General features: G+C 31.5%; 5 protein-coding genes across 13 annotated transcripts in view; 2 read left to right on the forward strand and 3 right to left on the reverse strand.

Moving 5' to 3' along the window:
- Window positions 1-7,038: 7,038 nt before the first annotated feature.
- LOC115880264 (calpain-D-like) lies at window positions 7,039-73,502 on the reverse strand. 7 transcript variants are annotated; one of them, XM_030897445.1, is made up of 16 exons: window positions 73,210-73,502; window positions 72,536-73,143; window positions 62,124-62,370; window positions 61,889-62,066; window positions 57,777-57,983; window positions 48,314-48,402; window positions 46,864-47,232; window positions 33,044-33,239; window positions 31,721-31,920; window positions 31,468-31,670; window positions 28,284-28,483; window positions 28,048-28,223; window positions 27,709-27,989; window positions 25,498-25,727; window positions 25,142-25,442; window positions 7,039-7,615 (listed from the first exon to the last, which is right to left on the reverse strand). In XM_030897445.1, exons 2-16 carry the CDS (start codon window positions 72,947-72,949, stop codon window positions 7,442-7,444), a joined length of 3,465 nt encoding a protein of 1,154 aa, XP_030753305.1. In that variant the 5' UTR covers window positions 72,950-73,143; window positions 73,210-73,502; the 3' UTR covers window positions 7,039-7,441. The 7 variants fall into 7 exon arrangements, with proteins under 7 accessions (XP_030753305.1, XP_030753307.1, XP_030753304.1 ...); XM_030897447.1 differs by having other exon boundaries at window positions 33,044-33,236; window positions 72,536-73,146; XM_030897444.1 differs by having other exon boundaries at window positions 72,536-73,146.
- Window positions 73,503-75,567: 2,065 nt separating this feature from the next.
- Window positions 75,568-88,347, forward strand: LOC115880202 (MOB kinase activator-like 2). 2 transcript variants are annotated; one of them, XM_030897340.1, is made up of 8 exons: window positions 75,568-75,607; window positions 75,851-75,937; window positions 76,020-76,183; window positions 76,233-76,329; window positions 76,381-76,505; window positions 76,560-76,774; window positions 77,863-77,965; window positions 85,574-88,347. In XM_030897340.1, the coding sequence occupies exons 2-8, from the start codon at window positions 75,933-75,935 to the stop codon at window positions 85,591-85,593; spliced, it is 729 nt and encodes a 242-aa protein (XP_030753200.1). In that variant the 5' UTR covers window positions 75,568-75,607; window positions 75,851-75,932; the 3' UTR covers window positions 85,594-88,347. The 2 variants fall into 2 exon arrangements, with proteins under 2 accessions (XP_030753200.1, XP_030753199.1); XM_030897339.1 differs by lacking the exon at window positions 75,568-75,607 and having other exon boundaries at window positions 75,614-75,937.
- A 6,787-nt stretch (window positions 88,348-95,134) lies between these two features.
- On the reverse strand, window positions 95,135-96,529 carry LOC115880188. Its single transcript, XM_030897325.1, has one exon. It carries the CDS (start codon window positions 96,527-96,529, stop codon window positions 95,135-95,137), a length of 1,395 nt encoding a protein of 464 aa, XP_030753185.1.
- A 3,694-nt stretch (window positions 96,530-100,223) lies between these two features.
- Window positions 100,224-112,548, reverse strand: LOC115880236 (single-stranded DNA-binding protein, mitochondrial). Its single transcript, XM_030897400.1, has 3 exons — window positions 112,346-112,548; window positions 108,462-108,567; window positions 100,224-100,608 (listed from the first exon to the last, which is right to left on the reverse strand). Exons 1-3 carry the CDS (start codon window positions 112,358-112,360, stop codon window positions 100,289-100,291), a joined length of 441 nt encoding a protein of 146 aa, XP_030753260.1. The 5' UTR covers window positions 112,361-112,548; the 3' UTR covers window positions 100,224-100,288.
- A 766-nt stretch (window positions 112,549-113,314) lies between these two features.
- The window catches only part of LOC115880205 (centrosomal protein of 97 kDa-like), a 34,800-nt gene continuing 3,935 nt past the window's right edge, over window positions 113,315-144,179 (forward strand). Inside the window, exons 1-13 of one of the 2 annotated variants that reach the window (XM_030897343.1) lie at window positions 113,315-113,541; window positions 113,602-113,753; window positions 113,814-113,972; window positions 114,024-114,125; window positions 120,226-120,422; window positions 122,292-122,375; window positions 122,430-122,629; window positions 122,683-122,925; window positions 122,980-123,268; window positions 123,321-123,437; window positions 124,905-125,280; window positions 128,026-128,163; window positions 136,576-136,770. In XM_030897343.1, coding sequence (XP_030753203.1) covers window positions 113,538-113,541; window positions 113,602-113,753; window positions 113,814-113,972; window positions 114,024-114,125; window positions 120,226-120,422; window positions 122,292-122,375; window positions 122,430-122,629; window positions 122,683-122,925; window positions 122,980-123,268; window positions 123,321-123,437; window positions 124,905-125,280; window positions 128,026-128,163; window positions 136,576-136,770 — 2,256 coding nt within the window. In that variant the 5' untranslated portion in view covers window positions 113,315-113,537. The remainder of the gene's footprint in view (window positions 113,542-113,601; window positions 113,754-113,813; window positions 113,973-114,023; window positions 114,126-120,225; window positions 120,423-122,291; window positions 122,376-122,429; window positions 122,630-122,682; window positions 122,926-122,979; window positions 123,269-123,320; window positions 123,438-124,904; window positions 125,281-128,025; window positions 128,164-136,575; window positions 136,771-144,179) is intronic. The other variant, XM_030897344.1, reaches the window with a different exon arrangement.

Raw genomic sequence — 144,179 nt, forward strand, 5'->3', positions numbered from 1 at the left:
TCCGTCATGCGTCGTGTCTTGTTGTTTTTAACCAGTTTTATTGGTTTATTTAAAAAATGACAGATCGTATTTCAATTTTATTGGTTTGACGGAACGATGAACGACAAACGGACGCCGATGCGTATGAACTCGCCTTTAGATTTTTGTCATTTTTGACGCTTGTCAAAGTCTTGCCAAATTATTGGTTATAATTTTGTGTCAACTTTTGTTAAATACCCTGCATTTTGAAAGATGATGCATTTTGATTCGTATTATTACGTGTGTTTTGTGTCTTTTGAAGTCAAGTGGAGGAAAAATCGAGTGAAAATTAACTGTAGGCCCAGAGCACAGTTTATGGTTAATACACGCTGCCCAGGCAGAAAGTCTTATACACCAATGAAGTTGCCATCGATAAAGTTTGTATACCATTTCGTCGTAGATAAGTGCATTTCGTATATAAGGATCAAACTAAACACATACTAAAAACTGGAGTAGCTGTAAAATATCGACATCACACGATAGGTAAATAATGGATTTTAGTACTGGTGCAGAAAAATAATGTCAAAAGGTACTGGTTTAAAAAAATTAAGATTAAAGGTAATTAATCCACCTTTAAGGTATAAAATTTGGTAGGTGTTATTATTAATAAAATAGTTGTTGTATTTACCTATGTTGTTTTATTTATACCTGTGGAATATTACAAATTTGTATTTGTACATAAGTTATATTGATAAATATAATCATAAATGCGGGTAGTTTCATAAAGCTTGAAAGTAAATAATAGTTATTTTTTATATTTTTTTGGTATGTAGTGCCTTGTTCTTGTTTGTTTTGTATTAACACATACCGTTTTTATTAAATAAAATAACTCGATTACATTTTTTCAGTTTTATACAATTTTGAAGTAATCACTTGTCATCTTGTCAATCAAATTTTAAATATTTCCTGCTATGCGTTCCAGTTGTACCAACTTATTTCTTTGTAAAATAAAATAAACTACTTTGAAATTAAAATGACAGACACATCTATCACTGTCAAGGATCTTCTCGTTGGACAGACTATATATACTTGGTAAATATGAAAATATTAGTGGCAAACTATCCATGTCAAGTCATAGTTTCTTCACAAAATACTAAAATTTTGTAAACAAATAATATTCTTGAACATTTCCATGTCTGGGCTGGGAAGCATCCACCAGATCTGTTTTTCATGAAGTATTATAAAAACCTCTACTCAGTTCAAGATTTTCACTTCATGAAAACTAAGATCTAGAATATGGATCAGAGCAATAGTAGAAATAAAGCTAATACCGACAAGTTAAATTATACATCCTGCCAAAAACAATGAAGTAAGATATACTCCTATTCGATAATTCGTTAAAGAAGAAAAACTTCTCACTGCTATATACTTGGTAAATATGAAAGTATTAGTGGCAAACTATCCATGTCAAGTCATAGTTTCTTCACAAAATACTAAAATTTTGTAAACAAATAATATTCTTGAACATTTCCATGTCTGGGCTGGGAAGCATCCACCAGATCTGTTATTCATGAAGTATTATAAAAACCTCTACTCAGTTCAAGATTTTCACTTCATGAAAACTAAGATCTAGAATATGGATGAGAGCAATAGTAGATATAAAGCTAATAGCGACAAGTTATATTATACATCCTGCCAAAAACAATGAAGTAAGATATACTCCTATTCGATAATTCGTTAAAGAAGAAAAACTTCTAACTGCTATATACTTGGTAAATATGAAAGTATTAGTGGCAAACTATCCATGTCAAGTCATAGTTTCTTCACAAAATACTAACATTTTGTAAACAAATAATATTCTTGAACATTTCCATGTCTGGGCTGGGAAGCATCCACCAGATCTGTTTTTCATGAAGTATTATAAAAACCTCTACTCAGTTCAAGATTTTCACTTCATGAAAACTAAGATCTAGAATATGGATGAGAGCAATAGTAGAAATAAAGCTAATAGCGACAAGTTATATTATACATCCTGCCAAAAACAATGAAGTAAGATATACTCCTATTCGATAATTCGTTAAAGAAGAAAAACTTCTCCCTGCTATATACTTGGTAAATATGAAAGTATTAGTGGCAAACTATCCATGTCAAGTCATAGTTTCTTCACAAAATACTAAATTTTTGTAAACAAATAATATTCTTGAACATTTCCATGTCTGGGCTGGGAAGCATCCACCAGATCTGTTTTTCATGAAGTATTATAAAAACCTCTACTCAATTCAAGATTTTCACTTCATGAAAACTAAGATCTAGAATATGGATGAGAGCAATAGTAGAATAAAAGCTAATACCGACAAGTTAAATTATACATCCTGCCAAAAACAACGAAGTAAGATATACTCCTATTCGATAATTCGTTAAAGAAGAAAAACTTCTCACTGCTATATACTTGGTAAATATGAAAATATTAGTGGCAAACTATCCATGTCAAGTCATAGTTTCTTCACAAAATACTAAAAGTTTGTAAACAAATAATATTCTTGAACATTTCCATGTCTGGGCTGGGAAGCATCCACCAGATCTGTTTTTCATGAAGTATTATAAAAACATCTACTCAGTTCAAGATTTTCACTTCATGAAAACTAAGATCTAGAATATGGATGAGAGCAATAGTAGAAATAAAGCTAATACCGACAAGTTAAATTATACATCCTGCCAAAAACAATGAAGTAAGATATACTCCTATTCGATAATTCGTTAAAGAAGAAAAACTTCTCACTGCTATATACTTGGTAAATATGAAAATATTAGTGGCAAACTATCCATGTCAAGTCATAGTTTCTTCACAAAATACTAAATTTTTGTAAACAAATAATATTCTTGAACATTTCCATGTCTGGGCTGGGAAGCATCCACCACATCTGTTTTTCATGAAGTATTATAAAAACCTCTACTCAGTTCAAGATTTTCACTTCATGAAAACTAAGATCTAAAATATGGATGAGAGCAATAGTAGAAATAAAGCTAATACCGACAAGTTAAATTATACATCCTGCCAAAAACAACGAAGTAAAATATACTCCTATTCGATAATTCGTTAAAGAAGAAAAACTTCTCACTGCTATATACTTGGTAAATATGAAAATATTAGTGGCAAACTATCCATGTCAAGTCATAGTTTCTTCACAAAATACTAAAAGTTTGTAAACAAATAATATTCTTGAACATTTCCATGTCTGGGCTGGGAAGCATCCACCAGATCTGTTTTTCATGAAGTATTATAAAACATCTACTCAGTTCAAGATTTTCACTTCATGAAAACTAAGATCTAGAATATGGATGAGAGCAATAGTAGAAATAAAGCTAATACCGACAAGTTAAATTATACATCCTGCCAAAAACAATGAAATAAGATATACTCCTATTCGATAATTCGTTAAAGAAGAAAAACTTCTCACTGCTATATACTTGGTAAATATGAAAGTATTAGTGGCAAACTATCCATGTCAAGTCATAGTTTCTTCACAAAATATTAAAATTTTGTAAACAAATAATATTCTTGAACATTTCCATGTCTGGGCTGGGAAGCATCCAGATCTGTTTTTCATGAAGTATTATAAAAACCTCTACTCAGTTCAAGATTTTCACTTCATGAAAACTAAGATCTAGAATATGGATGAGAGCAATAGTAGAAATAAAACTAATACCGACAATTGAAATTATACATCCTGCTAAAAACAATGAAGTAAGATATACTCCTATTCGATAATTCGTTAAAGACGAAAAACTTCTCACTGCTATATACTTGGTAAATATGAAAGTATTAGTGACAAACTGTCCATGTCAAGTCATAGTTTCTTCACAAAATACTAACATTTTGTAAACAAATAATATTCTTGAACATTTCCATGTCTGGGCTGGGAAGCATCCACCAGATCTGTTATTCATGAAGTATTATAAAAACCTCTACTCAGTTCAAGATTTTCACTTCATGAAAACTAAGATCTAGAATATGGATGAGAGCAATAGTAGATATAAAGCTAATAGCGACAAGTTATATTATACATCCTGCCAAAAACAATGAAGTAAGATATACTCCTATTCGATAATTCGTTAAAGAAGAAAAACTTCTAACTGCTATATACTTGGTAAATATGAAAGTATTAGTGGCAAACTATCCATGTCAAGTCATAGTTTCTTCACAAAATACTAACATTTTGTAAACAAATAATATTCTTGAGCATTTCCATGTCTGGGCTGGGAAGCATCCACCAGATCTGTTTTTCATGAAGTATTATAAAAACCTCTACTCAGTTCAAGATTTTCACTTCATGAAAACTAAGATCTAGAATATGGATGAGAGCAATAGTAGAAATAAAACTAATACCGACAATTGAAATTATACATCCTGCTAAAAACAATGAAGTAAGATATACTCCTATTCGATAATTCGTTAAAGACGAAAAACTTCTCACTGCTATATACTTGGTAAATATGAAAGTATTAGTGACAAACTGTCCATGTCAAGTCATAGTTTCTTCACAAAATAATAAAATTTTGTAAACAAATAATATTCTTGAACATTTCCATGTCTGGGCTGGGAAGCATCCACCAGATCTGTTTTTCATGAAGTATTATAAAAACCTCTACTCAGTTCAAGATTTTCACTTCATGAAAACTAAGATCTAGAATATGGATGAGAGCAATAGTAGAAATAAAGCTAATAGCGACAAGTTATATTATACATCCTGCCAAAAACAATGAAGTAAGATATACTCCTATTCGATAATTCGTTAAAGAAGAAAACTTCTAACTGCTATATACTTGGTAAATATGAAAGTATTAGTGGCAAACTATCCATGTCAAGTCATAGTTTCTTCACAAAATACTAACATTTTGTAAACAAATAATATTCTTGAACATTTCCATGTCTGGGCTGGGAAGCATCCACCAGATCTGTTTTTTCATGAAGTATTATAAAACCTCTACTCAGTTCAAGATTTTCACTTCATGAAAACTAAGATCTAGAATATGGATGAGAGCAATAGTAGAAATAAAACTAATACCGACAATTGAAATTATACATCCTGCTAAAAATAATGAAGTAAGATATACTCCTATTCGATAATTCGTTAAAGACGAAAAACTTCTCACTGCTATATACTTGGTAAATATGAAAGTATTAGTGACAAACTGTCCATGTCAAGTCATAGTTTCTTCACAAAATAATAAAATTTTGTAAACAAATAATATTCTTGAACATTTCCATGTCTGGGCTGGGAAGCATCCACCAGATCTGTTTTTCATGAAGTATTATAAAAACCTCTACTCAGTTCAAGATTTTCACTTCATGAAAACTAAGATCTAGAATATGGATGAGAGCAATAGTAGAAATAAAGCTAACAGCGAAAAGTTATATTATACATCCTGCCAAAAACAATGAAGTAAGATATACTCCTATTCGATAATTCGTTAAAGAAGAAAAACTTCTAACTGCTATATACTTGGTAAATATGAAAGTATTAGTGGCAAACTATCCATGTCAAGTCATAGTTTCTTCACAAAATACTAACATTTTGTAAACAAATAATATTCTTGAGCATTTCCATGTCTGGGCTTGGGATTTTTCTACCTAGTATATTGAAATAGCCTTAAAAATAATAATATATAGCCTTCACAAAATACTATTTTTGTAAATAAACAAGATACTGGAACGTCCTCATATGTGAGCTGGAGAGAACCTACCTAATCTGTGATTTATGATATGCTATAAAAAAACCTCTTCTCAGTTTAAGACTTTAATTTCTAAATCGACATTTGGACATGCAACGTCCTTCCGAAAATAATGTAGGACTCATGGGCGTAGGTACGTAGGTATAGCAATAATAATCCCGACCATGTTGTATGGGAGCGAAACCTGAGTGCCGTATCACCGACACATGAACGCATTAATCAAATTGCAACAGAGACACCTTAGACAACTCATAAGAATCAAATGGTTCCATCATGTCTCAAACGTATCCGTCCTTGAAAAAGCCAACTGCTAGAGTATTGGAGTCATGGTTACAAAATCCCCCTTAAGATGGGCTGGTCACGTATGCAGAATGCAAGAAAACCGCATACCAAAATCTCTGCTTTACGGTGAGCTTGTAGACGGTAAGAGGAGGCCGCGCCGGGTGGACAACTCAAAAGGTATAAGGGCATTTTCTACAAAAACTTAGAGAGGATTAACATGCAAAATCAGTGGGAAGAAGCAACTCACAATAGAACTCATTGGAGAAGAATTGTAAACTCAGTTAACAGCGACAACCAAAAAGTAAAGAGGCAACAAAGCAATGAGATTTTTGAATGTCCGGAATGCGGTAGACCGATAACATCACGTATCGGGCTTTTCAGTCACAGAAAAGCTCATGAAAGAAAACGCCTTGCGTGACCATCTTCTGATGCGTGTCAAATACTCGTCAGCGAGTAATGGCAGTATGTATAATACGTAGGTAATAATGTAGGTATGATGGGGCAGGGTGGGGCAGTTGTCCAATACCTCAAGAGAAAAATGTCTATATATTGAGCGAACTACCAAAAAAAACTACCTGCCAAAAGAAATTTTGCAATATTTCTTATACTCCAACTGTGTTTTGAGGTATTCAAATAAAACAATTTTTTGATAAGTGACATAGCCTGTCATTGATCTAAAGGTTAAGGCATGGTTTCATTATAACTTTACATATTTAAAGAAAAACCTAGGGTTAATACTGGAATTAAAACAAACTAATTGATTTATTCAGTTTTATTGCTTATTTTCTTTGTTAACCCATTATACAGACAAAATATGTAAAATTCTAAAAACTCATACTAGTAATTCTATATATGGTTAGTGCTCCACCATCACTAATTTGTCATAAATTTATAATTTTCTACATAGCTTTTAGAAAACGTTAATTACAGAGTTTATTTATTAACGAAAAATTGAAAACTAATAATACTGAGTCACTTTTATCCACAAAATAAGCTAATTCTATGGATCAAATTATTTTACAATTCAGGACGTTGGAAAGTCAGAACAACTAAACATCATTTATTAGAGGACATAAGCAAACACACTGTTTTATTTTAATCACGTGATCATACAAAAAATAGTTAAAATACAAGTGCTTTTCATCTTAATCCTAATACCATAAAAAATAAATAACAAAATTATAAATTATAAACAGACAAGAGCAATAAATTACAAGTGTCGATCGCTAATAACAAATGGGTACCAAACCACACTTCGCTCATATATTATATTCTTTTCCTTAACTATACCACTTACCTATAACTATTTATGATCTTTTACAAAGAGATAAAAAAGAACCGATCGCATAACTTGAGCAAAACAATTGTAAAAGCGGTACAAACCGAGTATTTAACATAATATATTTACAAAAGCATGTTGAAATCGAGAGTGCCTCAAAATTCTTGCGGTATCAAACTAATTTAATCTTTAAAATAATCGAGGTGAATGCAATCCGCTCGTTTGATAATCTAATTCAGGTACGTGGAAAGCTCCAATTGGGCCCCAATCGCACAAAGAATGTGAGTTTGCTAATCGATGTGTCAGTCTATGAGCTATTGAGAATCCTCCACTGCCTTCCAACTGAGTCAAGACGATAATGACCTAATAAGAACAAAATATGATATTTAGTTAAATTATTTTTTTTTCAAACGCCACAAAAGTATTAATTTTTGCGACGTGATTGACAATATAAAAAAGTCATTTTAACGTCTAGGCATAAAAGGAAGCACTAGGGTGAGCCAAAAAAAACTAACCTATGGAATTTATGGGTTAAAATGAACCTAATATTCGAGAAAAAAATATCCCCGGAAGGCAGGATTTTTAGCTCAATTTTAAAAGGTGTCGGTGAACATTCAAAGTTGTCCATTCATTTCAATTTAAATAACTTAAAAAAATCTGTTTCATTAAAATCATTAATCAAAAAAATCATTATCATTAAAAATGCCATAACTTTGAAACGATTTATGATACGAAATTTTACATCGCGTATTCTTGTACAGCATAAAATTCCCTAAAAAATCTGTGAGAATTATTTTTTCAATTCAATAATTCGTATATTTGAACTCTTTGAAAAGTGAAAAAAATCAAAATATGCGGTTTTAGTGTTTATTGATTAAAAATTTTCATATTTAGCAAAAAAACGAAGGAAATTTTATGCTCTACAAGTATACGCGATGTAAATTTTTTTATCGTAAACCGTTTCAAAGTTATGGTACTTTTAATGAAAAAAGATTTTTTTACGTGTTATTTAAATGGAAAACTTTGAATGTTCACCGACATTTTTTAAAATTGAGTTAAAAATCCTGCCTCCCTGGATATTTTTTTCTCTCGATTATTAGGTTCACTTTAACCTATAAATTCCATAGGTTAATTTTTTTGGCTCACCCTAGTAAGCACTTTTACGCATAAGCACAAAAAGTACGAAAATATATTATTAAATTGATATAAAGTGTCAAATTCAACGAGTGTAACCATACTTTCTCGATACATAATTACTTACAAGGTGTTTTAAATATTTTTATATTATTTACAACGTTTGAAATTGTTTAAAAATTATTTGTAACGTTAGAGAAAAATAGCATGTTCTATTCTATTTAATTGTGTTTTTTAGACATTGTGAATGATCGTAAACTAAAAAGTATAAATTGTAATTGAAACCACCAATTTATTCCACTAATTGCGAAATTCTGAATGAAGCTTAAAACGTATTAATTCAAACGTAGAGAAATCATATTATAATAGAGAGATACGGCAAAGTCCAATACTGCCGCAATTCCGCTATTAGCGCTAACGTTATTTTGACATTTGCATTTGTCGAACTTCGAGTTATGGCAACACAAAATAGCGTTGATTGATTCTGACGATTATGCCAACATTTTTAAAAATTTAGCCTTAGCCTAGTTTTCTGATTTTGTCGATCAAAAAAGCATCTATATCAGGAGTTTTAATTAGTATCTACACGAAAGTGTGTCTAAAAAAGAGTACAATTTAACCCAATAAAGAGTTATCCCAATTTTTATAAAAAAAAATACAGTATCTCAACTGATAAAATAACGTTACGAAACTGTCAAATTACCGCACGGCGCCGGCGTCTTCTCCACCTAAATACCGGTATGCGGTAACGTTAATAGCGCACAAACGCTTATTATGACACTTTAACTGTCATAGTTGCCAAAATAACGCCTCCGTTAATACCGCACATCGTTGCCATATTTCTCTAATATCTTGCTGTCACATTTTATTTCAATATTTATATGGATATTTATATTCATTTATACCGTATTATTATACCTTATTAAAGTACTTTTTAATATTAAACTCCATTGAAAAGAATAATCAATCGTAAAAGATAAATTCCATAATAAAGGTATTTAAATTTAGAAAACGCCAACATTTGACATTTCCAGTATTTTACCAAACCATTCCGCATTTAACCGATATTTTTCAGGAACCATTCCTTACTATAGTTTACCGGTCTGGTTCACAACTTAAGAAGAATAAGAAATTAAAAATACTGAGGCACAACAACGAAGTAGTCAAGATTAGCAATATTTAAATTACTATTAAATTATTTCCATGTAAAATACTAAATATTTTGTGTCATTAAAATGTATAAAGGGTGCATGATCACTATTAGATCAATAAAAATATTGCATTTGTAATAAGCACACTAAAGCTTATTAGAATTTAGGTTGCTACGCTTTGTGTTCACAAAAAAAGCCACCATACACCAGATTATCTTTTTGAAAAAAAAAAAAGTAAACGCAATTTTTGAGGCGAAATTTTAGTGTATCGTGGTTGAATTGTATAGCTTCCATCAGTGGCGGCTCGGAGTGGCGGCTTGTAGGGATTAGGTTTAAAATGCACCCGCCTATAAAGAGGAGGAGAGAAAGTTAATCATCTCTAATAATAGATTGAATACAGGGTGTCTAATACAGGTGATGTCACTCTTGCTATAATTCGAAGAATCAATTAGAAAATGCATTTCGCGGGCACTAATCGTAGATACTATAGCAGTAGTAGTGTGGCATATCATTGTACAGGAGATCGAGTTCTTTCAAAAGCTGAAATAAAAAATGCAGGTCCATATTTAAAAAAAAATTGGCCTCTGTATCTCACAAATTATCAGCTAATTTGAAAATCTAAAATACCATCAGATAGCCCTAATAAAGTGGCTATGAGAATGTGCCATTAGTTTTTTGATTTTCAAAAAAGTAATGATAGGAAAAAATAAAATTGATTTTAAAAAAAATCCGTTTTTTTTTTCAAAAAACTCAGCAATCCTTGAAATTTTTAAAACTTTTTTTAAAAAATTTTAATCAAGGAACCTTAGAAAAATAGATTAGATCGTCTAATGTTTTTAGTGTCTTGTAATGGCCGGTTAAAAGATGCCTAAATCGTATTTTTAATCATATCTCAATTTTTTCAAATAGAACGAGGGTGGCTCATTAGCATATTTGGAAAAAGCATTTTTTTACGAATAATTTGATACTACACACTTGGTATTTTGAGTCAAATTGTCGTAATGAACCGCATGTTACAATTTCAAATAAACCATATGCGAAAATGTCAAAAATTTAAATATCATATGTCATTCGATTCAGAGTGTCATTTTCTATCGAATAAAGTAAAAAAATACCGAGGGTGCCATTTAAAAATCAAAAGTTGTAGTCATTTCCGGTGAAACGGGAAGTGACTCGCGAAGAAAATTGAATACGTCAATCAATCCCAATTTATGTCATATACTAACATGCTAAATCTCGTTGTTTTATCTGAAAAAATAAAAAAGTTATAGGGGTGAGCCACTTTTGAGACGCACCCGGTATAACTTTAATATTTAACATTTTTTGTAAACCTCGAAACAAATGAGATAATGGACTTTATCGTTGACTCACCCTGTACAAACATTTGTTATTGGCATATACTTGCCATGTTGTGTGACCGGTTTACTTGTGCAATTATCTGTCACTCGCAGCGCTGCGTGAGCGCCAAGCTTGCATAGATAAATGCAACAAGTTTAGATTGGAAAGCCCGTAAAAATTTTAGGTTGCGAAATTATTTTGGGTCGCGACCGTTATACGCGATCTGGCGCTGCTATAGCGGTCGCTAAGAACAACGGCAAACAAAAACATAAATAATTTTCTCTTGTCAAAGTCAGAATCTTCAAAAATCATAATAATCTTTCAAAATCTAAACCGCTCTCATTAAAGAAATTCCGAAAAGTGTTTATAGCGTCCATTCTCAAAGTAATTATTGCTATCTTGTGAGTTTAATTCAAGTTTTATTTACTCCAACCGGTAATAATTGTGAAAAAGTGGCATTAAAAACTTAAAAAGCTGTGCTGTGAACTGTGAAGTGCAAAAACCATCGTGGATCGTGGCATAACGTCGGTTTCCAATGTTTCATATGTATTTCATATATGCGTCCTTATATAAAATAAAGTTTCTTATATGCAACCCACTGTATTTTATTTATAAAATTAAACGAAAACAATAATAAATTTGAATAAACAATATTTGGCGATATAATTCCGGAAAAAGCCGAACTGCTCCGAAATTTTCAAAAGTTTTGTGTCGCGACCGTTGCAAGAATAGCGCCAAATAGTGTTTACATTGTCCTTATGGGCACTTTCCAATCTAAACTTGTTTCATTTATCTATGCAAGCTTGTTGCAAAAAATGTTGTTTACAAAGATAGTATACTCACAAAGTACGCAAATATTGGCGTACTTGCCAAGTACACGAGTCGTAGGAATCCGCCTTAATATCAGTGAAATCTAATTAAAAGATATATCAAAACAAAAAGTAATTGAAATTTCGAAATTTTCACTAAATTTCAATGGGAAAACTCCCTATTATAACCTTCGTAAAGTGTGTAAAGTGTAAAATACAAGGTTATGCAGTGTTGCCAGACTAACCCTGTTTAAAATCGACGAAAACGTTCGACTATATTATTCTTTCTGGTTTTTACAGTCAAATCACCCAGCCAAATCACTACTGTTTTGAGTCCTTTCACGTCAACTTTATTTCAGAAGAAAATCATATAAAATAATGTTATTGACAACGTCGCAAATTTTATGCGAAGGGCATAGATGACATACCGATGATCGATCAACTGTCAATTGTCAATCAAAAAAGTCATAATGCTAGCTTTGGATGTTGTAAATAAACATTATTGTCTTAATTTTTATGCTTACAAAGAGGATTCATTACATTCTTGTGCTTATATTAATATATTCCACGTCTATATAAGGTAATAAAGTGCTAATATAATATGATGTTTTTACTGTGTAGAAAATTTTTACATTACTGTCGGTCGTTTTTATTACTGTCGGTCGCCTCTGCCTAAATTACTTTTTTGCCGCTTTTTAAAGAAGAAACACATTTATCCAACAACTTTTCCTTAAAAATGTTCAATAATTTAAGAAAATCTTGCAAAAAAATCCAAAAAAGTGTTAAATGCGTAGGGACCTATTGTGCACAAGAGCCTAATGAGAATTTTAAATTACATATTTTATTACAAATAGTCAGAATCTCACAAACTCTATTTATTAGTTTCTTATTAAATACCTGATGTCAGATTCTGCTTTTTGAGAATCTGACAGACATCATTAATTCCAAACATATGTCAATAATTGGCATTTCGGTATCTACGGTAACGTTACTGGAAAATGGCTGCAAACAATACTTTTTCTGCCAAAAATCGGGCTTTGAAATTTATTCGATTGTACAATTTCCTGCTGATTCTGAGCCCAAATAGTAACTCAAAACAAACACTTACATTTTTGGAAACACTTTCACGCCAAACTGAGTTTTAAAATGTGGATTTTAACTTAATTTTTTGTAAAAAAAAACGGGAACAATTTTATGACATGCTTCAACTTAACGTTGACAACCAGAGAGAGAATGAAATAAGAGCGCTTGATGCCCGATAAGCGTCGTATCAAAGGCGTCGTATGACTATTTGTATTATATAGGGTGGTCCCAATTGTTTTCGAAACTTGTGCAGCATATTCTGCAGATAAAAATAAGTAAAAAGTTCGTATAAATATACACTATCAGACAAAAGTAGAGAAACTTTTTAAAACTCGTCGAATTTCAAAAACCTCCAATATTTAAAATAATGTTTGTTTTAACCATATTTCCTTTTAGCAATACCATCATTTTTCGCCACATTCCAAATTTATCTTACCAGGGGTTTATTTATAATATGGACACAAATATTTTTGTAGGGACATAAATAAAGAAATCAAACATAAAAATTGAATTGTTGATATTCTGATTTACATTTTTACTAAACATGCCACACGGAAAATATTTGTCTGAAGATCTTCGCGAAAAAATAATCAACGCACATCGGATCGATTGTTGATGATAATTTGCCTTTAACCTGGATATTTCAGCAAGATAATGATCCAAAGCATAAATCGAAAGTCTTATAAGAATGGTTTTTGTCTGAACAAATTAGGGTTATGGACTTTCCTGCCCAAAGGGGGAATCTGTGGGAGGAACTAGATCGCCGATTTGACAAGAATTATTTTGAAAGAGGCCTGGAATTCCATTGAACCAGATACCATAAGAAAACTATTGGACTCCGTGCCAAAGCAATGTCGTGAAGTTATAGCTAATCACGGTTACTCTACCCATTATTAATTTTATTAGGTTAGTAACAATTAATTTTAAGTTTCTCTATTTTTTTCCCTATAGTTTTTCATTTAACTGAATAAAATCTTAAGTTTTCGTGAGACATGTGATTATTTCATTTAAATAAGAACTATTTAAGTATCTTTAATTTTAACTATGCATAAAATGGCCTCAGTCCTCAGTCCATGCGTTATGATGTTTCCTCAGTCCATGCAATTGATGTCTGGGTGTTTTGTGATTGAGAAATTTGATTTCGATGTCAATATGACTCCTAATAATCAAACACAATATACATCTATACAAAAGTGCTCGGTTTGTCCGTTAGAGGGTATCAAATTTTTAAAAAATAAAGAATTTTGATAAAAAATAGATACATTCAACTTCAATTTTTTCGGTGCTTGTGACATTGTCATTTTTTTTCTGGAAAAAAATAGTTTTCTAGTTAATTGAGTGCTGTTAGGACCGCGGTTTTTTGGGCATTTGTTTCAGCTTTCTTCGGCGACCTAGCTCAAATACTTGCAAAATCTTTAAGAGTGTTTTTGCTGAATTAAGGCTGAAAACTTTAATTATCTTTGCACCTGTACCTTATGCCTTCCTGTGGTAAGTTGAGCATTATTATATTTGTTAGGTTAATTGAATTTTTTGATTTGTTCATATTGTTATAAATTTCAGTGTTATCGCTGTCTTCGATTTGGCCATACAAAGAACAATTATTGTAAAGGGAAGGAAAGGTGTTTTAATTGCGGAGAGGAAGACAATCATTTACAAGATGGGGAATATAAATTTTCTTGCGTTACTCAATGTTTTTATTGTAAGGATAAGCACAAGTCCTCATCATGAAAGTGTCCTGAATATTAAAGAATTAATGGTCCTCGAAAACTTAACTTTTTATGATGCTAATGAGACATGCAAAAAATCTTATATTTCAAATGGAGATTTTTTTTGATCAACAATAATTTTTCAGAATTAATTAAAAAACGTAATGGAGAAGATGTAGTAAAGAAAAATGATAATATTATTAAACCTTCTGAGAGAAGGACCCAGCATTTTCAAAATGGAGTAAAAAGGTCCTTTCAACAGGTTGTATCTGAAAATTCAGCTAAGAAAAGAATAGTATAAAAGGGAGTTGATAAAAAAGCTCGAGATTATTGCCTGTTGTTTTTTAAAATTCAAGACCTCCAAAACAAGATTTTTCAAATTTACCGTCTACCTCTTCTAATATTTCTTCTTTTTCACAAAATTCTAAAACTCATGTAAAAAACACCGCATCGCATATTTTTTGAGGAAAATCATTTCTGATTTTTTTTTCCAAAGCTGACCTGCAAAATATACAAGTTCCAATATTCCGTGGACATAGAACAACTACGTATTTTTTGAATCGAAATACGTTAATTGCACACAATTTATCTCTATACAAAAGTGCTTCGTTTGTCCGTTAGAGAACATCAACAAAAAATAAACCCGAAACTCGAAGGACCATTTTACGAAAAAAAATCGGTCGTTGATGGAGAAACTAAAATTTATGTAGATGTGAGAGTAGTTTTCGTACTTCCGTACTTCGTGGTTCTGTGAAAGTCATAAGTCAAACTTAAAGCACAAAGCAAAACATAGGAACCCCAAATATTATGCAAATCGGAATAAGGATTCTTAAAATATCTAAAAAAAATATTTTTATTTTTAAAGTTTCATGCCCTCTAACGGACAAACGAAGCACTTTTGTATAGAGGTAAATTGTGTCTAATAAACTTATTTTTGTTCCAAAAAATGCGGCAGGTCCATGAAATATTGGGAGACCCTGTATAACAATTACCAAAAAATTCCTTTCATTGTTGGTGTTCTCCAACAATATCATAGTATATGTTTAAATTTAATTTGGTGTTGGGCTAAAAATAAATAGACTATTAATATTTAAATATATAGTAAATACATGGACGTTTATAAACCAATATAGATTATTTGTTTCTTTATTAAAGGTACTTGGAGTATATTGTAAAACAAAAAAATATATATTTTATCTTTTATTCTCTTTTGAAAAATTCGGTGTTTCCGATATGGGTCAGATTGCAAGTTAAATATATTTAAAAGCTTAACATATAAGATAACAATGAATTCATATATTAGGGACTTTGAAACAAGGATGATTGAGGCAGATGTGGTGGATGACATTAATATATGTAAATTTGACATTGAATTATCATCATTTAAACTTTTTCATAATAATATTCGTAGCATAGATCACAATTTTGATGAGCTTCTTGTTCTTTTACGTGGAATAGATTTTGAATTTGATTGTATAGTACTTACTGAAAGTTTTAAAATTTGGAATATTGATTTATATAGGATACCGGGATACAACATTATATATAATGAAGGAAGTCTAAATAAAAATGATGGAGTAGTAGTACTTATAAAATGTTCGTTAAATTATTCCTATAAAATACTAGATATAGGAGATAATAAGGCACTGAAAATTGATATAAATATTAATAACCAAATAATTGAGATAATCGCAATCTACAGACCCCCCTCTACAGATCCATATGACTTCATCACAAACTTAGAAACAGTACTTTCTAGAAATACTGCTAAGGGTCAGCTGAATATTATTGTAGGGGATATGAATATTAATTTACACGCGCGATACATCTGAACGATTTGTTAACGAATATATGAATGTAATGAATGAACATGGATATGTGTCGTATATAAACACAATTACTAGACCAGCATCAGACTCTTGCATAGATCACATATTTATAAAATCTCAAATTCCAAATGTACTGCTTAATTCTATACTTTTTAGAACAGATATTACCGATCACTACATAGTTATATTTTCTACCACATATCAAGACTAAATCGGAAACAAAATGTATAAATGAGTCCTTAAAACACAAACAATACATTAATTACAAAAAATTAAATGATAAATTAGAAAAAGAAACATGGGTCGATATTTACAATGGGAGAGATGCGAATACCGTAGCAGATTTATTTGTTAATAAACTGCAAAAACATATTGATAGTAGTGTTAACATTGTTAAATCAACGCATAAAAATAGAAAAAGAAAGGAATGGATAACAAATGAGATTTTGAATGCAATAAATACAAAACATAATTTGTTTAAACAGACATTAAAAGATCCAAACAATAAAGAGCTTTCTGATAGATATGAAAGATATAGAAATCATCTTAATGACATAATAAAATTGACCAAAAAGGATTTTTATAAAAAAGAAATTGAAAAGCAACAAATGTCGTCAGGTAATATGTGGAAAACAGTTAATAATATTAGAGGTCGGGATAGACAGATATCCCAAATAGCGTCAATCAAGAATGAACAGGGCGTGAGTGTGACGCATGCGTTGGATATCGCAAATACGTTTAATGAGTTCTTTAGAGAAATTGGTTCGAAGTTGGCTTCTAAAATTAATGTTCCAACAGAAAAAATGTATCAGGTTACAAATATTTCACATTCTTTTGTATTATTGGAGACTGATGTAAACGAAGTCGGAAACGAAATATTAAATTTAAAAAAAAACAAATCTCCAGGATTTGACGGTATTCGGGCAAACACACTGCAACAAATAAAAGAATTTATTGTTAAACCTTTAACGTACATTTATAATTTATCTCTAAATAATGGCACTTTCCAGATATATTTAAAATATCTGTTGTTAAACCTGTGTTTAAATCAGAAGAAAAAACAAATATGTCAAATTATAGACCAATTTCGCTATTAAGTAACTTTTCCAAAATTCTTGAGAAACTTATTAAAAAAGAATGTGTTTGTATCTGAAACAATTTAAACTCCTTTCCGAAAATCAATATGGATTCGTGGAGTCCAAATCCGCAAGTGATGCTATTATAAAACTATCAGAATTGGCTTCGGAGGCACTTGATGCATCCGAGGTTTCTTTGTGTGTTTTTATAGATTTAGCAAAAGCGTTCGATACAGTTCACCATGAAATCCTGTTATACACACTTAGTAATATGGGTTTTAGAGGAAGGACCAACGATCTATTTAGAAGCTATCTAAATAACCGACAGCAAAGCGTGTCCATCCAGGGTGTTAAAAGCGAGAAAAGGGTGGTCAACTATGGTGTACCTCAGGGCACTGTACTGGGCCCTGTACTTTTTTGTATATACATTAATGAGTTACTAAACTTGAAACTCGATGCACACATTTTGAGTTATGCTGATGATACAGCAATTTTCTTCAGATCAACGTGTTGGAATCAATTGAAAGCAAAAGTAGAAAAATCAATGGAAATAGTGTGCAATTTCTTTAATAATAATCTTCTTACTGTTAACTTTAAGAAAACTTTCTTCTTACCTTTTGCCTGCTATTCAGATACTCTTCCAAAATTCAATTTAGATATAACTTATAACAATAAGCTAGTGACAATAAGCTCAACAAACAAATTTAAGTATCTTGGAGTCATCTTTGATAACCACATGAAATGGAATTATCATATTCAGTTTGTGACTAAAAAGTTAAGATCACTTATTGTAATATTTAAGTTTTTAAAAAGTGTAATTCCTATAGAATTACTAAGAAATGTGTATTTTGCTTTAGCTCAGAGCCATTTACAATACGGTATTGTGGCCTGGGGCTCAGCAAGCAAAAATCAATTATCAAGTGTAAATATAGTTCAGAAATGGTTGCTGAAAATAATATACGATAAAAACTATAGATATCCCTCTGATGCCTTATACATAGAAGCAGCCATTTTTGACGCTAAACAATTATTTTGGTTTAATACATTATCTATAACATTCAGTAACAGAAGTAAAAATAATCTAATCCCACATTCATACCCACTACGTCGACTCGAATTAACTATTAATGTACCTCGGATGCATAAAACTATCGGACAAAAAAGTCATTTATATGTAGGACCTAAAATTTTTAATGTTTTACCTAAAGAAGTTGTTAATTGTCAAAACATTAATATTTTTAAAAAAAGATTAAAAGAATGGATACTTGGTAAAACAATAACCGAAATGCATACATTTATACTCAGCAAAATGTGAAATATTAAAAACCATTCACAATAAATATAATATTTGAAAAAAAAAAATGTAATCTTATATGCCTTAGAACTTGCAATCTACCCTATGTCAATATCTGACCGCTGTATAATAACTTGTTTTTTAGCGTGCTTAAGTGTTGGACAATGAAATATATTAATTTGATACATTTAGATATAGTTAAGAATTTAGTATAAAATATTGTAGTTATTGTTGTAGAAATAAAACTCCTCAGACAAGGTTCTACCTTAAGAGGATATTATGTTTATTCACTATTTTGTATTCGTAAGTTATGTATAAGTCTTGTATATACTTTGTAATTGGATCAGTTTGAATAAACATTATTTATTATTATTATTATTTATTATCATTCAATTCATCATTAGAATTTCTCATTAATTTATTAAACTCTCATTATTATTAATAAAATTATATCGTAACTGCAGATCATTTAGTGGAACTTATTTAAATTAACACAATTAATTAATTAACCGGGTTATACAAATTTTCAGTCGAAAAATTATATAAATAATAGCTAGTTGAAACAATCTGATTAACTGGGAGTAGCGAGTTTTAGACAAGACAAAATGGTGAGTTACATCATCAGAAAATTTTGATGTATCTTTAAAAGTTGCTTTTTTATATTGACATTTGTGACAAACTTAAAATTCGTTCTTGATTCATTGTGTTAAATCCGTTGCTAAAAGCAATTTGCCTAATAATGTCGAGCTCTTTATTAAATGCATTTTTTGACAGTGGCAAGTCGCATAATCTATAAAAGAAAGAATTGAAAGCTGCGAATCTATGGGAATAGGGGGAGTTAGAATTGTACTGAATTATGTTATCTGTGGAGGAGGGTTTTCTAAAAATTTCAAACTCTATTCCATTATTTTTTCTCAAAAGTAATAAATCCAAAAAAGGTAATTTGCCTTCATTTTCTTTTTCCACCAGTGAAAGAAATTATATTATGTAATGTATTGACATAAGAAAGGAAATCTACCAGCTGCTGTTCTGCACCTGTGAAATGCACCTTATGAAATAACTTAATGTCAATGAGACACATTCTTTTTGAATGCTTACCTGTTGCCTCCCATAGGTCTAGCTTCTTTAATGCTGTTACCTATGAAAATATTTTCGCGCCTTTTAACATTTCGAAAATTAATAAAGTTATAGAATTCGAAACGAATAACGAAAAAACTTTAATTTCTAACTGAAAATAATTTAAAATAACCTCATATGGAGTAAAGCTTGTTATCACTTTTCATTATCTGTTTTTCCAAGCTGTTCATAAAAACCTCACTCAATAACGGGGATAAACCAGAACCCATTGCTAAGCCCGTCTTTTGGCTGAAAAACCGTTATTAAATTTAAAAAAAAAGTTTTGACCCAGAACATTTGAACGGAGTGAAACGAGGTTATCACAAACCAACCTTGAAAGGGAAGTGCGTGTCAGCAAACCTCTAATGAGGTCAATGCACTGTGGGTCGGTTCTATGACAAAAATTAAAAAACGCAAATCTAATATTTTTTTCTATATTTCATTTTATGTTTATTTTGACATTCGAAACTGTCTCACAAACGTTATAGATTACCAAACACGATTATCTAGAATGCTGAGAAAAATAACAAAATAAATTATTTGTTTACTTTAATGCCATAATTGTGTTCCGAATTGATTTGGTGACAAGTACAAACTTGTATTGTGTATTTCTCACAGAATCTTCTTTTAGTGTTAGAGTTTTTAGGTATGGAGACTCGAAAAATACTTAAATTAGCTTCATATTTTTTTATATTTTAATCAGGGTTCGGCTTAATACATGCTCTAAGAACGGTAAAAAAAACAAACTGTTCATTTCTTCGTTTTTTTTTTGAAAAATGAGAAGCTGTAAAGTTTTAAATAGGAAATCCTTCTCAGTCCTTTTCACGAATTACAGGTATACAAAGATTACGGTTTCCACTTTTAATCGTTATTAGAATTATGTCCTACTTTGTCCAACTTTTTGAGAAATTGCAATTTTAAAAACTTCTTGCAAAAGGATGATTTTAAAACAAAGAGTTTTGAAACATGATTTGAGTGGCTTACCAAGCATTTAACTAATTCCGTGGTCTTCCGGCTCCGAAAAATACTTTGTTAATCATTCTGGCAGATACTGTTCATTTGATTTTTTTTTTATTTAGGTTCTCGATTTTATCCAGCGTTTAAGAAACAATTTGTGTGTGAAAAATGGCTTCTTCAGTCAGAGCCAAACAAAAATTCAAAGGTTGTGGAAGGTATCAAGAGGTCAATAAATTATGAATAAAAAGAGAATTTGGATTTTGAAAATTTTAGAGAAACCTACACTTGATAATGTTAATTATTGAATTATTAAATTATAATTAATATATTAATAATCCATATAGTTTTGGTACAGATTCGTTTCGCTTGTTATTAATGTTGTTTATTATAACTAAGTGTATCCGTTTCGTTTTTCTGAGTTAAGTTTATACATTTTTATGTTATAATCATCATAAATAAAAATATTATTTACAGATTCCCATTTTTAGAAAGCATTTTTTATTACTTTAATCATTAGGTACCTAATTACATAAAAAAATACACGCCACTGAATTTAAAATAACGAATCAAAATGTTTTGCCCTTGTAAATACAACTGGCGGATCTTTTCAAAGCTAAATTTGTTCAAATTTTGGATAGAAACTCATATTCACCGATGTGGCGATTTTTGACATAGGTATCTATGGCCGGCAACCACTATGCAATGCATTCATCTGGCGGTATACTAGGGAATACATTTTTAACATCCATTAAAACCAAAATCGCACCGTGTGGAATTTCAATATTTTTTAGATAGTTGGCGAAATGTACAGAATTTTTGGTACTATAAAGTACTATGATCCTGTTACGACTTTGAAAACTTCATTAAGTCAAGATGATATTCTGTAACAAGCAGAATCCACAAAAGAAACCACTGGCCTAATCGGATTTCCCTCCTTATGAATCTTGGGCAAATCATAAAGCATCGGTGTTCCTTGGATTCATAGGATAAAGTTAACCTTTTTTGCTTCTTTTGGATTTATAAACCAGAGGCCCGATTCTGTAAACATATTTCCTGTCTAGTGACTCATCAATCGCATACAAATAGCATAACCTAGACAGGAAATTTCTTGCTACGGAGCTTATCGAATCCCAGTGCAGGTCTCTTTGAGTCTTGAGTTCATTGTGTTAAGATGTTTGTTTCCATACAGGAATTTAAAAAAATATCCGGGAAATTCAACAGTAAAAACAACTTAATTTTGTCGAATATTTTAATCCTTACGATGTCACATAATATTTGATATCAATTAAATTTTTAGTTACGTAATCGAGGGCGCGATTTTTAAATTCATTGTTGCCAACCATAGACATATTCGGCGCCGGGCTGACTAACTGGAATTTAAATTTCGAGCTGGGGATCCAGGTGGGAGCTCTATCGTAAAATATGTCAAGTTGCCGCATTTATTTATGTATTTCCTGACATTGTCATTCGTTTTGACACTTTAGTTTTGTATTACGAGTTTTTGGTTTAAATAAATATTGTTGTGATACTTTAATCTTAAAAATGTTTACTAGCGGACTAGCAGACCTTTCAGTCAAATATTGTTCTTTTTAGAACCTCTTTTAGTGCAAAGTGTACAAGATAGCTTAATAGCCGTAAAAAACTTAAAATTATCTATATTGAGATGAACCGCCTATTTAAAAATAGACATATTTCTTTAAATTCAAAACATTCATTTTTGAGACACTCTGAATACATAAATAAAATTATTGATTTTTTAAAATATTATTCACAAACTAGAGAGAGGGAAATCAGGCGACGCCGACGACCAGAGATGAGAGTTGATAATAGCTTCTAGACTACCATTCGAGACGCATTGATATTATTTTGGTTCTTGAGTTTTGTGACAAAGAATGTTATTAAAGGTAAAGTAAATGTTTTCTCATTATTTAACTAATGTTAATTAAATCATATTATTTTGTTTTCTTGTTGTAATTCTGTTCTAAAGCATTTCTTTATTTATTTGATATGACAAAGCAAATATATAACATGTGTATGCATTTAATGGAATCTATTTATGCTGTAAATAATTTCAGTTTAAAAGTAATCTAAATAAAATCGTTTACTGTTCCTTCGTGTCGATGGTTGTGGTTTGTGAGAATAAAGGTCGATTTATAGATTGAAAACGTTGCGGTTCGACGCCCGACGTTACGGTCGGTAAAAAGTTCATTTATACGCAGGATGTTTTGTTGATTATAAATTTTTCGGTTGTTGTTGCGGTTGACGTTTATGTGGACGTAAAACGGAGTATTTTTAGATTTTCAATTTATCTGATAATTTGTGAGATACAGAGACCAACTTAATTTTTTAAATACGGGCCTGCACTTTTTATATCAGGTTTTGAAAGAACTCTGCTTCCTGAGTACAATGATATCCCACACTTATACTTTTTTTTGGTTTTGGATACCTTAACAAAAACAAAACTATTTAATTATTATTTAAAATAATTTCTCTGTTTTTTTTTTAAATATTTAATCTGATTATATTCATCGCAACAATATTGATCAGCGCTAATTAATATTAAATAAGGAAATCGAGCCAATTGAAAGATTCAAATAAATAATATCCAGGTCAGCAATTTAAAGATATTATTTTTAACTTTTTTTATTGTGAATTTGAAATTATCAGTGTACTATCTAATAATATACATCATATTAATCGTAGTTATTATAAATAAATCAACTTCTAGAAACTAGTTTCTAATGCTCTCTTTTCGAAATGGTTACCACCCTCCCTATTGTAAAAATGTATTATTCGTTCAAGTTTATTTATAGCTGTTTGAACATATATCTTCTTAAAAAATGTCTATATACCTATGTGGCAGATTCATCTTTCCGTTTTTTTCTTTTCGTTTTTTTTATAAAAAAGTTCTTTTTATAAATAACATCAAGTAAAAAAAGTCATTTTAACAGAACGTCAACGGTTTCTTGTAGACGTATCTGTTTTAAAAAAGTAAAGTGTTCTCGAATAGTTGAATTTAAATATTTTAAATAGTTTTTTCTTTATTCTTTGTATTTTTTTGCTTCCGACGACGGAAAGAGATAACTTTCCGAAACGTTAAGCATTTTTTTGCTTTGTTAGGCAAATTTGTATTACCATAAACATAACTTCTGACAAGCAGCGTCCGTTTAGGTTTAACGCAGAAGTGTTTACAAAAAATAATTATTTTATTTTGTAGATTTTCTTGCAGTGCAGTGGCGAAATACCCATACAGGATTTTTTGGAAAGATATCTTATACTATATTTAAAGAAAGATCTTCTTATACTTCCGACTGCATTTTGTACTCTTTATTGTAAATGTTGAAAATGATTGATTTCACTTTTGTCACGTTTATAAATGGCGTCAAGTAATGCCACCCCCCCGCTCTCCGCCCCCCTTGGCGACAGGTCCACGAACCTCGCTGGTCATTATAATACCATTTCCAATCCGGGGAAATGATTTGAATATTATATTATATTTATAATATTTTTAATTTTTTATTGCATTTCATTTCAATGTTTTACCCCATGTCATTGTTAAGTTTGAAGGCTTATCACTATTGTAACGATGAACAGATTTAATATTTAAAAAAACAGAGCCGGATTTGAAATTAATTTAAATCAATTGTGTTTAAATGTCTGAAACAAAAGAAAAGGGTAAAGTGTGGCATATCATTGTATTCAGGAGAACGAGTTCTTTCAAAAACTGAAATAAAAAATGCAGGTCCGTATTTAAAAAAATTAAGTTGGCCTGTGTATCTCACAATTTATTAGCTAATTTGAAAATCTAAAAATACTATCAGATAGTCCTAATAAAGTGGCTATGAGAATGTGAAACATTTCCTTCAAATTTTTCAATTAAATAGAATCTTCCTAAACAGTAGATGTTCTCTATAAAAATATTTTTAGATGATAACCTAAAATGAAAACAAAATGCATACTATTTAATTTATTTTTATTGTATTATTAAATATTACGTCTGCCTATGATGGGGTTTCATCTTAGAAATCGCTAAATACGCTACAGAAAACAAACTGATTTGTTTTCATTTGCGTCTTTTGCGACACACGCCGAACGCTACACGCTTTTGGTCGGGCCACTCCTATACGAGTATAATCTTGTTATTTTGTTTTAGTCGCAAAAGACGCTTCACGCAACAAACGCTTTCTGTGTGGCCGTGGGCTTACACTACTAAAACGCATATTTGACAAATAAAAATGACGTAACGTTGAAAGGTCGCTGAACATTCTTTATACCACCAGGGATGAGAGGAAAGTCAATGATGCGCTACTTTCCCTCCACCCCCTCTCTAACGCATAATTTACCCATTTAACAACCTTTCTAGTTTAATGACACTTGCACTATAAATAGGATTTACCTGTCGAGTCAAAGGCGGTACAGAATCGATAGTTCTTAATGTACCTCTTGTTGATACAACATTATAACTTTCCTGACAGTCACATTTGACATGAATCCATTTATTTTCGTGTCGGTTTTCTACCATGACAACTAGTCCCGCCCATCCTTTTGTAAGATAATACGCAGTCATACCCTCCCTGCCTTCGTGACGCTGGCCCTTAGCTAAAGTCAAAGATATTATTGAGTCAGCTAAAATAAAATTCGGTGGCCTAATATGCTCGGCCAGAAGTCTTTTCGAGCTATGAATCGCTAAAACATATCTGAAAAAGAGTAGTATTAAGAGTTTAATCAATACAAATAACGTGTTTTTCTAACTTTGGATAGGCAACACAATCATCTAACCCGGTATGCCAATGATTAAATGCAAGCGGGACTATAATATATTCTCCAGGCTCCAACATTTTACTACATCCGATAAAACCTCTAACTTGACGCTTACTATGATCTACTAGATTTCCTATTGTACTTCCTTGTCGGGCCTTAAATAAAACCACGCACAAATCTAGCTGTGCTCTTTGGGATTTTTCAGATTTTCGCTGCCCTTTCTATAAAAAATGTACACATTAAATTGTATGCCTAATGCATTATGTCTAATTCCAATTGAATGTTTTTTTTAAAATTTGGATTTGTAAAATTTGGAAAAATACGATAAAATAGATAAAAGCTTGTTGCGAACATTTGTGGGATTAGTCATGAGTTAAGTTAGTGATAATGGTGATGATAGGATTTTGTCTGGGGTAGGCAATGCCTTTTTGCCCTACATTGTTTACAGGAAAATTGTATAAACCGTTTAATGCGGATTAAAATTTTGTATCTTGATACTTTGTCGATTTCGATTTTCTTAATGTGATAAACACCATTTTATTATCACAATCAATAAAATTAAAATAGAAATTAAATCATATTTTTACACTAGAAATCTCGTTTTTTGAAACAGCCTGTATTTCTTCCCGAAATTCCTTAATTTTTTTTATTCAAAAAACGAGATAAATGTATAGCATCATATAAAAAAATAATTATATAATAGAATAATAGGATATGGCAATTGAGACAAAAAGAGAAGAAAAAAAATCCAAACCCACGTGAACAGAGTGTACAGTAATAGAAATTTAATAGTTATAAATTTCAATATTTTTGGTGTTCAATATGATGTGATCATCATATTAGCTTAGCATTATTATACAGGGTGTTTCAAAAAACACATGCCATCTCCCGTGGGGAGATTCCTCACGTAAAAATAAGATTTATTTTTTATATCAACATAGGTCCGATTCTGCTTTATTTCGTAGCTACAGGGTGTTAAAGTCTTAATAATTTTTCGATTTATTATAATTTTCTTCCAAGTATTTTTAGTGATTTGAATTAAATTTTGAGGGTAAAAGTTACTATAAGTGCTACATATTTTAATGCTAAAAAAGTGTTGATAAATCCATCAGGGACGTGCATATGGGTTGTCACTGAAATATTTTTCAGAAAAAAATCATGTGCGCCACTGACTTTTTCCTTTTGATATCAAAATTGCGTAGGCCGTTGAATGCCAATTAAAAGTTATCTTTTGATATTTTGTCGAATTCGGCCTCCTTGATAAGATTAACGCAATTTTATTAATCACAATTAATAAATTATTTATTTTACCTAATTTATTATTAAATATTATTAGTATTAGTTATTATTACTATTAGTCCAACCAACAGCAATTTAAAATAAAAAAATATGGTATTTAAGATGATTATAAAAAAACTAATTTTAAAAAGTTTTAACACCCTGTAATTCTAAAAATATGCATTTCAGTACCCATGTTATAATTTTTTGATGGGGAATCAACGAATACTTATTTAAAACTTTCGCAAGTTAATGATATTAAAAATTCTTAAGTTTGCTATTAGGCTTGGATCAAGGCAAATTAATAAAATTGCGTTTATCTCATCAAGGAGGCCGAAACCGACAAAATATCAAGAGACAACTTTTAATCGGCATTAAACTGCTTACACTATTTCTCTAACAAGAGAAGAAAAAGTCAATTGCGTACATGCTTTTTTAGAAAAATATTCCAGTGATAACCCACATGCACGTCCCTGGTGAAAATGGCGACACTTTTTTAGCCTTGAAATATATATCGCATTTATAGCCACTTTTACCCTCAAAATTTCATTTAAATGGCTAAAAGTACTTGGAAGAAAAGTATAATAAATCGAAAAAATATTAAGACTTTTAACACCCTGTAGCTAGGAAACAAAGCAGAATCGGACCTATGTTGATATGAAAACAAATCTTATTTTTACGTGAGGAATCTCCACACGAAAGATGGCACATGTTTTTTGAAACACCCTGTATATGTACTATGAATATAATCAGATTTCAGCTCTTGGTATGCGACTAAAATCGTTCTTAATAATATTAAATGAGGAATAAGGAATATGCCTGAAATACTGAAGTCGCAGACCAAAGACTGAAATTGACTGCTGAAATCCGAAATTGACGACTGAAATCATCTTTCAATCAAAACAAATTAGTGCAAATCCCAACCTGAAATAATGTAAACTCTACTTCGGTAGGTTCCAGAATAGTAAGTAAGATGGATGATAAATATTGCTGACTGGCTAGTGGTGGTAGGATGCCATTCAACCTAATTTCATTCCATCCATTACGAACTTTACAAATATCTATACAATCAAAGTACTTCAACACATCATTGAATGAAATCCAAAATGTGCCGTCTTGTGGTCCATCTGGTAATAATTCTTCTTTAAGATACCTGCTCCATAGAGAAGAATTATCTGACCAGTCGCCTTTCCATACAAAATGACCTATATTAGTTGTTCGATTAATGTTAAGCTATGTTAAAAATGTAATTAGTTTTGTTACCCCAAGGATTCCTAAGTTTTAATAATCTGTAACCATCTATGTCTCTAACATCAAGCAATGAATAAGCATGTCGAGGCCTAAGTCCCTTTGAATTATATTCATTTTCATCCACTTTCATATTACCTCCGCCACAAGATATTCCCATTAAAAACATTGCTTGCCGGGATGATAACAATCTATTAATATACATTCATTTAAATATTTGGTACAAAATAAAATAAAAAAATTTGTCTTACTGTGCCCATATGAGATCTGTGTCCAACTCTTCTTCATTCGATGGAAATAACGATATTTGCAATGGTATTGATTCACAAGGGGCGCCGGTAAGCGTTGCCAAACCTTCTAGTGATCTACCCGATACTAACGCTTCGTAACATCCATGTATTTTAGCTACAGCTTTTTCGATTAACGGTATCCAAAGTTGTTTTCGTTTTGCCTGAAAATATCACATTTTGATTATATTTACGTAAAATAATCATATAATCTTAGTAACGTCTAAGGGTACGAGGGTCACAAGTACAGATGTGCAAAACTGCGATTCTCCAATCGCAATTTGAACTGTGATTGCGATTACAATTTTAATATTTACTAAGCCAAATTATGCGTTAAAAAGTGCTTTCTCTAAATATGCCCATGAGCCACCCTCGTCCCATTTGAAAAAAATTGAGATATAATAAAATTAAAAATACGATTTGGGCATTTTTTAACTGGCCAGGACAAGATGCAAAACACAATAGACGATCAAATCTATTATTCCAAGGCATCTTGATTAAAATTAGTGTTTTTAACACAGCCATGACATTCTAGATTGAAATTTAATTTTTTTTTAAGCAAAAATATAAAGAAAGAAGAAAGTTGCCATATACAGGGTGGTCCGAATTGTATTCCGGAAACTTCGGCAGCATATTCTGCAGATAAAAATAAGTAAAAAAGTTCATATAAATAAATATATGTCCTGAAATGCTTAGTTTCGGAGATACAGGGTGTACAAGTTTCATTTTTAATTCGATTTTTTCGAGAATATCAAATATCTCGAGAACCATTACTCGTAACGATTTTTATCAAGAAACTTTTTTACGTAAAAAATGTTGTAAATGTCTATTGTTTTACTCACTTATTTTATACAGGAACGGACGAAAAGTTATTACTTTTCAAACCAGTTCAAAATATGTAGGTGGCGCCCTCTATAAGCAGGAGTGAAATTGACATCAAAATCAAATTTCTCATATCAAAAAACTCCCGGACACCAGTTTTCATCCAAATATTGATGGTACTTCAGAAATTATTTGGAAAAAATTGAAATAAAAATGAAACTTCTTCACCCTGTATCTCCGAAACTAGGAATTTTAGAACATACATTTATACGAACTTTTTTACTTATTTTTATCTGCAGAATATGCTGCCGTTTCCGGAATACAGTTCGGAACACCCTGTATAATTCTATTCAGACTGTTATTTTCTATCGAATAAACTAAAAAATACCGAGGGTGTCATTTAAAAATCAAAAGTTCTAGTCATTTCCGGTGAAACAGGAAGTGGCTAAAAACAATTGAATACGTCAATCAATCCTAATTTGAAAGAAGAGAAAAAATGAAAAAGTTATAGAGATGAACCACTCTTGAGGAACACCCGGTATATTATGATCGAGGCATCGATGTGAGAACGAAGCAGAGAGAAAATTCAACAGCAGTTTACTATAAAATGCTTCAATAGACTACAAAATTGCATTCGCAACAATATCGCAATTCGCAACTCCTAAAAATTCAAACTCGCAGATAGAAATCATGGTCCCAGTTTACGAAATCACAATCAACAAAGTCACAAATCGCAGCTATATTAATACTGGTTGCCTAAATTGAAACTCGCAAATAGAAGAAATTGTAATAGCAGTTTGCAGTTTGCGATTTCTAGCTCATTTCTAGTCACAATGGTAACAAAACTACGCATAGGGTAATAAAACTACGGTAATCCACTAACGCACATATATTAATGAGAGATAAAAACCACGGCGTAATCTTTTAAAAGTCCCTTGCGTGTATGAGCGGCTATATCAGCTTGAGAACAGTGCATTTCAAAAATACCCTCAATAATATTGATGTTAAACACTCTATACCTAACATTAACCGTCTTTGAGAAAAAAATATATTTAAAATTTTTGGACAAAAAAAAACTACCTGTCAAAAAAATTTGCATTGCCTAAAAGTCAAATTTAGTGATTACCACAGCCACTGTGACATAAAAAGAAGACAGTGGCTCTCTATTTCAAAAATTAAATTGTTCAAATGTCATAATAATGCGGTAGCTGTCATGGAATTGAGCGATTAATAAAATTATCATAAAATGAAAAGGTTTGTCAATTCGTTACATTTTAAATATATGTACATGTTCCTATATCTAAAATAAATCGTTTTTAAGTTATTTAATATTTAATTTGAAAACGTGTATTTTTTTTATTTTATCTAGCTTCCTTTGACATTAAATTTCAAACGGTCAGACAATTTATTTCCATCTCTCAGAAAACGAATTATTTGAATTTCCTATATTATAAATACTGCCTGCCCCCTTAAGAGTCTAAAAAGTGTATTTATAAAAAAATATATCTCGTATTTTCGCTCTTTAGTGATATCTGATAGTTGATATTAATAATATTCCGTATGATCGAAAAAAAAAAACAGCGCCAAGTTGGCTCGGAAATGATGCGGCTTTTTGAACAAAGCGTCACAATATGAGACGACCAGATCTATTGTTTTACATCACTTGACGTTTAAAGTCATAGGCTACTGGTTGAAATCAAGAAAAATACGCTTTAAAACTAAATCTTAAATAACTTAAAAACGATTTATTTTAGTTATAGGAACACGTATAGTCAAAAAGTAACGAATTTAAAAGCATTTTCACTAGTGAAATAAAAAAGTAGGTTTCCATTTGAAAAATATGATTTATAAAAAATTTTTCATTATTATATGGCATTCGAACAATTTAATTTTTGACATAGATAACCACATGTTTTCTCTTTATGGCACAGTGGCTGTGGTAATCACTAAATTTGGCGTTTAGGTTATACACATATTTTTGACGGTCAGTTTTTTTTGTTCAAAACTTTGAAAAAATGTTTTTCTCAAAAACGGTCAGTGTTAGGTATAGAGTATTTAATATCAAAATTCATAAAATTTTATATAGAATTTAAGTATGTAATAAAAAATGGGGGCACCCCTTTAAAATAAGAAAGTTGCTGTCAACTTCCGATATTTCCGGAAGTGACGCCATATTCAAAATATTTTTAATCGATAGATCTCGTTGTAAAACTATGATGTGCAAGAAATCTCAGAGATAGATGTTGTAGTTCTCTAGAAACTTCTAATGCACGCTCAGCCTGGGACACCCTGTATGTATTTCAGTTTAAATAGACTATGAGCTAACCTGAGAATAAAGTAAATGGCCACGTTTATCGCACGGAAAATAATCATCAACTAATACTGTGATCCAAACTCCATCTTTGCATAACCTAACTTGATACGCTCCTTGGGGACAATGTGTTCGTGTGATAAGAATAGCGCGGAGAAGTTCTTCCCTTTCTGATAAAACAGCTAAGGCACTCAATAACCAACAGTTTCCCAAAACGCCTAAAAAGTATATTTAAAACAAATTACGGTAAAATTCAGTACGTACTTACCTTGAGATATATCTGATGGTTGAGGAGTTCTGAACACAGCCCAAGGCAGTTCAATTTCCTTTTCGTCGACTACAATATCTTTTAGCCGGCGCCATTTTATTGTATATGCATCTTTATTATCATTAACATTATAATACAAACTTGAAGGCATAGGTGGAAAATCATCATCAACATAACTCTGTTTTTTTAATTTACAATATCTACAAAATACGTCAGTGTTGAATATCGTGCCGTTAGAAATGGTGGTGAAGACTGGTTACAGCTATCCTATGTCGTCATACTACACTCGATGCAAAAAAATGCAACGGAGAAATATTTGGTCAAATTTATGTTATATTTTTGTTATTTTTAGCCCTACTTTCATGAAATTTTTAGCAAGCTGTATATAATTATATCAACTTTAATTCGTAAACTCAGTTTTTTATAAACTTTAATATTTGAAATATTATACAGGGTTAATAGAAGGGTTGTTCTTTACCCCAACTTTAAAACACCCTGTGCAATAATTTCGTGTATAAATTTTCCTAAAATATAATTATACGGTCAGAACCATGTCTCCTGAGCATTTTGTTTTTAGATCATGTCAATACATGCTTTGGTTAATTTTTAAGAGCGGAATGAACTTGCTACCAACTATTTGAAATTTTTTCAATTATTATTTCTTTTTGAAATTATTTTTCAATTAAATTAATTATTAATTTTAAAATTTCATTTATGACAAGGCGGCTTAGGTGATTATTATGAACTATATACTACTATGAACTGCCCATCATGTTCGACCTTTAGGAAATGCTTGGCAGGAATGTTAGAGATCACGAAGCAGTACCAGCTTCATTAAATGAACTTCGTCCTTAAAAAAGAATGGGAAAACGTATTGCAATATGATATATGCAGCCTCAATGACAGTATGAACGGACGTATACAGGCAGTTACAGCAGCCAAGGAAGGCAATACAAAGTATTAGGGTATTTTTTACAATTTTTTTCTGTTTGTATACTTGAGTATTACAGATGATTTCTTTAATAATCGTTAGTCCTGTTATCGTATTTAATGTTTATTAAAACCAGGATTGTATCTTTAGCCTTTTTTAAATTTAGTATAGAGTATCCAAAGCGGCGGCGCCGTCGGACCATCGCATCCTATCAATGAATAGCGGATGCATGACTTTAGTGTCAATGTCGATATCATTAACAAACAATCCATTCGATATAATTGATGACGTGCACCGCAAATGTTTTGCGATTACAATAGACGGTAAATCGCAATTTTTCTGGGAACAATATTATTCTAAATAGAAATTACAACATTCAAAACTGAAATTACCTCACTATATAGTTCCAGTGCTTATTACTTAATTCTTCTTGTGTGAGTCGAGGTGGGTCCTCGGGGGGCGTAGAACTGAGATCCATTCGCAATTTCTGACACATATCACAGATAAATTGAGATTTAGCGTTTTCAAATGTGCATATCATGCATGTCCAAACCTTGCATGATTTTGACGTATTTGGAACTGAAGCTACTGACAATAGATACAATAAACATTAAGAATAAATGATATACCGGGTGCGTCTCAAAAGTGGCTCACCCCTAAAACTTTTTTATTTTTTTCAGAAAAAAAACGAGATTTGGCATGTTAGTATATGACATAAATTAGAATTGATTGAGGTACTCAACTGTTTTTGATCAGTTCCTGTTTCACCGGAAATAACTACAACTTTTATTTTTAAATAGCACCCTCGGTATTTTTTTACTTTATTTAATAGAAACTAACACTCTGAATAGAAACACATATCATACTTTTGACATTCTCGCTTTGAAAAAAATTGTATTTTAAATTTCAATCTAGAGTGCCATGGCCGTGTTAAAAACACAAATTTTTAATCAAGGAGCCTTGGAAAAATAGATTTGAACGTCTAATATTTTTAGTATCTTGTCCTGGCCGATTAAAAGACGCTCAAATTGTATTTTTAATCATATGTCAATTTTTTCAAATGGAACGAGGGTGGCTCATTAGCGTATTTGGAAAGGCATTTTTTTATGAATAATTTGGTACCACACACTAGGTATTTCGATTCAAATTGTCGTTATGAACCGCATGTTACAATTTCAAATAAACCATATGCAAAAATGTCAAAAGTTCACATATGATATGTCATTCTATTCAGAGTGTCATTTTCTATCAAATAAAGTAAAAAAATACCGAGGGTGCCATTTAAAAATCAAAAGTTTTAGTTATTTCCGGTGAAAGGGGAGGTGACCGAAAACAAAAAATTGAATACGTCAATCAATCGTAATTTATATCATATACTAACATACATCTCGTTTTTTTATCTGAAAATATAAAAAAAGTTATAGGTGTGAGCCAATTTTTGAGATGCACCCGGTAGAGTACAATTAATGGTTACTGGACTCCATATAATTTTCCTACTACCATATTTCTAATAGTATATGTAATTTGTAATGTCATACACTCTCACATCTTACATTTATCATTAGTTGAAGACTGATGATGAGCTAAGCTATGATGAACATAAAATAGCAACAAAAACGTGAATAATTATAAATTTGGAATATGTATAAAACATATTTATCCAAAAAAAAAACTTAATTATAACATCTTTAATCTTTTTGGTATATATTATACAACAAATTTATATCCTTGCGAATATTGACCAATAATCTTTAAAAATTGATATTCGTTACATGACTACTTTAGACCATCCTGTATAATGGGTATATTTTTAACAATTCCAAATGTATAATAGTTTCATTAAAGCTTCATTCAGAACTTCAAAATTAGTGGAATAAATTAGTGATATCAATTAACGCTAAAATTTGTTCCTCTAATTTCAATGTATGCATTCAGAACGTCAAAATTAGTGGTAATAATGTTAATGTAATGGTAGGTATACATTGGTGCGCTGCGCCGCGAACGCACAGCGCGCGCTCCGAGCGTTGCTTTTATTGTTTTAACGAACATCCTGCGATCCAGAAATCCCGTGAACATTTGTCTAGTCGTTAATCATGCCTCTATCGTCTGAGAGGAACTACGCAATTTTAGTGATGAGTAAATCGGCTCTTTGAACACTCTATTAAGAAACAATATTCAAAGAAAAACACAAAAAAGGGAATTTATTCAAAGGAAACACACAGTCTCAGACAACTGCGCGCGGAATGCGCGCGGTATCTTTACCGGCCGTCCCAACTGAACAACGAACATAGAAAGCAGAGCGTCGAAAAACCGACTGGAGATGGTTCGCGGCCAGCGGTTTGCGTGCGGAGCGCGCGCAACCTGAAAACACGTACCGGTGCACGCGCGCGGCGCGTTCGTGGCCAATATTTACGTACCATAATAATGTTATATAAAAAGAAACTCTCTACGTTCGTCACTAATTATACTTCAAATTTGCGAGTAAAGTCATGTTGGTCTTTGATTATCATCCGTCAAGAGAGAAAATAATATTGTTATTCGGTTATTAAGTATTTATTGGATAATATTACTAGTATGTTAATAAAGAAAAAAATTAAAGGTAAATTACCTAATAATGTTTAACGTGATTAAGTTACCTAACATATATTTCGCTGAGTAAAAATCGGTTTAAAAAACGATTTTTAAGTAACATATACATATCTTGTTTTTCTCAAAATATGTAACATACTTACATACATACAAAGGTTTTCATATTTTTAGTGTTGTGGAGTTCTTTTATGGATAAGTTTTTTCCAGATTTCGGACAGCTTCACATATAACACTTTTATTAGTCAGAATATCTAATTTATCTGCCACTAACTTTATCACACTCCAAAAACAAACTTTCAAAAAGAACACAAATCTAAAATATCGTCGGAAATCCAAATGAACCCCTTATTATCACGGGTAAAACAGTATACAAAAAGCACAAAAAGTGACATTAATTATTTTTTTTAATGTCAAAACATATTTTAATGTTTCCCTGGTTACTGATTCTATGTGTTGCCCCTTCATTATAGCTACCCTATGATAGAAAAAAAAATGGCGTCTAGTTGGCTTGGAAATAACAATCGATGACATATAATTTTACATATAAAATGACAGCGATCTTCATTTCATAGCCATCGCTGACGCCGTTTTTATTCGATCATTCGGTATTTTTCAAAGTAGTATTTTAAAAATTAAATAAAAAGAATTTATCGTTATATGATTTAATGTTTATTATAAATTATATAAAAAGTATATTGAAATAATATGACAAATATTTTCAAAATAATAAATACACGTATCGGTTATATCTTGATTAAAAATTTAAAGGTCTATATTTTTAGTAATTGTTGTCAACGCAGCGAAAGAAGGTCCAAGTTAGCATTCACGTCTAATATCGTTCTGCGCATGCTCAGTAGCGTATTCAGAGAGAAGCTAATACGATACGCTAAACTCATGCGATAGGCTCATACGATAATCTTGTTCTAGAAAGAAATAAGTAGAAAAATGCATGTGAAGTCCCGTAAACAAAGTTGTGTGTAATATACATATATATATATATATATATATATATATATATATATATATATATATATATATATATATATATATATATATATATATATATATATATATATATATATATATATATATATATATATATATATATATATATATGGTATAGCCATAATGTTGCATAGTTCAGTTAGGGCTCCAAAGCGTCGCCACCTGCTACCTGTCACGTGTCATAACAAGATTGACAAGTGACATGACATTAAATTATTTGTATTTGCAATTGTTTACAATTTTGTGTCTATTATAAATTGTGCGCTACAATCTTTGAATAAGAAGACTAAGGAAGGAGCATATCAAAAATCTTAGGTACACCGCGATGGGCCTCAAATATGGCCGACTTAAATTCCGGTTTATCAGTGTCGTTCTAATTTTATTTAAAAAATGTAAAACTATGATGTAGGGTAGACGTGGGGTAGACTCAATAATTTGTTGTTTTATGTTAGGTTGTGAATAAATGTTGGTAGTTATTAAAATTGTTATAAAAATATATAATTCTAATAAAAATAGATAAGTTATAATAAGTATTTATTAACACAAACATCCGATACGCTACTGAAGCAGGTAAGTCAAATTAACGTATCTAAATTCTTTGACATCTAATCTTTGACAAGTAATAAATAAAAGCTAAAATGCAAGAAAAATATATAATTTAGTTAATTTAAGTGAATTTCATAAATGATCGGTTTACTAAACGTATGTATATTATATAGTCACTAGCGAAAAGTTGTTCCATTATTTCACTCAATTTTTGCCGAGATCTACCGCACGCTACACAACCAACTATTTTAGAATCTTTTTCGATAAATCGCGATAGTGTCACTGTTAATTTAAGTTCTGCCACAATTTCCATCTAGATTTGCTACCTTTATACAACTATCAGTAGTATAATAAATAATAAATAACATAAAATAAGCTCCGTAAAGACTGACAAATCCACAAAATTTCAAATCAAATTCAAATGTGTAAAATGAATCGTCAGACAGAACTGTCAAGGATCCCCACCCTAGAGTGCTTTTATGGCGCTTTTTCCGCCCACCATGCATGAATACATGGATAGCATTATGCTCCTTCCTTAGTCTTCTTATTCAAAGGCTACAATCGATCCTCGTTAAACGTGTTGCCTACTTTTGACTATGGAAAAGACTCTTTTATTTTATATTTTTCTATGGGTGCTGAAGATTGAACTTTTTCTTTGTTGATAGTATTACTCAGAGGTATTACTATTGCAATTAAAAACTTGTATTAAAACAGCGGACGTATTACTGACAACTTTATTGTTCCGCCATCTTCTCTCGTCTCTTTTGACAGACAGACTCTTAAGGTCGTCCCACACGTACAATAACTAAAGGCAACTTTACACATAAAAATAGGAAAACAGAAAACAATAAAAACACTGAATGACTATTAAACATGCCCCCGGCCTTGAAAGAGTCAGCTTTCAACCTCAATCGGCAATACACAAAACTTGGCAAAACTCCGTTTCACAGTTCCACTTGATGTCTTGATAGTAGCTATCGAGCGATGCCGTCTGATCCTGGATGAAGTAAGACGATTCTACCGAGTTTCCATTGAAGTGGATGAGAGTGGTCATCTTTGAGAACAATAAGAGATCCAACTTGAAGTGCTGCTTGCTGAGTTTTCCATTTGGTGCGTAACTGAAGCTCGCTAAGAAACTCACGAGTCCAGCGGGACCAAAAGTGTTGTTGGCACTGCTGCATCAGCTGGTATCTTGAAAGGCGTGACGTTGAAATGTCTCTAAGGTCTGGATCGGGAAGTGATGTTGCCTGTTGTCCGATAAGGAAATGAGAAGGGGTTAAAGCGGATAGGTCATTGGGGTCTGAGGACATGGTAGTGATTGGACGAGAGTTTAGGATCGCTTCAACCTCTGCCAATATAGTGCAATACTCTTCAAAAGTAAGTTTTACGCTACCGATTATTCGAGTCAAGTGTCTTTTAGCCGACTTAACACCGGCTTCCCAAATTCCTCCGAAGTGAGGTGAGAATGCGGGTATGAAGTGCCCAATTTACGCCAATATTAGATATACTATCTTGTAAAGAATGTTCTTGCGATTTTAAAAATTGAGATAATTCTCGTAACTCTGAATTGGCTCCTACAAAATTTGTTCCGTGGTCGGAATAAACATTACTTGGCTTACCACGACGTGCTACAAACCTCCGGAAGGCAGCAATGAAGGCATCCTTTGATAAGTCACTCACCAATTCTAAAAGAGTGGCCTTGGTCACAAAGCACACAAATAGCGCAATATACGCTTTAGAAACCTTGGCTCCTCTTCCCTTTTCTGAATTCAAATATACTGGACCTGCGTAGTCTATGCCAGTATTATAAAAGGGTGGAGCAGGAGTAACACGCGCTTTTGGAAGATTACCCATGATTGGAGAAGGTTGCAGTGGTTTGCAGCGGTAGCATTTTATGCAGGAATGAACAGTTTGTTTAGCCAAATTGCGACCAGCCAGTGGCCAATAACGTTGACGAATTGAATAATGCAGTTGTTGTTGTCCAGCATGGAATAACCTTAGATGCTCGTGTCTAAAAAGTAATTTTGTAAGATGATGCTTGAACGAAAGAAGGATTGGATGTTTGACATCAAAACTAAAATTTGATTGACTAAGACGTCCACCAACACGTAAAATACTCTCATCGTCTAGAAAAGGATTTAGAGAAAGTAGCTTAGATTGCCTTGGCAACGCATGACTCCTTTGCAACGTTTGAATTTCTTCGGCAAAATCATCCTTTTGAGAAATCGTAATAAGGTATCTAAGAGTATCAGATAAATCCTTTGCCTTGAAAGGTTTAAATTGCTTGTCAGTGGGATTTCGACAATTGTATATGAATCCAAGACAATAAGCGACCACCCGTTGAAGTTTCATTAAGTTCGAAAATTTATTAATATTAGTCCAATTTGAAGTTTGAAAAGCTGCGAGAATTATTTTTTGTTTCTTAACTTCTGGGAGTTCTCCTTCAAAATTAGCTGCAGAATAGGGCCATTGATCTTTAGGTTGGCTAAGCCATTGTGGGCCATTCCACCACACAGTACAATCCAAAAGAGCCCTAGGCAAAATACCTCGGGAAAGAAAGTCTGCAGGATTGTCGGCGGTTCGAACATGATGCCATTGGTTAGGTTGTGTTAACCTTTGTATTTGAGCGACTCTGTTTTGAACAAAAACTTGCAAAGTACTTGGAGAAGCACGAATCCAGGCAAGAGAGACAGTGGAATCGCACCAAAGAAATATATCATCAAAAGTAAAAGTCATTGAATTTTTCACTCGATCAACTAGCTGAGCTAACAAGAGAGCACAGTTCTAATCTTAGAATTGTTAACGATTTTAGAGGACTAACCCTGCTTTTAGCTGTCAAAAGCTTTACCTGAATCTCTCCGCTGGAAGATATACTACGAATGTATAGACATGCGCCATATGCTTGTAAAGAGGCATCGGCAAACCCGTGTAACTCCAACTTAACGATTGACGTATTTGAAACAAATCTGGGTATTTTTAAAATGTTAAGTACTGGTAGCTCTTGCCGTAATTGCCGCCATTGATTGTCTATAGTAGCTGGAAGAGACTCATCCCAGAGAGACTCATCCCTTATTTAAACTGATAAAATCAGCAATAGTGTACATTAGCTGATCGTCTTCATAAGACCAATACAAACCTAGAATCTTGGTTCGTTGATCTTTGCCAATTTTAAAAATAGTAGAAGGATTTTGAATGTGCTGAAGAATTTTGGTACTATTAGTTGCCAATTTTTGAAGTTGAAAACAGCCTGAAGAAAGTATTTTTGAAATTTCGTCACATATTATTAAAGCCTCACTTTCTGAATTGCAACTTATCAACAAATCATCCATATAGAAACTGGATGCCACGAATTGAGATGATTGTGGGAATATTTTGGAATAATCTATGGCCAATTGCTTTAAACATCTTGTAGCTAACCAAGGAGCCGATGCAGTACCGTAAGTTACTGTTTGTAATTCGAAAGTTTTTAATTCCTCTGAAGAATCGAAACGCCATTGAATATTTTGGAGATGTTTTCGTGATTTATGAATCTCTATCTGCCGATACATTTTAACAATATCCGCACAGATGACAATAGGCCCTTGTCGGAATCTTAATAAAATGGAAAAAAGATTATCCTGAATGGTAGGACCAACTAGCTGCAAACTATTAAAGGAAGTTCCATTATCAGTTTGTACCGAGCCATCGAACACAACCCTAAGCTTAGTAGTTGGGTTATTTTCGTTAACAACCGCATGATGTGGCAGAAAACAAGAATTAGAATGTTCGTCTATTTTAGATATTTCTCGCATATGACCAAGTTGAATATATTCGTTCATAAATGCTGCATATTCTTCCTTTAACTTTGGTTCACGTTTCAACTTCTTTTCCAAAGAATAGAATCTTTTGGTAGCAATTTCACGAGAATCACCTAGAATAATAGGATCGCATTTTAAAGGAATATGAACAATAAATCTACCGTCGTCTTTTCGCTCGGTTGTTTTAGAAAATATGTCCTCGCAAAGCTGTTCATCTGAGGAGAATTTCACACTTGAATCAGGTGGAACAGTTTCCTCGACTCCCCAGAACCTTTTCAATAAAGAATAGATTTCGTCGTTTGAACTTGTACTAAAATTGCACATGGATTGCGCAGCAATAGAATCATTATATAATTTTCCAGAGACTACCCATCCTAGAACAGTTTTTTGTAACGTAGGTAAATTAGGTCCTAAGCGGAACTGACCAATGCATAATAAATTGTAGAACCATTCAGCACCAATTAGAATATCAATCTTTGAAGAAATCGATAAACCAGGATCAGCTAACCTTAAATTGGAAGGAATATTTAAATTTGAAATGTCGAATGACTGGAATGGTAAACCTTTATTAAATGTAGGTAGAAGTAAACATGAAATATCAACTTTGAATGAGTTATGCATGGACACTACAGTAATATTGCATCGCTGTTTTATTTGAAAAGGAGTTTGAACGATACCCCTGAAACAGAAATACTTACTGGAAATGTCTTTAGACCTAATCTCTTACATGTATCTTCTGTAATAAAATTGGATTGGGACCCAGAATCTAATAAAACTCTGCATGTTTGAAAATGTCCCTTTGAATTTTTAATTTGAACTAGTGCTGTAGATAATAGAATATTATCCGAAGCAATGCTTGAAGTTGCAGAAAATGCGTTATTTGATGAAGTTGTTGGACGCTCTGGTCTTGAATTTACTTGAAAGTTGCTATGAAGAATTGTATTATGCTTTTGAGTACATTTTTTGCAGTCCTGCTAGGCAATTGTTGATCGTATGAAAACCGCGTAAACAATTTAAGCATAATTTTCGATTCTTAAGCTGATTAAGACGATCTTGAGTTGAAAGCTTTAAAAAATCATTGCAATTTTGTATATAATGATTTGAACCCTTGCAAAAAATGCATTCAGTTTTGAACTTTGTTGAAATTTGATATGAATGAGATTGTATCCTGACCTCTTTGGTCATTAAAACTGTTTCTAAGAAATCAGCTCTTGAACGTAAAAAATCTTTGAAGGTTTTTAATGTCACCGTATCCGAATTGCCCTGAGTTGTCGCTGCTTTAACTTGCTCCCATGCTCGAAGTGTTTATTTGTCTAACTTATGACTTAATACAAAAACAAGAAGTGTGTCCCAGAACTCTACCGGTTGATTTAAGTTTTTTAATGAGCACAAATGCTTAGAGAGACTATCTAATATTTTTCTTAAGTCACTCGGTGACTCTTTAGATAATGTGGGCATTTCGAATATAGCTTTGACATGATTGTTTACCAGAACGCTATTGTTATTATACCTTTGAAGTAAAGCATTCCACGCTATCTGGTAATTGTCAGCCGAAAATTCTATAGAACGAATAACTTGCATGGCACCGCCTTCCAATGCTGCCCTCAGGTAGTGAAATTTTTGAATGTTTGTTATACTTGAATTTTTATTGATAAGTGAATCGAATGTATCTCGAAATTCTAACCAATTATCGTAACAACCTGTAAATTTCGGTAATTTTATTTCTGATAGTTTTACATTGAAGTCATTTTTATTATTGTTACTTGAACCTACCTTTTTCTCAAAAGTTTCTCTTTCCAACGTTTGTGTATCTAAATCATCTGAACTTATCTCTATCTCTGTTTGAACTATCTCGTATTCTTGTATTAATTTCTCGTATTTTTCTAAACATAACTTTAATTCAGCAATCTTAGACTTTTCACGATCGGTAGGCGAAGTATCTTGAAAGGATTCTTTTAGGGTTTTAAAATATTCTTCAAATAATGTATGTCGTTGTTTGAAAACTCTACGTTTCCCTAAAAGAACGCTTGTCTCCTCGTTTTGCATTTTGATATTAAAACCTATTAATAAGAATTTGGAGCAAACCTATCTTCCCGTTGAAAGAAAAGGATAATAAAGGTAAATAGGAACGGACTCACCGGCAATTTGCGTCGTCATTTTACCAATCCCGGGCGCAATCTCAAAACATATCTTTTTCTGTTTTCTGCTTTCGTCGATGTGTCCTCCCCTTTTTCGATGCAGTTGGACCAGTCCACTCTTCCGCCGCTTTTACTACGCAACTCCCCTATTCTGGATCGTCTTGCGCAAATGGACTCGTCCGGCTTCGACCTTGAACGATAGAAATTGATCGGAAAAGTAAGGATTTTCTTTGAATCTTTGAAATAATTGAAAACTTCACCAGCTATCCGGCTCGAAGGACCAATATGTTGAAGATTGAACTTTTTCTTTGTTGATAGTATTACTCAGAGGTATTACTATTGCAATTAAAAACTTGTATTAAAACAGCGGACGTATTACCATCGCTATCTTCTCTCGTCTCTTTTGACAGACAGACTCTTAAGGTCGTCCCACACGTACAATAACTAAAGGCAAATTTACACATAAAAATAGGAAAACAGAAAACAATAAAAACACTGAATGACTATTAAACAATGGGTATAGCTTTATCCACCAAGTTTATAAGATCTAAAGATACAACTGACCAGGGGGGTGACAGTAAACCGGAAAATTGGAAACAGTTGTGGCGCGGTTCTACCCAGGGGGGTGACAGTAAACCGGAAAATTGGAAACAGTTCTGGCGCGGTCTTACCCAGGCAGAAAGCATGGCCTTCTAGACTGTCCTAGACAAAAATCTGAATATTTCTATATGATTTCTGTCAATTTCAATTACGGAACATTTTTATGCACGTCGGCGTCCTCTTCTTTTGTCTGTGTGTCAGCCATGTGTCAACTCCCGAGGCCTCTGGCAAGGTCGGGCGCCATTTTAATTTTTGCCGTTTTAGATTTGAATGGAAGTTTGTTTATGATATTTCGGCTGAAATTTATAAGTACAAAGATGTTTTTGATATAAAGTTCCTTGTTAACACTTTAATAAAGTATATATGATATTAATTACATGAAGAAAATGATGAAATCGACGTTTCTGCGTGTAGTAGGTATGGGCCATATTTTATGTAAAAATAGGTATAATAAATTAACTGTTTTTATATTTTTTAGCTTTAGATCCAAGGATCTTGGGATATTCTTTACCAAGGATTTTTCCGTATCTCTACTTTAAAGACTGATCGGTGATTTTGAGCAATTGAAAGCAAGTTACACAAGGTAAATTATGATTACTGAACTATTATTAGCCTACAGCCTATATTAATTATCTACAAGATGAACAGAAATGCGTAATTACATATCACATAGGTACCTATTATGTATTTTCATAGCAATAATGTATGTAGATTATTTTTAAAATACAAATGAGGTATTAGATGCATAGGTATCATATTTTTTATTCATTTTATTTTCATTCAAGTCCTGTTTGATTTAATTCATAACAGTCTTATGTACCTATATTTAAGGTTTTTTTACATATTTTTTTTTTGATTCCAGGTTTTGCGTGGGTTCCTGTTGTCTTTTTCCTGCTTCCAGTTAGTTTTACGCCCGTGAAGCTGTGAAAACATTTATTTATCTTCAAGTTTCTGTAAGTCAGTGCATTGTTTCTTTACTAATTCACTTTAACACAGCATCTCTGATGTTATTTAAATATTTTGATATTGATACAGTAGTTTATGGGTTTATAGCTCTTTAATTGTGTTGATTTGCATATTTACATTGTTCTAAATTCCAAATAAATATTTTTGAGTAATTTTGTTGTATTATTTATTACTAGAAAAAGTAAAAAGTATATTAACCCTCATTTAAACCTCCTGAACAGCCCGCCATTAAAAACCGGAAACGGAAATAAATTTCATAAAATTGAAATTGTCATGTCAATGAAGTGTCTATGTCATGTCAAATCATGTCAAATGTCCCAGCCGCCATATCTGAAAATTAGTTACCCAGGCAGCCACGCTGTTTCCATAATTTAACATTGACTTGACACTTCTTCTTGTATTTATTATTTTATGGTTCTACCCAGGCAGAAAGCATGGCCTTCTAGACTGTCCTAGACAAAAAACTGAATATTTCTATATGATTTCTGTCAACTTCTGCTACGGAACATTTTTATGCACGTCGGCGTCCTGTTCTTTTGTCTTTTGTCTGTGTGTCAGCGTCAGCTCCCTGAGGAGCCTCTGGCAAGGTCGGGCGCCATTTTAATTTTGCCGTTTAGATTTGATTGGAAGTTTGTTTCTGATATTTCGGCTGAAATTTATAAGTACAAAGATGTTTTTTGATATAAAGTTCCTTGTTAACACTTTAATAAAGTATATATGATATTAATTACATGAAGAAAATGATGAAATCGACGTTTCTGCGTGTAGTAGGTATGGGCCATATTATATGTAAAAATAGGTAATATATTAACTGTTTTTATATTTTTTTTAGCTTTAAACCCAAGGATCTTGGGATATTCTTTGCCAAGGATTTTTCCGTATCTCTACTTTAAAGACAGATCGGTGATTTTGAGCAATTGAAAGCAAGTTATACAAGGTAAATTATGATTATTGAACTATTATTAGCCTACATTAATTTTCTACAAGATGAACAGAAATGCGTAATTACATATCACATAGGTACCTATTATGTATTTTCATAGCAATAATGCTATAAATCTATGTATGTAGATTATTTTTAAAATACAAATGAGGTATTAGATGTATATGTATCATATTTTTTATTCATTTTATTTTCATTCAAGTCCTGTTTGATTCACAAAAGTTTTATGTACCTATATTTATGTTTTTTACATATTTTTTTTGATTTCAGGTTTTGTGTGGGTTCCGGTTGCCTTTTTCCTGCTTCCAGTTATTAAGTTTTATGCCCGTGAAGCTGTGAAAACATTTATTTATCTTCAAGTTTCTGTAAGTCAATGCACTCTGTTACTTTACTAATTCACTTTAACACAGCATCTCTGATATTATTTAAATATTTGATATTGATACAGTAGTTTATTGGATTATAGCTCTTTAATTGTGTTGATTTGCATATTTACATTGTTCTAAATTCCAAATAAATATTTTTGAGTAATTTTGTTGTATTATTTACTACTAGAAAGAGTAAAAAGTATATTAACCCTCATTTAAACCTCCTGAACAGCCCGCCATTAAAAACCGAAAACGGAAATAAATTTCATAAAATTGAAATTGTCATGTCTATGCCATGTCAAATGTCCCAGCCGCCATATCTGAAAATTAGTTACCCAGGCAGCCACGCTGTTTCCATAATTTAACATTGACTTGACACTTCTTCTTGTATTTATTATTTTATGCAACTGACTACCGTAACCTGTTGCCAGGATAACCTATAAATTTTAATTATATTTTTTTAGACATTGCGAGAGATCTTAAACTTTTATTAAAAACCGGTGAGTTTTTCGGAAAAAACGCTTAAACACGAATATTTTATTTTGTTGTTTTACATATTTTAAGATTTTTTGAAAATTTATACATGGTGTTTCATAAAATATGACCACTGAGTAATAACGATTCTGCTTAAACTGCTTGACGTTTAAAGCTGATTTTTGGCTAACGGATGGACTGTGGGGTGTAGAGGTCCGATAAGGAGGGGTTTCTCGAATCTCAAATATCAAGAGGGTAAAAACGCCCTTCAAATATTACAATATTTGTAATTTAAAAAACGGTTAGTCTTTCGCAAAAACGCTTAGACACGCATAATTTATTTTGTTTTTTTTTACATATTTTGAAATTTTTAAAAAATCATACAGGGTGTTCCAAAAAGTTGGGTAATTGATTAATCACGATTCTGCTAAAACTGCTTGACGTAAAAGCTTATTTTTGGCAAACGGATTTTTCGAAAGTCAAATTCCAACGAGATGAAACTACCCCTCAAATATTACCAAGTTATATAATAATATCGCCATATTGTTTTTCCTCATGCTGACATAAATGTGAGAAAATTTTATCCAGTTTGTATGTTAATGGAAATTCTTGCCTTTCTTTAGTATCACCATTACAAATGATTAATTCGACACGGACGAAATCGCGGGTACACGCTAGTTTAAATATAAAGTATAATTGAGACCACTAATTAATTCCACTAATTTCGAGGTTCTGAATGAGGCTTAATTGTATCAAATTAATTAGTATAAAAAAGAATGCACTTACCTAATTCAATGTCACTACGTAAATTAATCTTATTTTTAACAGCCGGAACAGCCAAACTCTTTTCGGCACTAGATCTACTGTTTTTGTTAGCAAGTCTTAAATTCTTTGGAGATGAACTTTTCGGTGGAACGGGCACGTCCAAAACATTTTTCTCTGTTTTACAAACTTTGCATAAAAGTGACGTCAACGGATTTTTTAGCGTACACTTAGAACATGTCCAAAATTCACCTTTTCTTAATGTCTTGTCTTGATTTATACTTAAGGATTTTAATTTAGAACCACAACACGCCTCGCAAGTTAACGCGCAACCCTGATTTATTAGAGTACACTTTTTACAGGTCCATTTTTGATCATCTGTTGAAGCAATACCTTAAACAAAATTAAATATTATAGGCCATATTTTTACTATAAGAATACAAAATTTACATGAATAAATATTAGTTAGTTTATACATTTTCGATCCATAACATCAACAAGATTATATATTTTCAGAAAGTAGTATAGAGGGTAGTTCGAACTGTATTCCGGAAACTTCGGCTGCATATTCTGAGGGTAAAAATATGTAAAAAAGTTCGAATAAAAGTATGTCTTAAAATGCTTAGTTTCGGAGATACAGGGTATTGAAGTTTCATTTTTATTTCGATTTTTTCCAAATAATTTGTGAAGTAACGTCATTATTTGGATGAAAATTGGTGTCTGGAAGTTTTTTGACATGAGAAATTTGATTTTGATGTCAATATGACTCCTATTTGAAGGGGGCGCCACCTACATGTATTTTAACTAATAACTTTTCGGCCGTACCTGTATAAAACCTACTGAGTGAAAAAATACACATTTCCGTGATTTTCTACGTAAAAAATGTCTCTTGGTAAAAATCGTTGAGCAACCGTTCTCAAGATATTTAGAATGGGAACAGTCAATACATGTCATTATTGACAAAAAATAAACATGTTGAGTAGATAGTTATTTGACTATGATATATTTAGGAACTTTTTATTTTTTTAAATTAATCATATTTTTTTCTTCGAAAAAATGATGATAAAACAGTTTCTGTTTAATCATCCTCCCACTATTTAGTGGTTTTGGCATTTTATTGCAATAAAAATCGCAGTTTTAACAAGATAAAACGCAGATTTAATTTCAAATTCAAAGAAAACTAAGAACAAATCTGAAAATGGCAGACAAACATCAGGATTTACAAAGAAAATTCCCATGGTAACCGACATTTGCCATAACTACCAACAAAAAGTTTTTTGGCCAATTTGTTTACTTAATGCGACTGCCTTTGTCTTTTTTTTTTCACAAAAAATGCGCTCTAAGTTTTACTTATTAGAAATTTAATTTGGGAATTGTTTCGACGTCTCTGATAAAGTGGTGTTCACCCATATTTTATTGACTTCCCTATGTAACATAGTATAATCGCATCAAAAAATCTAGAGATTAATATTACCTGGCAGCATCTGAAAATCATCCTCTAAATCTTGATCAAGTGTTGCAATAGGAACTTGTATAGAATCAGTATCGCCCCATGCAGATGACCTGAAACCAAGAATTTTATTTTTACTTATTTTATTACATTATAATAATTGAGATATTTGGTTGTAAATACTATAGATATGTAATAGTAAAAATAAATGTATTGCTCATGCATCTGTAGATGTTCGTAATGTATGGCAATCGATTTTTTGATTTTAAAGAACATAACATAAATAACATAACGTACGTAAAAATTAAAAACAAATTAAAAATAATCATACAGAAAGTTTGAAGCTTTTTGGTTTTACCTTATTAAGTAATTGTTAATTTTGAAGTTTAACTTGATATAATGTCATTTTAACAGAACGTCGACGGTTTTTGAAGACGTATCTGTTTTACAAAAACTAAAGTTTTCTGGAATCGTTGCATTTAAATATTGTAAATAGTTTTTTTTCTTTATTCTTTGTATTTTTTTGCTTTAGACGACAAAAAAAGATTTTTTTATCCGTTAGGCAAATTTGTTCATTTGTAAGCCACTGCTGACAATTTTATTAGTCTCCGATGGATTAAAGCTTGATTTTCATGCATCCGTTGTCCGACGATACGTTGATACGATATTAATTTCATTGGTTGTATTTAAAGGCTTCGATTGGTTAACCGTTTCTAACCAACCGAAGTCTTTAAATTCAACTAATAAAATTAATATCGTATCATCGTATCGTCGGACAACGGATGCATGAAAATCATGCTTAACGCCCAGCAGTGTTTACAAAAAAAATAACTAATTTATTTTGTAGATTTTCTTGCAGTGACAATTAAAATACCCATATAGAATTTTTTTGGAGAGATGAATCCGCCACATAGATATAGACATTTTTTATGTAACAGTATATTATATATTGAGTGTTGGTAATAAGTATATGCGAAGGAATGGAAAAAGTATAAAAAATGTATCTAAAATTAGTCAAATGTCATAATTTCCTTTCATTTTTAGTAAACCACAGCCGATTTATTAGATAGCCAACCCTAATATTATTAACATAGAACGCTGCAGACCTATGATCGATACCAAATAAATTTTTAGTTACGTCATCGAGGGCGCGGTTATTAAGTTCATTGTTGCCAACCATGGACATATTCGGCACCGGGCTGACAAACTGGAATTTAAATTTCCAGCTGGCGATTCAGGTGGTAGCTCTGCTGTAGAAAATGTCAAGCCGCATTTATTTATTTCCTGACATTTTGATTCGTTTTGACACTTTAGTTTTATATTACGAGTTTTTGGTTTAGGCCAGAGATATGGAAGTGGGAGAATGAGCTTCGACGAGTGCGCATCCAAATTTTTGTCGACGGCAAGATGGCAGACATCTTCCAGGTCTCGCTGTCACTTCCCCTCTTTAATTGACATCTGTTTGTTTTGTTTTTTTTTTCGTTTGTGTGGTTATCTAGTTAAAATTTATTATTACCTCAATTATTCTAAACACTAATTCAAAAAGGCTTGTTGTATATTGTCATAGTCATTCTAAGAAAGCTAATACGCCGGGAAAAATGATTAGTTTTCATGTGTAAGTTTATACAACATAATCGTGTTTACAGATGATCCAAAACTGTTTATTTTTAGTTTTCCTAAAGGCGATTTGTGTAAAAATCGTGATTGTAATTGGGAATGGTCAAAAATAAGTGTATGATGTGGCCATTTAAAGAGGATGTTTTTATTACGTGTGGAGGAAGAAGATACTTGGAATCAATGTTCGTGGTTCTGTAAAACAGTGCACTCTTATAGTGTCCATGAAAGCACAAGTTCAAGTGACCAGAAATATATCAAATAAGATTGGTCCTTACTTGACAAGAAGATTATTTGGAGGAAAAGAAAACATAAGATAGGGTATTTTAATCGAACAGCGAAAATTTAACATTTTTATTGTAAAGTTTGTTGTAGGTAGTTGTAGTTTTGTGCTAAATATTTCTAACATTAGCAGCAGCTGTGTTCAGAGTGTCAAGAGGAGGAGAATTCAGTTAATTAGATTTATGCACAGTTACAGGTATGAAGGCTTTTTCAAACATAGTATCGAGTTCTATAGTCAACATTTTTAGTATTCCTACAACTGTAAAAACAAGGAACATTGGACTGAAAAAATGGCAAGATTTATATAGGAAGAAAGGGTATTATGCCAATAAGAAAATTAAATCTGTAGGCAGAAGTTTCTTATTTAAAAACTGTTATGGGGCATATATTAATTTGTATCTGTACCACAAATCACTGAGAAAAATCATATAATATTCATAATTATTGTTAACGAGATAGTTAAAGAGTGTTAAAAATGAGACTATTAGCACAGAATATCTAGCTACGCAACAGAAAAATACTCGAAATGAAAGAGCTAAAATTGCACAAATAGAATACTAGATGGCGCGACAATATCATAATCAGAATATAATTAGAAATTTTGAACTTTCGGTTTTGGATCGACGGCTCGTCGACGGCCTTGTAGCTCGGCTAAATATGCACAGTTGCCAGATTCAAAAAGACTTGAATTGGCATCCCATTCTTTTTATTGTGTATAATGCAGTATGTGTTTCTTTCTATTCTTCTTTTCTTATCAGATACACTTATATTAATTATTCCTTTGGCTATTAAAATAGTTTTAAGTATATTATTACAAAACATAAACATAAACATTTTTAATATACACTACCTTATAATGTTAACTAAGAAAATACCTTTAATTACCTTTAAAACTAATAATATACAGGGCGATTGATAGTGATATTTATTAATGCTGGAACGTTAGTAATAAAATATAAGTTTAATAATAATGGAAATAATTTATTAAAATGCAGTACAAAAAATGTTGCAAAATTGACTAAAAAATACTATAATAACAAATTTCTTCCGTTTGCCACGTTATTTATATAGACCTAGGTAGATTTTAAAAAGTGACACAGGTATAATTAATAATATATTAGTTCGGCATAAAAGTTGCTGTCACGACATGACCGACATCGAACAATAAATTAAAATTCGTAAAATAAATTAAAATTACTAATTAAACAAATCTTTATAAAGAAACGCAAGTATACCAAATTTGGGCCCAATCGAACTCCAGGAAATGATATCATAATAGTGTACTATATTATGGTACCACTCGATATGCTTTAAGGTACCATAATATTGCAATGTCACCGAAGATCCGTAGTATACCAAATTTAAGAACAATCGAACGCCATGAAATGGTATCGTAATATGGTACTATATTAAGGTACCACTTTATAGGCATCATAGTACCATCATATTACAATGTCACCGAAAATACGTAGTATCCCAAGTTTAAGCCCAATCGAACGCCATGTACGTAATATAGTACTATATTATGGTACCAGTTGATATGCTTCATGGTACCATAATAATGCAATGTCATCAAAAATACGCAAGTATATATCAAATATGAGCTCAATCGAACGCCAGGAAATGGTATTGAAATATGGTACTACATTAAGGTACCACTTTATATGCACCATAGTACCCCCATATTACAATGTAACCAAAGATACGTAGTATACCAAGTTTAAGCCCAATCGAACGCCAGGAAATGGTATCGTAATATGGTACTATATTATAGTACCTCTTATTATGCTCCATGGTACCATAATATTACAATATCACCGAAGATATGTAGTATCCCAAATTTAAGCCCAATCGAACGCCATGTACATAATATGGTACTATATTATGGTACCAGTTGATATGCATCATAGTACCATCATATTACAATGTCACCGAAAATACGTAGTATACCAAGTTTAAGCCCTATTGCCGCCATGTACCTAATATTGCTATGTCATCAATGCATATGGTACTATAGAAGGTACCACTTTATATGCTCCATGGTACCATGATATTACAATGTCACTGAAGATATAGTATACCAAGTTTAAGCCCAATCGAACGCCATGTATCGTAATATGGTACTATATTATGGTATCACTTGATATGCTTCATGGTACCATAATATTGTAAATGTCATGAAAAATAGCATATATCAAATACCGTATGATACCGAAAAAACGGCGTCCAGTTGGCTGGAAAAGGACGATCGATGACATTTCCCATATAAATTTACATATAAAATGACAGCGATATTCATTTCATATAGCCATGGCTAACGCCGTTTTTTCCCGATTATACGATATGAACTTGGTATGAACACAATTGAACGTCAGGAAGTGGTATCATAATAGTAGAACAATACTTATTATATTGTCGCCGAATTACAATGAAAATTCAGGATTCAATTATACAATCAAACGTCAGAAAGTGATTGTAATTTAGCTCATAAGATTTAATTCCAACTAACATGGCAAACTGAAAAAAACAGCTCTGATCTATTTTAATATGTTTAAATGATGTAGCAAATTTGAAGGTAGGCTTTATCAGGAAGTATTACGATATGAATTACACAATGGCAACACTGCACAAAATTCTTTTACATTTTGTTTGTAGAAAACTGTTTTCTTTTAAATTTATTGCCCTCTATTATGTAGTAGCGAAACTACCACATCAAAATATCTGATTTGGAGACAGACTTTTAAAACCTGTCTCCTTTTGCTACCTACAATTTTATACATGTAACGAGGCTTCTGTTGCGTAGCTAGATATTCTGTGCTATTAGTCATGAAGCTTACAATGTTACTTTGTTTCAATATTACACTTTTATTCTTGTAAAATCTATGATGAAGTTCAAAAGCATTTTGCAATGGCCTTAAATTGTGAGCCAGGATTTATAGCAAAGGTATTTGATGCAATGAAACTTAATCGGTACCTTCCAGTATGTATTTTAGTAAGGGGATTGTCAATCCCATGTTTTTAAATAGATAAAATACAGGCCAAAGTTGACAATATTACAGTTGAGAAGAAACTATTTTATCTTAAAAAAAATTTCTTAAAATTCTGAGATCATATAATCTAATTTTCTTAATAATAAATTAGGTATATGTATGTTGTACATACAGAATTTTGTTATGGACAAATAAGGATCGACAAGCTTCTTTTGTGCAAAAAATAAATGATTTTTTCTAGTATTACGACAAACCATAATGTGTTTTACAAACTTACCGGTAACAGTTTTTTTTATAATAAAATATTTAGGAATAATTTGGGTTGTTTATCAATATATTAATGACTTGAATTTTGACAAATTGAATTTGTATCAAAATAATTTTACGAAATATAAAATTGATGTTCTATTACAAGATTGAGTTTTTATTGTCGACAAAAACCAGGATAAATACTAATAATAATACCCTTAATAAAATCAATGATGTTTATGTATTATGAAAATATTTGTTAGAGGACATGTTATGTAACAGTTTTTGAAACACAATTTGAAGGGACGAATAAAAAAAATAAAACAAAAACATATTTTTTCTAGGTTTATATTAAAAATACAAGGTAGGCAATCATCAAAAATAATTATGAACCAAATGTTTTTTATGAATATACAACTTGAACAAAAAGTTGTTTAGAACAATTTTTACCAAATTTGCAAAAATTTTAAATTGAAACACGTAATTCAGTACAAGTAAACATGAAATATTGTAATTATTTAATATCATTTCGAGTGTTTAACGACGAACAGGTCATCTGTCCGTAGCGCCTTTTGTCAGAATATTCGTATATTTAATGTATTTGTATTATATACCAATATTGTACGCAGTTTTGAAACTGATAATTAAATAAATCATATTAAATAGAATTTCACTAAATTTAAATTGCCCCCCGTATGGTTGAAAACAGCAAATTGATATTTGATTACTTATAGATTGCCACCTATATACAAAATGACACGAAGACCTGGAATATGGCGCTCAACTTGATTAGACCTTCTGCGCATGTTGACGCTCATTCTCTATCCCTTCTATTTCTCTGGTTTAGGCTTAAAATTTTTACTAGCAGACCTTGCAGTTGTTCCTAAAATTGTTCTTTTTAGAACCGTAGTGCGACGTGTACAAGATGTCAAAGCAGCTTAACAGCCGTGGCAAAAAATTTATTGCAATCTTATTAGAATATTTCGAACGGGAAAGCGGTAATAATGGCCCTTTATGTCCTGTTAGGGAGATGAGTTTTGTTGATGTAAATAATAACTGTTAATATATTAACTTTGTTAAAAATATTATCATTTAAAGCAAATATGTAGAAGTCGGCATTGTACCGGCCAAGCTTAATCACGTGACTAAAAGTTTATTTGGTATTATCTATACTATACACTTATCACTATATTACTATACACTTATCATATTTTATGTCCATTGATACTTCGTTTATAAAAATTATCGAGACTGGTGCTCTGACGGCCTGCATATGAATAGGAACAGGCGCGGCAGGTAAACCGCGGATACTCAACAACTAGATAGAGAAACTAAAATAATAAGATAACTAACTGGCTAGTGAATAAGCTGTGGTAAAACATTAACAAGAAAAAAATAAAAATTGGGATCATTTTTAAGTCTTGAGAAAAAAAAAACTTGAATAAAATCAATTAAATTAAGTAAAAAAGTGGATATATTATGTAAAGAATGTGTAAATAGGAAAGTAAATAGGGACGAGTGTATGGGTACAAACATAGCGGAGGCAGGTTTTTGCTCACCGGCAACCAGCGCCGTCTCAGGGTACCTATTCTTGACCACTCACATCTTCAAATATCGCTCGCATCCAGGGTTCGGAAAACTACATGTTACTCTTAAAAACTACATTACATGTAGTTAATGTAGTTTATGTAGAGGGTGTAGTTTATGTAGGAATGTGAGCAAATTTTTCTGACATTGTCACGTCACGGTCATAATGAAAATGACGGTCACGTCATTTATTTTTATGACACTCTTATCATTTATTTTTTTGGAGATCTCTTTATTCCATGATTTCTTTAAAAACAAATGGACCTTAGTTACTTAGTTTAGTTACTCAGTGTGATATATAGCTGTGTTTTGTTTCATTGTTATTGAAAATGTTATTATTTTATTTTAAAAGTATATCTAAGCTATGCCTTTAAGCTCATTTAGGTATCAGAATTTATTATTTTTTTGTTTTGTATTTGGCTGTGAACGTAGAACCACTAAGACTGATCTTTGTTTAAGTTTGTTTGCATTTCTTAATATATCTTTATCTTTACTTGCTTAGCAACTTATTTTTTTTACATTTAAGTTAAATGACCGTAAATGACAAAAAAACACATAAATGACAATGTCATGTCACAAAAAATATATGACCGTCATTTTACATCCCTAAGTTTATGTAACCTATGTATGTAACTTTTAAATATCAAAGGTTTGAGGTGAGGTTATAATAAGTTGAAACTTTAGAAAAAAAAAAAAAAAACTTTACATAATGTGTTTAATATTTAAAAACTTTACATAATGTGTTCTAATATTTTGAGTTTTCGTATTTTATAATAATTTTAATATATTGTGTTATCCATTATATTCTGATTTTTATAAATTTATAATTCTTTAATTAAATAGAAGCCTATGCATTACATGTTTTTATCAAAAAGAACATTTTTATTTATAGGATGTTTATTTTATCATAATATCAATACGTAGTTCATTAACGTAGTTAACCAGGTAAATTACCTCTTAATTAACTACATACTTTCGAACCCTGCTCGCATCTCCGAAAAAGCCATATAACAATACACGTGATGCGTATACGCAAAGTTGTGAACGATGTCAAGAATATGTACCCAGATCGGCGCCGACTACCGGTAAGCGGAAAACCTGCTTGCACTGTGTTTCCACACTATTAGATGACTGCTGTGAATGGCAATGTGTGAGCAATATGCTTTTGCAACACCACATACATACTATACGAGTACTTTACCTACGACCACATATAAAAATGAAACCTTGAAAGCTAATGTCAATGTACATACAATGAATTTTTAGAATTTAACTGTTTCTATGATATAAGAGGATTATAGTCGAGGGGTCGTAGTAGTGATAAGCTATTAACTGGACATGTAGATCGTGTATTTTTTTATTTATTTTTGATCGTGTATCTTACATAGTGGTCGTAGGTAAAAGATAAAATATTGATAGCATCTCTAAAGCCGCGAATACACTTGGTGAATGTTACCATTCGCGTTCGCATTTAGAAGGAAATTTTCCTCGGGTGTGGACGTGCATTCGCAGCATATGTAGGATGACCGAAATGGTAATATAAAAGCAAAATAAAACACTACTGGGTTTTAATCATCTGCTCATGATGTTAACATGGTTAGCGAAACGCGCGTCCAGTGTTTATGTTGTTGTTGCAACACCAACCCCCAACTGTAAGAAATGTTGCGGTCTCAGCTCTCGGACTAATATGCCCCGCCCCTATTCGAGAACCAGTGGACTATGCCAGAAAGACAGAGAACGGCGGCTAAGAAAAGGCCGGAATATTAGCAGTAATTTACAGTAAAGTAGTATTAGTAAATAGTAGTAAATAAGTTTGTAAATAGTTCTTTTAAGTGTTTTGTCGTTATTGTTTTGTTACTTAGTGTTAAATAAATGGTATTTAAATAAATTGGACTTTTTATCCACACAGAACCGACGAAGAACATAACAGATAATATAATATTCTGTGTGGAAACGTTACAGTGTGGACGTATTGATAATCATACAGGAAATGGAAAGAATTCGAATGGTGGAAATGTTAGCGAAAAGAAAGAATTCGTTGTCAAAATATGTCACGCCACCCGGTGTGAACGAATAGCAATGGTGCAAATGGCTACAGAGGCGAATAAATGCGAACGAATGGTAAAATTCGCAAGGTATATTTTCAGCTTAATTAGTTATTAAAAAAAATTAACAACTCAAAGTCTTCCAACAATCAAGGAAAGATTTCAATACGCAACGTCCAAAAAATGACAGAAAATATAATTTGCTGTCACTGTCAGCAATTTTCCCGTTGAGCAGACGTAACAAAACTACAGACGTGTAACAAACTACAGACGTAACAGACATTAGAAAAATCCTTGACTTTTTTTCTGTAAAAGTATATTCAAATTCTGAATTGTCAGATCAGTGCAATAAAAAAATACATAAAAAATTCTTCCATAATACTATATAGGTATTTGTAGTTTGTTATCTGATATAATAATATATCATGTTCTAATCCCGAAAACAAATCGTATTTTCAAAATTCATAAAATAATGAGTATACTTTTTTAGTAAAATCAAAATATTTTTAAGTGTCATATATACGGTACATATTCTCTATAAAACGCTAATTAAGAAAAATTAAAAGCAAACCCGCTGAAATCAATCAAAATTAATAAATAGACACAATATACCGCCTAAAACTTAACAGTATAATAGCAGAATACTACCTACTAATATATTTATGCACTTAAAAAATTATTACCCATAGTAAGTTCAAAGACTATTAGAAATGCACTTACAAAATAGCATTAGAAGCTGTTCTGTCTTCTGTAACCGTTATCGTAGAAGGTTGATTTATAGAAGGCGGTGACCGCAAACTATTGCATATATCACATTCGTCTGCATTTATATCGTTATAAGCAAATGAACATTGCCGACAAGTCCACCTTCTTTCATTGCCTGGCCATGATGAAGTGAAGGAATTATTTTTTTGCAATGTGTTCATGCTAAACAACACAACAATACATTACTTATAATATAATTAAAGGAAATTATAATATAGTTATTTAGGTCAATTATTTCATACTGGATTTTCCAAGGATTGCGCACGTAACGACAGTTTAGAGTGGCTAAATCAGAGTGAAAGTGAAAGAGCAGATGATTGCTTTGCATTTTTTAAGATAATTTGTGATTCTAAAATAAAATTCGATATTTTCGCCAATTAGAGAGCCTCGATTAGGGCATACTAGATTTTATGCGCCTACATAGCTTTATGTGACAAGAAACATTTTTTGTAACGCAGCTTCTGAAAAACATTTTGTTACACAAAAAGTATGCCCGGTGGCGTTTTTCGAGAGAAAAAAAAGTGTATTAAATAAGAGACAAAAAATGTATTACATAGTAGAAGGATCATTTTACGAAAAAAAAAAATCGGTCGTCGATGGAGTTGGAGTAAAATATTTTTATTAATATGAATGTAGAAGTAGTAGTTTCAACATTATTCAACTCTATGTATATTATTCGAGATATTATTTAAAAAATCAAAAGACTAATAAAATTGCTTTCCAACGATATATCATGTTCCTATACCTAAACCTTCCGGTTTCTTAAGTAGAGCTATTTAAAAATTAATAATTCTATTATTATAGTTTCATTTGGAGAATTTGGTTATATGATAATTTTGGAAATTTAGCAGGTAAACTCTAATTATTGATACTTAAGTTTGAATATTTGTGATGGTAACGATTTTCTTTAAACGAAATAAAAATTGGGCTTCGATTTTTTAAATAATATACATAGACTTGAATTTAAAATAACAATAATTTGAACGATTTTATAACAAACAGAAATAATTATTTTTTCTGACCTCCCTGTTTGATATCCAATCAGTTGATTTAAATAGATAGAATATGTCGACTATTCTTAACCTATAAAGCAAATTTCAGCTTTCAATATGCCGAATTTATGATTTAACCAATGCTTATCCAAGATCATGTTTTGTCAGATTTACACGTTTTATTTTTATCTCGAAAACGGTTAGATATTGGTATAGGTTAGTATAATAGAAAAATGTTGAGATATGGAAGTAGTTTCAAAAAATATAATAATATACCGGGTATTCCATTTAAAATAACAAAGATGCTACCACTTTTAGTAGAAGCGGGAACACTATAACGTTGAAAATAATTTAGACAGATGGAGCAGGTGCTTTTGTGCAAAAATCCAAATTTTCAAAAAAATCCTATAACCGGTTCTCCATAAACGTCTAGCGTGTCACAGCCGTGCATCACCCTGTATAAGTTCTATCACCTGCCGCTGCCTTTCACACGTATATTTCAATACATCATAATAACACAAATACGTTGCAAGCTGTGTGCAGGGCGAACAGATACGAGTAAGAAAAGTTGCTATAAACCTAGATTCCGTTTTTAAAAAGTAAATCCTTTTTTTTTACTTAAGTTTTTAGCAGATTCTTTTCAACAATAAAAAAATTAAAACTTTTACCTTCAAACTAATCGCTTGAAGCAAAACTATTTATTTCCCTTTTTACGTTTACCTTGACGAAAAACCTCTACTTTTTGAAAACAAAATGTAGAATTTTTATTTACAAATATGGCGGCTAACTGTCCCTATGCAAAAACCTTTCGAATTTCTACTAAACTGCCCGTCAAATTAAATACCACAGCGATTTTTTTTACTCATTTTCAAGGAGTTGTAACATTGAAAAAAAAAATGGACCGAATATTCTGAACTTAACAGCCCATAAGGTTAAAAAAATAATTTTACTTTTTCGCTGGTCGTATTTTTAAGAGATCCTGTATTAAACTGCGTTAGTTAAATCATTTTTTTTAATTTCACATTGTAAAAATAAGGAATATCCTACAATTTTAAAGTTAATTTCAATTTTGTTAGCATCTCTTCAGAAAGGTAGAAAAAATACAAGTTAGAGTAAAAATTGATTATCATTTATTCCAGATGAGTTATCGTAAAAATTCCAAATACGTCCCGAGATATTAGTCTTAGCTATACCCAGAACTCTTATAATTCTAGGTATTTTTTTTGGGCAAAATGGCAGGAACACAAAAATTACATTCCTTTTTTTCACACCCTGTAGGTATATCATAAAAAACTAAATCTCATACAAAATTTAGATAAATCAAATCAATCTACGAAAAACGATCTTTAATATGCTAAAAAAATCAACAAAATCGGTCCATTTTTTTCAAAGTTACAACTCGTTGAAAATGAGTAAAAAAATCGCTGTGGTATTTAATTTGACGGGCAGTTTAGTATACTATTAGTCCACAATAAGATTGTTTAGATTAATTCAGTTATAATTCTTACTCATGTTAATAATGAAAATACAGAGTAACTGTGGTTAGACATTCTTAAACAAAAAAATTTTGTAAACTGCAATAATAATATAGATAAATCTTTCAGAATCTTCAAAGATATGTTTCAAAAACATTTAAAAATCATTACAGTAAAATAAACTATATGAAGAGCCAATGGAAAAAAGATAAAAGTCCACTTTAAATCGAAAATTAAGTAATCAGTGTAAAATACAGCTATATACCATGGTACAAAGAATACAAGGTATGATCGATAGCGGCTCCAATTTCGTTCAGTTCGCGCATACCACCTGTGACGTCATTATGAAAATAATGAATAAATAAAAAATAAAGAAAGTTGACAGGAGATCTGCATTTTTTGGGGTTATGGTTAAGAATTGTTTATTTTTAAGACTTTTTAGTTCATTTAATTTAATAATTACTAAAAGCAGCAGTTCCAAAAATATATTTAAAAATAATAATTACCTATTAACATGGATTTGGTCGATAATAGCCTTAGGTAAGAATACTAAATTTATTTCTATATTCGGTATAAAATTGTTTATTAGGTTTTTAGTTTGCGATGTTTATGGTAAATAATTTTCATGTTCATTGCCTCTGAATTCACATGAGGACAGAGATGAGGTTATCTATGGAAAAGTAACCACAAGAGGAATTATTACATCATTTAAAAAATGCTGGGAAGTTTATTGTTTCCCATCGAAAAGTAGAAAATGCCAATGCAGATGAACGTATTGTAATTGTGATAGAAGTAATTCCAAGGGTGAAGTTTATTATAATTAGTGACCTGTGCTTTTTTTTATATGTAGATGTTTCAGGTTTTGAGAATAAATTGGTTGAACGACACCCAAAATTTAGATGAAGTATTTGCATACCCAGAATATGCCCATCGAGGATTATATTATAGCTCAAATTTCCTTTAATGGTAGACAATTATTCAATGCAAATTAACTTTTTAAGTGACTGAAATATTAAATAGTTTACAATATGGTATATCACTAAAAATATATTACTTTTAGGTACAACATTTCAAAAAGTAGAATATTATTTTATATTAAATGAGGTATTGTACCAACAATCAATTTATATTAATAACGGAGATTAAAAAATAACAGAATAAATAGTTCTTTTTTTATACTACAAAAATAAACTATAGAATACAACAGTATTTAAAAAAATAAATAAAAAGTTATGTCCCGGCCGAGTTTCGAACTCCGGTCTCTCGCTTTCTAACCCGACTCCTTACGCACTGCTCCACAGTAACTTGCTTAGCGATAATTCAATGACGGTATATAAACAAAAAAACAGGTTTATAAAAATATCTTGACGATTTGAACTGGCGCGCGGAGCGTGCTGACCAATAGCGCCTGTTATCACCTGTGACGTAGCGACCAACCTGCGCAATATCATACCTTGTATTCTTTGTACCATGGCTATATACCTATATTATTCTATCATCTCATACAAAGACGCAATAAACAATGTGCATGCATTTCTTTATGTTTACAATATTTCAAACTATTGCAGATGGCATAAAACCAATCATATAATACACTTACATTTTCTCATGTCGATTCATATCAAAATTTCCTGTCCGTCTGTAAGCATTTATAATACTCTGGTTCTCATAAAAATGAGTTTTTTCTTTCTCTGGATCTATCATACCAATATACGTATATAAAGTCCCGTTTATGGTTTCTTCATGTATATCACTTGTACTACGATTTAAATTTTTACCTGTAATAAAAATCAAATTATTTCGTATGCTTAAACGAAATTTTAATACTATGGTACCTCTAGACATACTGAGATCTCTCGTTAATCCACTAAATACATGGGAATGCTGCGACTGTGTTGACTGAATGTCAGTCATGGAATTACTCGACTTTGGAACGTTTAAATGCAAGATATCACTGTTGAGACTCCTTCGGCTTATATTTGGAATGAAATTAGATGAAGATGACAATTCTGAGAAGGACCTACGATATGTAGGTCTCTCGCTTGAGTTACGGAGAGCTTCATTATCTGCCCAGTTATCAACCTAAAAATTTATTGTACAAAAAATCAGTATTACCTCAAAAATTCCTACACAAAATTCTACTTTATATATTAATATACCAATAACTAGTCTATAGGCAGTAAGAGGAACAGAAAACTGGAAGGAATTGGACCATTATATTATCTCGGTTCATATTGTTAAGCAAAATTAAATAAATAATTTTGGTTGTCAACGTCAACATTTTGTTTGTCAAAGCCTGCTTGGTCAGGCGTGTTTTTATTTGAATTCTTATTTATACAGAATATAAAAAAATGAAGGGTCCAGGGGAAAAACTTGATAACCGCCAATTTCTTAATTTTAGGATTTTACAATATTATAGTAGGTCTAAATGATTCCTATAAAATGTATAAACTCTGCTAATGATATATGAGGGGTTCAGAAGTGAACCGAATCAAGTCCTAAAAGGTAATTATGAAGAAAATGGGAGTTAACGTTTTTTTAATGTTACTTAATTAAAATAAAGCAAGTTGGATAAATAGGCTATAGCTGCTTTATGCGATAAATATGTCTTAATTTATTTCTCCGCTGGAAAAAAATTATATTATACAGGGTGATTCAAAAAATATGTGCCATCTCTAGTGGGGAGATTCCTCACGTAAAAATAAGATTTATTTTTCATATCAACATAGGTCCGATTCTGCTTTGTTTCGTAGCTACAGGGTGTTAAAGTCTTAATAATCTCTGGATTTATTATAATTTTCTTTCAAGTACTTTTAGTTATTCGAATGAATTTTTGAGGGTAAAAGTTACTATAAATGCTACATATTTTAATGCTTAAAAAGTGTCGACATATTCACCAGGGACGTGCATATGGGTTATCACTGGAATACTTTCAAAAAAAAACATGTGCGCCACTGACTTCAAAATTGTGTAGACCGTTTAATGCCAATTAAAAGTTATCTCTTGATATTTTGTCGAATTCGGTCTCCTTGATGAGATAAACGCAATTTTATTAATCACAACTATTAATAAAATTCAAATAAAATTAATAAATTATATATTTTAACTAATTTATTATTAAATATTATAACTATTAGTTATTATTACAATTAGTCCAACCTACAGCAATTTCAAATAAAAAAATAATATTATTTAGGATAATTACAAAAAAACTAATTTGATCTTGTAATTCTAAAACTATGCATTTCCATACCTATGTTTACAGGAACTTTTTTTCATATTTTTTGATGCGGAATCAATGAGTACTTATTTAAGACTTTCGTAAGTTAATTATATTAAAATTTTTTAAAGGCTGCTATTAGATTTGAATCAAGGCAAATTAATAAAATTGCGTTTATCTCATCAAAGAAGCCGAAACCGACAAAATATCAAGAAACAACTTTTCGGCATTAAACTGCTTACACTATTTCGCTAACAAAAGAAAAAAAGTCAGCGGCGTACATCCTTTTTTTAGAAAATATTATCCCAGTGATAACCCATATGCACGTCCCTGGTGAATATTTGGACACTTTTTTAGTTTTAAAATATGTCGCATTTATACGAGCATTTATAGTAACTTTTACTCTCAAAATTTCATACGAAACGCTTAAAGTACTTATAATTAATAGATATAATAGTACAAGAGCTAGCAACGTCGGAAAAACAAGTATTTTAAGACGTCTGGCTCTTTGATACATCTTTTACTATGCTCTCTAGAACAGCATGCGGCCCATCTGGCTGCCGGTAAACGTTGCGTTCCCTACTGCGCATTGAAAGAAGATCCTATATTTTTATTAGTCCTTTAAATTCTAGTACTGAATATAAATCGAACATGTCTCCATAGCGCAGTGCGTAGAGTTTCCGAACACGAACCGAAGATTCAGAGTTCATATCCGGGTCAGGTCAAAGACTTTTTTATTTTTATTTTCGTTTATATTATGATAGTAAAGTATTAAATATTTGTTTTTTTTTTAATTTCCAGAATTATTTAATACTTTACTATCAGAATATAAACAAAAATAAAATAAAAAATTCTTTGACCTGACCCGGACTTGAATCTTCGGTTCGTGGTCGGAAACTCTACGCACTGCGCTATGGAGACATGTTCGATTTTTATTCAATACTAGAATTTATAGGACTAAATTAATAAAAAATATAGGATCTTCTTCCGATGCGCAGTAGCAAACGCAACGGGTATCGGCAGCTAGACGGGCCACATGCTGTTCCAGAGAGCATAGTAAAAGATATATCAGAGCCAGACGTCTTAAAATACTTTCTCGAAAACGTTGCTAGCTCTTAGACTATAATAAGAACATTATAATAAACCGAAAAAATATTAAAACTTTAACACCCTGTAGCTATGAAACAAAGCAGAATCGGACCTATGTTGATATGAAAAATAAATCTTATTTTTACGTGAAGAATCTCCCCACGAGAGATGGCACATGTTCTTTGAAACACCCTGTATAAAGGTATAAAAACGATTATCTTAAAATACTAGGAAATTGAACTTGGTCAATTTTAATTCTAACCATTCCATATGCCTATTAAAAATATGGGATACGCGGAAAGAACCTGATAACGAGCCGTCCAGTGCTGTCATGTAAAATTAGTAAAATGGCGCTTATCATATTTTTCCCCATTGCCCTTCAAACAGGGTGTTTCAAAAAGCATGTACTTTCTCTCGTGGGGAGATTCCTCACGTAGAAATAAGATTTATTTTTAATATTAGCATAAGTCCGATTCTGCTTTTCTGTTTAGTAGCTACAGGGGATTAAAGCATTCGTTTTTTTTATCGATTTATTACAATTTACTTGCAAGTGCTTTTAGTGACTCGAATGAAATTTTGAGGGTAAAAGTTACTGTAAGTGCGGCATATTTAAATGCTAAAAAAGTAAAGAGTCTAAATAATTTTTTAATGTCATTTGGCTTAATACAATATGGTTGAAAAAAAAACGGGGTCAGCGCAGGCTATGAAATAAAGATCGCTGTCATTTTATATGTAAAATTATATGGGGAATGTCATCGATTGTCATTTCCAAGTCAACTGGACACAATTTTTTTTCGATCATACGGTACAAATATATAGTTTGCAAAGCATGACATATGAAAATTAAATGTCCTAAATTCAAATGAAATTGTATTACTTATACCTTCTTCCAGCTCCTCGGGCTTTCGTAGATAATGCGATTTTTTATAATTCACTAAGGTCCGACCGAACCTGGATTTTTAGTCTCGGCCGAGACCAAGACAGAGAGAAAAATAAATTCTCGGTCGAGAACGAGACAGAGACATGATGCAATATTTATTCAATAGTTTACTCTATGAAAAAACATCTGATAATAATGTTATAAAAGCGGTATTTTTATGCAGAAACGGTTTTATTGGGATTTAATACCATAAAATTACTAATACTAATAACATTTTTAGGTTATGTTATAAGCTGAAAAAGTAATTTTTTAGCATTGCATGCTTTCAAATTATACAGTGTTTCATTATATTCTTTCTATACCAGGTGCGTCTCACCTATAACTTTTTTATTTTTTCAGATAAAAAAACGAGATTTGGTATATGAAGATAGATTTCAGATAAGAAAACGAGTTAGTATATGACGTAAATTGGGACTGATTGACGTATTCAATTGTTTTTAGTCACTTCCCGTTTCACCGGAAATGACTACAACTTTTGATTTTTAAATGGTACCCTCGGTATTTTTTTACTTTATTTGATAGAAAATGACACTCTGAATAGAATGACATGTCATATGTCAACTTTTGACATTTTTGCTTTAAAAAAATCTTATTTTAAATTTCAATCTAAAGTGCTATGGTTGTGTTAAAAATAAAAAACACTAATTTTTATTCAGAGAGCCTTGGAAAAATAGATTTGATCGTCTAATGTTTTTTGTGTCTTGTCCTGATCGATTGAAATATGCACAAATCGTATTTTTGATCATATCTCATTTTTTTCAAATGAAACGAGGGTGGCTCATTAGCATATTTGGAAAAAGTATTTTTTACGAATAATTTGGTACCACACACTTGGTATTTCGAGTCAAATTATTGTTATGAACCGCATGTTACAATTTCAAATAAACCATATGAGAAAATAATATAATAAAAAAGTTGACATATGATATGCCATTCTATTCAGAGTGCCATTTTCTATCAAATGAAATAAAAAAATACCGAGGGCGCAATTTAAAAATCAAATAAGTTGTAGTCATTTCCGGTGAAACAGAAAGTGACAAAAAACAATAAAATTGAATACGTGAATCAATTCCAATTTATAGCATATACTAACATACTACATTTCGTCTTTTTTATCTGAAAAAATAAAAAAGTTGTAGGGGTGAGCCACTTTTGAGACGCACCCGGTATAGTTGTTTGCTAGAGATGCTTGTTGTTGGTGCAGACTAGAAATGTATAAACTGCTGGTTTCACAACTCTTTATGGAGATGAATAATTATTATTATTATTATTATTACAAAAATCAACAGTAGGCGGGTAAAACCCGATGAGACTATTGAATCAACATAATCACATTTATCTATCCCAGTTGTAAAAATAAATAAATAAATATTGCACTGCGTACATTCAATTAAAAAACAAATCACAAATCAAAATTAACATCACAGTTTACGATCACATGTATTGAATAAAAAGGTTGTTCCAGCTCTTCATTTCCACATCAAGTCTATTCTTAAATGTATTGACACTTGTAGCATTCACTGTATCATACTGGGGCCTGTTCCAACACTACTCTATTTGTAATAAAGTTCCGCCTTAAGAGCTTATTACAGCGTTCTTTATCCAATTTTTTGTTATGTCCCCTAAGGTTGTGCGTTTCACTGATATGGAAGATGTTCATGACGCATCCATAGTAACCACTTGTAATCTTGAATGTCTCGATGACATCGCCACGAATTCTCCGTTCACGAAGAGTTGTTAGACCAAGCCTTTGCAGTCGATCCTCGTATGGCAAATTCCTCATCTCTAAAGGAATCTTAGTGACCCTCCGCTGAACACGCTCAAGCATTTCAATGTCCTTGGCATAATAGGGGTTCCATATATGCATTGTGCATATTCAATCTTTGGTCTAATGTATGACTCTCGGTATGACTTATACAACTTGAGTATCATCTCGCCTGATTTGTTTGCAAATGCTGCTTTTATTAAGTAGATCATTGTATTGGTTTGTTTAACTATGCGATTTATATGGTATTCCCACTTCAGATTTTCCGCAATTTCAATGCCCAGGTCTTTTTGATGTTGCACACTTGAGACTTCTGTCTGCTCCAGAGAGTATCGTTGATGTGGGTTATTAGGGACAATGTGGAGAATGGTGCATTTTGAGTTGTTTAGTGGCATTTTCCAGATATTCGTCCACGATAACTATACGTCTAACAGATATTCGTCCACGATAATTACACACAAAAATTTTACGATATACGAGTAATTCATATACGAGTTAGGCTAAGAACATAGTGGAGCGACCAGGATAGCGGCGAGCAAGCAGCGCGATACAGCGTCGAGCAAGCCTCGAGATGCAGAAACATAGTAGAGCGGCGAGGAATAGCGAGGTACTTGCAAATTTATTATTTTCATTTGCTTATTGATAATTTAAAATGTTAACAGTGGTTAAAATTTTGGGCAGTAGTGACGTAAACATGTGTTTGATTTGAAACCAACAACAACGAAGGTGTACTGTACATTAAATTTTCAAAAACCGGAGAGAGTGTGGCAAGTTTTATAACATTTACGAAATATATGCACTTATTTAAGACACCCTGTATAAATGAATAAAGTGATTTTAGATTAATATATATTTTATTATTTATATTTTTGTTTCAGCAGCCAAAATGCACAGATATAATAAATTACACACGTATTAATTACACGATTTTACCTCGACTAAAACGAACTTAAATGTCTATCAAAACTTACTGTATTACATTCTTCTTCTAACTGTTAACTGTTCACTCATAACTATCAACTATTCAATTGTGTATTACTTTGAAAATCGATTTAAAAATATCTCTACCTAACAATTTAAAGCGAAAACCCAGAATAGACGTACTACAAAGCTAGATAAAACTTTAAATTACTAATATACAAGACTCAAAAATAAACAGAACAATTTAGAGATCAAAAAATAAACCCAACCCAAAATAAACAAAATTTAGATATCTAATAGTCTCGTATAATGACTTTTTGGACAAGATATCAAAAAAAGATTAAGAAACAATGCAGCTGATAAACAAGGGTAATGGTTATGTTTACTTGGACTGTTTGGCGCTGACCATTAAATATTGGTAATACCATAATATACAGGGTGGTCCGAACTGTATTTCAGAAACTTCGGCAGCATATTCTGCAGAAAAAAAATGTAAAAAAGTTCGTATAAATGCATGCCCTAAATTGCTTATACCCCTTTCAGATGAAGCGGACCGTCCGCGTGGATGTTTTTTCAAGATAGCCGTCGACGAACTCATCCGGACAGAGCGAACAGAGCGAATCATCCGGACAGAGCCGTCGACGAACTCATCCGGACGGTTCTTCCACGAAGTCGCGGACGCTCCGCTCCATCTGAAAGTGCTGTTAGTTTCGGAGATACAGGGTGTAGAAATTTCATTTCTATTTCGATTTTTTTCCAAGTAAGTTCTGAAGTAACGTCAATATTTGGATGAAAATTGTTGTATGGCCGTTTTTTGACATGAGAAATTTGATCTAGATGTCAATATGACTACTACTTGTAGAGGGCGCCAGCTACAAATTTTTAACCGGTTTGAAGAGTAATCTCGGATTAGGTAAAAATTAGATTTCGTCAGTACTTGTATAAAACTACTGAGTAAAAATATACATTTACGACGTTTTTTTACGTAAAAAGTAATGGGTCTCGAGAAGAAGAAGAAATTTAGCTTTCAAGCCGCATCAGCATCAAAGGCTATTTAGCGGCGTATGGTTCTCGAGATATTTGGAACCGAAATAATTATCAATACCTGTCGTCATTGACATAACATTGACATACATAAATTAAACATGTTGATTAAATAGTTATTAGACTGAAATCATAAATTTGAAATGTTTTGTGCCAAAAGTTCAACAGAAACTGTTTTATCATCATTTATTTGAAGAAAAATTGATGAATAATTTAAAAAAATAAAAAGTTCCCAAATTTATCATTTTAGTCAAATAACTCTAAATCTACTCAAACTGTTTATTTTTTTGTCAATAATGACATGTATTGACATTTCCATTCTAAATATCTTGAGAACGGTTGCTCTTAGCGATTTTTATCAAGATACATTTTCTACGTAAAAAATAACGGTAATGTATTTTTTTTCGCTCGGTAGTTTTATACAGATACGGACGAAAATTTATTACTCTTCGAAACAGTTAAAACATATGTAGGTGGCTCTCACTACAAATAGGAGTCATGTTATTAATATCAAAATCAAATTTCTCATGTCAAAAACATTCCTAGACACCAATTTTTATCTAAATATTGATGTTACTTCAGAAATTATTTGGAAAAAATCGAAATAAAAATGAAACTTCTACATCCTGTATCTACAAAACTAGGCATTTTAGGACATAAATATGTACATTTACACGAACTTTTTTTGCTTATTTTTACCTGCAGAATATGCTGCCAAAGTTTCCGGAATACAGTTCGGACCACCCTGTATATAGATATTATTTTTTGATTTCGTGTGTTTTTGCGTTCGTATAAATATTATTAAACCTAACTACAAGGCGTATCATAAGAGCAAAATATATGTGGACACAAGATTATTTGGTTTGGTTAGTTTTTTTATTATTTTTATTATTCTAATTACTGTCATACAATATGCAATTCAATAGGAACTCTTCAGTGTACCGAGTGTTTTTTAAAGTGGCCCATCTCTATAACTTTTTATTTTTTCAGAGAAACAAGATTTGGTATATCAGTACATGACATAAATCAGGATTGATTGACGTATTAATTATTTCCGGTCACTTTCTGTTGCACATGTTTTTGTTTAGTCATGTATATTCTTCTGATATTAGCAGAAAATTCTTCAGATACCAGCAGGATAATATTACAAAAAAATATTGATAAGAATGACATTATAGAATGCATATGATGGATAGTTGTAAGGATGTATTTGTGTCAAAGAATATTCTATGATTAAAGCCTGGTTGACATAGACAAACTGTACTTGGACCAAATACACTTGCGCGCGTCTCATTTGACGTCACTTGGATTCATGGGGATGACAGTGAACGGGAAAATTGGAAACAATCTTTGCCAGGCAGAGGGTATGGCCTCCTAGACAAGGATATGTTTGTTTCTGTTAAATTTAGATTTTTTTTGTAACATTTTTATGCACATCTAGCGTCCTTTTCATATGCCTGTGTGTCAGCTCTAGCAAGTTTATGCTTGGATCATATTAACAGATTTTAAATCAAGCTTAAGCCTAGTTGACGCAGTCAAAGTGTGCTTGGATCAAATACATTTGAACGCTGCGCGCGTCTCAATTGGACGCGTGCCGCTTGGATCATATTAACCCATTTTAAATCAGTTGGAAAGTCCAAGCATATTTGATCCAAGTACACTTTTTTACACTTTGTACAAATTTATTTTAAGAATTCAAAGGGGATCATAATTAAGACCCAAAATTATATAACAACTTAAAATCAGAAAAATGTAATTATATACCGGGTGCGTCTCAAAAGTGGCTCACCCCTCTAAATTTTTTATTTTTTTCGTTAAAAAAAACGAGATTTGTATGTTAGTATATGACATAAATTAGGATTGATTGACGTATTCAATTGTTTTCCGTCACTCACCACTTTCACCGGAAATGGCTACAACTTTTGATTCCTAAAAGGCACCCCCGGTATTTTTTTACTTTATTCGATAGAAAATGTCACTCTGAATAGAGTGACATATCATATGTCAACTTTTGACATTTTCGCATAAAGTTTATTTGAAATTTTAACTTGCGATTTGTAACGAAAATTTGACTTGAAATACCAAGTGTGTAGTATCAACTTATTCGTAAAAAAATACTTTTTCCAAATATTCTAATGAGCCACCCTCGTTACATTTGAAAAAATTGAGATACGATTAAAAATACGATTTGAGCATTTTCTAACTGGCCAGGACAAGACACTAAAAACATTAAACAATCAAATCTATTTTTTCAAGGCTCCTTGATGTAGAATTTTTAGTGTTTTTAACATACACATGGCACTCTAGATTGAATTTTAAAAAAACAATTTTTTATTAAGCAGAATGTCAAAAGTTGACATATGATATGTTATTCTACATACGATATGTTATTCTATTTAGAATGTCATTTTATTTCGAATAAAGTAAAAAAATACCGAGTGTGCCATTTAAAAATCAAAAGTTGTAGTCATTTCCGGTGATACAGGAAGTGACCAAAAACAATTGAATACACCAATCAATCCTAATTTATGTCATATACATACCAAATCTCGTTTTTTTATCTGAAAAAATAAAAAAGTTATAGGGGTGAGCCACTTTTGAAACGCACCCGGTATAACTACATATGATCAACAAAATGTAAAATTTAATGCTGCAAAAAATGTAAAATTCTTTTCCCTTAGCAATTAGAAGCTTGCCAAGAAACAAACTGAATAGAATCTGTTTTAAGGGGGTATTTAGTGAATATAAATACCTAATTCAAGGTGATCTCACATTGAAGTGGATTTTAATTTGAATATTACAAAAAAATGTTTGTATTTTGTATATTTCTATTAAGCTGGGCTCAAACAACTTGTGTACTTGGCAAACATTTTTTATTGGCATACACTTGACATGTTGTGTGAGTGGTTTACTTGTGCAATAATTATTTTTCTCGTCGCGCCAAGCTTGCCTTTGTTGTTTACAAAGATGGTATATTTGCCAAGGACACAAATATTGGTGTACTTCAGTACTTGCCAAGTACACAAGTTGTTTGAGGCCGGCTTTAGATAGAGCTAGATCTAGGATATATATTATTAATTGTTTCTATTAATTTCTAGCATATTATATTTTTTTGATCTTAAGAGGTTCCACATTCATATGAACATTATTATTAGTTTAATATTGGAACGAATAAACTATCAACCCACTATTATCTACCGATCTACAACAATTATGTATAAACATTTAAATAAAACTACTAAAACACTCAGATGCAAATTACACTTACCTTAATAACAACATTCGAACTAATATTGTAGTTAAAATCAGGATTATAAGGGGATTCACAAGCTTCACATATTAATGTATTTTCATTATTCAACAAGGTACATCGTTTGCACGTCCAGGTATTTAGAGCAGTGTCATGTTTCTTTTCGGATTGACCATAATCTTTGGAAATTGACTCTTCATTTATACCACTTGCGGTGGTTCGAATATTATTACTTAACTGCATATCTTCCATTGTTTTATCACAGTAATTTTTCTGAGCTACTGAGCAATTCACACTTTTAATATTAGTGAGTGATAATAAATTAGATTTATTATCTTGACAAGTACACCATTCGTAGTTTAAGATGCCATACTTTTTTATATCAAAATATCCAAGTAAACAAGTCTTGCAAAAACTTTCGCTAATGTTCATTATACACCTTTTGCCATTACAGAAAACGCATACATATAGTTCTAATAAGAAATACAGATCTTCAAATTTTGTTAAGATATAATAAAAAGTCAGAATTAAAGCTGTTCTCGTAAAATTAAGTAGGTATATTATATCTGGAAATTAATTGATAGTTAGAACGCTATCTCCTTGTTCTTAAAATTCGTCTTATATTGCTGCTGAAAGATATAAACTGAATAAATTCTTCAAATAAATGGCAGTAATATCATTAGTATTCTTACCTATGAAAATATGTTATACAATTTTGTTTCACTGTAGGGCGATTGATATATTTAGTTTTTTCAGCACAACAGAGTATAACAAGTCTTTGTTCAAGGAAACTGTCTTCCCTTATACACTTCCAAAGCATTTAATGTCTTTCGATTTTATTATTTAAATTCCATAAACTACTAAGCAATTGCGCTAACGGTGCAAACGCACCAATAATATTATAAACATGTCTATCTACAACAGCAGAAACAACAATTTTCAACGAGAAACCCTCTTTACTCTTTGTGAGATTCCTGTCTCCTGTCAAAATATTGTCAATACCACAATCAGCAATCAGCTGACAGACATCAACATTTCCCAAACATAGTAGAGATGGGCATTTCTCATTTACGCTTGTATAACCCAATTTTCCTTTTATTACATCTCGGTGTAAAATACACGTAAAACATATTGAAATATTTTACAGTTGTACAGACATGGTTACCTCTCCCAGGAAGAAATTTAGGTAATGGTGTGGATCCGGTGGCTGACCTTGAAACGAGTTTTTGCTGCATATAGTCACAGACACTACGCATGCGCACATCTTCGATGTTGCCAGATTGCAAGTTATTTTGGAATTATTTTCAGTAGAAAACAAATATGTGCTTTTCAGTGTTTTTTTGTCAATATATACCGTATAATCGAAAAAACGGCGTCCAGTTGGCTGGGAAATGACGATTGAGGACATTTCCCATATAAAATGACAGAGATCTTCATTTCATAGTCATCGCTGACGATATTTTTTTTCAATCATAGTACGCGGTATATTATTTATATTATTATTTTAATATTTCGCACAACACGTGAACGCTTATTATGTATTTTCATAGTAAATAAAATTAAATAGAAATAAAACTCTAGATTCGTATAATTAATCTAATTGCTCTAGATAATTGTGCTACGTTTAAAAAGGGCTTTATTAAAAATTCGGGAAATTAAAAGGATGTGTCCAAGTTTTTCTTTTTTTTTTTATTTTTAAATGCTGTAGCTCCATGTCATGTTCATAATAGTTTTTTAACATTCTATCAAAACTACGGAGGCCTTAAAAGGCCTTTTAGCCTCCGTAATTAAAATTATACAATCAGCTTCAGCAACATTAACGGTTATCTTGTTTAATTCTCTGCTTATACATATATTGCATTAATTTTTCTGCAACCTTAAGATTTCTCTATTCTTACACCTAATTTACGTGATTTTCTTAGCATATATGATTTATAAACCATATTTTTCCTAATGGAAGGATGGAATAGGATATGCAAAATTCAGATATTTTTACCTTTATTTTCCAGACAAAGCATAATATAGTATTAAGATTAAGACATAACAAATATTATAAAGAAAGATCTTAATATAAATTACAAACTAACTAGGTCTTAGTTTGGTCTTGTATAAAAGCAGGTATATAAAACTAATAAGATCAAAACTCAACCTTCACCATATTGTCAAGATTTGGCATTATAGGAAACAAGAAATTACAGTAAATTAAGAAAAGAATATCAAAGTACACGATATTAAATACTGTAATGTATTCTACGACACAAACCATCTCCCTTCTAAAGAGAAAAAGATAAAACATAAAGCTTATTTTAGTCTTATCACCACACTCTTCGATAAAATATATGTCTAAAATTGCTATTAATCCACTAACTTCATATTTTTAAAAAATTATGATACAAACATTATAATCAATGTAATATAATATATTAGTAATAATTAATATATATTATATTAGTAACATATAGGTAAAATGTTACCTCTCATCGAGAGGTAATCTCCCATTGACGTATATTGTTCTATAAGACTAGTCATGGTAGTACTTCAATACATCAATACATATAATTAAAACTATTGTTGCCTGTAAATAACTAGAAATTAAATAACTTGAAAGAAATAAAATAATTCTAATAAGTTTAAAACCATTAAGAAAAAATCCGTGAATGATAATTTTTAATTCTAATGTAAATATATAAATAAATGTTATTATTATTACAATTTTATATATTCAATTTTATATGTCATTCCTTATTTTTGGATATCAAGATAAATCTGAAATTATAAAATTAATTATAGAATTTGTATTATTATTTAACACTCAAAAAAAAATTTCAACTGCAAATAATTCGAAAATAAACTGCAATTTGGCAACATCGACGATGTGCGCTTGCGTAGTATCGATGATCAAATGCAGCAAATATGGGCTTCAAGGTCAGCCACCGGATCCACACCTTTACCTAATTTTTAGTCACTCTGAGTCTAAAGTCACCAAAAAAAGAAAAGAGAAGGATAATCGGGTTCTTTCACTTTTCACTCAACTGATTTGTCATTCGTTCTTTATATTTTATATTTGAATTGTCATCTCATGATTCTATGGTAAGAGTCAATTTCCATATAAAATACTGCAAAATATACGGAAAATAGTTTTTCTTATTCAATTTATCAAAATAGTAATATGTAGATTTCAATTATAGTGAAGCTTACAAAAAATATATACTTATACATAATATATTTATATTAACAATGACATCAGTGCTAGAGTGATTATTGCAAAGTTTTGTTTATCATATCAGCTGAGTTTTTAAATATCTATTATTCATTAACACAGCTATATTTTAGAGACTGTTTTAATAAAGTTCTAATAAATATATCCAAACTGGATCGACTACCAGATTATCTCCGCGATACCGTGGACTGGTTTATGGGGTAAGCAAAAGATAATGCAAACTATATCTTAGAAATTAGTAAGTTTAATTATGAAAATACTACGTTAATTTTTAATTTCTAGCAAGGCTAGGCGTAAGGAAAAAGAGGGTACAGAATCTTCATCAGGTGATTCAAAATTATACCTAGAAGCAACTGTTTTGGAAAGAAAGTTGCCCGAAATGGACATGAGGATTTTTGTTGATTTGCCAGCTGGTTTAGATTATAATGAATGGCTTGCATCACATTGTATGTATTATTTTATTAAAATATTCCAATATTTATAGCATTTTTTTAGCTATGGCCTTGTTTGACCATGTAAACTTAGTTTACGGAACAGTTAGTGAATTTTGTACAACAGCTACTTGTCCGGATATGACTGGTCCTGGTCAAAGGTATTTGCTTTAAAAACAACTTTACTTTAGAATAAAATAATTATTTTTTAGAACATATTTGTGGTTTGATGAAAAAGGAAAGAAAACAAAAGTTGCTGCTCCTCAGTATATAGATTATGTAATGACATTTATTCAAAAAACTGTTAGTGATGAAAACATATTTCCAACAAAATATGGTAAAAGTAATATTCCCAGTTAAATGCATATTAAAAATATTTTATGGTTTTTAGCAAATGAGTTTCCCTCATCATTTGAATCCATAGTTAGAAAAATTGTACGACTATTATTTCATGTAGTAGCACATTTGTATGCTGCACATTTTAAAGAGGTTGTGATGTTGGGTTTACATGCCCATTTGAACTTAACATTTGCCCATTTGACTGCTCTTTACCATAGATTTTCACTTATAGATCCTAAAGAAACTGAGATTTTAAAAGATTTGGAGGTATGTATCTACATTAGAATTGATTGAAATTAGACTCTGTTAGTATGTGCCAATTATTAAAATTAAAAAAAAAATAATTTTTATATCTACAGATATGTTTTGAAAAATTGTGCACTTAAATTAATAGAATCAATCAAATTTTTTGGCATCTAATATCACAAAATCTGCTGCAGCCCGTATATACAGTGGTGGCCAAAATTATAGCAACTTTTAAAATTCGAATATAAAATTGTCTACAAAGTAATAGCAATTTTCCTATTTACCTAAATAAAAAGTCTAGATGTCTATTTTAAGGACATTAAAAGTTGATTAATCTATTAAAAAAATGTATAATAAAATAATATGTATATTCTTGTGGACAAAATTATAGCAACTTTTACAAATTAATTTGAAAATATTTTCAAATAAATAGAAAACATGAGAATAATTAATATTTCGTATAATATCCTTTCTGTCTGATGACCTCTTCACAGTAGTAAATAAACTCTTCACACCTTCTGGGCATAGATTGCAGCAAATTGGTTATATAATGTTCATCTATTGCTTTCCAGGCATTCTGTAGTGTACAACTTGTCCAGCAAAAAATTTAAAATGTATTTCCATTTGACGATAGTGTGATGATAAAAAATTGTATACATAGTGAACAAATATTTAAGTGAAATACAATAATAATAAATTATAAACTACTCGCCAATTTTAAGTTTTCAATAAAATTTTCAAGAATATTAAAAGTTGGTATAATTTTGGCCACTACTATAGGAGTTACATGCCCTTTCTTTACTCATTGGTTGATACAGTATCCATTTGATAAGGGAGACTGATATAACTATCCGAGATGTTGTAATTGTGTAAATCAGAAAAAAAAACAATGGAAGTTTGGCATTGGCATAGCAAAACAATTTTTTTTTGAAGTTTTTACAAATGAAACATTGCAATCTACTTATGATCCACTCTTTGTATATGCTTGGAAGTTTTCATATCTATTTCCAAAAAAAAATATTTTTTTTATTCATAACAAATTTCTTTAGTAACAAGGAGTTTTGTTTTCGTTAATATCTTTATTATTAATATAAAATTCATTTTTATAGATTGCACTCCGATTAACAGAAAATAGTACAGAAGTAGTAAATAATAATGAACAAAATGAAGTGAAAGATGAAAGTTCAAAATCTCAACCAACTGAAGAATCAAGTAAGTTACTAGGGGATAAAGTGCTAATACCTATTTTGAGAACATTATCACAAATTAAGTTGTTATCCGCATATTTTAGTTACTATTTAAATCTTGTATTGGAACATATTTTGCCAAGATGATTATCTTACTATATTAGATTTTACGTTATGTTAAAACAACTTGTCAGAATATTTGAAAACTGATAATAATGAACCAAAAAAAAAGCTTTTAAAAAAGAAATATACAGGGTGGCGCACCTCATTCGCTTCGGTTGATTATACGAAAACGGAAAGATGTAGAAACAACATATTTTATGGGTATATGTGGGGAGACAATGTGCACAATTTAAAATTATTTTGAAATATACAGGGTGTTTCAGAACTAAGATCCATACCAAAGTTATATTTTTTCTTATGGAACACCCGGTATTTTATTTCATTTTTGGATTTTTGGGCCCAAAAAAAGGCATTTATTATAAGAGTTAAATTTGTTTAAAATCTTTAGTTTTTGAGATATTTAAATTTGTATGCTACAGTAGAATAGACTATTAACACCCTGTACATAACTTTTCAGAATTAATTCTTATGCTGAGTTTAAAGATAGAGAAATAAACTTTACTGAAAAATGGTATTTGTTCCTTAAATTTATACAGGGCTATCAATAGTTGCTGATCTATTTTAAAGATATATTTTATATAAAAACTTCGTTATTTCAAATGCAGCATCCTGTACTTTTTTAAATAAATCGAAGCAGATTCAAATGCTCTTTCAAACTATATTAGGGTTTCCTATACCTGTCTAGCTCAGATTTTGAATAAAAAGCGATTTTTAAATAAAATTGTATTCAAGATGGCTGGTGCCGCCATGGCAATTTTCTAGTGACAGTAACTATTTTCAAAGTCGACATTAGTTTATGGACATTATTATCTATAATTTATAACAGTTTACTTAAATTTACCTACAATAGTTTAATAAGTCAATAGTTTAATATTTTATGAAGAAAAATAAAACAGTATCTGCTGGCGGAACGAATAGATATATTACTAGTGATATTATTTTGTGAGGAAAATTGCTTCTGGCCCTCAAGGGCTTATGCTCAAAGATATCCAAATAGAAATCTTCCTGATAAGCGTTTCTCTGAAAAACTTCTTGTCCTATTTCACAGAGCTGGTAGTGTGGTTTATAAAAAACCTATTAGGCGGAATCCTGTCGTTGGAAGTGAATAAAATGAATTTGCCGTAATTGGCTATTTTATAGAAAATCCATAAATCTACAAGTCATCGTAAAATAATTCAAGGAACTACTTCTTCGTTTTTCTTGATAGAATAATATACACATATTTAATAAATATTATTTATTAAACTATTGTAGGTAAATTAAATAAAAGTAAACTGGTATAAATTTAAATAAGTCCCTAAAGTAATTTCGATTTTGAAAATAGTTACTAACTGTCACTAGAAACTTGCAATGACAACACTAGCCATCTTGATTACAATTTTATTGAAAAATCGCTTTTTATTCAAAATCTGAGCCAGATAGGTATAGGAAACCCTAATATAGTTTGAAGGAGCATTTAAATCTGCTTCGACTTATTTAAAAAATACATAGTGTTGCATTGAAATAACGAAGTTTTTATGTAAAATAAATATTTAAAATAGACCAGCAATTTTTGATACCCCTCTGTATACATTTAAGGAAGGAATAACATTTTTCTGTAAAATTTATTTCTCTACCTTTAAACTCAGCACAAGAACTAATTCTGAAAAGTAATGTACAGGGTGTTAATAATCTATTCTATTGTAGCATGCAAATTTAAATATCTCAAAAACCAAAGATTTTAAACATATTTAACCCTTATAATAAATACCTTTTTTTGGGCCCAAGAATCCAAAAATGAAATAAAATACCAGGTGTTCCATAAGAAAAAATATAACTTTGGTATATCTTAATTCTGAAACACCCTATACATTTCAAAATAATTTTAAATTGTGCACATTACCTACCCACATATACCCATAAAATATTTTGTTTCTACATCTTTCCTTTTTCATATAATCCGCCCAGGCGAATGAGGTGCGCCATTACTTCTAAATAATTCCATAATTCCAGGCTTTTTCTAAAAATAACTTTTTCTGTTGAAGAATATTATTTATATTTATCTGAACGGATAAAAAGGCGTATTTTCATTCGTCCGATATCTGATGATCATTTCCATAATGGTTTCCGTGATTTTTACTTAGCGGTAATATTTTACAACATAAAATTTTACATAAAAGCGATACCAATTAAACTTTTAGTTACGTAATCGGGGGCCCGATTTTTAAATTCATTGTTGCCAACCATAAACATATTCGGCGCCGGTCTGACTAACTGGAATTTAAATTTCCCGCTGGGTATTGAATTGGTAGCTCTGCTGTAAAAAATGTCAAGTTGCTACATTTATTTATTTGTTTCCTGACATTGTCATTCGTTTTGACACTCTAGTTTTGTATTACGAGTTTTTGGTTTAAATAAATTGTGTTGTGATACTTTAAGCTTAAAAAATTTTACTAGCAGACCTTGTAGTCGAACATTGTTCTTTTTAGAACCTCTTTTAGTGTGAAGTTTACAAGATAGCTTAATAGCCGTTGTAAAAAACTCATCGCAACCTTATTAGAATATTTTGAACGAGAAAGCGGTAGTAATCGCCCTTTATCTCCCTTAAATGCTGTTAAGGAGTTGAGTTTTGTTGATGTAAATAATAACTGTTTATATATTTATAATTTATTTATTTTTGTTTGTGAAATATTTTGATTAAAAGAAAATATGTAAAACGCTGTGCCGGTCAAGCTTAATCACACGACTAAAATTTATTTGGTATGATCTATACCGGGTCCCAAGTAGCACACTTATTTTATAATTTTTAACTTTCGGTACTTTTCTGTTTTATAATTACTTTATTACTTCTCTTCAAAAACCATTTTGTTGTATTAAAATTGCAAGTGAAATATTTTAGTTTTTAAAATGATTTTGCTTTATAAGTTAGTCGGAAGAACGTTCTTAAAGCAAAAATACGGAACAGTCTTACGACAAATTTTAATTCTGTTTTATAAACGTTTATACAATGTATTTTATACGACATTTTACCTTACCGAACAAATTTGTTTTACAATAAATTTGTACCGCTGTTACTCGACACTAGGTCATTCGTTTGCGAACATATATAAAATTGTTTTATTAAAGTCATGCGAAATATTTATAAAATTATTTTATAAAAGTTTTCTTTCTGATATTATTGCCGAAAACAGCATATTTTACTCAGACAATACCTTTAAAAAATGGTTATATAATTAATACAAACACTGTCATAATAAAAACCTAATGGAATAATTATAAAACAAAAAAATAATTCTGACAAAAGCATTTGATAATACATTTATAAAACGTATAGACATTTTTGCACGCCATTACTTTCTACTTTGATCTTGTCATAATATACTACAGCTTTATCATGTCAAAAAATCTCAAATTATTCAAAATAATAAAAAACATAAAAGAAGTGGTGCGTTTTACAGAAGGGTAAAAAAGTGTTACCAGAATATCCTAGCTACCGAAGTTCGTGAAACAGTTGCTTTCTCTGTAAAGGAAGAAGACTCAAGTGAACAAAACGTTTTCTCTTCAATTGCTGATGAACGAAGTAGTTCCATTGAAAATGATGCTTTTATTAACGAGGTTCAGAAGAGAGATCTCGAAGAAGAAATAAATAACTGAGAAATAGAGCTAGATGAATTACGTGAGGATGAGGAACATTCTGAGGATATAGTCAATGCAGAAAAGAACACAAAGCTTGTAAACAATATTAGAACGTGGGCTGTGTCTTAATGTACTACATGTGGCGCTAAGGGCTTTATTTAAAAATATAATATAAATGATCGCTTTCCTAATATGCTTCCCCAAGATCCTAGAACTTTTAAGCTTCAAATAGCTTTCCGTTAAAATATCCTAAATAGAATAATAATGAGGTTAGGTTTCTGAAACAGATATGTTGCACTAAACACAAATTAGTTCTGTTGTTGCCGCATCTACGACATATTTATATAACGGTTGCAACCGGAGCAATTAATCAACATAGATACTAACCGTTTTGTTATTGTTTTATAAGTGTTTTATATAAAACAATTAATTTGAATATGCGTCATATGGGCGACTATTTACTCCTGGGCTTATGCTCCACCTGAAGGGACGCGGACGTATGTAAACGAAAGCAAAAACCTATTGAGAGATACCAGAGCCGGAGTCAGGTAAATTTCTTTTACCCTTGACCACTATGTATATGTAAAATAGACAAAAACACAGGATATTAAGATGCAGTAAATTACGTACATACACGGTGTCCCATATAAGAATGCACAGTGTGCATTGCACACTACAGGGATCTCATAAACCAGAAGAGTTCCAAAGATAATTAAATTAGAGAAAAGCTGCGCCTTGCTGAATCCGGCAATATGATTTTTTAAAATTTTTAAAATTCCGATGATATTTGGGAAACACCGAATTTTCCCGATTTCAATCTTATTTTCTTCTCATTTTATTTGTAAAGATATGCGACAATGCAAATTTCACATTCCCATTGCTACTTTTCCTGCTCTACAAGTTGATGTTATTAGATTTTCAATCTGACGTTTTGTTTTTTTCTTAGCAACCATCAAGATTTGTTTCTTAGCAACCATCAAGATTTGTTTCTTAGCAACCATTCAAAATAGACCTATCAACCCTTATATCATTAAATTCGTCTCAATCAGCTCTATCGATATTCATCAAAATATACAGGGCTTTCTATTTAAAATTTGAAGTACCACGTGATATCTTTTTTTATCTATCCGTTACTTTACGGACACAGTGTATATTATGTACCTACTGTAAACAACTCACACCGAAAACTGCGATTTTTTATTTGTACGTTAAAAGGTAAAGAAAATGCACGCATTTTTATATGTAGTTATTAGCGATTTCAAAAATATATGCGAAATTTGTGGACTTTTAATTACGAAAAACAAACATTGATATTACATCAAAAACTTATTGGCATTTAGAACAAAAATAAGCATTACCATTGGAACATAGGAAATTTTTATTTCATTTTGTGAGTACGTTATCATTATTAGTACTGCCAATATTGCAACACGAAAATTGACACATGTCAAGCATTAAAAAAAAGTTTAATGATGTTAGTGCAAAAGCCCAATAAGAAAGTTTGTGAAATATTATTTTGAAAGTGGCGGCACGCTGTATGTCATAACAGATTCCTTCATTTTGTATCTTATCAGTATCAGTAAGGCCAAGACTTCAACTCGAAATTTGACAAATGCATAGAGTTAGTGCGAATATTACATAAGCTCTTTTATCTACACGTATATAATATGGTTATTTTTTTCTGAAATACGCCCCTGCTTAACTAAAACATTGCTTATTATTTAAATATTTTATAAAAATTTCTTAAAGATCAAAAACATTTTATACGAACACCGAAGGTGATAAAAGTAGTTTATAACATAGAAGCCATTGTTTTCGTTGTTTCCACTTCACCTTCCGACGGCCATTTTTAAACGCATTAAAAAAAATCATTTTCCCACAATAAAACGCCACAACTCTCTAGTCTAAGTATTTATATAGTGGTCTAGGATGGATCCTTTACGGTATTTTATTACAGTACAGGCCAAATGAAAGAAAAACACGAAATAGTATTTTTGATTCTTTCTCTTAAAACTCAAAAAGAGATAATATATTTAAGGCGCTTGAAAATTTTGCTATTTAAATACCATACATTATACAAAAAAAATTTCCTCGCAGTAAAATATCAATCCTCAGATGGCATACCGAATTTCTTACCTAAGATTGGCTATTTATGGTCAGGGCTAAATGCAATATGGCTGGTGTACATTCAGACATAACTATATATTATGTTTTTAAAATTGTGACAGAAGACGCGATATTTAGCTTTTTTGTTCTCAGAACGATGATTAAAAAATAAATTATGCTCTGTGGGAACAACAAAAGCATCCTTTCATAGTGTTCGTCAAAGCAAAATCGGAACCGCTGGTATAACAAAACAACTTTTATAAAAGTGTTTTATTCTAGCTCGATAATTGTCATAATTTTGGTAAACTATTTAACTCTTTAGTAAGTAACTATTTTCAATAAAAGTGTTTTGTAATTATTCCAAATAATATTTTATAATAATTTTTTAAATGTTTATGTAATTGTCCGGTAAAAGCTATGGAAACTATAATAAAACGAATTAAAGAACTAAATTGCTGCACAAAAGTGCGCCCTTTTTGGGTTTATAAGCATTGTATAAACGTTGTCTAAATGTTTATCGCAATGCTGTTATTTTATAAAAATAGTTCTGTAAACGTTCTTACGACAGTTTTAAAACAGAAATTGTTAGTTGGGGTGCGTCTCAAAAGTGGCTCACCCCTATAACTTTTTCACTTTTTCAGATAGAAAAACGAGATTTGGTATGTTAGTATAGAACATAAATTAGGATTGATTGGCGTATTCAATTGTTTTTTGGTCACTTCCTGTCACCGGAAATGACAACAACTTTTGATTTTTAAATGACACCTTCGGTATTTTTTTTACTTTATTCGATAGAAAATGTCACTCTGAATAGAATGACATATCATATGTCAACTTTTGACATTTTCGCATATGATTTATTTGGAGTTATAATATGCGGTTCATAACAAAAATTTGACTCGAAATACCAAGTGTGTGGTATCAAATTATTCGTAAAAAAATGCTTTTTCCAAATATGCTAATGAGCCACCTTCGTTCCATTTGAAAAAATTGAGATATGATTGAAAATACGATTTGGGCATCTTTTAACCGGCCAGGACAAGACACTAAAAAGATTAAACGATCAAATCTATTCTTCCGAGGCCCCTTGATTAAAAATTAGTGTTTTTAACGTAGCCATCTAGATTGAAATTTAAAATCCAATTTTTTATTAAGCGAGAATGTCAAAAGTTGACATATTATGATATGTCATTCTATTCAGAATGTTATTTTCTATATTGAATAAAGTAAAAATATACCGAGGGTGCCATTTAAAAATCAAAAGTTGTAGTCATTTTCGGTGAAATAAGAAGTGACCAAAAACAATTGAATACGTCAATCAATCCTAATTTAGGTCATATGCTACCATACCAAGTCTCGTTTTTTTATCTGAAAAAATAAAAAAAAATTTGAGACGCACCCGGTATATAAAATGGAAAGAGAATTTGCCACTTCCTGATACAATGAATACCCAAAAGTTGCCAACAAGAAAGTAAAAGTAAAGTTAGATTAAAATTGTCAAAAAAGTGTCACAACATCCGATATTGTACGAAAAGTTTATGCATTGACAGACATTAAAAATTTTGAAGGCATGAAAAAAAACTATAACCAATCCACCGTTAGGATGTTAACGCCCACATTAAATTTCAATGACTTAAAGTTTAAATTTAATTCTGTAATCCAAAAGTGATGTCACAAAATCACCAGTGAAAAAATCCATTAGAGAGACATTGTCATAAATTCTATTCTATAGATTAAGAATACAAAAAAACAAAAATTTATTTTTTTAAAAATGTATTTCTCATTTTAGGTGGTGACAATGAATCTTAGTTCCAAAAGCTATTTGAGAATGGAGTATAGAGCATACCTAGTTTTTCTTTCTATACTTATGAAAAATACTTTTTTGTAGTTTGGCAATGTGATTCATACACAAGAGGAAATGGCGACTGATTTATTTTTAGTGCATTTTTATTTATTTATATTTGCGTTATAAATGTTGACGTTGGTTTTAAATAGTAAAATTCTACATGTGACTTTCTTTAGGCTAGATTTGTTACCTACATTGTGACATCTACCATTGAGAATTAGTTTTAAGCCTATTTCTAAATCTAGACTCCGGATTAATTCTTATAATAAATAAGAAACATACATTTTATACAGTGTCACAGATAAAGTCTATTACATTATATGGATATTTTTTTTATTTATTGCTTTATGTGAAATTTGATCTTTGATCTACATTTTTTTATATGAATTGGATTGAATAAGAAGATGTCATTGGAAATGACGAGAAAAGTTATCCTGTTACTTTTACTGTCTTCCATTCACGCAGTTATGCGGCTCTGAACTGTTCAAGAACGCGATACTCTCACTCCATTCAATAGAGTCATATGGAGGCACCAGGCTATCGCTCACAGCTCCTTTCAGAACCGTTCTCGAGTAGCCCAGGCCGTAAAGCTCTGGAACTTGAAATTCGCGAATGGAGGACAGCATTTGGAATATCTGTCAAATTTGACATTTAGAAATCAATTAATTGCTGAAAAAGTAAATTTTCTGATCGGATTTTGAAAAAGTTTATTTTAAAAACTTGTTTGTTCTGTACTTTTATATAAGTTTACCAATTTTCAGCCATCTAAATGAAATAAATTGTTTTTGACATATTTAACCATTAGTACCTATTTTATCTAAATTTATCTATTAACAAATTAATTTATCTATTAATTCTCATGGTAGAAGCAAAAATAACTAATGGTAGTCCGTTTGTCAGTCAAATATTTATCTGGTGCTCATGAATTTAGTTGAATATTTTGAATAAATTGATATTTTTTCATAAAAACTTGGTTGTAAAATTTTGTTGTAAATACATTTATTTACGGGATGCACACTATGATTAACTCTCCTATTAGAGATGACCCATCATTCCTATACAATTTTTTTCTATACGGTTTTCTTTAAAAATAAGGCCTGCCATAGTAATAAATGATAAACAATTTTTGTAGTAGTCTTGTGTGTAGTCTTCAAATGATGCTGTTTTGGAATTTATGGATTTATACGAAAATGCGCCCTTCATATGGATGGCCAAACATACAGAACATAGAAATCGTATTGCAGTGTACAGTAAAAGAACTTAAAAAGAAAAAAGAATCACTAGCAACGACAATTTCGGGACGACCGGTATCCATAGATGCGACTATACCGTTTACATGCCAAGGATTTAAACAATGTTTGTGCTGGCGTACTTATTGAAATGAACACGTCGTGTGAGCGCCATACTGGCCAATGTTGTTTACAAAATGGGGACAGGTGGGGATACTTGCCAAGTACGCAAATATTGGTGTACTTGCCAAGTAGACGAGTCGTGAGAGTCCGCCTTTCATGAAGGGGTTGGTTGAACTCTAATATTTTATCTAGACGGCTGAAAATTTGCATACTTCTGTAAAATTAAAAATTAAACACCTTTTTCAAATAATGTTTATCAAAATTCTGCTAATAATTCGATTATCAGCTATTTATTATTTTATTTAAATGTCGACTTTGACAGGATCGACAGCCATTGGTTAATTTTATTATCATTTTTTTGGTCTATTTCAAATCAAAAACAAATGCCAAAGTCAGATTTGAACTAAATCAAATAAAAAAAAGATCCTATATGATGCGGACTATATCTATGATACTGATATGTAGGGTTATATTAAAACTTTAATTAATTTTATCTAAATTTGTAGCAGTTTACAGAGTTGTACTTAGTGTTGTCAGGTTATTTTATGATTGTTATTTTACTTTGGTGTATACCGTATGGTTGAACAAAAGGCGTCAAGTTACTAAGAAATGCCGGTATACACATACAATGTATATTACGGTAACTTGCCGCTGTTTTTTTCGATCAAACAGTGGTTGAAATGGATGTCTATCCAATATATTCATTAGGTACATTATTTCTGATATTTTTAGTTGAAACTGTTTAAATTTGTAATATCAAAAAGCTTGAGAGGGTAGAGATGTGTAGAGAAAATAATAGCGATGAAAATATAGTACTGATGATAATAAGAATATGCGAAACTGCTGTTTTGTGTAATGTAATTCCATGTTTTATATTTTGTTGCGTATCTAGGTATTACATTTCAGTTTGATAGAGCTTATTAGTCTATTCCACAGGGTTATTCACGTTATTTGATTCGGGTGATTCTAGTTAAATGATTAGATATTTAGAAATTTTGAGAATTGGAAAAAAATTGAAGGTCTAGTAGAGAGTTACAATTGAAATTATTTTCACAAGGTACAAAGCGTCTTAAATTAATACAAAATATTTAAGTTGTATTTTCTAATGGAACCCCCTGTATATTATTACATTTTTAGTTTCTACTATTGAAATAAGGGCAAATTTAACACGTTGACTGCCAAGCGCGAGTTATCTACCGTAACGCTGTTTTTTTCCTAGAGAGCGTTATTGACGCCGATTTTTCTTAAAGTTTTTGGGAGCATCAGCCAAAATATACAGGGTGGCGCCTCTCATACGCCGCGGAGGCTCCAAGGACAACGAGAGTTTGTATTGAAATGAAATTTTGTGAGAATATGTAGGTTAATTCAGAGCACTTTTTAAAAATATAGATAGTTCTACAGGGTGTCCCCAAAAAAGTTACCTACATATCAAAGTTGTGTTTTTTATAATGAAACGCCCTGTATATTAATTGATTTTCGGATTCTGGGAGAAAAATAATGGTGAGTTTTATAAGAGAAGTAGGTATATGACTAAAATGTCAGGGTTTTGCCATATTTAACATTTTCTAGAAATGAAGAACAATTTTTAAATTACAATAAAATCTACCTTGATTGGAATTTACCCGGTATAGCCTAATATGTAGTTAAATTAACTATTGTACTTTAAATCAAATTAAAACTTGATAAAAAGTTACACAGGGTGAGACAAAATTAATATTGAACATTGGTCACCTTTAAAAGCATGTTACTCTTTTATTTTAAATGGAACACCCAGTAAATTATCCCGATATTCAATGCAGAATTAATGTTTCTTCAAAATACTATTAAGGTTACCTACCCCTCAAACAAAGATTTTCCTAGATATTTTCATTTACATGATTTGATCTGAGTAGATCTTTATTATTTGATAAAATCTAGGTGGCTGTGATATGGTCTGACGTTACTTCAACATAGCTGTCCTAACCTAACCAACTAATAGAATACTTAAGTGCTCCTGATTTAATCTAGTCTAGTAGTTTTTTATGGGGATATGTTAAAGACAGTGTTTACAAAACTCGACCAACTAGTGTTGACAACATGATAGAAATTATTGTCATTTTGAGCATTTGATTTCATCTAGCTTATTTTTGTCACATAATTATAGGTTTATACATATCTAGTTTTAATTCTGTAATAATTAGAATATGTGTTAAATCTATAATCTAATATTTTTTTATTACCGTTGAGTATTTTACTTTTCAATCTTTAATTTTTGTTAAATTAACAAAAGGTGTATCACACAGCCACTCCTAGATTTTTTTCAAATAATAAAGATCTACTGATGCAAAATCATAAAAATTAAAATATCTGGGAAAATCTTTGTCTGAGGGGTAGGCCTAACCTAACCTTAATAATAATTTAAAGATATTTAAATTCCCCATTGAACACCGGAAAATATACTGGGTGTTCCATTTAAAATAAAGGTGTAACTTGCTTTTAAAAGTGACTAATGTTCCATGTTAATTTTGTCTCACCCTGTATAACATTTCGGGTCAAATTTGAATTTGGTTTAACATACAATGGTTACTGTAATTAAATGTAAGGCTATACACGATCAACTAAAATTTAGGTAGCTGTTATCGAAATTTATAATTTACTCTTCATTTTCACAAAATGAGAAATATATCAAAATCCTTAGATTTTAGGTACCTATATGCTTCTTTAATAAAACTCACCTTTATTTTTTTTCCTAGAATCCGAAAATCAATTAATATATAGAGTGTTCCATTAGAAAAAACACCACTTTGATGTGTAATTTTTTTTGGGGACACCCTGGGACACCTTGGGCACATCTTTCAGGTAACCTACATAATGCTGCCAAAATGTTATTTTGATATAAACTATATACCGTTCTCCTTGGAGCTTCCGCGGCGTATGAGAGGCGCCATCCTGTACAAGTTTTTCCATTGTAATTAAATAACTTATTTCCGTTGAAGGTTAGTAATTATTTAGTACTAATTTTTAGACACCCATATAAGATAGTACCGTATGATCGAAAAAAACGACGTCAACGATGGCTATGAAATGAAGATCGCTGTTCATAAATGTGAATTTATATAGAAAATGTCATTGATCGTCATTTCCCAGCCAACTGGACGACGTTTTTTTTTTTCGAACAGAAGGTATCTCCATTCCAGGAAAATCATACTTTCATAAAGTTCAGTATAAAATTTGCATAAAGTAAACCCTTTTCAAATTTATCTTCATTTTAATAGTAAAAACTACAAATTTAATAATATATGGAGTGTTTCATTAAAAAAATACGAATGTTAATATTTTTTTATATATTTAGAATACTGTACATTATTGTTCAACGACCTTAATACGTTAATTTTAAAAAATCTCAAAAATTTAGCTACAATAGTCCGCGTCAAATATAGTGAATAACTCGGTTTATTTAAAGGAAAAACAATAATTTTTACCAGTATGATGATTAGAAGAAATATTAATGCACTTTGGTATATATGATTTCTATGACTCATTTCTCCCTTTCATTATTAAATTGAATATCTAAATTATATATATATATATATATTTATTCCATTTTTTGGCATTGTGTATTTAAAATATCACTGCTTGTTTAAACGCATTTCTGCGATTTTTATCTCTGTTTTCTGTTATTTTCTGTTATAAATGTGCTTTACCACTAGCTCACAAATATGTATGACTAAATATCGTAATAAAATACACCATGCACCAACCCAATTTTAGATAAAATTAATATAATTTTATGAAAATTATAACTAATTTGAATTTAATTAGTCCACAGTTTTATAAAAATATGCATTTCATTTCTTAAAAATGAAAACTATTTGTTATTTTACATATTATGTGGTTATATCTAATTGGTTTAGGTGCATGCTACAGTCCTAAATGAGAGTCGAGTTGATTTTTATTGATGTGATTAGAACAGATACTTTAACATTCAGTTCAATTTTTAGTGGTATTTTGATTGTGATTATAATGAGGCATTTCAACTTTTGACTTGTACAGTGTTGTTCTAAAAGAAAAGAAGGCGTCTTGAATGTATATATTGTAAAATTTATTTAGTTTGATATTTTGTAGATGATATGTAGGAATTATATTTGTTGAAAATAAAAATGAAATAAATAAATCTTGTTTAGTTGATCTGTGATTTAATTAAAATTTACTTACCTTTCAACCAAACTTGGTTACCTATTTAACAACTTTATTAGTAATGGGAAAAACCGATTAATTTCAATAATCGAGTAAACGAGTTTCAAGCGATTTCAATCGAGCGAAATATCGCTCGTATTTAAAAATACGGTTTTTCGCCCGTCGCTTGTTGTAACGCCAAGCAGTAAATTGCGTGCGCAGAGCACATATTATTTCGGTGATGAATGGCAAGTAGCAAGCGACAAGCGATTCGCTTGATTGATTTAAATGATTTAGTTTATTTCAAGGCATTGTCGATGTAGGTTGTAAAATTTTGTTACTCAGATACGCAACGGATAACGGCCTATAAATTTGCTACCTGCAATGTATGTAGAAAATTCGCTCGGCTTTTTATCGAGTATGTCACATTAAAATCAGATCTCAATTTATTTCATTCTAGGATCGCTTGCGTTCGTCGCTCGTAACTCGTCACTTGCATCGCTCGTTCATAATCAAGCGATGTCGGTTATTTCAATAATCGAGCACTCGAGCGAATTTTCGCTCGAGTTATCCCATCACTAATTTTTTTTTTTGTAATTTTGGAATAAGTATAGCATTATCCAGCAAGACTAAATATTATTTCGGTAGAATATCAAAAACTATATAGAAAATATTTTTAAAATATACAGGATGGTTTAATGATAAAGGACTCATGGATGTTAATAGAATATAAGAAAATCATATTATAATATAGGTATAGTGAAATAAAAAATCCAGGCCCGTATTTGAATTCAAATATCTGATGCTGGTTTTTCGAATCCGAATTTAAATCGTTGTATTGGAAAAGTAACGACCTTGCCGTTTTATAGTGGACAAAAAGCGACAATTGCAATGTCACTTTTCCAAAATTTAAGAAAACCTCCCAAAAACAAATAAATTAAAGGTTTTTGTTTGCCTCAAAATTGTAGATTAATTGAAATATGAATATAGTTCTACACAGTGCACAGTGGTTCCCCTTAATGAGCTGCGCGGTCATAACTGTTAGATATCTAGATATAACTAGACTACACTTTTTTTAATAGAAATTGATAACAAATGCTAAATAAATGTATATAAAAACTTAATGTAAAATGTATTAAAAAAATTGGGCCCAGTTCGTGTGATTTGCATTTTAAGTTCTAACTATTCGGAAAGGTATACAGATGGCACATATGTACATGTTTTTTCATATTGAAGAGGTCAAATTTATTTTAAATGTTGAAAAAATAAAAGAGACAGTTGTTTCATTTTATAAATACAATTTTATTGTCAATTAATATACAATGTATCCACGAAATAAGTTGACACGAAGAGGAAAAAATAAGTTACTTTTATTTTAAGACAAAAAGTCAAATAACCGCCCGCTATATCCACCCGGTATAAGATCGGGCGGCAATTTTCGACGGCCAGTGGCAATTAATTTATATGCAATATACTTTAAGCAACAAGTATTATCATGCCGTTTAAGAGGATTTGAAAGGGAAAGTAGTTAAAAGTCTTAAAGAGTGACAAGCAAAAATGTTAAAATACTATTTTTGTTGCTTTCAAATAAATTGCCATAAACTAATATTACTTAGGTTTAATTAAGTGCAAAAAAGAAAAAACAGTTCTTTTTATCTTCTTTTCGAACGTCCATTACAGAAAAAGCAACAGCTTTTATCAATTTTACTAAAATAAGTAATTAATTGGCGTTATCTGAAAACTGTTTATGTTAGCTTGAACCTCAGTAGCGAAAATGTCACATTTCTAATATAAAAAGCGCTACACTAGGCTTTTACTTGATTTTGTTATTTATTATGTATCGTTTACAGGGGAATATAAGAGAAGTATTAGCAACAGTTTCATGCAAACATTTTGAAATTAATATTTCTAAGTAATGACCTATCTGGGAACCACTGTGCAGTGGCGGCGCATACGCGGAAAAATGAGTTTCGCCTTTTAATTTATTAAAATTAAAATCCCTAATGTACGTCGTTGATACAGGTATAAAAAAATCAGCTTTCTCAAATCTGCCCTTTATTTGCAAGTCGCACTGATTTCTATACTAGTTTTTTCATATAATATTGACAGTAGAAAAAAAATCAAATGGCACACATCGCCACACGCCTTTGTGTGCAACTTTTCTATTTGTGCGTAATATACTTTTTACAATACTCGTTACGTAATATAGTATTACATCCATTTTCTATTTTTATACGATATATCCAGAAGACAATAGCAGAGAAAGGTCAATACTTACGGAAGAAAACTTAGCGAGAATAAATTTAGGGATAATTTATGATTTCAATTTTTCAACTATTCATAGGTTCATTAAACTTTAAATAATTTACAATGGGCAAGAACCGGCAAACATTTTTGTTATAATATTAAATTGTTTAAATGGAAGAAAAATAATATATGTCAAAAGTCTGTCTGTCTGCTTTTATTAGATTATACTAAGGCATTTGACACCTTGGGGCATGACCTTTTACTGGCAAAGCTTCATTATGACGGGTTTTCGGAAAATGTTGTGGAATTGGTTGGCAGTTATTTGTCTAATAGATGCCAGTGTGTAGTTCTCGATGAGGCTCAGTCGGATGCTTTACCGCTTTCTAGGGGTGTACCTCAGGGTTCCATTTTGGGACCACTCTTGTTCCTTATTTACACCGCTGATTTGAAAAATAATGTTGTGGATTGCGAACTGCATCAATTTGCCGATGACACGCAAATATATGCAACTTACACTGCTGAAAATGCAGCAGCTGTTTACAATAATATTAATTCTGTTCTTGAGAAAATAAGTAAATACTCATTGAATCATGGTCTTCAGTTGAATCTTGGCAAAACTCAAATGATTTGTTTTGGTAGGGTACCCTTAGCAAAGGGATTATCTGTTAAACTGAATAACGAAATAATCCATCCATTAAAAACTGTCAAGAATTTGGGTTTGGCTCTAGATTGTGATTTGAGATTTCGAAATCATGTCAATTCAATTGTGCAGAAAAGTTATACAGCATTGAGGGGATTGTATAGGAATAAAAATATTATGAGTTAAGCATTGAAACGTAGTCTATGTGACAGTTTGGTTCTTAGCCATGCCAACTATGCTGACATTGTCTATTGACCTTGTCTTGACGTGCACTCCTCTTCCAGAATAGAGAAGATTCAAAAGTCATGTGTACGTTTTATTTGTTCTCTGGATAGAGGGGAGCATATCTCACCTTGGCTTAAAGAATTGAAGTGGCTTAATATGTATGAACGCCGTAGACTGCATTTGGCTACCTTTGTACACAAACTAATTAAATTACAGACACCATTATATTTAAAATCTAAATTAAAACTGCGCCAAACTGTTCATAGCAGAGACACTCGAAATATTAATCAGTTATATCTACCTCAATATAAGACCTCTTTATATCGACGATTTACGTATTCTGCGGTCTCGTTATATAATTCCCTGCCAAGTGCTTTAATAGCTAAGTCCCTCGGTTCATTTAGATCGGGGTTCAGAGATTTATTATTCCATAATGTGAGTTGAGTATTCTTTTGAAACCAGCCAACTATGCCTCTCCTTGGCTCTCTCTTCATCAACACCAATACATGCCTGTTGCCTTATGTTATTGCATAATGTACTTACATATAAGTATTAATTGTTCTCTATGTGTGCTCTATGTGTTACACTAATAGTTTTGTTAATGCTTTATATTTTTTATATTTTTTTGTATTTTTCATTGTTCTTTTTTGTTATTATATTTACACATTTGATATATTAATTTAAGATAAGGTAGTAGATATTGATATTATTTGTTAGGTTATACTATAATGGTACTCGGTTAACTAAGCAGTTATTTACTGAACTTCGCCGAGGATTATTAAAATAAAGACATATTATTATTATTTTTTTTCTCACTCTTGGTGGTATATTCTGACAGACGGGTGTTCATTACCAAGTACTGTCAGAGTTTCTATTGTTTTGTCTCTATTGTTTTAAGAAGGAGCGGGTTATGTTTGTGGTTTTAATGATTACTGTTTTTTGAGCAAGTGTGTGAATATGACCTTTTAAATTTAAAATATAGAGGTTTTCTTTAAATTTCCTGTGTGTGAGGCCCGTGCTAGATATAATAAATGGTAGGATTTTAACTTCTTTTTGTTGCCATATTCGTTCTACTTCCTGTGTTAGTGGAATGTATTTGCTAATTTTTTCTTCATATTTCTTTGTTATGTTGTTGTCATTCGGAACACTGATTTCTATTAGATATGTTACTTTCTCTTTTTTTAGTGTTAACGTTATATCAGGTCTATTGCATGTTACTGTCTTGTCAGTATGGATCGTTCTGTCCCAGTAGAGTTTTATAGTGTCGTTTTCAAAGACAGATTGCGGCGTGTATTTGTAATAGGGCTGTTCTTCTTGTATAAATTTATATGTTTTTGCTATTTCTTGATGTATAATACGCGCAACAAAGTCATGCCTTAGAGTGTATTCTGTACCAGTGAGTATTTTACAACCATTTGTAATATGCTCTATTGTTTCACTTTGGAGGTGGCAACGCCTGCAGGTATCCGTTTGTTGGGCCCTATCTTTTATTATGTATTTCCTGTAGTTGCGCGTTGCTATTACTTGATCTTGTATCGCTATAATGAATCCCTCCGTTTCCGGTTGCAGTTGCCCTTTTTGTAGCCATGAATATGACAGTTCTTTATCGATGTCGGGGTTGTTCATAATATGACAGTGTTTTCCATGTAGTTGCTTTTGGGACCATTTGTTTTTCTTTTCCTCTAATGTGAGTATATTTGAAACAGGAATATTTTCTGCGTTAAGATTTAATGGTGTGTAGTTAGCATCCGCTATAGTTACTGCTTGGTGTAATGAGGTATTTTTTTCTTTAAAGTATTTTCTTAGTGAATTAATCTGTTTGTTGTGTATTTCGTGAATATCTGTCAGGCCCCTACCTCCTTCTTTTCTTTCAATGGTCAGCCTCTCCTTGCAAGAGTTGGGATGCAGCTGTCGGAATCTAGTTAGCTGAGTTCTTGTCAGAATATTTAAATTTTCCAGATCTGTTTTGGACCATTTAATGATTCCAAATGAATAGGTGAGCAGCGGTATGGCGTAGGTGTTAATCGCTCTAACTGTGTTTTTTGAATTTAGTTCGGTTTTCAGTATTTTACTTAGTCTTTTCCTGTATTGTTCTTTTAGTTGGGTTTTGAGTGCGGTATGGTCAACTTTTCTGTTTTGTAAAATTCCCAAGTATTTGTAATATTCGTTGGGTTGCATGTTGTCTAAGTGTTCATTGTTTAATGTAGATGCCTGCTCTTCGTTTTGCCATTTACCTCTGTTTATGTGTAGTGTTTTACATTTGTTCATCCCAAATTCCATTTTTATGTCGTTTGTGGATTTTTCTAGAATTTTAAGTAGCTCGGTGTGTTCTGTTTTTGTCGCTGTATATAGTTTTATGTCGTCCATGTATAGGAGATGGTGAATTTTATGTCTTACTGATTTTTCGTATTTAATGTAAAAGCCATATGCTGTTTCGTTCAAAGTATTGGAGAGTGGGTTAAGGCATATACAAAACCACAGTGCACTTAGGGAATCGCCCGGGAAGATTCCTCTTTTGATTGGGATTGAATCTGTTTGTATATTTGCATTACAGGTTGTTAGATGGATGCTTGTTCTCCATGACTGCATTGTTGAAGCATTGGATGGATTTTATATATTTGAAGAACCCTTTTTAACCAGCTATGTGGGATGGAGTCATACGCTTTTTTGTAGTCGATATAAGTTACGTGGAGATTTCTACATTCCTTGACAGCTTGGCCCATTACTACCGCATCAATGGTTAACTGTTCCTTGCATCCTTGGCTCTGTTCTCTACATCCCTTTTGTTCCTCTGTAAGGATATTATGCTGTGATAAGTGCTGATTATTATTATTATTTATTTATTATTTCTTTCTCAGTTTTAACTGGCTGTTATCCTGTTCTGGCCGGGATAGCTCCGCTTTCCTAGGGCCAGGCAGGTAGTCGATCAAGTAATACTTATTTTGTGAAATGGTGTGTTATTATTATTATTATTATTATTATAAAATCCTGTACCCGCAGATTCATAACTAAACTACTTTGTGATTTTCAAATTTAATTGTGTTAAGTTTTTTTTTAAGCAAGCTTTTCAAGTGTGTTAAGTTTTTTTTAAGCAAAAACTATGCGTCGGACGAAAAAATCAAGAGACAAAAAAAAAATTTAGAAATGAATGGAGATTTTGAAAATAATTTTTATTTTAAGAGAAGTCGGTGGTGTACCACTTTTTTCTCCAAAAATATTGAATATAAAACCCGTATGGACGGCACTGGTTGAAATAAATAAAATTCTTTGTAGACCAAAAAAGGCATTTTGATGCATAAAAGACGTGTATCAAGTTTTATGAAAAAAGTTAGTTATTATGAAAAAAAGTTTTTTTGTTAAAAAAATTTACCACCCTGTATCTCACAAATTAAGATGTTTACGATATACATTCATATGAAGTTTTTCTCTTAGAGCTCAAGCGCACTGACGATGACGGCCAGGTCGCTGCGAGCACGGATATATTGCGTATATACTAGGTGCGTCCAGTTGAACGACAGACCAGTTTCAGCAGGGCTGTCAGATCTAACGATTTTTTACGTTTTACCAATTAGAAAATACTGTTTTCAGAAATGTTAAAATATCCAAGTAAAACTAAAAAACCAAATTCCTATTCATGAACTTATTAAATGTTCTAATATTAAATAATGCATTCAAAATATTAATGGTAGTTACAGTAGGGTAATTAGTATAGTTTTCACACATTGTAGAGGAAGAAAAAAAATATACAGGGCAGATCAAAAAGAAACTTTAAATATGTTTTTTTTTTATTTTTTACCATCGAACTCGTAATCGAAAAAGGTATAATAAAGCCGCATCCAATCTAGGCGAACAAAACGTTCGCGAACATATATAATTAACTAGATAAAAAGTGAAAATTGTGAGATAGGTAGATTTATAAGTAATAAAGCCAACAAGTACAGCTATCCTAGGCCTATTAGGAGCACGGTGCGAAGAACGGCTAGCTTGTACGCCAGAGCGTGTGTCTGCCTGCATGCTAGAGCGCGCGCGTTCTTTTTCCGACGGGTGTCAAAAGGAGTGAACGGCGTGCATTTCGGCGGACTCTGGGGCGGACACTTGGAAGGGTCTCATTTAATTTCGGGCGTCCATCTGTAATTTTTATTTTTTACCGAGTATTCGACAATGGGAGACGCAGTTATTGACTGGGATCGTGAAAAACATTTACAACTAATTTGTTTACACAAAGAAAATATTTTATAATTTTAATTTTATTGTGGGTGGAGTGTGAATAGCTATGTAGCTAGACTTCGTCCATATAATTTCATTTTTGTTAATAAAGACCTTTATGATTATTATAAAAGTGGTTCACTTCTATAACTTTTTTATTTTTTTAGATAAAAAACGAGATTTGGTATGTTAGTATAGGATATAAATCAGGATTGATCGACGTTTTCATTAATTTTCAGTCACTACCTAATAAATTTCAACCGAAATGACAACAACTTTTGATTTAAATGGTACGCTCGGTATTTTTTTACCGTATATGATAGAAAATGACATTCTAAATAGAATGATGTATTATATGTCAACTTTTGACATTTTCAATTAAAAAATGGCCATAAATAAACGTAACGACAATTTTACTCCAAATACCAAGTATGTGGTACCAAATTATTCGTAAAAAATGCTTTTTCCAAATATGCTGAGCCAGCCTCGTACCATTTGAAAAAATTGAGTTATCATTAAAAATACGATTTGGGCATCTTTTAAGCGGCCATGAAAGGATACGAAAAAAAATTACACGAGCAAATATATGTTTCCAAAGTTCTTTGATTACAAATTAATAGTTTTAACTCAGTCTTGGTACTCTAGATTGAAATTTAAAATGCTATTTGTATTTAATTGGAAATGTCTAAAATTGACGTATGATATGTCATTCTATTCAGAATGTCATTTTCTATCAAATAAGGTAAAAAAGTACTTAGGATACAATCTAAAAATCCAAAGTTGTAGTAATTTCCGGTGAAACAGGAAGCGCGACCGAAGGTAATTGAATACGTCAATCAATTCCCATTTATGTCATATACTAACAAACCAAATTTCGTTGTATTATCTGAAAAAATAAAAAATAAAAAAAGTGAGCCCCTTTTGAGAAACACCTGGTAGAATCGGCTGAAAATGAATACAGAGGTCTTAAAAATACACTATAACGAATAATCTACCAAAAGATCCCTGTAACCCTCCGCCTGCTAAATATTGATTCTTCAACGACAAAAGTTCTTAATTTACCGGTTAAGTTATTTAATAAAAATACTTGCACTGTAGTTTTCTCAGCTTTGTATCAATTTTGTTTTGCTACAGAGTTTCTTTTTTGGTCTTTTTTTGCAAGCATCAGCCAATACAATAAAAGCAGCTGCCGCAATTTTCACGTTATCATCCATATTTATTTTTTTCAACTCAAATTTAGCCGGGTACTCGAAAAAACAGCGACTACCTAAACGCATCCTAGATCTATAGAGTAAACTGGTTGAAGCATTCTTCCCCGCAGCTCAGTCGTCGGGACCGATGGGCTGCTATATAGTGTTAATTATATATGTTCGTGAACGTTTTGTTCGCTTAGCTTGGACGCGGCTTAACATGTATCATACCAACCATAAATAGAGTATGTCATTTAAAAATGTTTTGAATTTTTACTAGAATCGACCGTTGATAAAAAAGGGACTAGATTTAAGTTTCCCTTTGTTCCAGTCTGTATACTATATATTTCTTTGTTTTCAAAAACTACACTATAAAACTATACCTTATAGAAAATTTTGCGTTGAATTTGGGGGATTTCATCTGAAAAATTATTAATTTGAAAGAAAAGCGGTCAACAAGCGGCAGAAAATAATATTTTCCGCTCCATATGAAACAACACTTATAGAGCTCGATCATATAGCTCAAACAATAAAGTGTATCTAATTAAAAGGACTTACAGAATCAACAATAAAAACACTGTTTAAAAATAAAGCTACGTTTCTTTTAATATTTTTGTACAAGGTATATTGAGATTACAGTTCTTTATTGAAAAAATATAATATCATCGGCCGCTATGGATGTTGTATTTTTTGTACTACCATCTCCTTGTTTTACCTCACCGTATATCAACTTTCCACTTACATGAACTCGTTGGCCTTTTTTTAGATAAGTTAACACTGTCTCTCTTAAGCCAGGTTTAAAACACACTATTCTATGCCATTCTGTTCTTTGTAAGAATTCCCCTGATTCGTAGCGGTAATTTGTATGAGTCGCTAACGAAAATACTGCAATCGGAAATTGATCTGATCCCTTTTTCTGTGGTTCTGCTCCTACTCTGCCCAAGAGTGTGACATTATTGATTGCTGAAATATATATTAATATAAACAAAGGATGTTATCGTGAGGACTTTAAAAAAGAAAAACCAAATAATTGGTCAAAACCCATAGTAAAATTAGCCATGAAAACGACTAAAATACGACTACCAATTAGTGTGTCTGCCTTCCGGCTTCATCAATAATCAATACGGGAGAAATCAGTAAAGATGAACTGTTCATATTTACTGTGGGTTTATCTTACTGTGAGTTTTGCCCGATAATTTCGTTTTTCTTTTTTATTACTATAAATATTAGGATGTCCGTTATTTCCAAAGTTGATTTTTTTTGTTTATTAAAAAAAGTATGGCTCTAGATCAGGGTTGGAAAAAATCATGATTTTTAAAAAAAAATAAAAAAATCAGATTTATTTGATTTAAATCAGATTTTTTTTATTTAAATCAGATTTTTTTGATTTTAATTCAAAACAATATTTAACCCTCGAGTACTTGTATCCCATGCGACCGCTGGTGTATTTTTTCGCCGCGCGAGTAGTCGAGGGTTAAATCGGATTTCCAAATGACTAGGACTTATTTCCAATTCAAGTCCTATCCTAAATGGCTAAATCTTTATAACTCTGCCCGTTATCAATAACATTAATAATTCTAGGGTGCGTTTGTCATTTTTCCTCATCGGTCACCAATATATTTCGCAAAAAAATCGCTCGCTTCAGATCAAAAGGATTTTTTTTAAACGTCTCAAAAGTATTAATTTTTGTCATTTCAACGCCTAGGTATAAAAGTAAAGCACTGTTACGCCTAAGCATAAGTACGAAAATATATTATTAAACTGATATTAAGTGTCAAATTCAACGAGTGTACAAATTGTTGCTCCATTACTGTTTATATTATTTGCAATGTTTGAAATTGATTAAAAATTATTTGTAATGTTTTAAAAAAATAGTATGTATGTTTTATTAGGAGTAAAAAAGTACTTTTTGTGTTACCTTGTAACGTCGGAATAGCTTTACGATGGTCCTTCCAAGGTACAGCATCATCAAAAAAAGTATAATTTTGACTCCTAATAAAACAATACATTATTGTTCGGAAATACTCTTAAGTCGAGACTGAAATTAGTATTAGTCAAAGTGTAAAATACGCACTGCAGATCAAAATGTCGGTAAGAATTTGGAAAAATACAACCATTTCAAAAAAAAATATATAAAACAACATATTTCCTGACAACGATTATTATTATAGATTCTCGGGAATGAAGATATAGTCTCTATATCAGAAGAACCTAGTTCTGCATTAGACTGCGAATGATATGTATGGAACAGGGAATTTTTGTCACTTATACATAAATTTTAAAATAAATCCCTGCGTTTAGCGGTCTAATGGATTCACACGAAATTACTTCAAAAATCGGTCCAACATTTAAATTGATGAATAGATATTTTTATATAGTTTTATAACATTTTTATAATTTTCTAGGACACATTTTTGTAACTTTTGCAGTTATTTTTTGATTTATAATAAAGTTTTAATAAAATTATTTTTTTTTATTTAAATCAATGATTAAAATTAAAAAAATCACTTGATTTAAATCATGATTTAAATCATTTGATTTAAATCATGCCAACCCTGCTCTAGATCCTTTTTTAGTCAAAATCGAAAGGCGCAATTAGAATGTGCAGTGAATGATTTGGAAACATTTGAATATAAACTATGTGCATAACTTTGACTGCGAATAACTTTTAAAGGAATATTTTTATGGAAAAAAACAAAGAGACCTTTTTGTAGAGCGTAAAATTTTGTATTAGAAAAGAATATGTCTTTGTGAAAAATGTAGGTTCATTTGCTCTGGATATAAAAAAATAAATGCAAAAGGTCAGAAAATCCCATGTTATTTAAATGGGAAAAGTATCATGATTCCGGCACGGTTTAAATTAAAAATTAAGAGCTTATTTACGTTGGATAATTTTTTTAGAGCAAAAACTAAAATTTCAGAGGGCGGCAACAAAAAAATTAACTTGGGAAATAACGGACACCCCAATAAATATACAGGGTTGAAAAAATAAGTGAGAAAAATTGTGGGAAAAGGAAAAAAGAGTGTTTCATAACAAATACGAAAAATTTTAAAGAACGACACCTTGTTAAAAATAAATGGTAGTTTGTTCTACAAGTCTGCTTGAGTCAAAAGTTAACCATTAGAGAGGGTGGTCCGAATTATATTCGGGACATTTCGGTAGCATATTCTGCAGATAAAAATAAGTAAAAAAATCGTATAAATTTATATTTTAAAACGCTTAGTTTCTGAGATATAGGGTGTAAAATTTAATTTTTATTTCATTTTTTTTCCAAATAATTTTTAAAATAACGTCGATATTTGGGTGAAAATTGGTGTCTGGCTGTTTTGACATAAGAAATTTGATTATACACGTTTTTAAACTGTTTTGGAGAGTAATAACTTTTCGTCCGTACACCAGTAGTTAGTACAAGTTCCCAAATTTATCAAATAACCAATCATATAACGTCAAACCTATAAACCAATATCTATAACCTATAGCCAATCAAAATAACTAATCATATATCGTCCTATTGCTGCCAAAAGTCACTAACTAACATTTTTTTCTAACAAATCGATTGCAAAAGTCATTAACTAAGATTTCTGGCTATTTATATTTTATTTTAATACCGAATAGTTAAAAAAATAAAAACACTAAATCACCACAATACACCAAAACACTTTTACTTTTACACTGGACGCGCGTTTCGCTAACCATGTTAGCATCATCAGCAGATGATTATAAACTAAAGTACAATCTACAAGGTGAGCGTTTATATACTCGCTCAGTGGGCCCCGAGTGGGCGTGGCAAAATCTAGCCAACCGAGTCAGAGCCAACTGAGCGTAACAGTTAGATTTCCGCCACTAGAGTAGTAGGAACAAAGAACTTGAAGGAATTGGACCGTTGACTCTGTTCATACTATCTTTACATTTATTAATTCTGATGCTTTCATATGCATCTAATTGCCCGTAATTTGAGACTTGTTTAATTAATTTTAAATTATTAAGATCTATACAATGTTCATTATCAACAATATGTTCGGCAACGCAAGATTTATCCGGTCTACCATATCTTATCTGAGCTAAACGTTCTTTAAATCTAGTTAATATTGATCTTCTAGTTTGCCCAACATATTTCTGATTACAATCTTTACAAGAAATTTCATAAATACCCGACCTTTCCAGTGGAGGTGTTTTATCCTTTGTATTGCCTAATAATTGTTGTAATTTATTATTAGCACTATACACAAGTTTATAATTGACATTCTTAAAAATTACTTTTAGACCACAGGATAACTCTCTATCAAACGGTATCGAAAAATATTTAGACGTATCTTCCTCCACTTGAAAAGTCGAATTTTCAGGAAATCATTAAGCTATACCTACGTTTTCTAATTAATTTATCAACTAGTGAAGGAGAATATCCATTACACTCAGCTACATTCCTAATGTAATCTCTTTCTATTTCATTTCTTTCGTTGGAAAGTGGGAAACTAAGTAATCTATGAACTAAGAAATTTAAACTAGCCATTTTATGTTCAACACTATGATGTGATTCATTAGGAATATATCAGCGTGTGGTATTTTTCCTATAGATATCAAATTCCACGCAATTATTAGTATTTCTAATAACTAATACATCTAGAAATGGTAATCTGTCGTTGTTCTCAATTTCATGCGTAAATTTAATGGAAGGAAAACGATTATTTAACTTAGAAATAAAATTATCTATGGTGTCTCAATGTGTGTCAAAAACAACAAAAATATCATCCACATACCTAACCCATACTCTTGGAAAATACTTAAACTGATTCTTAGCTTCCACTTCAAACCTGCTCATGAATAAATTAGCCAAAAATGGAGACAATGGATTACCCATTGCTGTACCTTCCCGCTGTTCAAAAAAGTTGTTATTAAATTGAAAACAGTTTTGTTTCATACATAACGATGTAAGCTCAATATATTCAATCACAGTTTTGTTGTCGAGACCATTTGCGTTCAGTAATTCCTTCAAATAGCCTAAAGTATGTGGAATTGGAGCACTTGGGAACAACGAAGATACATCAAAGGAGACCAAAATTTCACCTTCATGCAATGTTATATCTTTAATTTTGTTAATGAATTCAATATTATTTTTAACTGAGAAAGAAGGTTCATGATCAGGTAAATTTTCAAACTCCCTTGATAACCATTTTGCCAAATTATAAGTCGGAGAACCTACAGCCGAAACAATTGGGCGCATAGACTTGTCCGGTTTATGAATTTTTGGCAAAGCATACAATTTTGGTAATGAGGGATTGGATACTTGCAATTTCCTCTTTAAAGAAAGATCAATAAGGGTGTTACATTCTTTTAGAGTTTTTTTAACGTCTGCTACCATCTTCGGCAAGGGATTCTTTTTCAAATTTATGTAGGGGCCATTATCGATTAAGTTGTTAACCTTATCGTAATAGTCTTTTTTATCTAATATAACAACCTTATTTCCCTTATCAGCTTTTAGATAGAAACAATCTTTGTTACGCAAACTCTTGACAATATTGTGCTCTTTGTTAGATTTTAATGAATTACTTGAAACAATATTTTTTGATAACTGATTTCTACAAGCCTCTCTTGTAAATACTTTAGAAGCCTCGGGCAAGTGCTGAATAGCAGTTTCAACACCAACGACGATTTCCTCCAAAGCGCTACCAGAGTTGGGCAATGCATACTTTAAACCTTTGTTTAATAAACTAAGTTAAATAATCGTTTTCCTTCCATTAAATTTACGCATGAAATTGAGAACAACGACAGATTACCATTTCTAGATATATTAGTTATTAGAAATACTAATAATTGCATGGAATTTGATATCTATAGGAAAAATACGACCACACGCAGATATATTCCTAATGAATCACATCATAGTGTTGAACATAAAATGGCTAGTTTAAATTTCTTAGTTCATAGATTACTTAGTTTCCCACTTTCCAACGAAAGATATGAAATAGAAAGAGATTACATTAGGAATGTAGCTGAGTGTAATGGATATTCTCCTTCACTAGTTGATAAATTAATTAGAAAACGTAGGTATAGGTTAATGATTTCTGAAAATTCGACTTTTCAAGCGGAGAAAGATACGTCTAAATATTTTTCGATACCGTTTGATAGAGAGTTACCCCGTGGTCTAAAAGGAATTTTTAAGAATGTCAATTATAAACTTGTGTTTAGTGCTAAGAATAAATTACAACAATTATTAGGTAATCCAAAAGATAAAACACCTCCACTGGAAAGGTCGGGTATTTATGAAATTTCGTGTAAAGATTGTAATCAGAAATATGTTGGGCAAACTAGAAGATCAATATTAACTAGATTTAAAGAACATTTAGCTCAGATAAGATATGGTAGACCGGATAAATCTTGCGTTGCCGAACATATTGTTGATAATGAACATTGTATAGATCTTAATAATTTAAAATTAATTAAACAATTACGCCCAGCTGGCTCTGACTCGGTTGGCTAGATTTCCTGCCACGCCCACTGGGGCCCACTGAGCGAGTATATAAACGCTCACCTTGTAGATTGTACTTTAGTTTATAATCATCTGCTGATGATGCTAACATGGTTAGCGAAACGCGCGTCCAGTGTAAAAGTAGAAGTGTTTTGGTGTATTGTGGTGATTTAGTGTTTTTATTTTGCTGTGTAACACCAAAGGTTCCAACCCTCAACTGTAATCTCCGAATAGTTACTAACTATAACATCTTTATGCAATGCAATTCATCTTTAGACGCATTTTTCTCGGATGTAATAAAAAGGAAGTTAGTGACTTTTGGCAGCAATGGGACGATATGTCAAATAACCATCCGGAAAACATGCATAGATAAATGAAACAAGTTTAGATTGGAAAGTGCCAATGAAAGGACAATGTAAACACTATTTGGCGCTATCCTTGCAACGGTCGCGACCCAAAACTTTTGAAAATTTCGGAGCGGTTCGGCTTTTTCCGGAAAATTTCCGCCAAATATTGTTTATTCAAATTTATTATTATTTTCGTTTAATTTTATAAATAAAAGACAGTGTGTTGCATACACAAGAAACTTTATTTTATATAAGGACGCATGTAGGAAATACCTATGAAACATTGGAAACCGACGTTATGCCACGATCCACGATGGTTTTTGCAGTTCACAGTTCACAGCACAGCTTTTTAAGTTTTCAATGTCACTTTTTCACAATTATCACCGGTTGGAGTAAATAAAACTTGAATTAAACTCACAAGATAGTAATTATTACTTTGAAAATGGACGCTATAAACACTTTTCGGAATTTCTTTAATGAGAGCGGTTTGGATTTTGAAAGATATTATGATTTTTGAAGACTTTGACAAGAGAAAATTATTTCTGTTTTTGTTTGCCGTTGTTCTTAGCGACCGCTATAGCAGCGCCAGATCGCGTATAACGGTCGCGATCCAAAATAATTTCGCGACCTAAAATTTTTACGGGCTTTCCAATCTAAACTTGTTGCATTTATCTATGAAAACATGTTTGTTTTTGGTCAGTGATGACGTATTGATAATTTCAGTTCTAAATATCAAAATATCTTGAGAACGGTTGCTCGCAGCGATTTATACCAGAGAGATTTTTTGCGTAAAAAACGGCGGAAATGTATATTTGTTCACTCAGTAGTTTAATACAGGTTTGGACAACAAGTTATTATTTTTCAAAATAGTTCAAAAACATGTAGATGGGGCCCCCTATAGGGAGGAGTCATATTGACATCAAAATCAAATAGCTTATGCCAAAAAACACCCAGACACCAATTTTCATCCAAATATCAACCTTAGTTCAGAACTAATTTGGAAAATTTCATTTTTATCGGTCGAAATAAAAATGAAACTCCTACACCCTGTTTCTCCAAAACTAAGCATTTTAGGACATACATTTATAAGAAATTTTTATTTATTTTTATCTCCCGAATATGCGGCCGAAGTTTCCCGAATACTATTCGGACCACCCTGTATAAGACGGCTGAAAAAGTATTTTATTGTTATCCTTAAAAAAATGATAGAATATTAAAATTTTATGCATGTTTTTTCACTTCTTTACGATGAGTGGAAGGGGTTAAAAAAGGCTCACTTATTTTTGTTAATGAAACTTGAAGAATCTTTCAAAGAATCGCCTTTAAATATATAGGACGCAGTATATATATATATATATATATATATATATATATATATATATATATATATATATATATATATATATATATATATATATATATATTGTTTTCAGGATGGCATATCCCTAGTTATTTGCTAGTACAGGGTGAACCAAATTCAAATCAACGTTAACCAAAAGTGGGCGAACCAAATTCACACATTATTATCGACAATTCTTAAAAGCGGTTGAGAGAAAAAAGTTGATATTTAATATTTAGTCTGCGGCTATAATGGTAGAGGATGTTCAAACAGCTAAACCACTTGGAATATTTTACTATATTTCTCTCGATATTTATGTATTTTTTTATTCCTTCACTATTTAGAACTATTTAGAACTAAAAAACTACACATTTTATTATAAATTAGTTAATTTGGTAATTTTTTAACATATTTTTCTCTAAACAGGACACTTAACAAGAAAAATATAAAATTCACTATTCATACTCCTAATAAAACTGCATATAAAATTTATGGAGACTGTATATTTTAGTGCATTGTGTAAGCAAATAACAACACAGGGAAACGCCAAACCGAAAAATATTACATAAAAATTCCCCTTTATTTTTCAGAAAACAACGATCTAATTTTTTTGACCCTTAATTATTTACACCCTGTATAATATAACTATTTGGCAAAATTTACTTTTTTCGAGTTTTGCAGGTTCTTCTGGGGTTGAGTTGTTTGTAAGATGTCGCCTACACTGTGCGTTAAAAGCTTGGAAAGTGCGTAGGGTACTCAATGGTCGTACCTATAAATTATAAAAAGAATTTGCATTCCAAAGTGACACTGATTTAGTAATGAAACAACTAGTCTGATTCACGAAAGATAACCATTGTATCATACTGTATACTGTAACGAAATAATGAACGTGTGATGACAAAATTCAGTTATTGCCACAAATCTACAATATAATAGTATTTTCTTCCAATAATATTTCATTGAACTAGCGCAACAGGCTCATTAATACAACGTGCGGCACTAGCTGCACTCGGTGCAAAAAGTGCCAACTGGTCTTCGATGGTATTTAAAAAATTGACTAAATTTACCAATGGTTTTTAAAGATTGCACTAGTGGCGCATCAGTGCTGCACTGATTTACCAATGGTATTCGTCAGGAAACTCGTTACCACACCGCGCACCGCAAAGATAGTTTTCGTTATAGTTTTTTTTATCTTCATCTTCTCCAAGGAGATGCAAGATCTTGTCGTGGGTGGGGAAATGCTCCTAGTTAGGTACTGGGGGAATCACCTCTAGAACTTTGACTTGGTCTAAGAAGCATCTCACTGTCTGGTTCCTGGCAGTAGTGTCGTGGCCAGGGAATTGCACCAAGACATATAACGATGCCGGACGGGTCTATTCTGTCCGTCATACCAGGTACCATCTACTGTCTGTGGTCATGCCTCACGGTTAGATGGTTTGGGGGGGGGGGGCGTCTTGGACCAAGAGGAAGGACCTCACCAAAAACCTAAATCCTACTATGGCGGGACTAGGTCAAAGGGATGCGTGGCTAGATAGAAAACTAGCCTCTACTGGTCTTAACATTGAATACCCGGAGGCCCCTGTGTATTTACTCCTTACTTCTACATGCGGGGCTCTGTAGAAGTGGACCGATTATCCCTAGCGACTCGTGGGAACACTATCAGATTTAGTATTAAAAACACCACCGGTAAAGTTGTGGGGAAACCCCCTAGTGACACTGAGAACATTAACAATGAAAGTTCCAAGGAACCAAACCCAAAAGGAACTATAGGAGAGGCGGCTGACGCGAGATCATCCTCCACAAGAGACACACCAGCTACCACCTCCCCCAGGAATGTTCGGGAGTCTACCTCTAGACCCAATAAGCGACACAAGCTACCGTTTCGTCTACCCGGCCTGGGTCAACCAGGCGGGCTAGACGATCCTCTGAGTGTAGGTCTTAGCGGAGCAGAAGCACGGAGATACCTCCGACTGCTCCACGAGGGACTTGCTCCAGAGGAAACAAAAGCAAAAGTACTCCTCAAAAAAGGGAAGGGTAAAGGAACCAAGAAACGGTCTGGCGCATCTCCACTAAAGGGCAAGAGAGGAACCTCTCACCTCTGCTCCGGCAAGGAGAAAAAAGCCAGGATGGAAAGCCGTCCAACACCGGGAGGCAAGCAGGGGCGTATCACCAGCTTTGCCGCTATTGCTGGACAAGTGAAAATGGCGGTGCTGCCAAAGGATTACCCAGAGGCAGCACTGACCACCGACCTGCAAACGGCTCTAGAAAAGGGGATATTGGACGGAGTGGCGACCGGATCGCAACACAACGATCTAAAAAATGTAGGCCAGCTGCGTTTTGCGGGGATACACTTTCGGAGGGCCATGATCCTCATAGATTGTGTATCTCAAGAATCGGCGGATTGGTTGGTGGAAATCGCACCTAAGCTTAAAAATTTGCAAGGGCCGGGACTGATTGCAGCGAAAGGGACGATCATCACGGTCTTTCTACCGAGGAGCAAGGGGAAAGATACCACATATGTACCTGCTGGGCCTTTTCCAGGCTCAGAACTCCAAAGTAAGGACACTGAGTTGGCGAGTCATCAACTCGAGGGAGGAGGCTCATAGTCAGGTCCTCGCAATATGAATTGACCCCAAGTCCAAGGATGCAATAGAAAAAGAGGGATATGTCCTTTATTATAGTTGCTGGACAACACCGGTATCATGTCTAAGGAGAGACCAAGTTAAACAGGCGGACAAAAAGGAGAGAGATCCTCCAGCCTCCACCTCACGGGTACCTCAGCCGGAGGCAAGCTCCTAAACTGTAATGAGCACGAAGGGCCAAACTGCAACCGTGGAAGGGTGTATACCCCCGGAAGGACATCTGTTGTCAGAGCAGGGTGGGAAATACCATGTCTCCCCATGTATAATGGGTTATAGACTGTATGATGAGTTATTACTTATGTAAGGGAGCGCAATAGATCTTTAAGGTCGCAGTGATTAAGCCCCCTCTAACTCGCTTTCACCCGGAAAATGCAAAAAACTGCTTTTGAGTGACTTTGGCCTCTAACTTTCTTCCCGCAAGTTCCGTTTTAGAGGTTTGTTACTTGAGATGAAACTGTAGAGAATATAATTCTCTTCATGTTTTGTTCCATAAAATTGTGGGACCTACGGTTCAGCCAAAAAATCAAATCTAATTTTTTTTTGAGTTTCTCAAAAACAGTGGGGCGGGGGGATACGAATTTTCGAATTTAAGCTTATCCAGTGGACCACTTACGATTGGCAAAGAATGGGAGCGGGGGTAATTTGAAGGGAGTCTACATCTTTTTTGATGCCAGATTGACTGTACTACAGCTATGAAGTGTTTTTTTTAAGTTTTATGCATACATATTAGGTATACTAATTGCAGTAAAGTTTTAATGTATTTTAGAAAAGGTTTGGCATTTCTATTTAAAAAAAAAATGTGCTTAAATTTTTAGTTTGGGTTGGAATCAATAAAATTATTAAACAATTACAAAAAAAAAATATTTCATCAATCTGGATTCTTTACTAATTCAGGGGTAGTAGTTTCAATATGTGTCTGAATTGTTCTACTGTATATACATTTTTAACTATTCCAATGGTAAATTCGGCCAGAGATTAGTGGAACTCACATAAAGCTAGAAGCGATTTTAATTTTCAGTCATGAAAGCAAATTTTGATTTTCGGTCAAATAAAAGATGTATCATTGCGATAAAAAAAAGTAGTACAAGAATTAGTAGTCCCAGATAGAACTCCTGGTCGATAAGGATATCGAGAAGTGGATATCGTATATATAATACAATTATGTCACCTAACTTTTTAGACATTACCATGAATTTGGTAATAATTGATAGGTATACGTGGCGAAACAAAGTATAAAAAATTTACCTACCTTTTAAAAATGGGCAATTTTTAATATTTTATTAGAGACCAGCACATTAAATCATATTTTGCTGTACTACTTTTTTTTTATCGCAATGGTACCGTGTGATTGAAGATTTATGACTTTGACAGTTTGAAATTGCTATAAATCCCATTATTCTCTATATGAATTGTTTATTTGTCATCACCCAAATCATTCGTTTTCATATTTTTTGAGCATACTGTATATCTGTTTTAAGCTATGTAAAGCTAAAGTACGTAAAAAAAACGTCGTCCAGTTGGCTTGGAATTGAAAATCGATGATATATCCCATATACTTTAATATATAAAATGACAGCGATCTTCATTTCATAGCCATCGCTGACGCCTTTTTTTTCGATAAAACGGTACAATATTTTTTAAAGTAAAAAAAACATTAGCAAAACTTGCACATATGATTACATTTGTTATTTTTTTCATAAATATTAATTTAAACATAAATAACAGACATTTTATTTCACAATATAAAAAAAATGTTATTAATAGACTGTCTATTGAGGAAGCCTTAATTTTTAATTATTTTAAATATAAATAAGACTAGAAATTCCCACCAAATGTTAACAAAACAATAGTCATATTTTTAAATCAAATTATTTTAAATAATAACCACGCTGCTCCTCTACTTACTTTGGTAAATGACATTTTAGAAGTAAAAAACAAATATAAAAAAACCTTATTAAAAGCACCGCACTGTGTATTATATTTTTATTGTTTAGTAGACTTTCCAAACTTTAAACAAAATAAATAATTTTCCCGATATCATGAACGTTAAAAAATTGAAAAACTTTTTTAGGTTAATAATTAATTTGACAATTGATTTGACATGTTAATGTCAATGTCAACAGATGTCAACCCAACTCAGACCATTGAATAAAATGGTTTGGCTTATATACCTACTTCCGTGCCTACTTCAGATTAAAAAATCAGGGATGGACACGGGGATGGATCAAACCAGGAAACATGCAGGAAAGCCAGTCACGAGCAGGGTTCGGAAGTAGTTAATTAAGACATGGTTAAAATGCACAATGTGATATCTGTTCTTCCTAAATCTATGATTAAGACGTAATTTACCTGATTAACTACGTGTAGTTTTTCTTCAAAAACTACGTCTTTTCCCGTTCATTAACTACATGAAAACTACGTTAATAAACTATGTATTGATATTATGAATAATTTTCCTTTGTATGAGGTGTAATAGAGATAATATGATGTAGATATTATATTTAAAGCCATATTTCTTCTGTTTTCTCAAATACATTATGTGGTTTTAAAGCTTCAATTTATTATAACCTCACCTCAAACCGTTGATATTTGAAAGTTACATACATAGATTACATAAACTACACCCTCTACATAAACTACATTAACTATATGTAATGTAGTTTATATAGTTTTAAAAGTAACATGTAGTTTTCCGAACCTTGGTCAAAGCCTTGGTCACGAGTCACGTTTCCAAGTTCTAAAAGAATCTGTAGCTTTTTCAAAGGATCAAAAAACAGGTGTTGTTAATTTACTACACAGAATATACTACGAAAAATTTAGTATTTTCTAGCACATTCGAATAGTTCTGTTGACTTGGGATTTTTATAACGGGCACATCACTAGTATTAAACACAAACATAACCTGAATTATAAATTTGTTGTGCGTTGATTTTATGCCTCCTTGAAATCTTGGTTCAGTGTTACAGTTTTTTATATATTTAGACATAAAAAACACAAATTAAAAATTTGTTCTTTATTTGGTATACCCTTTATTTTAATAAGTTTCTCGGTTTTAAATATATTAGCAATATAACTTCTGGAAGTAAAGCTGATTACAATGGGTAATTTTGATCTGCAAGTTCTATACTATGAAATATGGAACTGTTGAATTTATTTTTCAGATAGCATTTCTACTATACTAGACTTATCAAATAAGAAATTAAAAAAGTTAAACAAGCCTTCTGTTAAAGACAGTCAAGTAACAGAGTTAATTCTAGATGAAAACGAGTTACAAAGGTTGGATAATATTGATGCATTTGGAAAGTTGGAAAAGGTAATCTTGAAACTCAATATAATAATTTTAGAAAAATCGTCATTATTTTATGTGATCTAGTTATCAGCTTGTCATAATCAATTACTTCGTATGTATGGAGTTTGCAGATTACATAGTTTACAAGTTTTAAATTTAAGCGACAACGGGATCTTAACAATTGAAGGATTAAAAGAGCTAACAAATTTGAAGTGGTTGTGTCTTTCTAAAAATAGTATAAAGGTAAAACTTCTTTTATTTACTTTATGTGTCAGTAAACAATATTTTTTGTAGACTATTGAACATCTAAATAATAATCTAAATTTAGAACATTTGGATCTATCAGAAAATAGTATTACCCATATTTCTGACCTGTCGTTTTTAAGAAATCTGAAGGTAATTTTTTATAGAAATAAATAAGGTTTATGTTTTTTTTATTGAATTGAAATCTTGCTGGTATTGCAAATAGGTATAGATATCTTAAATATTTAAAGTTTTTTAGCAAATTGAGATAGAGGTAATATAGCACAAAGAATGAAAAATTACTTACATTTATTGTTAGTGAAGTGAAATAGGTATTAAAATGTTAACTGAATATTTTTAAGAGTCAATTGTATGGCATTTTTAAATATAATATTAAAAGTGTTTTTATTTTTTGTTTTATAAAATTTAATAAAATATAGCATAATGAAGATAAAAAACCTAGGTATTTTTGAGCTTTATAATTGCCAATACCAATATAATCTTATGTAGGTATATAATAATAATAACTAAATTTTGAAAAATTAAACTTTATAAAACAACAAAATATATAATTATACAGCGCGGAGGCTCCAAGGAGAACAGTAGTTTATATTGAAATGAAATGTTGGCAGCGTATGTAGATTAATTGAAAGCATGTTCTAAAAATATATAGTTTACAGGGTGTCCCTAAAGGAGTTACACTCAAAGTTGTTTTTTTTTGTAATGGAACACCCTATATATTAATCGATTTTCGGATTCAAGGAAAAAAATAAAGGTAAGTTTTATTAAAGAAGCATATATCTATAATGTAAGGATTTTGACATATTTATTTCACATTTTATGAAAATGAAGGGTAAATTTCAATAACAGCTACCTAAATTTTAATTGACCTTGTATAGCCTGATATTTAATTACAGTAACCATTGTAGGTTAAACCAAATTAAAATTTGAGCCAAAGAGTTATACAGGATGAGATAAAATTAATAATAATACATTAGATACTTTTAATAATAATAATGGAACATTAGATACTTTTAAAAGCAACTTACTCCTTTATTTTAAATAGAACACCCAGTATATTATTCCGGTGTTCAATGGGGAATTCATATATCTTCAAATCATTATTAAGTTTGCCTACCCCTCAGACAAAGATTTTCCTAGACATTTTGATTCTTATGATTTTCCATCAGTAGATCTTTATTATTTGAAAAAATCTAGATGGCTGTGATATACTTTTTGTTAATTTAACAAAAATTAAAGGATGTAGAGTAAAATAGTCAACCGTAATAAAAAGATACATGTAACATATTTTATTTATTACATAATTAAAACTAGCATTTTATTTATCTTCTTTTCTCTCATTCCAATCCAAACATAATTATTGTACCTATATTTAAAATTGACGATAAACTATTTTTTTTGTCGCCTCGTGGCCGTCGCGTTATCGGCTATAGTCAAAATAAAATAAAGCAAGTTTCGAGTATTTATTCAAAGCGGATCCTCAGATGCGTTTTGTTTTAGAGAGATTTGACTCTGCTGGATGTTGGATAATACCTACATTAATTATTTGAGTAAATATACATCCGGTAACATACCGGATGTATCTCAAAAGTGGTTCACCCCTATAACTTTATAATTTTTTTTTTCAGATAAAAAAACGAGATTTGGTATGTTAGTATATGACATAAATTAGGATTGATTGACGTATTCAATTGTTTTTGGTCACATCTTGTTTCAACGGAAATGAAGATGACAAGTTTTGATTTTTAAATGGTATATACCCTCGATATATTTTTACATTATTCGATAGAAAATGACACTCTGCATAGAATGAAAAATCATGTCAACTTTTGACATTTTCTCTTAAAAAAATCGTATTTAAATTTCAATCTAGAGTACCATGGCTACCATGGCTGTGTTAAAAATACTAATTAAATTAATCAAGGAGCCTTGGAAAAATAGATTTGATCGTCTAATGTTTTTCGTGTCTTGTCCTGGCCAGTTAAGAGTCCATTTCACTAGCCCGAAAAAGTAGCAAAATAAGCGTTCGATATTTAACGTTCTATGTAAAACTGGCTAGGTATTTTTACACAAATGAAGAAGGAAATTAAAGATAAAGAATTATACTATATCCGTATTGTAGCACATTTTTAGACAACTTCTTTATTTTTAAGATTTTGATGGTCAAACATCAACAAAATATTCCTTATGTTTGAACTAAATTTTCTCGAAAATAAAGACATAATTTAAAATTCCGTTACAATACGGAAATAGATTGAAGTTTTGTGATTACAGTGATATATAATTTATATGGTTTTGTAACAAATTGCTCGCAATTTTATGGCAAATGCTGAAGCTCTGCAAACCCTAATCAAGCCTTAATCAAAGCACACGTGTGTTTGGAATTTTGGGTGCCTTTTGGAAGCCCTAAGCAGATTTCTGAAATATAATATATATTTCTTTCGGCCACACACCCGCTTTACACGAGCTCTGAGAGCGACCCGAAAATACAGCGTAAAAGACTCTTAAAAGATGCCCATTCAGATTAGATAGATGATCATTCTATTCAGAGTATCATTTTCTATCGAATAAAGTAAAAAAAATACCAGGGTCTCATTTAAAAATCAAAAGTTATAAAAAATTTATAGGGGTGAGCCACTTTTGAGACGCACCTGGTACACATAATATTATGTAGGTATGGCAAAAAAAACTATGCCATTTTTATACATTTCGTTAAAAATAATTGGGCGGCAAATATTGAGTTGCACACGGGCGCCTAACACATTAACGGCGGCCCTGGTTAACATAAAATGATTGTCTTTTTGAAAAAATATTTTCATTTTAAAAAGCATATGTGTAGTTCTACTTCGAAAAGCCGCAACAATCATTTCTCTCATGTAATCGACAATAGCAACTTGGTCGAGTTTTGTAAACACTGTCTTTAACATATCCCCATAAAAAGCCCAGACTAGATAAAATCAGGAGCATTTAAGTATTCTATTAATTGGTGAATGCATATTGTATTCACCAACTAATAAAATCATATCAGTTCTCTCTGACGTAGATTTTATCAAATAATAAATATCTACTGACACTAAATAATATAAATGAAAATATCTAGGAAGATCTTTGTTTGAGGGGTAGGCAACCTTAATAGTATTTTGAAGAGACATAAATTCTCCGTTGAATATCGGAATAATACAGTGGGTGTTCCATTTAAAATAACAGAGTAAAATACTTTTGAAGGTAACCAATGTTCAATATTAATTTTGTCTCACACTGTATAACTTTTTGGATCAAGTTTTAATTCGATTTAAAGTACAATAGTTAATTTAACTACATATTAGGCTATACCGGGTAAGTACATTTGGTATATTTCATTTTTCCAGTTTCCTATACCTAATCTCTTAGAGTTTTTCTGAGATCAAAAAATCGTATGTGCACTATGTGAGCATATTTGAAGTGAAACTTCGTACTAACAGCTATTAAGTTGAAGGATTTGAAGGACATGTTTGAAAAAGTATAGTTTGAAATGTTGAAAGAGTAATAAATTAAAAATTAATAAATAATTTGATTCGCTTTCAAAAAATTTGTATTAGTGTTGCACAAGACAAGAATTCTTGTCTTGAAAATCCCCCAATTTCTTGTCTTGTCTTGAAATTCAAGACAAGACATTTTCAAAGAGTCTTGTCTTGCAGATTTCTTGAATGGCAACCTCTTGTCTTGCCTTGCAAGACACTTGAAATTTCTTGCAATACTCTTAAAATTTTACATTCTAACAAAAAGGTAATAATATTTCTATATTTTATTTCGTAGAAAGCGTCCTATACAAAATGTAATACGGAAAAATTACAGTTGAGGGTTGGAACCTTTGGTGTTACACAGCAAAATAAAAACACTAAATCACCACAATAATGCTCAGTTTATAATCATCTGCTGATGATGCTAACATGGTTAGCGAAACGCGCGTCCAGTGTAAAAGTAAAAGTGTTTTGGTGTATTGTGGTGATTTAGTGTTTTTATTTTACGGAAAAATTAACAACGATGCTAATTTTAGCAAAAAAAAAATCTTAACGGACCGCCAACGAACTACGTCAACTCGCCCGTTTGACGAAACAGGAGCCATTACCAAATAAAAGCTGAATAAGAATAATTAAGGTTAAGTTCGATTTATGGCTTTTGGGTTATTATTTCGTACCTAACCTTGTGCGTTAAGTTATTTAAGTATTACTCACTACCAAAAAAAGTTTTAATATGAAATATGAGCAGTATAAATAATATAAGTGTCGATAGTGAACACACAGGGCGTGTTCCGTACATGGGTGTAAGGAAAGGTCATGCTAGAGTGTACTATTTGCGCTATTTGATACTACTTTTTGTTCGCGGAGCAATTTCGTGCATGAAAAGTAGTACCAAATAGCGCAAATAGCGTGCTTCACGAACCCACCATTAATTTCAACTACCGTTAGTTTTTTTTTTATAATACCATTATACCAATATAATTTTCTGTATAATACCAATTACCAATATACGCCATACGGTTTGTTGCCTCGACTTTATTTTATTACATTCTCAACTCTAAAACACTGGCTATGATAGAAAAAAAAAAAATGAACACTGGTCAATATTAATGCCGGGTTTATACAACATTTGCGTAAGTCGTAATCATAATCACAGTCTAATCATCGTCATAATCACAACGCAATTTTAATGTGCGTTTATAGAACATTTTCATAATCATAATTTTTATATCAATGAAGTTGGGTAACATAATTAAAGGCTAAGTTCATGGTAGATGTCAATAGGTTTATGTGGATAGTGGATAGTTTAACTTTTATGATTATGACTATGATTGTGATTACGACTATGTAAATGTTGTATAAACCCGGCATAACTTGCGCAAAAACCTAATTATCACTTAAAAAAATGTATCATTTCTAACTTTTAAGAAATCTTGAATTCAAGAAATCTTGCAAGACTCTTAAATTTCTTGCATATTAAAGTCTTGTCTTGTCTTGAATTCCTTGCAAGAGTCTTGATCTTGCAAGACTTTTTCAAGACTCTTGTGCAACACTAATTTGTATTAAAATGACCATCGGTCCGTCTGAGGACTCCGTTTGGGTCCACGTGCCCAGTTTGGTTCCAATCGACCCATAATTAAGAAAAATCCCTATGATTTCGTCCATTTAGAGACATCGGTTCGAAATGTCGAGGGCGTCATCCTGTAGCCCGTCCCCAATTATGCCGAAATCGATCCACATTTTTCTTCGCAAGATTTGTTCCGCCTTTCATTAATATCTGCGTTAGTGGACTACCGCGGAAAAATATCGGATATGTGGCAGTTCCGATTATTGTGAGTTCTAACTTGATAAAAGATCAGATATGCGCGTTTGTGAATATCAAAATATCTGTACTCGAAACGGTTCGGAGGAGACGGAATGTCATATCTGAACTGCGGGACCGATTGGTTAAAAATCCCTTGCGTGTATGTGTGGCTGTTCATAATATAATCGATAATTATACTATGATCTGTGTATACTGGCAAGATTTCAATTCAAATCAACTTTGCAATTGAAGACTACACGGGAAAAACCAGCTTTGTCCATTTTCATTGGAGCGGAGAAAAATGCAATTTAGTGTTAGCATCTTATCCCCATTCATTAATTTTTAAAGAAATATATTATTTACGATTGAATAAATAGGAAAATGTATATTTCTACTAATTCTGAATTATTAATATTGTTAATTAACGCGATATTCTGAGATACCGATATAAAAATGTCAAAATGCAAAACAAAACGGGAAAAACCAGTGATGTCCAATTAAAGGTTGTATAAAACCTAAATCTAAACTATTATTGTTTTGTTGTAGGAAGAACATTAGATTGAATATTTAACTAAGTTTTCATTAGAATACATAAATTTGCTACATGTAATACATACTAACTCCAAGATGCATGCTTGTCACCCATTCGTAAAGGACATCTCTAATTTTTACCATTTACGCGTGGACTACTCTGGTTTTTACTTTGTACGGCAAAATAACCAAGCTGTAATATCTTTGGGACTAAGCGTATTATTGTTTTCTTTGATGGTGCCTCAAATAACGCTAATATTTGCCTATAAAGTTGTGTCGCTATCTTAATTTCTATGAAAATGTGACATATCTGTTTTTTCCCGTGTAGTCAATTCTAGAAATATTTCTTAATAACAAACTAATAAGTTGCGTAACTAACTATTGACAATAATTTTAGGAGCTGTATCTACATAAAAATAAAATTAACCATCTTGGCCAGTGTGATCGTTTCCTGCCTGTTAGTTTAACATTGTTAACATTAGCAAATAATAATATTGCGGATCTGAATGAGATCTCTAGACTTTCTCATCTGCTTCAACTAAATAAAATCTCAATAGCTGGTAATCCTTGTGTAAATATGACTAGTAACAATATGTATCCTTTTTGGCATGTATGTTTGTTTTAAATTGTGGTAATAACGGTTTTTGCTAATCAGCAATAATATACATTATTTAAATAATATTTTTTTTATAATATCAAATACTGAAATGCTGTAGGTATTTCTAAATATTTAGTGTTATAGATAAAAAAAAGATTAAATAGGCCTGATATAATATTAATAATAAAGACATTATAAAGGGTAATTCTCAACAGATTGATTAAATATTCAAGATCTTTCAGTTTTAAATTATTTACTGTCTTATTTTTATATCCTAAGGCAAAAGAATATAGCCTTGGTGCATTCTTCGCCGGTGCTGCCACCATCGGAGAAAATCGTAAACAACTAATATATACAAATACACGGTTTAAATAGCGAGTATACGAAAAATTTATTATATAGTTATTCTAAAAGTGTTAGGAAGTATAAATTCTAAAAATTCTAAAAATAAAAACAAAAAAGTAAATATTTAGATTACTTCAGAAGGTCTAACTTGTATTATAATTTATTATTCCAGTTAAAAAAAACTTTTTAGATGCGTTCAACTACGGTAGCAAGCATAGTTTTAATCACCGGTTTTGCTAGTGAGGTATAATTCGGCCATAACGAATTTTTTTAAAGGTACATAACTATAATTTTAGAAGATGTTTATAAAACATTTTATTACTAGTTGATTAAAAAAAGTATACCATTAATATTGCAAATTATATTTTATCTTTTCATAGTATATGTCTATTTAATTTTTTGATTATGTAACTGCTTAAATTCATTTTTGCTTTTGATCAAATCGGTGTAAGAAACTATGAAGCTATAAAATGTTGTTTCGGGAGAGTTGAGTTATTGAATGTTATTGTACCCAACAACGCCTTAATTACGCTTTCCTTTACGTGTTAACATTTTTTCGGCAATTTTATTAACATTAGAAATTGGCACAACACAACACGACGCACGACGCCTAGTTCGAATTCTTTTTCACTTATTTTTTACTACCCGAAACAGCGTTACATCACACAAATCTCGTACCTGAGTGTTTTATAGTTTCAGTAACTGTACTAGCAAAACAACAAAATACTTAAATATTATGACAAAATCACGATTTCAATATTTTAATGCGATCAACATGACGGCGCGCGGCGCGGCGGCATAGTCGTATAGTCCTATATTTACCAATAATACAGTTTGAAAAATTTGCTATTACCTGCAATGTCTTTAGCAAATTCGCTCTTGTTGTATCGAGTATGTCACGTTAAAATGGCATTTCAATTTATTTCATCTTAGGATCGCTTGCGTTCGTAGCTCGTAACTTGCATAGGTCGTTCATAATCGAGCGATTTCGGTTGTTTTAATTATCGAGATATTATCATCCATTACCATCATACCAGGACTAGAAAATAGGCCTAAAAACAAAAAATACAATACCTTTTGACGAAAATTTTTTCCGTTTTTTTTACATCTGAGTGTAATAACGATATTTTTCGAAATAACTAACGATTTTTCTTTGTAACCCCAACCAATTACTGTTACCTTTTAAGCATCTTACCAAATGCGCCACTTGATTGACATTTCTTGAAAATTAATTAGCAAACTATTTTGAGACCCGCTGGCATCAACTGGCAATCAGCCGGCTCTCTAAGACATATCTGACATTATACGATAAATGGTTGCAAGTTGACGAATTTCATGCCCTCAATTGCTCTAAAAAATACCATAGAAGTTATTAGTATTTTTATTTTGTGGGATGGATCACATTTTCAGAAAAAGCCTCATATATTTGTAATTAGTATTTTTAAGCCTCATTCATTTGTTTGGTACAATAGCTTACATCTAAGACTGGTGTTAATTAATTTCCTTACCTAAAGATATAGTGGCTTTGATTATCGACCTTTTGTAATTAACTGGTGTCTAAATGTTAATGTTATTGATGATTATGTAGTTGATGCAATTGAAAGGTAGGACTTTGTACTTGATTTTGTACTATTGTATTACTTTATATCTATTTTAAGCTTAAGAGCTGAATGGCTGTATTCACAAGGTCGAGGAAGGCATTTTAGAATCGGCGATCAGTCGGAATTGACACAGTATTTGGCGACAGTTTGTCCATTAACTGGTGAAACTTTAGAGACAGAAGAAGATAGAAAATTAAGACTTATATTAAGTAAAGCACAACATCATCAGCAACAGCTTCGGGAGCAATCGTCAAACTGTAAGACGTACACAGTAAATTACTCTTAAAGAGATTTTAACTTCATTTCATAGTAGGTTCACTTCAACAATCTCCGATTACGCGGAAGAAAATGCAACAAACTAGAAGTTCTCTAAAACTCAATAGGGCATCTCCAGATAGGATGTCAACTAGTTGTTATAACTCACTTGTTGACGATAATGATAAAGCTAGTTTAATGTCACAAAGCATGGATCCTTCAATACTTCTTCAAAATATAGCTTCTCAGAGTATGTCCAAAGGTTTTCCTGAGAAATGTTTGAAGGAAGCTTTTTATGGTAAAATAAATATTTTCGATTAGGAATCAAATTCCACATTACTTGTTCTTGTAGATACTGAACCTATAAATAGTCCTTTACAAGCTGTAACTAAGATGGTACCAGTACCAGAAACTTTGATGAGTCCCGATTATAAACCAACGCCTATTATCGAAAGAATTGGAAAAACTCTGATTCCCACCAGTTCATCGGTAACACCAGATTCAACAAATATTCGTTTATTAAAACAAAATCGAGATTCTACAACTTCTCGTCAAGATCAGTTACAGAGTCAGTCACAATTAAAAGTGGAGAAATCTCCATCCACACCGAAACAACACAAAAGAAAAAGCACCAATATAAGGTATGTTACTTTACTGTCTTGCTATTGTGTACTAATATATTTTTTTAAGCAGCAATAAGCAAGATTTTAATAAAAAATCAATTTTGCATAAACAATCCAGTAGTGAAGACGAATCAGAAATATACGATTCTAAACTTCAAATGATTCAAATAAGAGCCGAAGAAAAACGGTAAGTTTCAAATTCCATACTCTTTTTGTTTAGGTAATTAAATATTATCGCGCAGCCATAACAATAACTTTCCACTTTGTTGTTTTGTATGTCTGTTGTATCTATGAAATGAAGATCGCTGTCATTTCATATGTAAATTTATATGAGAAATGTCATCAATCGTCATTTCTCAGCCAACTGGACGCCGTATTTTTTTCGATCATATACGGGTGGTCCGAACTGTATTCCGGAAACTTCGGCAGTATATTCTTCAGAGAAAAATAAGTTAAAAAGTTCGTATAAATGTATACAGGGTGCTACAAATTCGAGGTGCGAGCATTGGTATCTCGGTAACCGTAATAGATACGAAGATGGTTAAATGATGCAAAGTTGCGCTTTAGGATGTTCACCAACATGCTATCAAAAAAGTTTCAAAAATTTCAAGGATTGCTGCGTTTTTTGGGAAAAACAGATTTTTTTGAAAATCAATTTTATTTTTTCCTGTCGTTAGTTTTTAGTAAATCAAAAAACTAGTTGCACATTCTCATAGCCACTTTATTAGGGCTATCTGATAGTATTTTTAGATTTTCAAATTAACTGATAATTTGTAAGATACAGAGGCTAACTTAATTTTTTTAAATACGGACCTGCATTTTTTATTTCAGATTTTGAAAGAACTCGGTCTCCTGAGTACAATGATAGGCTACACTTAATTTTTTTTTTGTTTCGTAACACTGATATTTCAAATTCACAATAAAAAAAGTTAAAAATAATATTTTTATATTTCTGACCTGGATATTATTTATTTGTATCTTCCAATTGGCTCGATTTTTCTTGAATGTTAATTAGCGCTGATCAATATTGTTGCAATGAATATAATCAGATTAAATAATTTAAGAAACTAGAGTCGGACTTGAAATTATTGTAAATTATAAATAAATAGTTTTGTTGCTGTTAAGACCCAAAACGAAAAAAAAATATATAAAGTGTGGCATATCATTGTACTCAGGAGACCGAGTTCTTTCAAAATCTGAAATAAAAAATGCAGGTCCATATTTAAAAAAATTAAGTTGGCCTCTGTATCTTTCAAATTATCAGTTAATTTGAAAATCTAAAAATACTGTCAGATACCCCTAATAAAGTGGCTATGAGATTGTTCAACTAATTTTTTGATTTTCTAAAAACTAACGACAGGAAAAAATAAAATTTATTTAAAAAAAAATCCAATTTTCTCAAAAAACTTAGCAATCCTTAAAATTTTTGAAACTTTTTTGATAGCATATTGGCGAAGATCCTAAGGCGCAACTTTGCCCCAATTTAACCATCTTCATATCTACGGTTTCCGAGATACCAATGCTCGTACCTCGAATTTGTAGCACCCTGTATATTCGCCAATCGGAACGATTTGCTAATCGGAATAGGTCGTAACAATTAGCTGTCCCGGTTAAAGAGATTACATTGTATTTACATACATCAATGATGTTGTAGGATGCAGAAAAATATTGATAATAGCAACAAGGATAATATTCAGCAGGCCGCTATTTGCATTCAAAGAATGTGGCGGGGATATTATGCAAGAAACAAAAATAAAGACGTGCAAGAAATTTATAAAACTTTACAGAATGATAGATCGAACCAGTTTATACAGAAACTCACTCAGGATATGGAAACGACGAAAGCCGCTCTGGAAAGCGAAAGAAAAATTCAAATGTTGCAAACCGAAGCTATTACTGCATTGTGGAAAAAAATGTCAACATTAAATACCGAAGAGAACTCTGGTAGTAATGTTAGCTTGACAAATTTAACGAATAATCCGGATGTAGTGAAGGAACTGGTGCATACTTGTTCTCTTTTACAGAATCAGGTAATAATTTACATATCTGTACCCTAGAAGCAACCTATGTTAAGTCCAATATTGGCATATTTAATATATGTATACAGGGTGTCCCAGGCTGAGCGTGCATTAGAAGTTTCTAGAGAACTACAATAACTAGATCGGAGATTTTTTGCACATCGTTGTTTCACAATGAGATATATCGATTAAAAATATTTTACATATGGCGGCACTTCCGGAAAAACCGGAAGTTGACAGCAACTTTCTTATTTTAAATGGGTACCCCAGTTTATTACATGCTTAAATTCTCTGTAAAATTTTATGAATTTTGATATGGAACACTCTATACCTAACATTAACTGTTTTTGGGGAAAAAATATTTAAAATTTTTGGAGGAAAAAAACGGCCTGTCAAAAAAATTTGTATAGATTAAACGTCAAATTCAGTGATTACCACAGCCGTTGGGGTTCAAAAATTAAATTGTTTGAATGTCATATAATAGCGGCTGTAGCTGTTATGGAATTGAGGGATTAAAAAACAATCATAAATCATTTTTTTTCAAATGGAAACCTACTTGTCACTAGTGGAAAGGCTTTTTAATTCGTTACTTTTTAATTATACACGTTCCTATACCTAAAATAAATCGTTTTTAAGTTAATTAAGATTTAGTTTTAAATCCTATATTTTTCTGTTTTTTAAACAGTAGCCTATTACTTTAAATGTCAAGCCATGTAAAACTATATCTGTCTATGTCATATTGCCATTAGAGATCACTAAAATAGGAGATGTATTTGCATAAAATCACTTTATAAAGTTTTAGCAGCAGTATTTATAATATACGAAATTCAAATAATTAGTTTTGTCACAGAAGGAAATAAATTGTCTAATGGTTTGACACTTAATGTAGGAAGCTAGATAAAATCAAGAAAAAAATACGCTACTAATATTTATTTTAGGTATAGGAACATGTAAAAAGTAACGAATTGAAAAACCTTTTCACTAGTGAAATAAAAAAGTTGGTTCCTATTTAAAAAAATGAACTATTAAATTTGTTTAATCTCTCAATTCCATGACAGCTACGGCCAATACTATATGACATTCAAACAATTTAATTTTTGAAATAGATAGCCACATATTTTCTCTTGTCTATGTCTATTATCTATGTCCCAGTGGCTGTGGTAATCACAAAATTTGACGTTTAGGATATACAATTTTTTTTGACAGGCAGTTTTTTTTCTTAAAATATTTAAAATATTTTTTTTCTTAAAAACGGTTAATGTTAGGTATAGAGTGTTTGATACCAAAATATATAAAATTTTATAGAGCATTTAAGTATGTAATAAAAAATTGGGGTACTCATTTAAAATAAGAGGTTGCTGTCAACTTCCGGTATTTCCGGAAGTGCCGTCATATTGAAAATATTTTTAATCGATAGATCTCATTGTGAAAAAGCGATGGGCAAAAAATCTTCGATCTAGATATTGTAGTTCTCTAGAAACTTCTAATGAACGATCAGCCTGGGACACTCTGTATACGTCAAGTTACTTAACTTTTTATGTTCTACCTTTTGCCCTTTCTCGTTTTACGCTATCTGTATCAATAACTAAAATAGTTTAAAATCAAATTTAGTCCGATGTCAGTCCTGAGCTAAATGAGCTTAAGTCACGTAAACGCAGTTTGGCTCAAACATCTTTGGGTTAGTTTAGTATGTTTATGCCCACAGGTCCACAGTGACGAAAATTGATTTTGACAGTTTTGCTATTATAGGGTAGTCAATCTAAACTTAATAAAGATAGTAAATTGGTTTGCAACATACATACCTGTTTTTACAATTTCCTGTTAAAAGCTTTCATATTATATCAGTAAGATACTTTTATTTGGACTTAAAATGATTTTGCTTTATTCATTTTGGCATAAACACAGATTATAAACTTATCGTCAAAAGTACTGTTTTTCGTGGTTCCAATTTTCGGAGTCGCGCACTAGTTAGGTTACTAGTTTGCGCACAAGCACGCCCACTTATGGCCTCTAAAGTTGTGCATAGCGCCTGACCGGTCTTGTGACCGGCCCAGTTACGCTGTTTAAACGGGAGTTTATTTTTGCGCACAAGAAAACTTACTCGTTTGCTCATCGTCATAAAAAACAATTTTCGTACCACGAATTAGGGACAAGATTTTTATCTGTATACTTATAGGATACCTAATATATAAGTCCGGTTCTACAGCGTGATCAGCCTTCCGGTTCCTTGCCGCCATTGCCTTCTGTCCATCCAGTCATCGGCTTGTAAATTGCGCAATGACGTTGCCTTTGTTACCCCCTTTAACCTCTCGGGGTCTTCCTCGTTTTCGTTTTGCAGTTGGGATCCATTTCATTATATTATTTGGTAATCTTTCTTCTCCGATTCTGTTTACATGCCCATACCAGATTAATTGTTTTTTTTTTATTTCTTCTAGGATACCTAATCTGCGGCATAAATAGGGACCTAATATAATTTCAGCTTTGTTAAGTTCTGTAAATATTTTTTTCTAATATACAAATTATGTTAAGTCACTCAAAAAAAAACGTTTACATTTCATTTAAGTTTAAAATAAGTTGTTTGTATGCCAAATATTACAATCATAGGTTTAAAAATAACCGACTAATTAGGAAATAACTTCAAAAAAGAACTTTAGGTTCGTTTTTTTTTTCAAAACTATGTTTTGTGACTTAATATAGTTTGCTTCTAGGGTACAGATTTGGAGTTTGACTAAATATAACCTGGGTTATATTTTTTAGGTGCAGCAGTTACAAAACTCTATGCAAGACATTTTTAAAGTTATGACAGTGTTCAGTCACAGTACTGGACTTAATCATTATTTAAAAGAAAATGGTATAGCTACTCAAACAGAGATTATAGCCGTTCACACACCACAGGTATTTCGTTTATTTTTAACATATTATTTGTTATACCGGATCGGCATTTCTGTTCTTGGGTGCCGATTTTCGTGTATACGAAGAGTACGGTCAATACACTCCGTATAATAAGATGTACCAATTACATTTTTCTTTCTCCGACTTACTAGATTACCATAGTGATTTATTCCTAGACATGTAAACCCCGATCCAAGACTTCGCTTGCCTATAAGGTGTACAGAAGTCACTCGTTTTACGCGGCGGTTATATATTTTTTTAAAAAACACGCAAAAAAAAAGACTTCTACAGGGTCCGGCAATAGTGCGTCGGACATCTGTAGCTCATAGAATAAAAAACTTGGGAATTTTGTTTAAGTCATTGCAAATCTAAAGTATGTACGAGGATGTATTTCAGGAAAATATTTTAACTTCTATAGGCTGGGGTCAAAAAAGCGTGAGTGGATCGGGATTATTTTTTTAAAATGAAACACCCCACATATTATATTTTTGGCTTCCTTTCAAGTCATTTTACATAATCCTAAGATATGAGTATATATATTTCGACAATTTTAGAGATATTAATAAATAAATAAAAATATGTATATGTATTTTTGTAAGAACTGTCCTGAAATCAAAACTATATTCGGTATTTACTTTAGATAGTCTATGGCTTACTTTGCTATAAATATCGTAATTTTAAACCATACAGGATGTTCAAAATTCCATGCCAAACTTTCTAAAATATAAAATAATTTTTCTTTAATTTTTTTAAATGGAACACCCTGTATATTATTTTTTTACTAGACGGAGAGTTAAAAAATGAACATTTTTTGTATTTAAAGTATTTCAAAATTTTTAACGGTTTTGCAGATACTTTTAATTTCAAGAGAAAATGTTTAATAAACGTTATTATTATTATTATTATACAGGGAGTATTATTTCATATGGCTGTTTCATTGGTAAAATAGGCGAGAAAAATCATTGGGTGGCTTTGATAAAGATTTACTGTCGAAAATGTGATATGAAAAATAAAACTGCGAATATCTGCGAAACCGTTAAAAATTTGGAATACTCTATATAAATACATTTTTTAATTCTTCATCTATAGATAAAATAATATGTAGGGTGCTCCATTTAAAAAAGGAAGGAACATTATTTTATATTTTAAAAAGTTTGGCGTAGAATTTTGAACATCCTGTATGATTTACGATTACCATATTTATTTTCCTGTTTCTTAGTTTCCTGTAGCAAAGTAAGTATAGACCATCTAAAGTAAATACCTAATATAGTTTTGATTTCAGGACAGTTCTTGTATTTGTAATATTTTTTTTAAAGGTTGAAAAATATATTTTTTTATTATCAGTTATCAATATCTCTGAAATTATTAAAATATATTTACTCATATCTTAGGATTATGTAAAGTGATCTAAAAGGTAGCCAAAAATGCAATAATATACGGGGTGTTCCATTTAAAAAAAATCATCCCGACCAAACCAAACCAAACCAAACCAAACCCTATAGAAGTTAAAATATTTTCCTGAAATACATCCTAGTACATATTTTAGGTTTGCACTTAAACAAAATTCCCAAGTTTTATAATCTAGGAGCTACATAAGCCTGACGCACTATTATTGCTGGACCCTGTATATACTAATTTATATCAATTGCTAAAACTAGATATGTAATTGTGTATTTTTATATCAATATACACAGTGTATGCAAAAAAAGAAAAAAAAAACAAAGGAAACCCTTCTTATTCAGAACCTAGAAATTAGTTGAATAAATTAGTGGTTTCATGTATACTTTATATACTTAAACATTTACGATCATTCACAATGTATAAAAAATACAAATTAAAATTAATAGAATATCCTAGCAACAGCTTAAGATACTTTTAGACGGTCAGTTCAGGTTTTCCTTCAGTTGTCAGTTAGTGTATGTTCAAATACAAAAAAAAGACTGAAAAATGATGAAAAGCTGAAACTGAAACGGAGCCCTGACTCGATGGATTTTTCAAAGTTTTTATATCAGTTGTCAGTTAAAATAATATGTAAACAAACATGGCAGTTCATGTGTCAGTTTTCGCAGTAGCATAATAAGACTTAAGCTGCATTCAGAACGTCGCAATTAGTGGTGGTAATTTTTAATTATTGGAAAAAGTTAACAAACTTTTGACTTTTCCACTGCTTGAAAACTTGCGAAGAATGTCATTTTGGCCTTTGATTATCACCCGTCAAGAAAAATGTTGGCTAGAAATCAAAAGTTTATTGTTTTATAAGCTAAATATTGTGCTTTCTCTATGCACACAACAGACTACCGCAAGCTGTTGTTAGGATATTTTATTGATTTTAATTGTGTTTTAACTAAAAAGTATAAAGTGTAACTGAAACCACTAATTGGGAGGTTGTGAATGAAGTTATACAGGGTGTCCCAGGCTGAGCGTGCATTAGAAGTTTCTAGAGAACTACATAATCTAGATCGGAGATTTTTTGCATATTACAACGACATCTATGGATTAAAAATATTTTCAATATGGCGGCACTTCCGGAAATACCGGAAGTTGACAGCAACTTTATTATTTATTTTAAATGGGTACTCCCATTTTTTATTACATATTTAAATTCTCTCTCAAATTTTATGAATTTTGATATTAAACACTCTATACCTAACATTCACCGTTTTTGAGAAAAAAAATATTTAAAATTTTTCAACGAAAAAAACTGCCTGTCAAAAATATGTGTATAGCTTAAACGTCAAATTTATTGATTACCACAGTCACTGTGACATAAAAAGATGACATGTGGCTATCCATTTCAAAAATGAAATTGTTCGAATGTCATATAATAATGACGGCAGCTGTCATGGAATTGAGCGATTAAAAAATTATCATAAATCATTTTTTTCAAGTGGAAATCCACTTTTTTTATTTCACTAGTGAAAAGGCTTTTCAATTTGTTACTTTTTGACTATAGTCTTTTTGACTATATGTTCCTATACCTAAAATAAATTGTTTTTAAGTTATTTAAGATTAGTTTTAAAGCGTATATTTTTCTTGATTTTAACCAGTAGCCTATGACTTTAAAAGTCAAGCGATGTAAAACAGTAAATCTGGCCATGTCATATTGTGACACTTTGTTCAAAAAGCAGTATGTTATCGATCATCATTTCCAAGCCAACTCTCGACCATACGGTATATTATTAATAATATCAACTACTAGTGTATACCCGCGACTTTGTTCGCATCGAATTAATCATTTGTAATGGTGATGATAAAGCAAAGCAAGAATTTCCATTAACATACAAACTGGATAAAATTTTCTCACATTTATGTCAGCACGAGAAAAAACAATATGGCGATATTATTATATAACTTGGTAATATTTGAGAGGTAGTTTCATCTCGTTGGAATTTAACTTTCGAAAAATCCGTTTGCCAAAAATAAGCTTTTTACGTCAAACAGTTTAAGCAGAATCGTGGTTAAGAAATTACCCAACTTTTTGAAACACCCTGTAAGATTTTTTAAAAAATTTCAAAATATGTAAAAAACCAAATAAATTATCCTTGTCCAAGCGTTTTCCCGAAGGACTAACCGTTTTTTAAATAACAAATATTGTAATATTTGAGGGGCGTTTTCACCCGCTTGCAATTTGAGATTCGAGAAACCCCTCCTTATCGAACCTCTACACCCCACAGTCAATCTGTTTGCCAAAAATCAGCTTTAAACGTCAAGCAGTTTAAGCAGAATCGTGATTACTCAATGGTCATATTTTATGAAACACCCTGTATAAATTTATAAAAAATCTTAAAATATGTAAAACAACAAAATAAAATATACGTGTTTAAGAGTTTTTCCGAAAAACTTACCGGTTTTTAAATAAAAAATATTTTAATATTTGAGGGTTAGTTTTACCCCCTTAGAATTCGAGTTTCGAAAAATCCCTTCTTATCGAACCTCTACACCCTAAAGTCAATCTGTTTTCCAAAAATCAGCTTTTTACGTCAAGCGCTTTAAGCAGGATCGTGATTAATCAATGACCAGATTTTTCGAAACACCCTGTATACATTTTAAAAAAATCTTAAAATATGTAAAAAACAAAATAAAATATACGTGTTTAAGCGTTTTTTTCCGAAACTCGACCGTTTTTTAAATAAAAAATATTGTAATATTGGGTGGTTTCACCCTCTTGGGACTGGAATTTCGAAAAATACCTTCTTATCGAACCTCTACACCCTAGAATCAACCTGTATGCCAAAATTGAGCTTCTTACGTTGAGTGGTTTGAGCAGGATCATGATTAATCAGTATCTCAGTCACTTAAGGATTTTATATATTATTATACTTCGATAGCCCCGTCCTCGAGATCACAATGTAGTTTATGCTACTCAGCTTTTTTGGCGTAATGTTTACAAAATTAAAAAGATTTATGTCCCTTGGTCGTCGCCAGTGTAACACAACCTTTTCATTTTTCATTATGTTTCTTACGCTTGAATCGCGTGGATTGTGTAGCATTTCTGGCAGTGTTTTATTTTGTGTGTCTTAATTTTGGATAACCATGGCGAATAAAAAACGTAAGTAAGTAAGGTTTAAGGCTAGTTAGGTAACATCATCTGGCACCTGTTATTCCAAAAACAAAAGTTAGTAAGTGTAATAACTTACAGATAACTTAATGCAGAGCTATGGTTATTTAGACAAAGTAATATCTGGTCCTAAATATCCGGAATACAAATTAATTTTTCAGATATGTAAAATACCTGTTTGGTATTTTATAAAAAATTGTAATGTAACCTTGCATTCTAAAAAAAATGAAGAATGACGTATTAACAGGAGTGTAAAAATACCAATGAATGAATTAAAATGGAAAATAATACACGTATTTTTTCTCGGACGCGGTGACCTATGATGATAAAAAGCCATTTTAAGAAACAATTTTGCTGATTGGCAAAATGGAGCATTCTTGAGTATACAGAACACGCCAAAAAGATGCATATTTTCTTATTCCTATTATTAAAAAAAAGGAAATATTTAAAGTTTAATAATAACGATCAATTTTAGGAATTCACATGTCTGCCCTTTAGTTTAACAGCAGCAATAATTTGATAATGTCATTACCCAAAGAAAAGGTCGAAAACTTAATTTCACTTTAAAAAAAAATCTTAAGCAAAAACAAATACCCAAATTAGGAAATATGCGAAAATAGGGGGCGTCCTCGTCTCCGTTAACCCAGCTATTCAGTATGGTTGGGATATAAAATGTTTTGAAAAAAAAAACAAGTATAAAGCTTTAAATAAATTTTACGGAGACTACGACGAAATAATAGAAATACCAAAAAGTTACAGCAAGTTTTCGCTTGGTGGTTAGCAAATATCTGATTGCAAAACGAGCTTCAGAAAGGAAATATATTCGCTAACCACGGACGCTAGTATTTCTGAATGGGGGCTACGTGTGATGGTAACCTAGCAAGAGAGTTTTGGAATAATGTAGAACGCACCTCTCATGTAAACCATTTAGAACAAATAAGGCTTTTAACGGGTTAAAAACCTTTTCAAAAATGCACAGAGAATGCCATATATTTATATGACTGAGAATGGATAATACCACTACAATCTGTTATGTAAATCGAATGGGAGGAATAAAATTTCCAGAATTAAATACAGTAACCAAAGAAATTTGTGAATCAACAATAAAATTTTTTAAAACATATTTTTATGCGTTTCTCCCGTTTTCCCTTCTTACTAATAAGGCTTTAAAGAAGATAATAGCTGGAAAAGCTAAAGGAATTGTCATATTTTCTTAATGGTAATCTCAAGTCTGATTCCCCATATTAGGGCATCAGTAACTAGATTTATGAATGAGGTTTTCAGACAAAGACTTATTTTCCCAAGGTACAATGAGACATGGGACGAAAATCCGTTTCTTATTTAGAAACATTAGAACCTTAAGATTCACTTGCCTTTCAAAAACTAACCTACAAATCTATAGTTTTACTAGCTTTTAAAACAAGTCAGAGAATACAAACACGAAAATTAGGTAACAATATAAAACAGTTAGTAGTAATATAAAACAGTTTGAGGACAGACTAGAGAAAAATTTAACAGATATTATAAAACCGTCTGTATGAGGAAATGTTAACCAAAAATTGTACTCCCATATTTTAGAGAAAACCCATGTCTTTGCATAGCATCTATTTTAAAATCAAATAGTGCGAGACACTCATCAACATCAGCAGTCTTTCAACGAGGACTAAATATCGAAAACATTCGAGGTGCAGCTGGATAGAGCTATAAATTCAATACATTTAATTTATTTTATAATAAGGCTCTACGTTATAAGCACAATATTTCGGTAATAATGGGAAAATAAAGACAACTTAAACTAATCAAAATTTTATATACAAACTTATCATTTACTTTAGATTTAACTTTGTTGGTAATAGGCTTCACATTTTAAAATAATGTGAATAAATATTTTATTCAAGTAAAACTAAACAACAAATATAACTACTCTCGTAGTGAACATGAAAGTACAGATCCAGATCGAGAACATATGCTTTCAACATCTACATTGTGATCTCGAGGACGGGGCTATCGAAGTATAATTAGAGATTAAACGACTTACCTGTAAGGAAGTTCAATCCTCAATTATACGAGATAGCCCCGTCCGAAGAGATCACACCTACCCTCCCCGCGCACCACTACAGCGGGTGCAGCCCAAGAAATTCTTGATCCGGGGAAATAGAAAAACATAATGAAAAATGAAAAGGTTGTGTTACCTGGCGACGACCAAGGGACATAAACCTTTTTAATTTTGTAAACATTACGCCGAAAAAGCTGAGTAGCATAAACTACATTGTGATCTCTTCGGACGGGGCTATCTCGTATAATTGAGGATTGAACTTCCTTACAGGTAAGTCGTTTAACCTCTAAGTATAGATTAGATATCACTAAAGAGCGAAAATACGAGATATATTTTTATAAATATACTTTTTAAACTTTTTAGCAGGCAGTATTTATAATATAGGAAATTCAAATAATTAATTTTCTGACAGCTAGATAAAATCATGAAAAATATATGTTTTCAAACTAAATCTTAAATAACTTAAAAACGATTTATTTTAGGTATAGGAACATGTATACTCAAAAAGTAACGAATTGGAAAACCTTTGCACTAGTGAAATAAAAAAAGTGGGGTTCTATTTGAAAAAAATGATTTTTGACAATTTTTTAATCGCTCAACTCCATGACAGCTACCGCCATTATTATATGACATTTAAACAATTTAATTTTTGAAATAGATAGCCGCATGTCTAAATTTGACTTTTATGCTATACAATTTTTTTTAACAGGTAGTTTTTTTCGTCCAAAAATTTTAAATATTTTTTTCCTCAAAAACGGTTAATGTTAGGTATAGAGTGTTTAATATCAAAATTCATAAAATTTTACAGAGAATTTAAATATGTAATAAAAAATGGGGGTACCCATTTAAATAAGAAAGTCGCTGTCAACTTCCGGTATTTCCGGAAGTGCCGCCATATTGACAATATTATTAATCGATAGATGTTGTTGTAAAACAATGAAGTGCAAAAAATCTCCGATCTAAATATTGTGGTTCTCTAGAAACTTCTAATGCACGCTCAGCCTGGGACACCCTGTATATCTTGCGCAATGCCCAAACACGACTTTTTAATGGATTTTTTTGCTTTATGAAAAATACCCATGCTTGGGGAGGCCACGCATTACCTTAAGAATCACAAAAGAGAGGCATGTTACAATGTTTTGTTGAAGAAATAACGTATGATTGAAAAAAAAACGCGTCAATAGGCTAGTCGACGGCTAGGGAATGACAATCCTTAATAATTTTTGTGAAGTGAATCTCTAGATATCATTTACTAAAAATTGACATAAAACTTATCAAAATTAATACTAATTATAGAAAGATTGAAAAGGGATAAATTATACTCAAAACTAGTTAAAATAAAATAAAACTTTTTTTTTTCAAAATATGAGCCAACAATAAGTAAACATATAATATAATTAAACATGTTTATCGCGTATCTGCATTTAACAAATGCACACTGTACTCTCTCTGTACAAATGCACACAATGTATGTGTGCTTCCATAGAACATAGTTAAGAAATGTTGTGTATTTGATAATATTTTACCAGACCGAGATTGGACATAAGAAAGATCATATCAATATATTTCATCATCGTCATTTCCAGCTTATTCGACCATTTCCAATTGTCTATTGGTTTGGTTCAAGTTATCCCTGCTAATTTCTTAAAACCATGGTCCCTTCTTAGGTTTGGTTTTCTTCTGGTCTCAAAATTCCTCGAGGGTACCATGCCATATGCACCAAAATAAGTTTAATATGTATTATGTAATATAAAAATAATATAATTTATATTATAATCAAACGTGTAATTTTAAATTTTAGGATGACTCTGCGAAAGGGTTTCCCTTTCAAAGGCAACACATTACTCAACATCGTCCATCATCGTTACCTTTGCCTATAAATCAGCGAAGAAAGGAAACAACAGCGGATGATCCGGTAAATTCCGAATTGAAAGAATTTGCTGGTAGTCTAGTAGATGGGGTAATTAAAACCGTTTCGGAAAAAGTGGAATTTCAGGTACATAAAAGTGGTAGATAAAGGAAGGAGTATAATATTATTTATACAGGGTGTTTCAAAAACGCGCCGTCTCTCGTGGGAAGATTCCTCACGTAATAATAAGATTTATTTTTTATATTTTGTAGCTAAAGGGGGTTAAAGTCTTTTTCATTTTTTTTCATTATAATTTTCTTCCAAGTGCTTTTAACGATTCAAATTAAATTTTGAGGGTAAAGCTGGGCGCGCACTGAAGGGGTATCGGCGCGACCGACCGATCCGAAAGTCGATCGACGGTCGAGAGTACGTCACCAGCATATATTTGAGCATAGACTAGGAGAAGTTTATTCAAATTTAGTCAAATTCATTCGATATTTCAAAAAATTACAAAGTATTATACAGGGTGTCCCGGAAATAAGTGCAAGTATTTTAAGGGGTGGTAGATCTCGATAAAAGAAATATATTTTTCCTTTACCGTTTTTCAAATAAAATTTCCAAAAAAAATGATTTTTTGCTCAAATTTTGAGAACCACTGGATCTTTTCTGGATTTTCTTTCTTGTAAATTTAATCTACTACCTATGTTGCCATATTATCAAGAAATTACGTTTTTCAACTAAAAACTAAAAAAAAATATCCAAAAATTTTTTCCAAAAATTTCGTATTTTCAAATTTTTTTTTTCGCAAAAAAAACTCATAGGCGTGTTTCTGGGGTTGAACTATACTACCAGTTAAAATACTTGCACTTATTTCTGGGACATCTTGTATATGTTGGAGGGGGAAAATGCCGAATTCGGCCTATGTCCGAAATAATTAGACATGCGGCGATTTGTCCATACTAAACTTGCCAGATGCGTGCAACTTCGTGGTTATAAATAGTCTTTATATAACTTCTTTGCGGAGGGGGTTAATCTTATTTTGGTACCTATAATATAACAACAGAAGATTAACACCCTCCGCATATAAGTTGAAACCAATACAATCAAAACTCTTCCGCGTAACTTTGTGGATATAGGTAGGTATATTTAATTATAATATCGCCATATGTCTAATTATTTCGGACATAGGCCGAATTCGGCATCTGCCTCCAACATATACAGGGTGAGTTTCCTACGATGTTCTCTATGGATATCTCGGAAACTACTGGAGATAGAGAGTCGGTTAAATGGGGAAAGAATTGCAGTTTTGTGGAGTCATAAATATGCGCCTTTAAAATTTTTGAAAAAGTTCATGGCTTACTAGATATTTCGAAAAAACCAAATTTGGGCTATTTTAAAAATTGTCCCTAATTCCATTATAAGCTATTTTAGACAAAAAGTTTTCAGATAAAAGTTGTAGATAATCACATTCTTTATGAGACCGTGTCCTCCGTTTTCTTCTATAGCCTGTCATTTTTGATATATGACACATACATATGTTTTTTTAAATGGAAACCATAGTTGGTCATGACTTCATAAAAAGCGCCATTTTTTAAGCTTTTTAGCGATATAAGCTATAATATGTTTTCTTCGAAAAATTACTGAGTTATAGCCAATTCTTATCATTTTTAAACAATTTCTCTTAGTTAGCCATGGAAACAAGTTCAATCGTCGTTGCTCTCGAGTGACAGTACTAGAAAAGTTTAATTAAGTTGACCGGTCCTTTTATGAGAATAGGTAGTAATTCAGTTTTAAAAAGATACAACTCAAAACAATGGCGGAACATTTTCTAAAATAACTTAAAGGGTATGCAGTGGTATTATTTTTTTAAGTTTTAGTTTGTTCAATGTAAATTGTAAGGAACCGTTTAGTAATATATTGTGACTTTTTATAAGTTATAAATCATAACAGAATAAGAATACCATGCAATCTAATTGAAATTAGCCAAAAAAGATAAGAATTGGCTATAACTAAATTTAACTTTCCTAATATGTCTTGACAACCGTTCTCTAAAAAACGTAACATTCACCGGTCAACGTATCCTCGAAAATGTATGGTCAAGAAAAGTTGAACCAATAATCCTACACGCTTTTCTTCATTTGAAAAATTCATATTTACAATTTTTGCTTATTTTAATTTACGAAGTTTGGATGTGACAGCTTCACATTTCTGAGAGTAATGGCGATTGAACTTGTTTCCATGGCTAACTAAGTGAAATTGTTTAAAAATGATAAGAATTGCATATAACTCAATAATTTTTCGAAGAAAACATATTATAGCTTATATCGCTGAAAAGCTTAAAAATGGCGCTTTTTATGAAGTCATGGCCAACTATGGTTTCCATTTAAAAAAACAGATGTTTGTGTCATATGTCAAAAATGACAGGCTTTCGAAGAAAACGGAGGGCACATTCTCATAAAGGATATGATTATCTACAACTTTTATCTGAAAACTTTTTGTCTAAAATAGGTTATAATAGAATTAGGAACAATTTTTAAAATAGCCGAAAATTGTTTTTTTCGAAATATCTAGTAAGCCATGAACTTTTTCAAGAATCTGAAAAGCGCATATTTATGACCCCACAAAACTGCAATTCTTTCCCCATTTAACCGACTCTCTATCTCCAGTAGTTTCCGAGATACCCATAGAGAACATCGTAGGAAACTTACCCTGTATATTATGAAATAGACAAAATGTTAAAATACAACTTTTAATCGGTATTAAATGGTCTACACAATTTTGTTAAGAAGAGGTCAAAAAAGGGTGGCAACACGCGCTTTTAGAAATTGCATATTTATCTATTTCTTTTTAATTATTTCCTGTTCTCAAATTTTTTGGCGTTTCTTTCAAATGTAGAATTTTTGCTACAGCAGTGCCTTCTTAATTGTTCCTTTTTTGATGACCACTTTTCAATACACGAAAATAATTCTCCTTACCCTCCATGGCTAAGGCTAATCTTGCGCGGAATCCGAAGCGCGGTTCTCGGCCATATCATTGTCAATAGCCTACCTTGGCGACTGTCCAAATCGACTCTTACGAGATATCCGATCAGTGCGTGTCAATAAATTTTGCAAAAAATGTCTATGCCTATGTGGCGGATTCATCTCTCCAAAAAATCCTATATGGGTATTTCGCCACTGTAAGAAAATCTACAAAATAAAATAGTTATTTTTGTAAACACTGCTGCGTTAATCCAACGGAAACTACTTGTCAGCTGTTAGGTTGACACATAAACAAAGTTGCCTAACGAACAAAAAAATGCTTAACGTTTCGGAAAGTTTATCTCTTTCCGTCGTCGGAACCAAAAAAATACAAAGAATAAAGAAAAAAACTAAACTGATCGTTGACAGCGTTTTTTTGTAGACGTATCTGTTTAAAAAAAACTAAAATGTTCTCGAATAGTTGCATTTAAATATTTTAAATAGTTTTTTTCTGTATTCTTTGTATTTTTTTGCTTCCGACGACGGAAAGAGATAAACTTTCCGAAACGTTAAATACCGTACATCAATACCGTACCGAGAAAAAATTAAAATAAACATAAACGAACCAACAAACCAAACCAAACTCAACCAATCATAACACTCTGTAAGCGCCTGTTTACGAATTCCAATTGTCGAATGCAAATGAAAATATTATATTAAATCGGGTGCGTCTTAAAAGTGGCTCACCTCTATAATTTTTTTATTTTTTCAGATAAAAAAAGAACGAGATTTGGTGCGTTAGTATACGACTTAAATTGGGATTTGATTGATGTATTCAATAATTGTTTTTGGTCACTTCCTGTTTCACCGGAAATTACTACATCTTTCGATTTTTAAATGGCACCCTCGGTATTCTTTTACTTTATTCGATAGAAAATGATATTCTGAATAGAATGACATATCATATGTCAACTTTTGATATTCTCGCTTAATAAAAAATAGTATTTTAAGTTTCAATTTAGTGTGCCATGGCTATGTTAAAAACACTAATTCTTAATCAAGGAGCCTTGGAAAAATAGATTTGATTGTTTAATGTTTTTAGTGTCTTTTCCTGACCCGTTACAAGATGCCCAAATCGTATTTTTAAAATCATCTCAATAGGTCTGTTCACTAAAAAAAAATTTGCACTAAAAGCGGTAAAAAAATAATGTTTTAGTATTATAATACCAATTAAATAACTCTTTTTTCAAAAAAAATAAACTCCTTTGACAAGAGAGACTCTTGAAGTTATGCGCTCCGTTCAAATGAAATAAACGCGCTCTCATTGGCCTGCCGTCACATGCCTGCCGCACGCTGCTCCACTTGCGACGGCAAGACCGTGATTCAGTTTGACTGGGACACTCAATGTACTTCAATACAAGGTATTGAAGTACAGTCGACATTTACAGCAGTTACATTATTATTTTTGTTGTTGAATACCGTAAAAGAAGTTGTATTTGTTGCTAAATATGGAGGAGGGTTTCCAGAAAGGAGATTCACATAATTTACCGCAAGTAGATGTCAATATGGTATTTGACTTTCTCGCGATGAATACTGATTATAACCAAGTTGAATCCAGTGGTGTTAAAGCCTTTTTACAATATGTTAATAACAATAACGAAATAGGGAAAAAATACTTAGCACAAATAAATCTGCAAATGTTAGCAAGAGGTGTTGAAAAAGGAATATTTTGCGTAGCACACCCCAATTTTGAAGCTACAAAGGCAAGGAAATTACTGTTATCAACGTTAAATATAATGAGGATTTTACAAAAGGTCTTATTGACTCTGCCATACACTTTTGGAAAACCAACATTTTTAAATTACTGTATGCAGTTTTTACTGAATAAACATTTAAGATCTTAATAAAAATATCGTTTAGGAAACCATTGTTTTATTTAGAAACAGACATAGTATAATCTTAATGTACTGTTGTATTATAATGGGTTTTTGTAAGTTTATTATGGCACAGAAAATACTAACTACGTTATCTAGTTTTTGAACCATTGCTGAAGAAATAGTAGAGTGGGGTCCTAACATTTTAAATGTCGCAAGCGATTTTTTATACGTTCAGTATGTATTCGCACACTTGCAATTCGTTTTGTAAGCAGAACGTCATCCTTGGTCATTTTTACATTACTTACAACACTTGGAGGTCTGATCAATGTGCATTTTTTTTCCCTTAGGGATGTTTCAATTTGTTTAAAACCTCGGTCTGCCATAATAACGCAATTTTCTGGAAGAACTTTTAAATATCCACAATCTTCAAAAATTGCAACATCGCTTACGCGTCCTCCATACCCACAAGATATAAAGTTTATGAAACCATCAGGAGGGGGGTACATGATATCAAACACTTTATAGTGTTACACTTTTTATACTCGGACCAAGTCAGCGCCTGTTGAACAGGGTCGCTAGATTTTTGAATTTCAATTTCCAAGCAGTCGATGATAGACTGTACAGAGTGGGTCAAATTCGACGCTTTTAAATGGAAACACCCTTTTCTATAGGAGATAGACGAAAACTAATATCGGTGTCTGGAGCTCAATTTTCATCAAAAATATGATGGTGAAAGCCGCATATCAATATCTGTTACCGTTTCGAAGTTACGGGGTGTTTTTCAAAAATGTGCATTTTTAACAAATCGCTGTAACTTTTTTGTTATGGAAAATGTTGTATTTCTATGAAAATATTTCCAAAGCACCTTTTTACGTAGAATTTAATGGTTTAAGTATAATTTTTTTAAAATTAATAATTTAAGAGTTATCAACAGAAAAATTGATTTTTTATTTGGGACACCCTCTATATTTTTAATTAACTTAAAAGAATTTAAAATTACCTTTCCAAAAATATAGCACACTTGATATTTTGTTATAATCCCCTTCGAAATACAGAGTTTTTAAAAGTTCGCCACTTTTAATTAGTAGGTTTTGGACCCCTTATTGATGATATGCCCTTAATGGAACTCGAAAACATATTTTTCCAGCAAGACGACGCACCGCCTCTGAACGCTGAAGTTATTAGCAAATTTTTGCAGCCAATGGGCTTGTTCCACAATTTTTTTTTATTTTACCAATCGAAAGTACAACTAAAAAATAACAGATCTACCAAAAATTAGTATTTTATTCGTACGTTTAGTACCTCAAAAACTCGTACAAACATCTATTGCGCGAGAAAGGGGCGTGGCCAGCCGCTACGTCATAGCACCACAGGTCGGCTGGCGACCGCGCTTGATACAGGCTCGATACAATGCACAGGTCTGCTTTGCCCGATTACAGAAAGTGTGTTTTAAATTTATAGTATAACGTAGTGTAGTACCCTTGTTTATAATACAAGGGTAGTACTAAAGTCTTTCTTTTATTCAATATTAGTGTAAAAAAGACAAGGAAACGTTGTGTAGTGCCAGAATGCACAAATACGAATAAAAATTCCCCAGAAAAACTATTTATTTCTTTACCGTCCGACATAAAGTTAAGACGAGCATGGCAGCATGCAATGCGAAGACATTTTGAGAAGAGATTTTGTTGTGAAGATCACTTTAATGTAAGTTAATACTTACAAGTAGTGTTTCCTATTTTTTTTAATATAGGTTGAAGAAGACAGAAAATTACATATATGTACTTAAAAACTATGAAATCGAGAAGAATAAAATTAAAATCAGGTGTTATTCCTTACATTTTTGAGCGCCAAAAAAACGATCTTCTGCTTCAAATACTGTAAAGCCTCGAGGATTGGCGAAAAAAAGAGAACAAGCAGCCATTATTAAGAAAATATTAAAAGACGCGAGGCAGGAGGCAAATGAAAACTTTCATTTCGGGGCCAATACAGTAGACAAGGATCTTAAAATGCATGATCAAGAGCAATCAAGAGGAGCGCATTTCAAACCATCAAATTTATGCAGCCACATAAGAAATGCTATCGCGTGCTTGCACGTTCGGATGCGGCTTCTATTACACTTTGCTTCTATTACACTTTTTCTACTAGTATTTATAATAATGCTTTAATTGTTTCTTACTTCTTAAACATTCAGATAATATCCATATATTTTTTTTTACTTTTTCTTGGGTAAAAAAACACAGTCATCACACTAATTTATACAGACTGGTGCTAGCAAGGCGACTTCAAGAATAAAGTGCCTGATAAAGCCCACTATGTTGGAGCGAAACGTCGCATAAAAAAAATCTTTCGATTTATTAAAAAAATCTCGTACCCCAGAAAAAGTAAAAAAATATATGGATATAATAATGCATTGTACATTATAATTTTTTGCATTAATTTTGTGCTCCGGTGTAATTTTTGCCACTACTTGTCATAGTGATTGCTGTTGTTTTAACTTCACATATTATCCAATGGCATTATTACCATAATTTTGTCTGCCGGATCTGTAAGAAAAAAGTACATAGCTTACGTATCAGTTTTTACCTTAAAGTAGAAATATTTTTCTATATATTTATTGTATTACGTCTTTTCGCGGACCAACCTCGAACTAGTCCTAGTCAATCACATATCTTAAAATCAATTCAGTATTTGTCACCTGTATATGAAACCACTGATTTTT

Source organism: Sitophilus oryzae, unplaced genomic scaffold, assembly GCF_002938485.1.
Source record: "Sitophilus oryzae breed Bouriz unplaced genomic scaffold, Soryzae_2.0 scaffold_1620_pilon_pilon, whole genome shotgun sequence".
Taxonomy (NCBI): Eukaryota; Metazoa; Arthropoda; class Insecta; order Coleoptera; family Curculionidae; genus Sitophilus; species Sitophilus oryzae.

Coding starts and splice junctions, on each gene's coding strand:
- LOC115880264 (XM_030897445.1), bottom strand. CDS start 72,949: ATGAACATTAGCGAAAGTTTTTGCAAGACTTGTTTACTTGGATATTTT. Junction 62,067..62,123: donor AGATCTCAGTATGTCTAGAG/GTACCATAGTAT, acceptor TTTTTATTACAG/GTAAAAATTTAAATCGTAGT. Junction 25,728..27,708: donor TAGAGTTTACATTATTTCAG/GTTGGGATTTGC, acceptor CATTTTTTATAG/AAAGGGCAGCGAAAATCTGA.
- LOC115880202 (XM_030897340.1), top strand. Junction 76,184..76,232: donor TGAATGGCTTGCATCACATT/GTATGTATTATT, acceptor GCATTTTTTTAG/CTATGGCCTTGTTTGACCAT. Junction 76,775..77,862: donor AGATTTTAAAAGATTTGGAG/GTATGTATCTAC, acceptor TCATTTTTATAG/ATTGCACTCCGATTAACAGA.
- LOC115880188 (XM_030897325.1), bottom strand. CDS start 96,529: ATGGAATTTGGGATGAACAAATGTAAAACACTACACATAAACAGAGGT.
- LOC115880236 (XM_030897400.1), bottom strand. Junction 100,609..108,461: donor ACCTGCAAAACTCGAAAAAA/GTAAATTTTGCC, acceptor TATATATTTCAG/CAATCAATAATGTCACACTC.